We start from the raw sequence: 144,179 nt of genomic DNA on the forward strand, positions 1-144,179 counted from the left end.
CTGCTGCTACTTATATGAACTTGCACAGTCATTTACCTTCTCTGTTCCTTAGTTTCCTTATAATAATATGAGGGATTATAGAAGAATCTACTTTAAAGGATGTCATAAATATATAGATTCAATTCTATAAAAGCAGTAGAAAAGTGAATCAATTTGCATCCTATTATTAAGTATGCTGAAATGTTATTAGTAGCAGTATAAAATGACTTTTTAATTTTGATCAAGAATAAGAAGAAAATGATTATTTTTCTAATAGATGGTCTCTTCCCCGATATAAATGACACTCAAAAAATGGCTTAATAATCTACCCAGTTCACAAACTAATAACCTAGGAGTTATATTTTATTTCTTCTTTTTAATCTTTTATAACCAGTACCCAAGAAAGTAGTATTTACTCTCCTGAATATGTGAATATGTGGGTCTTATTCAGGTCTTAGGTCTGATTTCTCAGAAACAAAGCCTGAGGCAAGGATTTGGGTGCAAGTGATTGGTTTTAACAGGTTGCTTCCAGGTCAGGAAGTGGAGAAGAGTGTGGGAAAGTAGGACAGGAAGAAGAATCCAACAGAATATATATATGATTTCAGTCAAAGTCCCAGCCTCAGCACGGTTCTTTAAGGGAGCTCTAGGATGTAAATATTGTGTCGGTTTTAATACTTCTGCACCTGTTAGACACTGGCTCAGGGATTCTGTGGTAGATAACTGTAAACTTGCAGGCACTTTAGGCTCCCTGTGCCTGTGGGCAAAGTGGCTCCAGTAGCCAAGGGAAGTCCTCCAAAGAGAGTTGCAGGTGCAGGCCATTAGCAGCAAAAGCACAGAAAAGTACTAGTGCATGTATGTGTGTTTGTGTGTGTGGGGGCATATTAAAGAATCCAAGGAAATTTGAGTAGAGTGTTAGGGTCCACTTCAAAGCACTTCTCTATAAGCCAGCATCATCTCTTTCTGGACTAGAATGATAGACTTTTAATGGATCTCCCTCTTAACCAAATCCTTTCTTACCCTATAATCTGTCTTCCACTCTGCAGCCAGATTGATCTTCTCTAAACATGGCATGATAAAGTCTTCCAACTGCTTTCCATTGCTCTGAAAATGAAAGCAAATTTCTTACGATAGCTTATAGATGCCTATGGGATCCTGGCCTCTGTCAAGTCTCTGGCTCCATCTAATATAACAGGACTTTTCTGCTTAAAGGCTTACATTCTACCCAAAGTGGGCATTGCAGAACAGATGGCAGGAAATGAGGAATGCTCTCCATTTTCTCTTGCAAGGGTGATCAGCAAGGATGATGGCCAAAAAAATCTCCCAGCGGAAAGAAACCAGGGTAACAAGTGTGGTCAACGAAGGAATTTGTTGTATTTTATTGAAGTGAGTTCACAGCTGTTCTTGAAATCCTCTGGCTGCTCATTTACTATTGCACCGCCAATTATAAACAAAATGTGGGGTCTTTTCAGAACTAATGTCCACTAGATGGTACCTTTCCATTACATCTTTTCTAAAATATTATTTGAAATTGTAGTTTTCTGACACTTGTTTCAGAATTTTACATTGTTTTGGTTAAATTTACCAATTTCCTATAGTTTACAGTCTTAGTAATAGACACATAAAGTCCTGATAGTGTTGATGGGAACAATTAATAAATCTATAATGAGAATAAAAAGAGTTTTGAGCCAAACTGAGGAGTATAGCCTGGGAGACACAGTTTAAAGAAGCACTTGTACTGTGTTCCACTGGAATACAAAATGGGGGAGGCTTATAAAAGCAAAATCCTTTATATGTTAGAAAATTACATAAGATGTTTGTCAGGAATTAGGATTGGAGCTGGCAAGAAGAAAGGATGCTTGTTAAGCAAGGACTGGTTGGGGTCTGAAATGGTTGCACGGTTACAGGCTGCTACAGGTGTTAGCAGATACTGTTTTGAGGGAAGCTGGTGGTATCCTGGAGTCTGATACAGTTCAGGAAATTCAAGTCCATGCAGGAACGTGCCTGAAACTATGTCCACAGTGGCCACTCAGTTTCATTTTGGATGCCTGTACCACAGTTTCCCCATTTTGATTTTTAAATGTATTCTTTCCTTAAATGGTTAAAGCAGATGTACAATGCATGTTAAATAGTCCAAGGACAGTGAGCATAAAGTTCAAGTTAAGTTATATTTACACCAGAATGACTTATCCAGTATGTGAAAATTTCTTCTACCAAGAATAATTACCATCACCCAATACTTCAGAGTAAAAAATTAACATAACTCTGATTTCTCTCATTCTGGAGGTATGTGTAGATTCGTGGCCATGTAATGTGTATTTTGTTAAGTAAGAACATTTTAACAAATAATAGGTATGGAAATTAGGGTACATATAGCTGGACAAGCCAATAGCTTTAGACCATAGCAAACACTGATACTATTATCTGCCAATCACCATTCTCACCATAGCAAACACTGATACTGATACCTGCCAATCAGCCAGATACACACACATACACGGCTGTGGTGGGAACATCCACAGTCGAGGCTGCAGCTGAGGCTGAGACTGAAGCTGAGAACATGAACACACTGAGAATTTGTATGCAAGCACTACACTAACTTCTTTACATGCATTATCTTATGCAAAAAATATTGTTTAAAGCTGTGGGTCTAAAATCTAGTTCCCATACTTAACTATCTGGATGGTTTTGTCAAATTACTTAAATTCTTCACACCTCAGTCTTCTCATAGGTATGTGCTGTTGTGAAAATAATTCCTTGTATTACAAATATCTATGACTTTGTGATAAAAGTTCAAAATAATATTAATAGCAATACGTTGTGGGTCAGCTACTAATTATTCTCCTTTGATAGCAATTGTTGAGACCTAGTGATGTGGGTAAATATCCAAGTCTCACAGAAAACAAGCGATAAAGCCATGCCAGAGGCTTATATTTGAACTTTATGCCTTCATACAGCAACTGAATCCATAGATGTGTATGGTCCAGCACTGGGCATCTGGTCCAAGTCAGGTAAATTTGAGTCCATTTCCAAGATTTTTTTAAACTTAAAATAGAAAAGACTATCAGGTGCTTTCTGAATTGGAAGATGTTAAATCTGAACTTCATATATTCTTATATTTTAACAGATTGAGAAGGATTAGGTCAAAGCCAAAGAGATAGACAGAGAAAGAAGGAGAAAGAGAGAGAGAAATTACTCAAGTATCCTAGAATTTAATTCTAGTTTTCATGAACAGGAAATGCCCACTTACTTCTTTATTGCTTTCATTCTTTCCTTTCTACACTTAATTTGATTTTATAATCCAATTATTTCTTTCATTTTTGCCTACACCACTTTGAGATGGGTTTCTTTTGCTTCCCAAATCATTATCATCAGCAGTCATGCCTCTAGATCAAATGCCTTGCAAATTAAACCAATTTACTACTAAATAAAATTAATTTTGAAATATCAGATTAACTATCATTTTTACTTAGAGGAGAATCAATTTACTATGTCAACAGAGAAACATTGTTTATTTCAAAATTCTGGATCTAATTATCCCATAGGTAAAAACCCATATTTGATTTTGCAATACCAATTTTGTGTGCTCTGTTTTATTTTATAATTTTATAAAATAAATACCTGTTCTTATTTTTAATTATCAGGTAAAATGTTTTTGAACATGAGGAGAGCATGTTTTCCTGTCTCAGATAAATTTGACTGACAACTGACTGTTAGGTAAAAAAGTTATTGATTGGAAAGGATCAAATGGAACAGTGCTAGGCACTGCAGATACAATCTAAAGTATATTTGGTATCATGTAATTTGCCTCAAGGCAACGTCTCAACATATTAACAGAAGAATAAGGAGGAGGAGGGGCAAATAGAGGATGAGGAAGATAATTAGCTTATAGAAGTCAGATTGTGGGTAGAAAATAGTGTTCTTTAAAGTATATAGGCTCACATATATGTACATATTAATAAATACTCTTTTATTATTAGGAATAAATACTCTATTATTATTATTATGAGCTTTGATATATTATAGAACTTACTTTTTTTCAAAATTCTTAATATTTTAAATTACAAATAAATTCACATTTATGTGCTGTAATACAGTGATAATGAGGTCAGCTGTTAACTTCCTGTTTAATTTATTTGTGTTATATATGTTTTCCCTAATTATCTGTATAATATGTGAGTTTTTAGTGATAGTTCACTGATGTAACATAGAAAAATAATGTATAATATATTATTTATAACACTTAAATAACATTCAGGGAAATGTTTACAGTATACAGGTTATGGGAAAATGAAACACAACCTAATTAGCCATTTTTCTACTTCTACTTCTCAGGGGAAACAGCACATTGAATTTGATATCCTGCTGAAGCCGCAGATAATGAGGACTTACCATTTCCTACCACTACTCATCTGGACCTCTGTGTTTCATACAATTGATGCTATCCCATTACAAGAAAATGCCAACAGCGATTTTCCAAGTGAAAAGATCATGGGTCTGACACAAGATGATGGTAAAGTGCTGCATCGCACCAAGCGTGGCTGGATGTGGAATCAGTTCTTCTTGTTGGAAGAATACACAGGTACAGACACACAATATGTAGGCAAGGTAAGAATTTTTATATGATCAATCTAGCAGCTGAAAGTGATAGTAATTTTTACAGCAACTTTCCACGTCACTAATGATTATTTTATAATACTTGACTAATTATGATGTGCAGAAGGCATGATGTTGCAAATTCTTTTCATAGGGTAGAGTGGGGGATGTGAGTATTCAGGTAGCTAGATTAGGTCTGTATCCATAGTAAGCCTCAAAATAAAATTACTTATTTGTGGAGTTATTTCATTATTAATCAGGTAGATATGATTTAATTTTATGTGTGTGCATCTAAAAGATTAAACAAACTTTCTTTATTTAATTCAAAAATAGGTAGATAATAACATATGAGGCAAAACAAAATGCAATTGTAATGTACTCAAAATTCCTAAAATATACTGGTCTTTGCTGATGCATAATTTATCATAATTAAAATAGTATGCTATGTATCAGAAATAAATCTGAATACTTCTAGATGCCCCTGTTTCTTATCACCAAAGTGAACTGTTTCCTGCCTGTAATGCTGACCAAAGGGTTTAAGGCAGAAGGAAGAAGAAAAGAAAAACAGAAGTAGAAAGAAAATGCTACCCTTAGAAAGATTTAATTCCATTTTAGTAGCAGCAAGTGAAAAATTGCTCATTAGCATTTAGGAGCAAATGGCAACAAGGAATATGTAACTTCCTTGGTGTATCCAAGTTTGAGGAAAGAGACTCATTACCTCTCTCCTCTTTCTTCTGTGTCTTGAAATAGGTGATGTGATCTTTCTGACATCAGAATTTTCTCTTTATCTATCTTCCCCTTACCAATCTCATTCATACTATACTATACATATGACAATTCCTGTTCACTGTTCACTGTGAATTATCCCCAATTTACACCTACTGCTGAGACACTTTTAAATTCTGAGCATAAAACAAAATAAACCACTATAAAAACTAACATTGCCCATGGATCATATATTTATTAATTATTCTTGGCACAAGACACTAGAAGTGACTCTAATGGTACAAATATTTTTTGACTCAGTGGCAACATCAGACAAATAAGAGAATTAGCCAAAAATGAGAACATGAAAAGTAGCCAGTAGCACAAAAGTCATGCTTATTGTTGCTAAATCGGAAATGTGTTTGTCTGTGAAACTGCTGAAATCTTGATCTAATTTTTCATTTTCTCTGTTTGACAGTGTACTTTTGTCAAATGCCACTTTCTTTATTGGAAGCATATTATTTCCTATTCTTTTAATATCTCTCTTTTCTGGTTCCATAGGTCATGTTCATTTTGCCCCACACAGTTCACTTGCTGATGCTTTTTTCCTCTCTTATTTCTCCTCAAGTTAGTCATATGAACCCCTCCAGTACCCCTCATTTAACATCACTTTTTCACACTATAGGTTTTCACACTGTAGTTAATAACTAACATCAGGATATTTCAAGTTCAACTGACAAATGTTTGTGTCTCAGGGCTTGAAATTGCCTTATGATTCTTTCTCTAAGGCAGTGTATAAAGAACACATTCAGTTCATGGGGCCTTGCACAAAGAGTTTTATCCTTGGAGAGTCAAAGATACAGAAGAATAGACACAGATAAAAAGAGATACTCTGAATCTTAAGACAATCAAGGCTCCACTACAAGCATTTATTTTTACCTGTAAACAAAAATGCTTTCTTTAAAAGTGGACTGCACATTGATTAATTGACCACCATTACTGCACTGACATTTAAAAATGTACATTGTGCTTTAGATCTTTTTGTACCATCTTGCTTATATTTAATTAGTTCTGTAATCTGTCAAAAATAGTTACTAAAAGTGTGTGCCTAGCTCTGTTAAATTATTTTCAAAGTATTTTATCAGTTGTCTTGGGAAAATAACCTCTTTTCACCATGGACAAGTTAATATGCTCAATTTTTTGTACTTATTTATACTTGACAACCAGATCATGAGCCCAAAATAGAAAACCCTTTATAATAATCAGAATATTTTTCAAATGAAGATAATCAAACCAAAACTATGTGTCAACTATTTTTATATTATCCATGGAAAACAATACTCCTATGAAAGAGAATCTTAAAAAATAAAACATCTATAATACTTTTGGAAAAAAAAATTCTGTTTTATAATAGGGCCTTGTCTTAGATATGCCATGCACCACATATTTAGTTCATTATAAAAGTGGGATTCCAACTACTCTTAGCATTTATTAAACTCTTAAAAGTCTGTAAATTCTCTCCTCACCTGCTCTCCTGGCTTTTGACTGTATTATTATTTATTTGCATACACAGAGACGGGGTAGGCCCCCACCCCTGAACGTGGTCAAACACATGAGGTCTGATGACAACTTAATTTCTTGAACACCATACAGACTGTCTTTTTGACCACCTTCTGGTTGCCCTGGGTAAACTCAAACTGAGTCTTCTCGGATCCACTGCATTGGCAATATCCCATGTGAAATAAAGTCATATTATTTACTGTGCACCAAGATTGGGAAAGAATAAGAGCTTCTAATGGGAAGAGATTTTCATGGTTTTTAAAATTATTTTTCAGAAGCTAGGTATCACAGAAAATGATAAGACCTATACTAATTTATAGGTGATACAAAATTGTATAAAGTTGGAAGGACTTTTACTCCTTGGATATAAAGTCTAGGATTTGATCCTGAATTTAGAGGAAGTAGTTTTAGAACAAATAAAGTAGCAGCAGCAAAATTTAATAAATATTCATGTGCACACATACACAGACATGCAACTTACAAGGTTCAGTCCTGACTGTGCCACTCAAACTGTGCAGAATTTGTAAGTCAATTATACTTTCCAAAACCTCAGATTCTTGTTACATTAAATTAAGTTGTTACTAAAATTTCTTTAACTCCAAATTTCTGATATTTTCTAGCATTGTGAACGGAGCTTTGTCTGTAGACAGGAAGAGCCAGTAAAAAAGTTGTAAAAAAACTGCATATGGATAAATCCAAGGAGATGGGATTGCATGCGGCAAGATAAAAGAAACACACGCACATACATACACACACACATACACCCCTACAAAAAGAACAGTCTAATAGGATGGTGTTAGACCATTACTATAAAAGGCCCAAAATTCCATGCTGAGTTGTTTTTACATGAAGCATGGGTTATGAGTCCCTGCTAAAGGCTCTTGTACAAATTCCTTATTCATGGAGAACAAGTCTGGGATCATCAATTTGCCTCCATTGTCAGGATGAAGTGGAGGGCCAACAGAATGATTCATGAGGGTATTTTTATAAGGAAATATTCTACAATATTTCAGACATTTGCAATACAAGAGAGAAAAGTCAGAAATGTTGTGTTTTGCTTTCACAATAATGAAATCTGAGATTTACTAATTCTGTTTTCCGTAAAAAGGGAAACCTTTGGTTCTCACTCAAGATGACAAAGTCACAACAATTGCCATGTAGCTTCCCTGTAATTTAAACAGACATATGTGCCTAAATTACTTGGGCAGAAGAGTAATACTGCTCGAAAGAGGAATTAAAATAAATTTAACAAGAAGCATAGCAAAGACTCCTACTATTCTGTCAGAGAAACTTCTTATGCAATTGGTTTTTTACACATTAGATCTAGATCTTGAAAAATCCCTAGTCATCATGGATTAATAAGTAATTGATCAATTATCTATAATTATTGAGAATTGAGCAGAATTTGATTTTACTATCTGGTTGTTAAAACACATTTATTGCATGAAGAGATAGACTTACAGGGATAGTGTTTATTATTTTGAAGGAAAACATTAGTATTTATGAAATAATTTTGAAACATCGACTATTAAGTTGACCAACTGACCAATACATTTTAATTCAAAGATACATATTCATACTTAGTTTGCTCAGGGCAGTCGACATAGTGCCATGGAACTGCCTATAAATAAACAGTCAACATCTAAATACAATAAGGTATCTTCTTTTAAAAAATCAGCTCGCAATTTTTCATAGTTTTAATTCAAAATGTTTACCGTTCTGAAGCTGAAATCATCAGAAGTATAATCATGGAATTCTGAACTGGAAGGGAACTATAATATTTATGAAACTCTTGGTTGCAGCTGGATACTTTTGGTATAGGTGTTAACTGAAAAATGGGAAACAGTGGTACCAATAGACAAACGGTTAGGAGTCTGGTTCACATTCAATTGAGTGATCAAACAAAAAGAGGATGACTCTCTTTTGCACTTTCCTATGTTGATGTGTGCACTAAATGTGGATATTTCCCCTGAGTATATATAAAATGATGTACTTGGTTAGACCATTTTCTCTTAGGCTTTTAGGGTATAGCAGTTTGATTTGTACAGAGACAAATAAAGTCTGAAATTTCCTGAAGGACGTTTGATAAATTTTTTAGTATATTATAGTGTTTTTCAGAATCTAAATAAATGATCTTTAGAAAGGTTTTAGAAGGTCATTACTTATGGTGCAGTACATGCAGCAGCTGCTTCTGTTTTATGTGCACATTGTATCCCCAAATGCTCTTTATAGGCTGCTTGTTTAAAACTAAGAACATATGAGAAAAATATTAAGCATAGGCTAGATGCTCAGGACAGTCTACAAAGGCTTATTTCATGCTGAGTTCTACAAAAATACCTACTTTTACAATAGAGTGCTATCATTTAATTCTTACTGCCAGTCCCCTCACTGCAGTATTATATTACCATGTTCCTGAACTATTGCATTACCACACTAAATAGCCTTTTCACTTGACCTTTTTTTTTTTAATTCTCAAAAACATATTACACACTGCTTTGTGAATGATACCAAATTCTTGGACAAAATGTCTATAGAAAAATAACCCAAATTTACTTAAGTAGAATTCAGTGTTCAGTATCATTGCTTATTCCTGCCTATGTTCTATGCTCCCTTAATTAAGCAGCTTAGCTCTAGAGAAAGTGAAATCTTTCTTTTTTCAAATACTTAGCCTCTATCTGATCATGTTCAGAGGTCCTTCTCCAGGGAGTCTTCAACACCCTTTTCTAAAATCTCACTTCTTCTCTTTGCTTTAAGTCCTACATCAAGTACATCTTCCCACCTAAAGCCCTGAATCTTTATTCTCCCCAGCCGGGATTTTCTGTCAAAATTACGAAGTCATCTACCAAACCTTATTCATGGTACAATTTTAATTATTTTGGTCTACTAATTTAGCTCCTAGAATCTGTGACATTTGCACTTTGAATTAGTGTTAGATTGAAGATTTTTTTTAACTTTCTCAAAATATTTGACATCACATATTTATTCAAAATTACTATTCAGTTACTATCTCAATAGATCTTTATTTAGCATTTATTAATATTGGTCCTGAGAAACTGACACTACAAAGCACAGACAGAGCAGAGAAAAATTAAAAGAAACATATTTCCTTTTGCTGACATATGTTACACTAACGTTGTTTCCTTTTCTGTTATACTCAAGGACCCTAATTATAACCAAGCCCCTCCCATTTTGCTATAGGCCCTAAAATAGCAAATGTACTTCAGAATCACAGTCAATTCAAAACAATGACTATTTTTTTAATATAAGTAATTTCAAGCAGTTATTTATAATTTTAAAATGAGATTAAATAAATTCTGACTGAATTAGGAATTAACTACTCCTAGAAATACTTGTATTTAAAATTCAAGTGAGATTTTTTAATCTGAAAAATAACTGTTAAACCATTGAAAAAATATTAGAATGTGATAGAAAATGTTTATTAGAAAGATTACCAAATTATATGTGTAATTTTTCCTGATCTCTTTTACTGATTTCAGTACTTCTGAACTATTTCTAATGTCCCAACATTCTCTTCCTCTGTTTCCAAACTTGCAGAAGATCAAATCCACCCTTACAAAGTCATCAGTGTTAAAAAAAAAAAAAAAAGAAAAGAAAAGAAAAAAGAAACAAATAGAAGTAGTAGATTCTGCAGGAGGATAGAGATGGGTGGGGGAAAATATTTAAGCACAAACATCATCAATTGCTATTTTTAATAGTAATAATTATCATTATCACTAATGATAAAAGTAATTTGTGATCACTCTAGATATGCCATTAAATTAGTACTTAGTGGAATTTCCTCAGTAAATATTCTACTTCTCAGCTAGAATTTCCTAGGGATATGATTACTATAAATCATCATAGTCAGAACTATACATTAAAAAACAGAGGCACAAACAAAAGTTCAAGATTAATGAATAAATGACTTGGCAAATCTAAGAGGAAAGGCGTCTTTTTCTATAGTGGGAAGCGATGTATTTGTATGCTGTTTTGTGAAAGTTTCAACTCTGTTAATACTTTCCAACAACAAAATGGTTTTTTTTTTTGAAAAATTAAGATTATATTCTCCTACAGTTCCTATTCTATTTTTCTTACTCTATAGACACAATCAAGATATATTACTACTGTGTGTTATTTTAGAAAACCTGCAATTTTTACAAACTATTTTGGTAAATGTGTCTTAATACTTGAAAAAAATGTGAATTGCTTAGTTACAGAGTATAATATTATGCAGACTTAGATAAAGATAATGATGGTATTGTTCAATTCTCTATCATTACAGTTGTGTGTCTCCTTGTTCAAAGAAGAATATTAAAAAGTTTCATTTAAAAAATTTTCTCTTTACCTTTGTCAATTTTTTTCATTTATTTTTATGCAAGTATTGGGTGCACGGTCAATTCTCTTTTATGTCTCTGATTAATTGATAGCATGGTCAATTATCTTTTATGTCTCTGACTAATTGATATTTCACTATTATGAAATATCACCCTTTATCTTTGACAATACTACTTGCTTGAAGTTTACCTGATCCAAATTTACCCACGCCAACTCATTTATGCTTGTGTTTTTGTGGTTTATCTTTTTCCATCCTTTTGTTTTCAGTATTTCTGTGTAATTATGTTTAAAATGCAGCTCTTGTAAACAGCTCAGAATTAGCTTATACTTTTTTATCCAGTCTGACGATCCTTAACATTTAATTGAGATGTTAAGTCCATTGATAGAAAATGCAGTTACTGATACAAGTGGATTCAAGTCTACCATTTTCTTGTTTTCTTTTGCCCCGTTTGTTTTTATAACTATTTCTGCTTTCTTATTATCTTTTGGGTTAATTTTTGTTAATATCTGAATTTGTGTTCTGTATAATTCATTCTTAATGTATTATGCTAAATATTGAGTTAGTATTACATATTTTACTATTGTTTATAAAATGTTTACAATTATTTACAGTAAACTTAACAACAGTATAATTTCCTTTCCCTTGTAGGTCTTTATTTTATTTTTGTCATATATTTTTCTTCTGTATATATTACAAACTGAGTCATATATGGTTAGTGTTTATTATTTAAGCATTTCATTATTTATTTAAAAACTTAAAAATAAAATTATATTATATTACATTATAAACTTAAGAGATTACCATTCCCAGTCATGTTTTTTATCTAAATTTCTGGATGTTATCATTTCCCTCCCAATTGAAGACTTCTTTTAGAATACTTACAGTGTGGGTCTGCTGGAAACAAATTTTCTTAGCTCTCTTTAATCTGACGATATCATTATTTCTCGTTTATTTTTGAGAGCTATTTTAATTGGATATAGAAATATATAGATTGACCTGACAGTTCTTTTTTCCTTTCACTGCTTTAATTTTTGCTGCATTGCATTGTGGATTCTATTACTTTTAATAAAGAAGTCATTATTCTTATCATTGTTGCCCTATATGTAATGAATATTTGTTTCTGGTTGGTTTGAAAGTTCTGTCTTTATCATTGGCTTTCAACAGTTCATCTCAGCTGGTATTTTAGTTTGATACTTAACATATATTTTATTAATCCTGCTGGGTATTCACTGGCTTTTATATACCAATGGATCTTTTTCCATCTAATTTTAAAATTGTCAGATCATTTTTTTGTGTGTCTTGTTCTCTTTTATTTTCAGGGACTCCAAGGGACAAATACATTAGAGTACTCCACATTGCCCCATAGATTATTCAGATTGTGTTATATATATTTTAATATATGTTTGTCTCTGTGCTTCAATTTAAATTGTTTATTTTTACTGTGAATATTTATTACTTCTTATGATTCTGTGTCCAATCTGTTATTATACATTTTTATTACAGATGCTATAATTTCTAGTTCTAGGTTTCTTTCGTTTATTTGATTTTTTATGTATTTTATGGAATTTTTCATGTACTTAACCTTTAGTGTACTCTATAAATTCTTTAATGTATTTATGATAGTTAATTTTAAAGTCTTTGCCTGTTAAACCCAACAACTGAGTCTTATTTGTGTCTATTTCTGTTGGCAAAAATTCTCTCATTTTTGTTATATTTTTATGCTTTTTCAATCTATAGGAAGCTTAGATTACATATTGGATATTATGAGTAAGACACTGTGGAGATTATAGATTTTGTTTTCTTCCTCTGAAGAATATTAAGTTTTGCCCCATGAGCAGTAAAATTACTGAATGCTTCTTGGATTCTTTGTAGGTTTTTAGAATTTTCAAGGCAGACTATTATGTTTACTCCCTTAGTCCTGCAGTGTAATCCTAATTCCTAGGACATCTTCCTGACTCCTAAGTTATCATCTTTCTGATGTTTCCTTAGAAATCTTCATATACTTGCCAAACATATCTACCTATAAGAAGCCTGAATTTTAAACTCTCCATTCCTATTATCTGGAATGGTTAAAATCTCTGTTCGGTTTTCAACTTTCATTCTGTTCCTTTTCTCTGGATTCTTTGGGGTCTTACCCTATACATGGTCAGTTTGGAAGTCAGCCACATGCTATCTGTAATGTGTATTCAAGTTTTAGGTCTCTTTACTCTGTGGCTTCCTCTGTTTCTGGACTTTCTTCTCTCAATTTTCAGCCATTCTTGCAGCGCTGAATCCTGACCTCTGATCCCTCAGTCCTTAAAAACTGCTGATTTCTGCTTGAACTCTTTTCTGGGTGGCACATTAAATATGGAATGCTTGCAAGGAAAAGGGCTTAATGTGGAAGTTGCTTTATTTCCTATTTGCTAGTAATCCTCCCAGTTTTTGTCTGCCGTTGATTGTTATTAGTGCCTTCATAGAGTTTTTTTTTGTGTGTGTTAACTAATTTGTAAAGAGTTAATTATTTGTATCAACAAGAGTGTTGGTCCCACACAAGCTATATTCTATGATTGGAACAAGAACATGTTAAGTATTTGTCCTTTATTAACACTTATGTTTTTGTAAATAAATGTCTGATGATTAAATGCATGTCTGAAGTTAACTCCTGCAACACAGTCAACAGTGCAAATATGGTTTAGATCATATAGGTTAAAAACTATTCTGTCTTTTAAAAAATATTTTTTCTTTCCTACGGCACAGTAGGAACTGAAGAAGGAAGTGGATGTTAATACAGCTAGTATGCTATGCAGATAAAATTGTTATTAAAGACATTCATCAAAATTGTCTCATATCTTAATAAAAAACAGATTTCACATGTTGAATTTCTTTTATATCTTTCTACAAATCTTTGATAAAGGGCCCTAAGAATTTCACATGTTTCACATAGTAAGTTTCATGACTCTGCTTTAAAGGACTATTTTCTGACTTTTAATTAAAACAGTATCCTCAGAATGTTAGGAAAGATGGTTGAAGGAAGAAAATTGCTTAAAGAGAGTATTAAGTCATTAGTACATAATATTCCTAACACTGTATGGGAGTAATGGCAGTGACTATGCAGAAGTACATATTTGGATCTAATTGTCCTGTATATCCATCAGACTTCCTGGGACTGTTTTTTCTTCTTCTGTCAACCACTATTGAAATTCAGCCAGTATCTTTAATGAATTAGAGGATAATTAAGTTGTAGGGCAAAAAAAAAAATTCTCACTAGCAACTCTATTTCAATTAATAACCAGTATTTTACAATAATTATGTTAATGTAGGTTTTAAAAACACATATTTTTAAAGTTCCTATTTACTTTAAAATTACTCTTTTTAGTCACTATAGTATATTTTGTATTAATAGTACTCATTAAGAAATGCAATACTAAATGTCTTTAAAGCAGCAAAACACTAGATTACTTATTGACAAAGGTTTAATTTACAAATCTCTGAGAAAAGCTTTATTGACTATTTTATGCTTATTCCAATAACGGTGTGTCTTAAACTCTTATAAACACCTTTATTTCAAAGTAAGTGAACTCATTTTTTTATGTGTATAAGAGAAAATAATAAAAATGGCTTTGTCAAATGACAGGCTAAAAAAATCTTTGTTTACGTATAAGTGAAGTTTCTAATATACAACAAAAACAAGATAAGCTATATTCCATGTATCCTAAAATTTGTCATGAAATGTGTTGATTTTGACAAAATTTTAAAATCTAATTTACGATAAGCTAAGTTTACCAAATATACTTTACACAAGTGAATACATCCATTTTTCTTCAAAATTAAAGTAGACAAAGGAGTGTTGAAATTCTACTATAAAATGGATATTAGGAAACAGTTAGAGGAAATAAAATGAAAGAGCACAAATAGAAAAGAATGTTGTTAATATTTCCCATAAGTCCATTATAATGACAGCTCTGAAGTAAGTTAGGAGAGTCTTCAGTATCTGTCTCCAAATTACATAGACAAGGGGTACTGGAAATTATTCATTTTTCCTCTTCTTAGTTTTGTTAGGCTAATATTAGCAATGGACAATTCGTTTTGTTGGTGATAAACTGTTAATTCAAATTGAGAGCTAAAAATTTTGACCACCCTCAAACAAGAGAAGAAAGGTAAGGTCAGAGGTAAGAAGGATAGACATACTCTTAAAGAATGCCTAGCTCTTTTCTCCACAAATTACCTTGTCTGTTTGGTGCTTACGGAAAGAAGGAATAAAAAATGTCTAGTCAAAGAGTACTGAAACTGTGTAATATTGAGAGTGCCATTAAGTTTAAAACAACAGTGCTAGAGTGATTCTCTGATTATGAAAACTGATAACATTAAGAATTAATTCTATAGAAGTTGTATTTGACCATATATTAGGAGTTTTAGTGAGACTGAAACAAATTTGGGTGATGCATAAACACAAAGTTAAAAATAACTCTTAGAAATGTCAGGAAATTAGTGTTGCATATTTTCTCCCCAACTTTTTTTTTTTTGCTAATTTTACTCTCTTATTACTTGGATCAGTCAGCTATTAACATTTTGTCCTTTGTAATTATTTTAAAGTTCAAAGTCCAAAGTCAGTAATATAAAATGTGAAGATGTGAGATGAGAGTATTCAGTGTAGAATTAGAAGATTTTTGAATAATTTAAAAACTACAAGTGGCCAATAGTAAAATTGTCTCTTTTGTAAAGTAATAAACACTTTTCTCTCAAAGTATGCAAAGAAAGATTAAATGTACACCGATAGTGTAGAGTTACATTGAAGAATAATATAAAGAAAGTAATATAATCTAACTCATTGATAATAATATTCATGAGATTAATTTTCTCTAGTATTTGTAGTTTATTTTGATGTCCAAAAATGATTTTCCAGAAGATAGTTTTTGACTGCTATGTAATATTGTATCAAATAGAAAATAATATTATGAAGAATTCCATTACAAATTATAACTGTGAACATAAATAATTCTGAATTAACAGATACGGATTCTAATGAACGCAAGTGTGCATGTTTGTATGTGTATGTGTTGCCAACTTGATTTGTTTAAAGATGTACATTTATAAACTAATATATGCACATCTTAATTGTACAGCTCAATGAAAATTTGTACTTGTATATACCTATGCTAACATGATCAAGATCACAATATGGAATATTTCTAGAATACAAGGATAGACCCCCTCATTTACTCCTTTTTACTCGCCCTCCAAGAGGTAACCACTTTGCTGAAACCAATCCCTACTGATAAGTTTGCCAGTAGTTGAATTTTATGTACATGGAATTAAATAGTATGTCTGGCTTCTTTTTTGAACTTTATGGAGGATAAATTAATTAATGACACTTTGTGTAGAATTAATTTTTTTAATGGCTATGCAGTTTTCCACTGTATAAATATACCACAATTAATTTATCTATTCTACTATTGGTAGATGATTGACGTGCTTCTAACTAGAGGCTATAACAAATAAAACTTCGGTAAACATTCTTACACATTTTATTGTCACACATGAATTCAGTATCTTTGGGTATATTTCAAAAGCAGAATTGCTGAAAAATAGAATGGACATAGATTTATCTTTAATAGGTACTAAGACAGTGTTTTCAAAGAGACTGTACTAATTTATACTCCCACCTGGAATTTGTGAGGTTTCTAGGGACTCTGTATACTTTATAAGGCTTTATATTGCAAGTCTTAAACGTTTTTAAATTTTAACCATTTTTGATGATGTGTAGGACTATCTCATTACAGTTTTAATTTGAATGACCCTGATCATTTAAAAGTTAGGTATATTTTTATGTTGTATTGGTATTTGGATATATTAGTTTTGAATTGATTATATGGGATTTTTGCTCATTTTAAATTATTATCTACCTTTGTCTTTTCACTCTATAAAAGCCATATAAATACTGTATATGAATTATTTATTAGAGATACTGAAATTCTTTTCTCTCAATTTGCTTTTGAGAAAACACATCATGATGTAAATATGCATGTTTCATGGACCAGTGAGACTTGTAGTAGTGTAAGATTTTAAAATATTTCCAATGTGCTAAGTCAAAATGAGTTCTCCTTTTCCTCCCAAAGTTATCCTTATTATTTCTGTTTCATGCTTTATTATGTTTGGTAGAACTTCCAGAGTGTTTTGTCTCATAAGTGATGGTGTGAATCAGTTCCTTACTGTGATACGGTACTTTAAACAATACAGTCCTTGTTATTTTAAGATCTTCTGGTATGATAAGAAACATGATGGCTCACTGCTTTCTTTCTGGCAAAGAACTCAGACCTTCAAATGGAAATCTGCAGTGGCCATTTGAAAATGTTTTCTATTCACTTCTTGTCTGTACCAGCAAGTCTACTGTAGCGTCTCAATTCTGCTTTTCCATTCACAATCAAATGCCCTGTGAAATCAGTGATAAATGTTCCTTCTTTCCAGGGCAATTTTGAACACTTCCATTCAAACCATTAGTACGTAAATGAGAATACGAGGGCAGAAGACAGGTGTCACTAGTTAGCCTGAATCTTCTGAACTATCTACTTTTCTAGCATATATATAACAGAGTTATATAAAATAAACATAAACATCACCGTGTCGTTTTACTGCGTTTTATAAAAATACTTCTATTATATCCATTCAGACTGACTTATTCTTTGAAAATAAAAATATTTTCTGCCTAGCTCAGTGTCTAGCATATATTTGCACTCAATTCAATGTTGATATTAATCTAAGTTTTTGAGCACAGGACTGTGATGTTATCATCACTATTCTAATCACTGCACTGATTAAACATAAGATAGAGCTAAAAATGAACAGGCAGATAGCTTCCAAACCAACTGAACTGCTTTAATGGAGTTTTGCAAAGGGAAAAATAATTACGTATGCCTTTTTACGTATTCATTTTTGTAAGTACAAGAATCATTATTTTAAATTAAAGATGGCCTTTTCTTAACATTAAGACGTGATGTTAACAAAATGGAGCAGAAGAGGGAAAAATTAAGTTATATAATATATCATGCAAGATACTTAGGTAAAATTGAGCCACACTCATAATATAAACATTGCATGTTATTTTATTGATTTTTGGTGTAATTTAAAATGTAAAAATGCATTATAAACACTGTTTTAGCCTTAAATTCATTCATACTAAAACAGAAAATGAGATTACAGTACAGCAAGTAAAGAAAATCCATACAAAGAAATATTCATTAATGTATGTTTCTGAAGGTATATTAGGGTACAGAGACAGTTAAATCAGTGAAAGGATTTTTGTTGTTGTTAGACTCACTCGAAAAGTTCTGGTCATGTTGAAATTGATGGATATTATTCTGTAATTATATGTTTGTGATAAACGGTAATTCAGTCTCAATAGTATATCAATAATTAATATGCCTTTCACTGCTAATCTTCAAGGAACTTTTTAAGTAAAAGAATACAAAATAAAATAGATGCCATTGAGGTGACTGCAAGCTAAAGGACAAAAGAAAATGATATATTTATGCAATCAGATATTTAGCAGGACCTTCCACAGGCTACAGTGACCTTAATAACATAGATTCTCCAATTTTCGAAGCCATTATCTGAAGTCATAGCACAGAGCTAATATACAGAGCGCACTGAGTAATTAATCTTAAAGCCCCATTTCACCATCATGTGTCACTTCAAAGCTGAGTAAAAGTATACTTGCTATTATGTACCTGCAGTTATCAATCCTAAGAACAAGACTCAGTGGTCTTACTGCTTAGGTTTCTCCTCCCACCTGCAACCTGCATCTCAAGTGCAGGCCCAGAAGACATTTTTAAGTGTTTGGCCATATGCTATGAGTCTTGATAGGCATTGTTTTAATATTTTTCCTCACACAGACACTTAAAAGCATCCAGTAGAGAAAGTATACAAAACTGATTCGAGAAGTCACAATGCATTGAGTTTATCACTGATGTCTCCTCTTTTTATTCCTCTTATGTGATTGATCTGGTTCTACTGATTTATCTTCCAAACTCATGCGTGTAGTGACATGTCTGTTACTCCTGTCAGTCATCAGAGTCTCTCAAAGTCTTTAGTCTGCTTTCTTATAGTATTAAATTCCTAACTAATCCTAGTATCCTTGATTTTTTTCCCACTTTCAAATTACCTTTCTACACCCCATCAGAGTACTTGCTCTAAATTATGTACACAGTATTATCTTCTGCAAACATTTTTAGTGGTTCTTGCTTAGAGAAAATGCTCAAATGTTGAGATTACTATTCTTTAAAAACTCGTAACAGTTGAATATTCACTGCTATTCACACCTTAATCACACTATACTAATTTTGCCACTTAATCTCCACCTCCCCATAGTTTATTTATACTTCCCATTTTATTCTCTGACTATTAATCCTGCTCAATTTAAAAGGTCTGCTTTTGATATCACTCTTTATGACCCATTTATCCATCTGCCAGGTAGCAGTTGCTATTTTTTCTGTGATGTTACTATATATTTTATAGTGCTTTTTAAAAAAATTATATCACACAGGTGTATCTGTGTGTGTGTGTGTGTATTTGTGTGTAGGCTGTGGAAAAAAACTAATTTCTTTCCAATTTCAATGTCCCTTGTACAGTGCAGGCGTAGGTACACACACACACACACACACACATTAGAGACACAATAATATCTTGTGTGATATTATGATGATATTATCACACAGTATGATGTGTGACAGTAATTCACCCTAAACTCTTTTCTTTTTGACTTGCAGGTTTTTATATATAAAGAATTTTGTGCATTGAGAGCACAATGGATAATACTATTTAAAGTTGTTCTGACTAAACAGGTATTTCTCTAAAGTTGGAATGAAATAGTCAGAGCGATAATACATTGCTGTAGTTAGCACTCCCCGGAGTATAAAAATTGCCTCTTTAAAATGATGTGCTCAAGGCTATAACCTTCGTTTGTATTCTATGAGATATAATATGACTGATGAATGAATCCTAATTTTCTCTCGTGTCATTTCACTCCTGGTAATATTTGCTTCATCTTGACCACTTTTATGGTGAATAATACTGAAATCATACAGTACACATTCTCTTTTCTGACTTTCTGGTCAAGGCTAGAAATAGAGGCTCCCATTTTAGCTTTGCATAAAGCTGAAAAGAAGCAGAGTTTGCATTTACGTCACGAGGAACTTCATAGAATAAAAGGTAGCTGAAATGTGTGAACTGTGATAAGAATGGCCTCTTCTGTGTCAGAAGAATTTTTGAGGTTTTTACTGCTAACATTCTTTTCCTCGCTATGGATCAGAAAATTTAGAGGAAATGAAAGTTTATGTCGGTATTCAATTTGAATTATATGTGAAGATCCCAGGACCATTCTTATTGTATTCACACTAGACATTTGAATCACTGAAGGATTTGCAACATTTACAAGAAAAATCATCTTATTTATACATATACAGGTGTATACAGACAAGGTCAAATTTGCAAAGTGAGTGTTTTCTCAGATAAATAAGGTCTATATGTAAATATATGGAAAAAATCAGTGAAGGCAGAGAAGTAAAGGTTCTGACTACTAATGGAAAACTTCAGGGTGTATTCAATTATTCTGTCATATTTCTTTGAAGTTGCAATGATGTAGTTATTTTCTATGTTTATTTTAGGCTGACAAGCCTGTTAATATGATATAACTTGAACAATGAAGCTTGATCATAAATACTGAAGCAACACAACATTGGGGAAACCACATATATGACATATGGAACCACATACATCATGTGTATGTATGTATATTGATGTAGTGAGTTTGTTTTTCCTCATACAATTCTAAGATTAGGCAGGTTGTTAGAAAAACTATAAATAAATCTATAAGGATTATTCTTTACAGTAAAATAATGTGCCTTATGGTCACTTATTCACTTGGCTACTTGAACAAGTTTGATTAGAAAGTCTAGTAATTTAAGGTCAGTAATTATAATTTAAATTACGCATATAAGTAAAAGGTCAGTGACTACTTAGTTTTGTGACATTTTTATAAAAACAGAAACCTGATATCTTGCAAATTATTAGAATTCAGATTTACTACTGTATTCTAAACTTTCGTTTTAATTTAAACATTCGAAGTGTCATTAGAAATATTTAAGAACTTAAAATGTCTTGTTATGAAGAAATTTTGAGACAATTTTGAGACTCATCTTTTTCAAGGTGTATATATACTCATATGTATAAATGTGTGTGTATACACACACACACACATACACACACATATGTTTATGTTTATATATGGCATAATGTCCAATGGCATTGGGAGCAGGTGTATGTCCAAGGGAAAAAGCTAAACTTTTCACAGCCTACTTAATTGGAATTTCTACTTTTGCATTATTTCCATGTTCTAATTTATTACCCTGTTATTTCAAAAATTTTAAATGATCATCATCTTGAAAATATTTTTCTAGCCAATTAACATAACAGATTCTCTACTTCACTCACAATAACAAAAACAATATCAAAACAATTATTAGATGCAGTTCTTTTCCAGTGAGCCTTGTAAAAACGAAAAAAAAAATTGAGACTTGGCAAGAGATTTTGAAGTGCATTTTAGCTATGTCTTCAAAATTAACAAAAATAAAAAATAATAGTTGATGCAACAATTCTCCCATCAGAAATATATCCATTAGATACCTACCATCTTAGAAATACATAAAGATATATGTACAAGCATATTCATTATATCACTGGATAAAATAATCAGTGACAACAACAAAATAATGAACCTAAACATCCATTCATTAAAGATTTCTTAAGTAAGAATGAAAATTTCCTTCACTGTGAAAAATGAGTATATGAAAGTTAAAATGATATGAGAAGCTCTGAGATAAATTATTCAGTGAAAAAACAGTGCAGGAGACTTTTTAATTTTAGGAGGACAAATAATATAAGTTAATAGCTTCATATTTATACTTCATATAGTAGACTGTATTTCAGGTCAATGAGGTGAGAATAGATGGAATTTTTATGTTTACTTTGCTTTATATAGTATCTTAATTCTTTATCTTTGTCACATGTTACTTTCATACTAATGAAAACCACCAACCCTTCAATCCAGTTTTGCCTGGCATAAGAACCTGTTCAGACATGGCCTTACTGAGTTTAAATTCTAGGCACTTCCCCCAGTAATACCAAAATCCTTATTGTCCTTAGATCATATCATGCTTCTTATACCTCCAGCATTTTATAAATGGTTTGTTCTTTTTTCAAATTGTCCTGTACTATCTGCCACCTCATTGGTTTGCCATCAACTTAATATAACACTTGTTCATCTTTCAAAATTCACCTCATATATCATCAATTCTAGGAAAGTTTCTCTCAAATCTTTGCCGGGTTTCTTGTCACCCCTGAACATATTTCTTAATATTCTCTAATAATATCATTTTGTATTTCCTTTGTTTGGATGTTTTGCATTCCACTAAAATGTAAATTCATTGAATTAATGTGTATGTTTTTATCTCTGCAGATATAATGGAATGCATAGTTGCTGGTATACAGTAGGATCTATAATTTGCATCTAATAAAAAACTATAAGAATTTTTTACAAAAGAGGTTTAAAGGGCTGAGTGTAATTTAAGATAGAATAATGTGAATACCTTTCACTGTTTCACGGTTTCTCTTTACTAGAATATAAGCTCCATTCAGCAGACATTTTCATTTGTGTATTTCATTGCTACATTCCTAATGCCTTAAAAAGTGCCTGGAATATATTTTAATACTTAACAAGTGAATACATTTATAAGTACTCTTTTCGAGGAAACTTAGAATAATTAAGTAACTTTCCTAAAGGTTTTACTTTACAATCAATTTAAATTAGGATACAGTTTTAATTTCCAGGGGAGCAGTCCAACAGAACTTGGTGTTGAAAATTATGAGCAAGGCTACTGCTTTAGAGGGACTTACTCATATAAATCTGGTATTTAATGAAACTAGTGGGAATTAAGTTATGAGGGCAACAAATTTAGAAAGAAAAGACAAGAGAAAAGAAGACAAGAGAAGAGAAGGGAAGACAATAGAAGAGAACTCTAGGTCTGAACACTGAGGAATGCATGCTTTTGGGGAGCAGGAAAAAAACTTGTCATTCCAGAAAGACTCAGAAATATACAGATAAAGAGAGGCTACAGGAGAACCAGAAAAATTCAGCATTACAAAACTCAAGCAAGGATAATTTGTAGTGATTGTGTAGAAAATGATGTCACTACAATATATTTATTTAGCTGGGCCAAGAGAAATACAGGATTTGTTAACTCTGAAAGAACACTTCACTTTTGTGGATAGAAGTCAAATTGTGGACAAATCCTTGGGAACGTTAGAAGAGTAATTTGAGAAAGTTATCAGAGACTTTCTAATGTATTATAGAAAAAAGAAAAAGCGGAAGCTTTTCAAAGCAGCAGAAATACAGTATTTTGTTTGTTCTTTGGATAATTAGAGGCAATCAAGTGATGTATATTCAGGAGAATAATTTGAATGTGGATTGCATCTTAGATTGTTTCCTAGGAAGCAGATTCTCAGACAGAGCTTTGTATAAAGAAGATATTAGGGAGCACTCTGGGAACAAGAGCCACGAGGTAGTAAAAAAGTGAAGATTGGACACAGGGAGAGGTTGAACTGTGATATTGTTACAAAAGCCAGCCCCATTAATTGTCTTTCAGAGCTCCTGCAGATTGAGACAAAGAGCCTAGACCTTTGCACTCTGAATCAATACAACACAGGATGTGGGGAGCCCCGGGGAAGAGTGTATCCTTGAGTAAGGTGGCTCCCTTTCACTGAGTTGCAATGACTGAAGAGAACCTCATTGGTAAACTGGGGAAGTAAGTGCCCTAGTTCTGAAGAGGAGATAAGGTTTATTAGAATATATAGGTTTATGGCTCTAAATTCAACTGGCAAAAATAGTATATACTATAATATATTACATTAATTATAAGTGTTTTGCTTTATTCTATATTGTCATAGATTTCAAAATTTTTGTGTTGCTGTTATTACTGCTGTTGTAATGCTTTTGAATCAGTTCTACTGAAAACATGAAAAATAATGAACCAAATTAATCTAGCACTCTGGTTCTTTCTGCCACTCTGGTTTCCACATTTCTTGGGACAAACTCAGAAGTGTTCAAAAGTTAGGCTGAAATAATAAATTCAGTTTCTAGTTGTCTAATTATTGTTTCTTGTTCATAAAGCTAGTATTTGTATTACCAACTGCAAAAGAGAGAGATTTTACTTTAATGGTATAATAGGAAAACTGTTTTACAGATATGGCCAGTTAAAAGTCAGTACTAATGTTACCTGGATGTTTTAATTAAAAGACTTTTTTGATACAGGAATTGACAATTATTCTGTTAAAAAGGCATAATATGTAAAGGATGTTCTAATATATCTCAGGTAATTGATGAATTCCCTCATTGCCTGTCCCAGTAAAATCACTAGGAGACTAAAAAGAATGAAACATATTAGCTGGAAATATTTCCTAAGGAGATAAGTGATTGGAATTTTGCTGAATCAGAAGCTGTATTACTGATCTCTCACCAACCACCACCCTAAAAAAAACAAAAACAAAAACAAAAACAAAATCCAAAGGTTCCTAAGTATAATAGTATTTAGGAAATTTATTTGGTTCATAAAGGCAAAACTATCTCACTCAATCAACACACTTGTTACTTTCCTGGGACAAGAGAAAGATACATGGAGAAAAAATAGCACAGAATTTATAGTTTTATATATTTTATAACTTTGATACCTATGAATTCTTTAAAAAAAGGATACACCATAACGTAGCAGGCCAAAATCTTAGAGAGCAGACACAAATGTTTCCTCGTGGTGCTCTCAGAAATCTGGCTTCAGTGAGATTTGGAATGGAAAACAATCCCCATGTTCTATAATGAGTGTGTGTGTGTGTTTGTGTGAATCATCATGGAGGCTTGCTCTGTGTTGAGGTAAGTTTTGTGAAGATAAGAGAGTCTTTTCTTGAATAAAGCAATACTATAGCTCTGTTACAAAGCTTGTGAAAATATGATTCACAATGTCTTGATTACATTTAGCATGAACACTCATACTTTTCTTTTCTTATTTTATGGAATATTATATTGTTAATCCTGTCATAGACCTTGACTATAATTTGGTAAAAGCTATTCAATTTAGTAAAATGGATTATCTTTTCCAAGAGCTTGCTAGTATTTATTCAGAAAGATTTTCAAACTCCTATTCTATTAATCTTTAAGTTCCAGTTAAATATACATTTTCCCACCTCTTTATTTTGTGCTTCAGTTAACATTCATAGAGTTACATAATCTCTGTGGATCCCTTTACAATGTCCATTGAAATAATGTATCATTAAAAAAAATGACAAAAGAGTAGTTAATTACCAATCTGCACTAATGTTCATATGATACATGGTAAAGGTAATCTTGAATTTATGCTCATCACTGTAGAAAAATATATATATTAATGAAGTAAAAACTCCTGGGTTTCTCTGTTTCAGAAACTTTGGAAGAAGGTTAATGGTGGCTACTGATTGACTGACTGATTGATTTGTTGTTGATTTCACATCTTTGTAGCAAGATATAAAGTGTTAATCTATACTGCTCTGGTTGAGCTCAAATGTCAGCAATGCACAGTTGCTGTTGCCACAGCCCAGGAAAAAGAACTGACGTTCAATGCCTTTGTACTTATCCTTATTTTTTCCATATACTTTGAAAGAGTCTAAGACATAAATGGCTTATCCAAAATAATTTAAAAAGTAGTCCATCAGAGAGCACCTAAAAGGGAACTGGAGCCAGAAGCCTGATTCGCTGCTATCATACATAGGAATGTAAATTATTTGGGTACTGTTTTATGCTTTACATTTTCCTCTAGGCAAAACAAGTACTATTCCTTTAAAAGGACAAAAGTCTGAAGGCTATAGATTGATGATTATATCATTACCAGTAGTTCTAAACGATCAATTCTAATATGGTTTAGTGAGTTCTGATCATTATTCAGTATTTATATGAATCATAGTAATTGTATTTGCAAATAATGACAACATGAGTAATTTTTTACCTTTTTTATATTCTCTTGAAATCATTGCTGATTAACCTGTTCAAAGAAAATAGATTTTTGGGGGTAGTAAAATATACTGACTTAGTTTTTAGGAGGGTACTTTTTATTAAGGAAATATATTTTTTTAAGAAAAAAAGTTGAACGGATTAGACGGAGAGTGAGATCTTTAGAGCAGAATTAAAACCCAATACAAAAAGAGAGGTTAAATGAGAAAGTTTGGGGCTATTTTGGTCCTATTGGTGGGTAGTGCAACAGGAGAGGACAGAGGTAAGGAGACTACTGGTGACAGAGGCTAACTGCTCTGATTAAGGATTAATAAAAGTCAGTAATAAAACCCTGTGTTTGGAAGCAAAAGAGGACTCTAAGATAATGAACACATAGTGTTAAATTTCTGGATAGTGGTCAAAGTAACTCTGTGCTAGGGCTTTCATGTAGTAAATGAAATCTCCTACAACAAAATTAAAATTATGTATGGATCTGTTATGTATGTTAATTGGTTCACTGGTTGGGTAGAAATTAGGTGGATTAAATTTATTTTTTCTTATTTTCTTTACTTTAAGAAAAAAAATATATATAGATGATGATCTGAAAGACACAAGGGAAGAGGAGTAAAAGTGATAGAATATTGGCATCCTTGATAATTGTTCAGCTAAATGGAGCTGGCTTTGCATTTCAGTAGGATATTAAAAGGGGTTAGTGCAGTTCTATTTAAACTTTCAAAAGGTCAGAATATACCAACTGATACAGAGTTTATAGTTGGAGATTTAATATATACTTGAAAATCAATGCTACTTAAATGACAAATGAAAATCCTCAAAGCCTCAAGATCATATGAATTTTCTTAATATCTACTAGCCATTAAAATCATGCCACTTTTTAGTTTTAGTTTGTTTCCTAATTGAACTATTAATACTTTCCAGAGATTTTTAATTTTTTTGAAGTAACTGATTGTCTTTTTTATGTCGCACAATGTATAAATATCACTCTCAACACAAAGCCTCCAGTGCCATAACTGTATTATGAATTGGAAAGCCTAACCTGATGTCTAAACTTTCATTGTTTTATAATGGCATACGGAAGGTAAACTGTGCCTGTGAATGAACTGTCTTAATTTTATCCTCACATTTAACTAATTACTGAATATGAACTAATTTTCAAAATAACTTCTGCATAAACATAAACAGCACTGGTCACTCCTTATCTTTTAGTGTCCAAATCTGTTGATGGGAACATTCCTGCACAGGTGATCTTCTCTCTGGAAGCATTTAGTATGCGTTCTCTTTATGTAGTATCGTAAAATTTCATGATCACAGAAGAAGAAAGAAATCAACATTAAGAGGATCTGATTTCTTATGTTTCATCACTTTATCATTTTTATAGTTTTTTGGAAATATTACTAACAAAAATCTTTTTGAAGTATATAATTCAGTGGAATTTAGTACACTTTCAGTGTGCAACCATCACTTTTTATCTAATTCTAAAACATTTTTATCACTGCCTCAAATAAACCCTATACCCATTACGCAGTCACTACCTAGTTCCCCCTAGCCCCAGCCCTGTCAACCACTAACCTGTTTCCTATCTTTAATTATTTTCTCATTTTGGATATTTCATACAAATGGAATCTATAATTTGTCATCTTTTATTTCAAGCTTCTTTCATTTAGCATAACATTTCTGAGGTTCATCCACACTGTAGCCCTTGTCAGTACTTCATTTCTTTTTAAAATTGAGTAAAATCCCATTATATGAATACACCACATTTTGTTTATCCATTCATCCAGTAATGGATCTTTGGTATCAGTTTTGTGCTATTGTAAGTAGTGCTGCTCTGGACATTCAAGTACACATACTTGTTTCAATATATGTTTTCAATTTTGGAGGGTATACAATTAGGAGTGAAAATGCTGGGGCACATGCTAATTATATTTTTAACTTTTTGATACTACAAAAACCTTTTCATGTTTGGTTGGTCTTTTGTATATCAACTTTGAGGAAAAAAACATTCAAACCCTTTGACCATTTTTTAAATTGTGTTGTCTTTTGGTGTTAAGTTGTAAGAATTCTTTATATATTCTGGGTACTAGACTTTTATGAGATACATGTTTTGAAAATATTTCCTTCCATTATATAGGTTACTTTTTTACTTTCCTGATAGTGTCTTTTGATGCATAATGGTTTTTGTTTGTTCATTTTTGGCTTTTTCTATGATATCCAGTTTATCTACGTCTTCTTTTGTTGCTTGTATTTTTGGTATCATATATAAGAATATACTGTTAAATCCTTCTTCTAAGAGTTTTATATTTTTAGCTCTTAAACTTAGGTCATTGATCTATCCTGAGTTAATTTTGGGCACTGTTTTGTTTTTATCCCTACTTTTGTCCAGTTGTTCTTATCAATATTTTTGCATTTGCTCTTATTACACAGATTCTTTCTGGATTTCTGTTTTTCTTTTATAGTGAAATATTTTACTGTGGTGAATGTAAGTCTTTCTAAGTATAATAAACATATATTTAGAATTTGTTTACAGTAAATTTGTCTTCACTGTACTGATGCAGTATCTTTTGGGTGCAATTTTCTTGTTATTTTTTTTTAACTTTTTTTTATTGAGTGATACTCATTTTACAATGTTGTGTCAAATTCCAGTGTAGAGCACAATTTTTCAGTTATACAGGAACATACATACATTCATTGTCACATTCTCTTTCACTGTGAGCCACCACAAGATCCTGTATATATTTCCCTGTGCTACACAGTACAATCTTGTTTATCTTTTCTACATTTTGAAATTCCATTCCCTTCCCACCCCCCGCCCCCCAGCAACCACAAGTTTGTATTCTATGTCTAAGAGTCTGTTTCTGTTTTGTATTTATGTTTTTTTTTCTTTTAGATTCTGCATATGAGCGATCTCATATGGTATTTTTCTTTCTTTTTCTGGCTTACTTCACTTAGAATGACATTCTCCAGTAACATCCATGTTGCTGCAAATGGCATTATGTTGTCGGTTTTTATGGCTGAATAGTATTCCATTGTATAAATATATCACATCTTCTTTATCCAGTCATCTGTTGATGGATATTTAGGCTGTTTCCATGTTTTGGCTATTGTAAAGAGTGCTGCTATGAACATTGGGGTGTAGGTGTCATTTTGAAGTAGGGTTCCTTCTGGATATATGCCCAGGAGCAGGATTCCTGGGTCTTTTGGTAAGTCTATTCCTAGTCTTTTGAGGAATCTCCATACTGTTTTCCACCAAACTGATTCCCATTAGCAGTGTAGGAGGGTTCCCTTTTCTCCACAGCCTCTCCAGCATTTGTCATTTGTGGACTTTTGAATGATGGCCATTCTGACTGCTGTGAGATGATACCTCATTGTAGTTTTGATTTGCATTTCTCTGATATTTAGTGATACTGAGCATTTTTTCATGTGCCTATTGATTATTTGTATTTATTCCTTGGAGAATTGTTGTTTACGAAAAACTCATACCAGTCTTTCTCAAACTCTTCCAGAAGACTGAAAAGAGGGAATATTCCCAAACTCATTCTATGAAGCCACCATCACCCTGATACCAAAATCAGGCAAAGATACCACCAAAAAAGAGAATTACAGACCAACATCACTGATGAACATAGATGCAAAAATCCTTACCAAAATACTAGCAAATAGAATACAGCAGCACATAAAAAAGATTATACATCATGATCAAGTGGGGTTCATCCCAGGGACACAAGGATGGTTCAACATATGTAAATCAATGTAATACATCTCATCAATAAGAGAAAGGACAAAAATCACATGATCATCTCAATAGATGCAGAAAAAGCTTTTGACAAACAAACAAAGCATAAACACAAAACAGAAACAGATTCATAGACATAGAATACAAACTTGTGGTTGCCAAGGGGGCGGAGGGCAGGAAGGAATAGACGGGATTTCAAAATTGTAGAGTACATAAACAAGATTATACTGTATAGCACAGGGAAATATACACAAGATCTTATGGTAGCTCACAGAGAAAAAAAATGTGACAATGAATATATATATGTTCCTGTATAACTGAAAAATTGTGCTCTACACTGGAATTTCACACAACATTGTAAAATGATTATAAATCAATAAAAAATCTTAAAGAAAAGAAAAAGCTTTTGATAAAATTCAACACCTATTTATGATAAAAATTCTCACCAAAGTGGGTATAGAGGGAACATATCTCAACATAATAAAAATTATATATGACAAACCTACAGCCAGCATAGTACTCAACGGTGAAAAACTCAAAAGCTTCCCACTAAAATCTGGGACAAGACAAGGATGCCCACTATCACCACTCCTATTCAACATAGTCCTGGAAGTCCTAGCCACAGCAATCAGGCAAGAGAGAGAAATAAAAGGGATCCAAATTGGAAAAGAAGAGGTAAAAGTGTCACTATATGCAGATGACATGATACTATATATAGAAAACCCTAAAAGGTCCACAAAAAAACTACTAGAGCTGATTGAAGAATTCAGCAAGGTAGCAGGTTACAAGGTTAACGTTCAAAAATCAGTTGCACTTCTTTACACTAATGATGAATCAACAGAAAAAGAAAGTAAAGAAATAATCCCCCTTAAAATAGCACCCAAAGTAATAAAATACCTAGAAGTAAATCTAACCAAGGAGGTGAAAGACTTATACACAGAAGACAATAAAACACTGATGAAGGGAATTAGAGAAGACTTTAAAAAAATGGAAAGATATCCCATGCTCCTGGATTGGAAGAATCAATATTGTTAAAATGGTCACACTGCCCAAGGCAACCTACAGATTTAAAGCAATCCCTATCAAATTACCCAGGACATATTTCACAGAACTAGAACAAATCATAATAAAATTTATATGGAACCACAAAAGACCTAGAATTGCCAAAGCATTACTAAAGAAAAAGAAAGAGCCTAGAGGAATAACTCTCCCAGACTTCAGACAATACTGCAATTTTCTAATCTTAATTTAGTTACTTTCAAGACTTCAGTTTTCTTCAAACATATCATAAGCATTTTTTGTCTGTTCATATCTATGTCTATTATTATAGCCACTATTCTTGAAATTGTAGGTGACCTTTAGATTTGTTTATATGAAAGATCTCTACAGAAACAACAGATCTCTATAAAATAACAGACTTTATCTCAGGAGGCACATGCGGGAATAGGGCAGGCAAACAAGGAGGGCATTCATTACTTAAATAAAAAAGGGAGACTAGTGGAGGAAAGATTTCTGACTTCTTTGAGATCCATGGTGAAGAGAGAAAGTCAGTATGGTTATAGTTTAGTGTGCAAGGAGAAAAATAATGCCTAGATAAATTTGGAGAGGTAGAAAGAGACAAGGCCATGTAGGTTCTTGGAAATCATGGTAATCTTTTGGCTTTGTTTTTTCGGTGAGAGAGAGAGAGATTTAGTGCAATGAAAAGCCATGGATGTGTGTTAACCAAGTGAGTTGCACATAAACTGATTTTGTTTTGGAAATAATCAGTCTGGGTGTTATGTAGAACATGGATTCTAAAGGAGAAAGAGATTCAAGTAGACCGATTAAGAGTCCACTGAAGAGGAAATACTTTTGACATGATCAGTTTTACAATGGGTAGCACTATTTGACCACAGTGGAGTCTACTGGAAAATGCAAGGTTAAGAGATCAAGAGAGGATAACTCAGAAAGAAATTCTTTTGGGGCCATATAAAGTTTTAAATGGTTTATCTGACACATTGATGGACATGAAAGGCAGGTATTTCAGTATCAGATTTAGAAAGACAGTGGAAAATTAGCATGGAGATATCACATACAATCTCATTCACATAAAATTTGTACGTAAAAACATTTTACTAGGTAAGCTACTTAAAGAGAATGTATAAATAGAAGACAGGGATAAGGGTTCCTTTATTGTATAATGATAATTCATTAAGGCAGCATCCTAGAAGACAATGCTTTATTAGCAGACTTACAGTGTACTAGTGCTTACATTTTATTTAAAAATATTTCTGAAGTATAACAGAGAAAAAATAATAGAATAATAGTCAGATTTTCAAATTCACTCTGTAATAGTTGAATCAAAATGATACAATGTCTGTATATGTCAAATTACTGTCTCATCAGGTTTTCTAAGGAAGAATGTTTGATACATTACTAAGTATGAGCTTTAATGTTTTCCAATAAAAATGAGGAAATGTGTTGCAGAATTATAAAAGATTCTAAAAACACTTAGGTTACAGTGAAATCAATGTGAAGAATTAACTGCAGGCAGTGTGTTTTATGCTGATACTGCATAGAATATCAATTCTACAACATGCTTCCCAATTACATATTTAGTATCCTTTGTTGTTTTGAAAACAGCCTCACTATTCAACTTTTGACTATTTTTTCCTTAAACTGTTTGCTCTTAAGGAATGGAGACATTTTGGATTAATTCAATGAATATTAGTCTCAGAACAGTGAGGAGAACTGTTCTGTTTTGTTTTGTTTTGTTTTGTTTTGTTTTGTTTTGTTTTGTTGTTTTGTTACTGGGCCTATGTGTTGAAGATGGAAGTTTAGTAGGCACATTTGAACCAGTAAAAGAGGAATCTGTGAGAATAGAATCGGGATGTCACTGATTAAGGAATAATAAGTGTGTCCTTTCCTTTCGAGCTCAGACAAATGAGAGGGAATTGTCAGATCAAATCTGTATACATCAGAGCTATTGCTCCAAATTAAGTTTTATTAATAGTTTCAAGGACACATACAATCTGTGGAAAATATGAAGGAGGGAGAGGTGCAGGGTATTTAGTGCAGCATCTCTGATTCCTACAGGATGCATCTCAAGCCCATGACTAATGAATAGGTGTAAGTAAGATGGGCAGTCACTTGCTTTATAAAACATGGCGTATTTAGGTTATGAAGTATCTACATTTTATACTCATATAGCTTGTGTGACATTTTCCAGAGAGCATGCCTCATGAATAATAGATTCTTGATTTAGGCAACCCTAAACCAGATAGTCTACTAAAGGGTTTTAAAGATGAGTATTCTCATCCTACTAAATACCATTAGTGTGTGTTTAGAACATCCATTCTTAGTGTGTTAGCAATGAGTTTAAATCATGTTCATCTGCCTTCTTTCAACCTAAGGAGTGTCTCTCCAGTAATGCAAAAATATTTTATAGGTGAACTATTTCCTAGTCTACCTACTCTCCTCAGTCAATATCTCCTTACTGTATATTTCTAGACATATTTTCATTTCTGTCTTATATTTTGTGCTATATTTTCTACAAAGATTAATCTTACTAGCATCATGATAATTGATTGGATTTTTGACTTATACAGTTTTTAATAAGAATCTCCTTTGCAATATTTGTTAAACATTATATGTCTTCAGAGTTGTTTTAATATCCTATTGTCAGTGCAGTTACTCTTATTCTTGCAGCAATCACAGTCATTTTAACTTTTTAATATGCATTGATGTAAGCATTTACTGAATATTTAATTTTTATAAGGCCAACTTTACTTCCTTATCTGGACAGTTTTCAGAGGGCTTTCATCAAGTGGTGGCTCTAATTCAGATCATAAAATATATTCTCATCCTGAAAAATTATCATTTACAAAAGTCTGGTTTTACTTTCATTCTATAAATCAATTTTCAAAGCATTTGTTTATTGTACTGGTTTGTCAGGGCGATTAATGTAGTAATTTCCCTATGCACCAAACTTTTCAAGTGACTGAGATAGTAATCAAAGAACATTATTCTGTGAATTCTGGATTACATTTCGTTTGTGGACATACAGTATTCCAGTGATAATAGGAAAGAATTTAGGACACTGGGGTCCAGGCATCAGTGTGTTACACAGTCCACGTATATCCAATGGAGATGACACAGTTTTGCTTCTTTGTTTATTCAAACCCAGTGAGTTGAATAATTGCCATTTAAAAAAATTTGTGATATTCAGGCCACTAGAAAACAATGATAAAAGCCACACTTCTTTGTGATGACCCACTATTACTTACGTTTAATATAGTATTTATACAATTGAACTTCCTTTGCTTGTTTCTTTAAGCCACACAGTCACTGACTTTTAAAGCCATCGGTGACTATGTCTGATTCCCTATGCCTGTAATGAATAAGCCCTCTGCAACCACTGTTGACAGCTTTGCTAAAGTTATTATTAATCTATATAACTACAGTTTGTTTTCTCTTAAACCAATTTCCAGCCATTCCTAGTCTCCTGGAAAATAGCTTTTCTAATGCCTTTATTTATGTTAAGCAAGACTTTTTCATCATGCTGACAACCTTCTAGGAATGTTATTTCAATCCTACTGAGAATCTCCAGACAAGCTCCTAACATACCCACAGAATATTTGAAACAATGGGACTCAACGCTTATCAAGTCATCACATATGTTGTTGCCATGGAATTCTTCTGTGGGTATAACAAGTCCTGAGGTTTCTCCCTCTATTTGGGCATCATTAGATTTGAGGGGAATAGCTAAGAGTATTACTCTCTTCTGATGAGATGCTCATTTGGAAATTGTGTAGTGGCACCCCTCTCTAGTATTTTAATCCTTTTATGGGTACCTTTTCCATTTGTTATGTGACCCATTTCTATTTATTACTTTTTTTTCCATCCAAAATGATGTGTAAGCATCGTAGGCATGTTATATACCTATAGACCTGATAATAAAAGCAGCCTTATTAACACCTGGCCACTCTCAACTCCTGTCTTAGGCAGTTGAGGGATCTGAAAAGTAGAGAATACAGGACAAGCCCTGCTGCTTGGTGATGGAACTGAATGTCCTGAAAGACTGATGACTCATCCTAAAATATCTTTAGAAATACACACAGTAAATTCAATGACATCAAAATCAGGCCTCAGGCATTCTTTAGATATATAAAAATGTTAAATGGGTCCAGCATCACTAGAGAAGGAATAATGGAAGAAAATTTTTCTAAGATGGAAATATGGAGTGTTTTATATTGCATCCCCCTATTCCTCAATTCCTACCACTAGATTTTACAAACAATTCCAGTGAGGATCTCGTATTACTCCCTCCCATTCTCAAACTTAGGACATATTCATTTAGATGATTAAACCAACCCATAGAGTCTTTTTAGTTATCCATTTTTTTAAAAAAATTATTTATATATTGGGGAGGGGGGAGGTAATTAGGTTATTTATTTATTTCCTGATGGAGTAGTGGGGAATGAACCCAGGACGTCGTGCATGCTAAGCAGGCATTCTACCACTGAGCTATACCCTCCCCCACCATTTTTAATAACAGGTATTTCAAATGCCTATGGAATAGCACAATTCTCTGTGTGTAATAAGTATTGTGATACACTCATAAAGTTTGTTTCCCTAATTCTTTCACTACAGTAAAACAATGTAAAAAACGTGTAACTTGAATAGAAGAAATATACCCGTGAAGGCCATGTTGACAGAAAATTGCTGTTCTAACCTTTACATGTATTCTCTGATGTTACATTTGTTACATGATTAGCAAAACTAAAATAAGGATTGGTGTCAGGCCTGGATAATTCGTATTTTAAACCCTTAGGGCTACCAGTAGAGATGAAGTGGCATGAGCTATATCATGTCCTAGTCCTAAGGAACTTTAGCCACATCCGTTTTCAAGCAATTTCTTTTCTGTTGATACTGGATGGATTTCTGGACACATGAGATATTTGTAGGGTTTTAAGGGAATTTATCTCTCAGCTATCAGTGATTGGTGGAGCCCTCTTATGTCCTTTTCTTTCATAAACCCCAATAGCGCTATAAATCCAACTAGGGCATTCCCTTAGCATTCCATTGTCTGAGTTGCCATCTGTTTTTTTTTTTAATTGTTGTTTAAAGAACAACATTTTATAGTGATTTAAGTCAAGATTTACATAAAATAAAAGTAAAACCACTCAACTGTTCTTAAGAGCTTGACGATGTCACATGTATACATACACTCACACACACGCGTGTGCATGCACACACACACACAAATTTGCGACCACTTCTCAGAACAAGGAATAGAGTCACCATCATTTATGAAAGTGCCATTTTGACTTTTCCAGTCAATATACTGATATTGTGACTTATTTTCATCATAAATAATTTTGCATGTTTTTGTTTTTGAACTTTGTATAAATAGAATCATACAAGATGTTCATTTGTATGTTTGACTTCTTTTTAGTCACTGTACTATATTTGAATTCATACGTGTTGTTTAATGTGTCAGCATTTTGTTTTTTAATGCTGAGTAGTGTTTGATTGTATGGACATAATAATTTGTTTATCAATTCTATTAATTATCAGATTATTTTGAATAAACATATAAACACTTTGATACAATAAAAAATTAATATGAACAATATAAATTTTTATACAAGTGTTTAAGTGCACATTGTTATATATATATGGGTACCCACAAAGGAGTAAGTATAATTAGTAGGTCTTAGGATAAGTACATAGTTGATTTTATTAAAAACTATGAAAGAGTTTATCAGATCTGTAAAATAAGGACAAAAATTGGACAGATTTTTGCACAGCTTATTTTTGTCAGTTTAGTTTTCAATTTCAGGTATTCTGGAAGCTGTGTAGTATTTCCCACTGAACTTTCAAGGTTGAAGCATTTTGATGAAGAATAGCATTATTGAAAATGTTTTTATATGTTTATTGAGTATTCAACTATCTACTTTTGTGAAATGCCTATTGCTCTTCAGCCCATTTTGCATTGGTTGCATTTTTTGTCTTTTATTTATTGATTTCTGATTTTTTCATATTTATAGAGATATGGCCTGTCCTAATACATATACTCTGCAAGTATTTAATTTCAGTCTATGGCTTGATTTTCACTTTCTTTACACTGACTTTTTTTGTGACTTTGTATTTTTTGTTTTGTTTTTAATTAATAGAATTTATTTTTAAAGCAATTTTAAGTTTACCAAAAAATGGATCAGAAAGTAGAGTTCCCGCTCCACTTAATTCATATAATTTCCCGTTATTATTAACATCATGCAATAGTGTCAAACATTTGTTAAAATTGATGTAACAAATATTGCAATACTGTAATTAACTGAACTCCACAGTTTAGAGTTTACTCTTTATGCTGTACATTTTTAGGATTTTGACAAATGGATAGTGTCTTGGATCCACCATTATTTACTGAGCCCTAAAAATCCCATGTGCTCCATCTATTCACCTTTCCCTTACTTCCTCGAGGTTCTACTAAAAAAACAAAGAACCAAGCAATGAATAAAAATAATTACAAATATGGTAGATATTAAATCAACTACATCAAGAAGCCAAAATACATCTCTGTTAATTTCTGTGGATGATGTGAGGTATGGATGAAGTTTCTTCATTATTAAAATACTGAAATCAGGTTGCTTCAGCAAGATTTACTGAGAATTCTTTAACACTGAAACTGCATTGGCACCTTTTTACAGACCCAAATGACTGTATATATGTGAGCTTATTTCTAGATTTTCTATTTATTCTTGTTTTTCTTTCTAATACATCACTGGCCTCATTGCTGTAGCTATGCAATAAGTTTTGGAATACAGTAATATGACTTTGATTATTTTTTTTTTAAATTGCCTAGTTCTACTCTAGGTCATTTGCATTCTCAAGTTTATTTTAATTATAAGTTTTCAATTTGTGATTAAAAATATTTGCTGGATTTTGATAAGGATAGCATTAATTCCATATATGACATATGATATAAAATGTTAAAAATATTAAATATATATTTTTGGGGAAGAGGGAGGAAAGACATAGTGCAGATCATACATAACCAGACTGTGGGCCAGATTAGTACATAGCATAATGTGGTGAATGTTTCAAGTGTACTTTATAAGAGAGATTTGTTTTTTAATTGTTTTATTTATTTTCTTGGGGTGTAATTAAGTTTGCATATTTCATTTTGAAGGGAGTGCTGGGGATTCATGTGTACTTTAAAAAATGTGTATTATGCAGATGTTAGGATCTGTGTTACAGAAATATTATTGTGATTGATCTGGCTAATAGTATTGTCCAGATATCTTATATCTTTATAGTATTTGCTTTTCTGTTCTATAATTACTAAAATTAACATACTAAAATATCCAAGTGTAGATATTAGAATGAACTTTTTATTGATACAACTAGTTTCATACAGATATATGTATATACATGGATTACTACACAACCACATAAATATTTGCCTATTTTAATTTTTTACTGACATATATTTGGTTTATGATGTGTGTACAGCATAGTGATTCAGTTTATATATTGAATATATATATATTCACATATATTCCTTTTCATACTCTTTTTCATTATAGGATGTTACAAGATAGTGAATATAGTTCCCTGAGCTATACAGGACTTTGCTGTTTATTTATTTTATATATAGTAGTTGGTATCTGCAAAGCCTGAACTCCCAATGTATCCCTCTACCTCCCCTTCCCACCCTGGTAACCTAAGTTTGTTTTCTATGTCTGTGAGTCTATTTCTCTTTTGTAAGTAAATTCATTTGTATCTTTTTCTTAGATTCGACATATAAGTTATATCATATCACATTTGTCTTTCTCTTTCTGGCTTACTTCACTTAGTACGACAATCTCCACATCTATCCATGTTGCTGCAAATGGCATTGTTTTATTATTTTTTATGGTTAAGTAGTATTTCATTGTATCTATATACCACAACTTCTTTATCCAGTCATTTGTTGATAGACATTTAGATTGCTTCCCTGTCTTGGCTTCTGTAAATAGTGTTGCTGTGAACATTGGAGTGCATGTGTCTTTTCAAATTAGAGTTTCCTCCAGATACACCCATATATAATTTAATTGTTCTGTCAGCTGAGCAGTTCTAAAAGTGATACCCCAGCAGAAATCCACAGTAGCAATCTAGCAACTAGATCTTGGTTTCTAATGACATTCTTCAATAAAAAGAATCAAAGCTTGTTGAAGAAATAGCTGACTGTAGGACTGGGAAAGGAAATACAGAAGATGGTTCTGGAATATCTTGTACTGCCAAAAATTGAGAAAATGCACACACACAGAAACACACAATGAAGTTGAGGGTATAGCAAAAGGACACAATAATTGACTTTAAGGGTTTCCAATGGGCAAAGCTGAAAAAATTGGAGCATTAAAATAAAAAAATCCAAGTCCATGTTGATATTAATATATAACCAATCATAAATAAGTAAATGGGGGAGAATAAATAAATCTTCCATATAGAGCAACTCAAAATAATGTATGAAGATACTCCTCCTTCAAAGAGGTTAAGCGTATTTCCCCATTTCTTAAATGTTGGTAGAATGCAGTGACTTCTTCCCAAAGAATACACTAAGGGAAGGGAGAAGTTGACAGTGGGGAAACTGAGCGAACACTAAGTCAATTAACTTAACATCAACAGTAATACATCATGTTGAAAGTACCCTTGATATGATGTGATGAAATGACACCTTACCACTGTGGTCTTTTTCTCCAAAACATATAATCCTATACAATCATGGGAAAGAACATCAGATAAATCCCATTAGAGGGCCATACTATAAATACATGGCATAATTCCTCAAAACTTTGGAGGTAATTAAAAACACAGAGAATCCTTGAAACTGTCACAGTATAGAGAAGCCTAAGGGGCACGAGGACTAACTGTAGTTTAGATAAAAGATATTAGGTAAAAAGGAAGGGATTCAGAATAAAATAAAGACTTTAGATAATAATAAATTGTCAACATTGGTTCATTAATTGTAAGAAACATGCTATAGTAATATGAGGTTAATAAAACAGAAACCAGGGGTGAGGTATGTGGGAACTAACTGTAGTATCTTTGTATTTTTTCTGTTAACCAAAAAATACTCTAAGAGCATTAGTAACATAATGCACAGTATTAGGTGAACCTATCTATTCTTTGTACATAAATTCTTATTTACTGCTTTAATTACATGTGATCACCTATTCTAAAATATCATCATTTTCATTATATATCTAATATATTCATTTCTCATAAGAAATAAAAGCTAATCATTTCCACAATAAAACTCAACTGTGATTTGGATTTGTATACTACTTCTTTTAGTTCTATGAAATGTGCTTCATGTGTTTTAAAATGTATTATTAGCTCCATGAACAATAATGATTATTATATTTCTGAGATAAAGCCCCTTTCATTATTATGAAATATTCCTCTTTATTTCTCAAAGTTTATTTTGTCTGATATTAATACATTCCACATGCTTCCTTACAATTATTATTTGCTATTGTTTTATTTCTTTACTTTAAATGTATCTGTGTTGCTATATTGAAATCATGGCTCTTGTAATCTACATATAGTTAAGTATTTTTTAGTGGATTCTAATAATCTCTGTTACTTGAGGTTTTAGCCCATTATTGTACTGGCCTACTTGTATTACATTTGTTCCTTTATCCCTTCTTTGTTTCCTGCCTTTGTTTATAGAACAATGTTTCAATCGCTCTATCTCTTTCTTCACTAACTAGTATTCCACTTTACTTTCACTATTGTCTTTTCAGTTTTATCTTCTTCTGTTATTTAGCGACTGCTCTAAGGATTATGAAAAGATTATAAGGATAAGATAAATATCCATCCTTAATTTACTTATGTCCAACTGGAATATGATGCTATCACTGCAAAATGTCATAACTTTACAAAAGTACGATTCCATTTACCTTTCACACACTTGACTATTATTGCTATATAATTTACTTTTAGTGTGTTGTATAAACCTCATATTGTATCGATATTATCCTACATTTAAACAGTCTATTGTCTTAAAGGAATATTTTAAAAGTCTCATATTTACCAACTGTATTGCCCTTTCCAAGGTTTCTCATTTCTTTATGTCAAGGATTCAATCTACAATTATTTCTATATTTAGATATTTATTTAGTATTGTTTAAAATGAAATCCTTATTACAGTAAATTCTCTCAGCATTTTTTTCTCTCAAAATGTTATTATTTCTTCATTTTTGAAGGTTATTTTTACTGAACAATTCTGGGTTTCATTACCTCTAATGTGAATTCAGATGTCTTTATTTTTGTATTTTCCTGAACATATGTTTATTCTTTGGATGCTTTAAAGATCTTTTCTTTCACAATAGGACTAAAACTGATTAAAAATAACAGGAAAATAGGATAGTATATTGTGCATCATTCTTAACAGTTTATTTTTTCTTGTTTATTTCAGATAAAACTACTTATTATCTTTACTTATATCTTTACTTCTCTTCTCCAATTACATGTATGTTCGTTAGTTCACATATCTGAGTTGTTTGTTTTTCTGCTTCCATTGAGATGGGTATATGTATATATATAATATATATAAATATATTTAAACTATATCATATATATAATATTCTCCTGATATTTCAATAATTGACTTATATTACTATATTCTGGGCATTGTAGATAATACAAACTCCCGTCAAGTCTTAATGTTTATATATATACACAGACATTATATATATATATATATATGAGAAACAAATTTGTAAGGGAGTTCAGGCATCTCTGAACTTATTATATATATATAATATCTATCCACTGGGAGGATTTCTCTTCAACTGTGTCCTTCAAGGATGTCCCAGAAGGGGACTGGGGTGCTACAGTCCACTTTCCAGTGATGCCTGAATACTATGCAAAATTCTCTTCAAACCTTGCCCAAGACTTTTCTCTTTCTGTCACCTGATAAGACAGAGGTTCTCATGAGGCCATAGGTGCAGACTGGGAGAGAGAAGGCAATGTAGTAGCAGTGGAGACTATGGGCATTTGGGCCCTTCTTCTGGTAATTTAAAAGTTTGTGTTTTCAGGGCATGTCCAGGCCTGATCACATACTACACACAGCTTCCATTTGATGATGAAGTGCTGTTGTGCACACTCAACTTTTTGGCTTTATAGGTCAGGTAACACCCAGTGGATGATGAGCATCTCAGGTTTATGGTAACTTGGTGCCCCTTGGTTAAGCAGTCACTTTCTAAAGACTCATAGTAGGCCAAGAGGTTTTTCTCAAAAGGAGATTAATTATCCATGGAGGATAGCGGGCTTTGCTCCAAAATTAGGAGAGTCTACACTGAAACTTACCTATAGGGGCTTGTCAAAGGCTCCAACCAGCATCTCTATCTGCCACTGACACTCTAAGCACCTCTGGATGTGGAGGATTATATGGCTAAAGTGGTAGAGCAGCTTGCACACCAGCCCAGACCTGCTTACTGGGACTTTTCAAGTTCTTAGTCCTACTCAAAACCAGCAGCTATTCAGGTGACTGGGTAAATGTATAGGAATAAAATCCCCAAATGAGGAATATGCTGCCTCTAAAATCCAAAGAGGCCCACCAGGCATTGTGCCTCTTTTCTGGCTAGAGCATGGGCCAGATGTAACAATTTATCCTTTACCACAATGGATTTGGGGACCCACTGACTCAGTATGAGACAAACCTCAGGTAGAAGTCCATCAATCACCTGAATTTCATGCCTCTACTCAGATTGGCATATCATATTGATAGTTTGGGTCTCATGGTATCAATGTAAGTTCAGAACCACTGTCCAGTATTCCAAAAATGCCCGATTATTTCCTTTTCCCCAGTGTACGGCTACCCTGGTAAGAAGGCATAGGTTTATTTGCAGAAGGCTGAGAAAAAGACTCAAGAATGCAAATTTTTGGTGTGTGCAGGTGTCCTTCCTCAAGAAGACTTGACATCCTCTTTATTCAAGGCACGCTAGGTCTGGGAATTGATTAAGGGGTCATATTTGTTTTTATGACTCACACTGGTCTTTTGTTCTCTTGATCTTGAACTTTTCCGCATTTATAGGTCAAGTGTGAATGTAGTAGTTTTCCTATCTATTTCACTTGTAGGAACACCATAATCAACTAGCCAATGCTATAGGTCTGTGTGAGTCAGGCTACTGACTGCTCCTTTGACTTTGCTGTCCATTATGATAAGGCTGCCACCTTTCTTTCGGCAGTTGAGTGCTGCACTTGGCCCCTATCACTCTGGGATCCAATTACTTCCATTGCATTTAGGTTTCTCAATTCAGTGACAACAGTTCCCACTATAACACCTGGCCTATGGAGAAGAGTGATCACAAAACTCTTCAGAGATGCCTGAACTCCCTTACAAATTTGTTTCTCACAGTAGTGGTGAAAGACATGTCTTCTAAACCCTCTCAGTGTAGGTGAGTAGATCTTAAATGACAAACCTCTTCTAACATTCCAATTTTCCTAAAGACTATTGGTTTACTTTCTCTGAAAAACCCAGACTAAGAGAGATTTTATTTATGTAAAATATAACTTACATATAACATATATTATTTGTATATTATATGCATATACCCAAAATTACTTCCCTCTCTGTAAATATGTTATATATAATAAATATATACTTTATTATTTTATACAAATATGTATTTATATTATTATATAAAAACAAATAATATATGTACAAATAATTAGCTCATGATTATGGAGCCTGGAAAGTCCTAAGATCTGCTGTTGGCAAGCTGGAGACCTAGAACACCGATAAAATATTTCGAGTCCAAATGCTTGAGAACCAGAGAGTCAATGATGTAATTTACAGTCTGCATTGGAGATAGAAGGCAGAAAAAGTAAATTCTCCTTTATTCAGTCTTTTTTGTATTTTGGGCTTCAAAGGATTAGATAAGGCCCATCCACTTAGGGGAAGGACCATCTACTTCACTCAGTCTACAAGGAAAATTGTTCATCTCTTTCAGAAGCATCCCTATAGACACATGCAGAATAATGTTTAAACAAATATCTGGACATTCTGTGGCCCAGTCAAGTTGATATATTAAAAAAAAATCACAGTTTAAATTTTTAGCCTATTTTGCATATACATGCTTATCTTCTCAAGTTTTAAAAAAATTGTAGCAGAGCAAAACTAAAAATGATACTGTTGGAAAATAATAGTTGGCATTTGAAATATTTATCTAAGATTTACTTTGCTTTCAGTGTATTTTTTGAAGTTTAGAAAAGGCAAACAGTTATTTCCAGGAAGAGGGGACTACTTGCTTCACTAACATATGAAGAAAATAATTACATTTTGGAACTCTTATTTCTTAAGGCCTTTTATGTGGGCTTTGTTCTATAATATAGACAATATTTTTAAAATACCTACTTTATTTTCATTGATCTTATAAAACTATCAACTTTTGGGTTTACTTTTAAGACTTTATATTTAGGTTATTGTATAATAGGTTTTACCATTGATTCTATTAATTCTAAGTGTATAACTCAAGATTAATAATGTACATAATAGAGAAATTAAGTATTGTAAGATAATAGTTTTTGTTTTTGCTAGATTGCACCAGAAAATAACTATTGGAAGCTTTCATTCTTAAAATCAAGGTGTAAATTAAAGACATCACTTTAAAATGTGCTTGATTTTGTGTGTAAAATAATTCTTTTAAAATGGCATTTTTCTAGACTCCTAACTATTTTGAATGAGTAGAAATTCATTCAAAAGTAAATTGTCTCTATCGGTATTTGAATCTAAGTAAGATGTAGAATCATATCTAATATAGTGTGACAGATACAGAATTAGTTCCCTGAACATTTCATTATATCACAATAGAATGTTAAATAAAATATTTATTAAATGTGAAAATAAAGTTATAATATACTAATCTATTATAATACTATGATAATTATGTTAAACATCTGGAAAATAATGGAGAGGAATACAGAAAAATTAAAACCAATTTTTATTTTTTTGTGTGTGTGTGTATATATATATATATATATATATATATGTCTAAAATTTCCACTGAAATTTTCTAACAGTACAAACTTGTTCCTGCTTTTTATTTTGGCTACTTATTAATAATTTCCATAATATAAGCATAGGATGGGGTCCCTGACTTACTACACAATCTTTGCTCCACACCATTTAATATTCCACAATTTTCAAAAAATTGCAGCATTATCCCTGGATTATCTTTGTTTCAGTCTGAAACTACATTTGATGATATTGACAATTGACCAATCTCTCATGTTCCCTTTTCTGTGTACAAATGTAAGAACAGTAGAGTATACACTGTGGGAGACATTGTGTAGTTTATTTCCTCCATTGCTCTTGACTAGTTTTGTTTACTTTTCTTTTCTTTTATTGAGATATTAACAAAAATCTATTCATAAAATGTATAAAACATGTACAACTTAAAAATAAAGGGAAATTTTAAAACTGTATAGTTGCTTTCAATACTGTATATCTGTTGACAGTATTTTTATGAAAAATAAAGATGTAAGAAGGTGAAATTATGCACAATATACCGTATTTTGACATAATATCTCACTTAAATGATTAACCCAAGAGTATATATGTAGGTCATAACTTTAATGGCTGTAGACAGCAGCATTGCACACATTCGAGCCACATTAATCAGGCGAACATTTTAGTTGTTTCCACATTTTTTGCCAAAGTAAGTAAAGCATCTAATACATATAAATTTTCTACCATCTATTTTTATCCTCTTCTAATTTTTTACTTACATTAAAGCATCTTTTCTTTTTATCCTCTTAGAATAAAAGTACTAGTAATACAAAGATACATGTACAAAAAATAGTTTGAAAAAAGCATTTGAAAAATGCAGCCATTAAAATAATGTATTTACATATAGAGATTTCTAATATGTAATTTTAGTGAAAAAGGCAAGTTTTATATTATTGATGGTCTGATTTTCTAATAATCACTGACAGTTAAATGCATATGTATATGTAAAAACATATTGTTAAAAAAGAGGAAATATTTTGTTTTTTAAGAAAGATGTATTGATACTAACAATTTTATATATACATGTATACTATATCAATATTTTTTATACACACACACACACACACACATATCTATATATATATATCAATTGTTCTCTTTTGGATTTTACATTTCAGTGGGCACAATAAATAATTTAACCAAATGGGATGAGTATCAGAATAGGATAGTGAAATGTGCTTTATAATTACACAGCAGATATATTAATTCTTGTCTAGAGAGTCAGGGAAGGCATCCCTAAGAAGGAACTTTTAAAACGAGATTTGATACATATTTAGTTAGGGGCAATGCAGAGAAGAAGGGTATTAAAGGGTGAAGAAAACATCTGCAAACATCAGGTGGGAAAGCTTGAACAGGCCTTCTGAGAAATGAGGAAAATAAAAGGAGGCAAAAGAAAATAATTAGTATGTAGAGTGTATAGCAAAGAGGATAAAAGTGGCAGAGATGCATCTGGAGATGAGAACAAGATTAGGGGTGATGCATAAATAAACCTATAGGGTCCAAGCAATTAGAATAACAATAAAATGATTCTTTTAAAAAAGAATAGTATCCCCTTTTAATAGAAGCCACATAAATTCACACACACACACACACACACACATATTGCCCAATATAACAGAAATTTGATAAGACTAACCCTGGTTTGTAAGACTTTAGATTCATGGTTTTTATGCACTGTACCTGGTTGAAGATTTTTTAAGCTAAGAAGTAACATGACTAGGTTTGTGATGTAGAAAAATCAACTACTTTAGTAAGAAAAATGGTTTGGAGCAGAGCAAGAGGGAGGTAGGCATCAATTAGGAGACTGCTGCAGTGGTCCAGATAAGACTGATCAATAAAACCAGGGTGCAGCCAGAGAGGTGGAGACAGATGAATGAGGAAGATTATTTCAGAAAAGAAAAGCTGCATATGGTTACTTTAACATCGGGCTTAAAAGTGAGGAACGAGTGAAATATGAATCCCAAGTCTGAAATTTTGGCTACCATAAAAAAATAGATTAAAACAGTCAAATAATTCAGAGATGAAATGGGACACCAAAGAAATAGGCGTAGCCAGCATGTAATGGGAATTGCTATGTATTTGATGGAAGACAACAGAGCAGGTATGGGCTAGTAAAGTACTCAAGTTTCAGAATAATCTTAGGTTTGCAAAAATGCTAGGATTTTTTCAAATTCACAATTTCTATGAATATGTGATCCACTTGTCTGTTTTAAATACTCAATGAACAACCTTCTGTACTAAGATTTTACTTTTAAGATGGGAAAGAGTCAGAAGACATTTATGAAAAAAATTCTAACATTTTCATCAAACTATATGGCCAATGGAGAAGTCCTGTGTGTTTTATATCACTTGAAATTTCAAATCAGTCTATAAAATACATCAATTTCTAAAAAAAATGAAAACATCGTGATTGAAATAGTACCCTCCCAAAGTCATATAAAGAATGATCTCTGAGGTTAAAATTCTCTTTCTCTGAGTGGTCTCTCTGATGACAGAGCCTGTGCATCTGCAAACAATATTATACTGAAGGGAGATAAAATCATTTTAAAATTACAGTATTTATCCTAATCTTATCATTATAATAAGGTCAGAGATTCCTCACATCATCTCTTTGAGTTTAGTGATTTTAAATAAAATCAAAAAGATATTAATATTTTACACTTAAGAACTAGATTAATAGGTTTTTCATTGTTAATGTACTAGAAGTTCAAATTTTGGTAGCATTCTATTCAAAAATATCTTAGAAACACTGTGTTTTGGAAAAGAGATTTTTATCTTTATTTTATTTAAATTTTAATCCCTTAAAATGTGTGTTTAAAATTTTTGAGAATGATGAAGTTGAACTGCTCAATTTCTCCAAAGTGAAAAATAAGGTAACCAAGCAGTCATTGTTCCTGTTATGTCACATGGAGATAAACTGGTATTTGCCAAAATTATTTTTTCTATAACAACAATGCATATTTACAGAACTCTTCTTTTCTACCTCTCTGAAGCTTCACACTGACCAAGATAAAGGAGATGGAAATTTAAAATACATATTAACAGGAGATGGGGCTGGCAGTCTGTTCGTAATAGATGAAAACACAGGAGATATTCATGCTGCAAAGAAATTAGACAGAGAAGAAAAGTCCCTGTACATTCTTCGTGCCAAGGCTATAGACAGAAAGACTGGACGGCAGGTGGAACCTGAATCTGAATTTATCATTAAGATCCATGATATCAACGACAATGAACCAAAATTCACAAAAGACTTATACACTGCCAGTGTTCCTGAAATGTCTGGAGTTGGTAAGTATACGCTAATCCATGTAAACTAACTTTTAATTTTTTTTTTTTTTGCTAAGATACTTATTATGAACATACAGTTATGAGACACGGCCTCTCAAGATAAGAACTGTAACTGAAAACTACTATTTAGTGTTAGCCATCTGACGTCTAATAATTTTCAATGTATGTTTCTTAACATTTCCTGCTATTTTGTAACTGGTATCTAAGGTGATTACTGAGAACAATTACTCCATTGCAGTTCAACCAACGTCTTCACCTCAATTCAACTGTCATTCAAATGGCAGTCAAGTTTAATGTATTTTTGCTTTAAATGAAAGGAATACCAAATAGTGTCAGCAGTTTTGGACAGTTTTGCTTGCATTATTTTGCATAATAACAACTAATGCTTGCACTTGACAAATTTCTTTTGATGGTCTCATTTGATCATTGAAACAACTTAACGTGGGAAGCATGGCAAATAGAACTTTAAATCCCCATTCTGTTAATTAGGAACCCTGGATTCAGAAAGATTAAGCAACTGAATTAAGATCAAATAACCTGGTATCATAACAACAATATTCCAAGTCTTTTTATGTTATTCTAGTTATATTCTACCCATTAATGGTTTATCATGAAGTCTAAAAATAATTGCTTCATTTTTTTAAAGCTGCCAGTGATTTTAGATACTATTTGCTATTATGAAATGTTTTTATCTGTATATGTGACTACATTTAGCTATACTTACATGAAGGGTTTAGCTTTGTTAATGAGACAATAAGAACTGACTCTTAAGTCATAACACATTTCTAAAACTATCCAGTGATATACACTTACATTTTGGGATATGATATAGTATATTATATCCCAAATATGCAACCAATTTTCAAAATTCGGTATTTAGTTGAATATTATTTTAAAGTCAGTTTTAAATACATAACTTTGACATTATTGCAATTAATATAAGTATCAGTCTCAAATAATTTCTTTATGAGGATAAACAAACATATTCACCTATACTGAGTGATTGACGCTAAATGTTTCTTAACTATGTATGACATCTAGCCAGAAGATCCAAGAGTCTGTAAAGTTATTTCCTCCAAACTCAAATGAAATCACATGTCTGAGCAAAGTGCCGTTCTACCTTTTCAGGTATTCATTCCAATAATATGAAAGGGACTTATCAAATTAGACAAGAGTCCTATGAAACCATAAAGTCTAGGATGAAATATGAGTGGTTGTGTTTTCTTTAATATTTTAAAATATCTGTTAGCCTCCTAAAGTTCCATGAAAATTACTGAAGTGGTGCATTACAGGTCGACCAGTGGGCTAATGTAGATGTATACTATGTCTGTGGGCTTACAGCTGAGATGAAGTTACATCTAAAATTATGCTCTTCATTTCCGCTCCCTTTGATGAGCAGTCTAAAGTAGTCTGGTTTTCCAGTTAAAACCCTTTAACCATCACAAAACATTATTGATTTTTTTCTTGTATATATGTCATTTTGTCAGATACTTTGATACAACAGTACAAAAATTTTCACTTATCCTTCTGCAAAAATGTTTGATATACCTATAGGAGTAAAAATTAAAATTAAAAATTCTAATTAAGATGACAGAGATATTTTAATATGATAAATTTTGATAATTATTGATTTAAATTTGAATAACTTTTTAAATTTTCAAAGCATTACTTCAGTTTTAAAAACATAGTATTTATTTATCAGAGCTTATATTTGAACTCAAATAACCTGTATTTTCTGCTATATTATTTTGTGTTATTTAATAGACTATTATCTCTCACTCAGAATATTCTTATAATCTACCTACCTAATTCAAATAGTCTTTCTCATCTGAAATACTAATATAATCTAGATTCTATTAATATTATCAAATGTGTAATAAAATCAGAACTGCACTAAGCATTTCTCTATTTTATTTTTTAAAAACATTTTGCTTATTCAATATCTACTTTAAAATACAGAATACGTAAATTTATACATGGGAAAAGGCTTACAGATCATCTTACCAAAAAATCCTTCATATAAGGCAATCTGTATTTCATTTATATAAACTTTAAATTGTAGGCAGTACAATCTCTGATTATTGCAGAATTGTAGACCTTAAATGTGAGAACCTGGGCTACTGCCAACTGCATTTCTTGCATGTCTACAAATTTCAACAAAACTGAGAATATTATCTGAGAAGCAGCTATATGGCTCTGGTTGCAGATTTTGGTACTAATAAATAAAGATTTAAGAATTATAGGTAAATCTTGATCCTATTTATAGAAGATGGTTATTATTCCTTATTAGTAATATTGGCATTACTACACTAATTGATTGTGTATCTATTTTTAAAAATAAACGTACATATTTATAAATATAATATGTATATGTGAAAGATATTACACTTAATTTAGTTACCTATTTTAGTAAGTAAAAAGTATCCCAGAATATACAGAGGCAACTTATTATTATACTAGTTTTAAAAAGAAAAAAATAGTTAATAAAATGTAAAGATGGCCAGATAATTTTTATACCTCACTATTTTTCTCCACTGCAAACTAGTGATGGTTATTACGCAAAATGTAGTTTGGAAAACTTCTAAGTTTATAGGAGTCTTAGTGACTCCTCAAAAAGCAACATTTTTATTTTATTCTTTTAATTCAAATTTCCCTCTTAGTAAAATCAATCCACATAAGTGTAAGAGAAGGGGGAAACTGCATTTTACTATAAGATTACATTAGATTTTAGATCCATTGTACATATGTGTGTGTGTGTGTGTATGTATACTTTCTAAATAAAAAGTAGATGTATTTATATCCTGAAATTTTATTGTTCTTTTGTAACTCTCCTACCTGATTTAAAGGAAAATAAAGATGAACTTATTATACTTTTATATATTTTTCTCTGCTTTTACCTATGGAAATACCCATTTACAGAGAAATATAACAGTTGTTACTTAGGAATTTGTCAGGCTATGTGTAATCCATATATTAACATTTAAAGCCCATGAACAATCTCATAATAAAGAATTTCTTTCTAAATGAAGTAATAATGTACAATGTTTTAATTCTAAACTTATTATCATTATATTAGTGATTTTAATTTACATCAAAGAATTGAGAAACTACACTTATTAACTTTGGGGGTAAATGAAGTCTAATGGAATAAAATACAAATTCTCTATTCTCATTTTACCCTTCTTTCCAGTGTTACCCTTCAGTGTTCTCCTTTATCCTGTCCCCGTCTCCTTGGTTATTTTTGTCTTAACATATTTGTGTTTTCTTTTTCTCTTTTACCATATCCTCTTCTTGCTTTCTCCTCTGCCCCTGATTCTTTCTGTCAAAATCATAAGTATCATATGTCATATTTCATTTTGGTTCTCTGGATCATGTGTCCCTTCCTCTTATTAGTTAAAATCAAATGACTGAAATGAACTCTTGAAATCTGAAACACATTAAGCCTCTTCTGATCAGAACACATAATCTGGGTGATATATGAGGATACAGAGTGAAAGAAATTGGCATAAACTTTGATTTAGATATTTACAGCAGATGCCTACTTTTTTATGTTTTCCATTTTTTGTGGTCATTATACTGTGAGTAAAGATTATCTATCAACTTTCTATATGTCCATACATTCATCTCCCTCAAGGCAAATTCCTATTGCATAATTTTGGTGATTTCTCATTAACTGGAAATTTCCCCTAACTTCGCAAAAATTTACCCAGTTCCCCTCCCACACCATCCCCTCAACAAGGAGTCTGTCTGTAGATATTCACAGATCACACAAATACTCACAATAAATGCTTCATGTCCTAATCTAGGCTCTTTCGTAGAGGTTCACTGCCTGTACATTCAGTAACTTGTTCAATTATATGTCCAGACAGGACATTTAGCACACTGTTTAGAATGAAGCTTTTTTTTTCAAACTAGTTAGGTCAAATCCCAGTCTATCACCTACTAGATGTGTGATTATGATCAACCTCTGTATGCCCCAAGGTCTACATCCCAGGTTTATCATGAGGATAAAATAATGATTAAAATCAAGTGCTAAGAATTCTGCCTAGTCTACATTAAACATACTGTAAATGTTAGATCTTGTAACGACTTTGCGCTAGAAACTCTGCTGGGCTGTAGAGATAAAATGATGAACAAAAGCAGACATGGCCCCTGCTTTTGGGGAGCTTATATCACACAACACAAAACCAACAAATAAATGACTTAAATTTATCATTTCAGCATCACTATATTTCAGTTGATATTGTTTAATAAAAAAGTAAAATTTTTATTTTAAATTATTTGGGAATATATGAAACATATATAGCTCAGAAAATTTACAGGGATATAAAAATCAAATACCTTTTAGTATGTCTTTATAAACAAATATTTATAAAATTAGTATAAAAGCACATAAACCACTTCCTGTCTAATTTTATTACTAAATAGTACTAACTGTGTAATGTCATTATATTTATGAAAAAAAAATCCATTCCCTAAAGCTGAACACACTAGATATCTCTCTTTTCCTCATTTTGCTATTATGAATAACCATGTCAGTGACATGCTGTCAGCATTTATTATTGTTTAACAACATTCCTAATTATTACCATGATTCTGAAAGGGGAGGGGCAGTATTTTACATGGGTGTTTGTAGCATGTTAGGCACTTTATAGGACTGATTTCTATTCTTTATCGTTTTTTAGGTCAAGTATTTTGGGGTAAGTTCAACTTCACATACCCATTATAAAGAGCAAATGATTAAACCAAATTTAACAACAAAAATAGTATTAAAAGTGTCAGAAAAAGTACAGAGGAGTGCTGTTACCTGTGGACATTATGAAAGGATAGCCACAGTAAAAGAAAAATCAATCTGGAGCAAAAGAAATGCCATAAAATTGATGAATTAACCACTTGCATTTAGCATCTTGCTCAATAATTTATATTTCAAATAACCCTCAACTATGAAAATAATTCTTAATCTAACTAATATAGGTTCACGTAGTTATATGTTATATAAAAATAAATATCAATCAGAAAATCACTTTAGTAGAATTTCTGAACATTATTTTGGGGTGGAAATAACTTTATGAATTTTGCTTCGGTCAAACTTAGACATGAATGGATGTTTTTTAAATGATAAAAGAGTACACCTGGGACCGACCAAGTAAATTGTAGTGTGTCCTCTCACAGGACATATCAATGGTTGCAGCTGAAGTAACAGAGGCCTCAGGAGGAAGAGCTCAAATTCTTATCTTGTGCTAATTTTGAGAAAACATAAAAAAGACTTGCTAAATTCATGTATTGGTATTCAAACACATTGATGAAAAATAAAGCTGTTAGTTTAACCTTAATGTGCAATGTACTGATTTTTAGAATCTGCATGAGTAGTATACATGCAAATTTTGAGAAACGTTCACTACAACTCAATTAGACGAGCCATGAGTATGTAATAGACGCGGGTATTAAAGTAGGTGACAGAGCCAATATGGAAATCACCCTTCCAAAATAATTTTAAAATCTATGTAAGAATCAGAGTCAACATTTTGAAAAATTCTGTGTAATATCCTGGAAAATGTCCTACAAACTCATTTTACACAAGGACTACATGGTAGGCTTTAGTTAATGGTAGTTTTACAATCATGCTTTAAATATTTGTAGAGTTCTAGAAAATAAAAGAAAAGTCCATAAATATATTATATCTTGTATAAATATATATTTTATATATATTTTATATATATTTTATACATTTTATATAAATATTTTATATATATTTATATATATTAGTTCCTGAAGCTAGCTCCTTTAAAGCTCTCTTATCCTTTAAAAAATAATGTGTGGCAAAGTTAAGGAAAAATAGTTTAATATTTGCAAAATAAAATTAAACCAAGAATAATGTTAAATTATAGTATTGCATGTGATGCAACTATAAACTTTCTTAACTTTGGGGGGTATATTTGCTGACTTACATATGTGTAGCAAATAATAATACATAGCATGTCAATAGGTACAATTATATATGACTATGTTAAGTACATTTCAAAGAGAGGCACAGACACTTAATAGTCATATATATCTTACACACCAAAAATTTTGGCAGTCAATTTTATATCTTTTGTTTGTTTCTTCATAAAAACAGAGCCTCTTTATTTTCACTCAACTTACTGTACATAGTTAATTTATCAGAATAAAAAGCAGCAGGAGTGCTTTCAATGTTGAGTTTATCTTTGAATATACATTTCCAGTTAGCAATAAATGCATTAATTAAAAATTGCACATGCATTGTATATTCAGTGAAAAAGTGCTGTCCATCACAGTATTTTCAACCAATTAACGGAGCAGTGCATTTATCTCATTACATTCATCCTTATGATAAAATTTGTTTTTGGATTTTTTTTTTAGATAGCTCAAACAATATTAAGGAGTATTTAAATTAAAAAAAAATAAAAGAGATAAGTGATATTTTTTGAGTAATATAATTAAAACAAATTTCTTGAAATTTATACCATGGTCTAACACACCACACTCCCAGTAATATATTTTCAGAAAGATAGCTTCAAATTTATACATATTTAAGTGTCTGTGTTTGGGTGGGGATTCATGTAGGTACATCTGTCATACAAGTGACTGCAACAGATGCTGATGACGCCAACTATGGAAATAGTGCGAAAGTGGTCTACAGCATATTACAAGGACAGCCATATTTTTCAGTGGACCCAGAATCAGGTAACAACATGTAATAGTTGGTATCTTTCTCATTACATAATACATCTGGATGCATTATTAATTTCTATATTTAAAAAGCTATCTATTAAGCATCATGTTTTATTTATTCCTTATGGTTATTCCATGGAAACAAAAGCAAATTTCCTATTGTTTGAAAATATTTGAATCCTTAGCTCTTTAGATCATTATTTATTGAGTTTAAATTTATGACACTAAATACAAAATTTTAGAGAATCAATAAATTATATATCTTAGGAAATACTCCATATCTGAAGAATGTGACCATTGTCAAAATTAAACAAGCTTATTCATCTAAAGACTTTTGACTGAGGTTGATTTTTTAAATCAAATGGATAATTAAATTGATTTAGCAAAATTCATTCCCTGAACAATAGCCAATGGAAGAATTTTTTTTTTCTGTTCTGTGAGTTATGTTAAATTGGTTAAATTGGTTATGGACTGAAAGGCTTATTGAGGTACACTGGCATGTTATCATCTGTTTGTTCTGGTTAACTTCTGAAAAATGGGTCTTGCATGGCTTAATTTTAAAAGCCAGTGATTAAGTTGTAAAATATCTTTCTACTTTTTCCAAAAGGTATAATAAAAACTGCATTACCAGACATGAGCAGAGAAAACAGAGAGCATTACCAAGTGGTCATACAAGCCAAAGACATGGGTGGCCAGATGGGAGGCCTTTCTGGAACCACCACAGTGAACATCACTCTGACAGACGTCAACAACAATCCTCCTCGATTTCCCCAGAGTAAGGAAGGTTTCAGTAATCTCAGTGGAGAGCTTCTCAAACACGTTACGAACAGTCTAACACTTTTACTAGTATTTTCATTACTGATTTATGCATAAAGACAAATCTACAACCCCTCCCCCCACAGAATATGACGATTTCCCACATATTAAAAGTGACTTTCATCATTTTTATCATGATCGCTCTCATCATTGAGTAGGTAGTGGAGAAAACAAGGAAATGAGGTTCTTTTTGGCAACTTTAATCTTCTTCTAACTTTTGAAGAGTTATAACACTTTCTAGACTACCTATCCCAATATTTCCTATGATCATCTGGCTCTTTTTCTTATCTCTTTCCTAGTTAGGAGTGTAGACTCCCTAGTCTGATTTAATCTGGCTTTAAATCTCACATCTGTCACTTGTCTTGCCTCAGCTCTCTTGTTTGTACTTAAGAATTATAATCTCTTATTTATTCAGTTCTAAAACACAGGCTTGTTGATGTTTTAACATCTCTGAAATCAGATACTACATTAAACTCAATATATATTGATTTAATTAGCCACACTTCTCTCCCTTCTTAGTGGCCCACAGTATCATGGTATTCCTTGGTTGTGGTCACATCTCAGATATGTTAAAGTTTGCTGGTATCTGCCATCTACTTGTGAAGATTGAATCAGTCAATAGCCTTTCAGTTGTCACCATTTGGGGCATGTATGTTAAACCATGAATTCGTTGCATGCCATGAGATCCTACATAAACAGACTCTCATCATTTGCTGAAAATGTTTCCATTTTGCAGCAAGTAAAAGTTTCAGGCGCTCTATCTTGGAATACCTAGTTAAGGGAAGGGCCCTCAAACTTAAATTTATAGCATTGATTCCAACAGAGAAAAGCATTTTCTCAGGCTAATCAAATTTGAAATACTTGATGATACAGCTCCGGATGGTGGACATACGATAAATGTTAAAAAAAATTAAGTTTTCTGAGAATATGAATAATAAGCCTAACTAAATAAATCTAAACTTTGCATTCTATTTCCTTAAATATAAACTGAAAGAATATGATTTGATGCATTAAATGACCTGTCACTCTATTATTCTATGATCTACTATAATCTTAGCAGAAAGTTTGAAACTGTAATAGCAATAGTAAAAATGTCCTTGAAGTAAGAAGTGCGATGAGCATATTCAAGACATAATTTCATCTAATCTTCATAACAAACCTAAGAGTTAATTGCTATCATTTTATATTATAGATGTGGAAATCAAGGGTTAGAGAATTTAACTAACTTGCCCAGTGATGAGAATTCAAATTCAGGGTAGTCTGATTTAGAAGTCCATCTTCTTAATCACCAAGCAAATTGGAAAGAGAATAGACTTTGAAGTCAGAGAGACTTAGTTTTGCCTTCTGCTTTCCCCAATATTATGGGATGATTTCCTTGAGCCCTATCTCTGAGGTCCTATGAGGACTAATATTAGATTAAATAAATTAACAGGGATGGCCATTGGCCTTATGTAGATTTCAGCACACTTGAAAAACATTTCTAACTTTCCTTAACATTTTTTGTAATAGTTTCCTATCATCTCTTGAATAAATAATCACAAACTAAAATGTCTTCATGAACAGCAAAATGCAATATAATGATTAGCTGAAATTGCAGGAAACAGAACATTTATATCCCAGTTAAAGACTTAAACAAGCAAAAAAAGAAGTTGCTGTGTATGGATTTATTTTTTTTTCTATTCTTGAGTTAGAATATAGGAATAAATACATGTTATTTAAATAATTTAGTATATGTAAAACTGTAATGACAACGTTGAAAGTTTCAGACAAGCAGTAAATTATTGTTTTACTTGCCCTCTTAAGTCAGAAGTTCTGGATTCTAATATCAGGACTACCATCTATTATCTAAATAACCTCGAGACATTCACTTAATCTTCCTGGAACATATATTTCTCATTTACAAAATGAGAGTGTTCTGCCTTTATAAATTATTTTTCCAGCTTAATAAATCTATAATTTTGACAGCTTACAATTCAATATGATGAAAAACTCAATTTGAAATTAATTTATTTATGTGAAAAAGGCAGAGGAAATGAAAGATTTTGTTATCTAAAGATGCAATGTCAAAACAGGTGTGATTTAATTTTCAGGTACGTATCAATTTCATTCTCCTGAGTCTGTACCTCTTGGAACTCATCTTGGAAGGATAAAAGCCAATGACCCTGATGTGGGGGAAAATGCTGAGATGGAATACAGCATTGCTGAAGGAGATGGAGCAGACATGTTCGATGTCATCACTGACAAGGATACACAGGAAGGGATTATAACTGTCAAACAGGTTTCTTCTCACTGTCTTCATTTTTTCATTGAGTGCTTTATAGTTTATTTTTGCTTTTCAGGGAAGAAAAGCCTAGGATTTATTTCTCTCATCCTTAACATGCTGTCTACCCTTCATCTAATTGGGAAAGTTGTGATTTCATTTCAAATAAGCTAGGCATCTTCATCATTGACACTTACAAACTGTTATAAAACCTTAACTATTTGTGCTTATAGTAGACAACAATCAAACTAAGATTAGATAATCTTGAAAGTTTTTGTTTTATATTTCTCCATGGCAGAAAAAATAGGCATGCAACCATCACATTATTTCATGTACTTTTCAAAATATTTAAATTGTTAAGTGTTATGGTCTATTCAAATAGATGAAGGCTGGAGATGCTATGTGTTTTACGTTGAATTTCTTGATTTTTAATGCAGTGTGGGAGAACACTATAAAATGTAACATAGAATAATCTAGCTAAATATTGAAATTTCCCTGCTTTCATTCACATCTTGCTTTCCACAGTGTTCAGTTTAATAAATTTTTTTTTCTTTTTAAAACACCAGTTTTAGAAATGTAAGGGCTAAGGAAGAAACATATAAATAGTTTACTAAATCTCAACTTTATATGCTGATTTTAAGTTTGTATAACTTTAATAATAACAATAATAGAAATAAATTAATAAGCTATGTATTTATTAGATAATACTTCATTTAGCTATGACCACCAAAATGTAAAATGCATTACTAAGTGGGAATCAACCTTATAGTGTTTACTATTATATTAAATTACTCCTTATAAATAAATGTAAGGCAAAAAAAATTTTACTAATTTATTTGATATACTCATGAGGCAATAAGTGGGAAAGTTATTCAGTCAGAATTATTGGTATTGTTATGAGAGGTGGTTATTAAATTTTGAAACAGTCTTCCATTGTTATGTCTGCTCTGTGATACTAATTTTTCTTATTTCCTTCAACTTCAGAATTTAGATTTTGAAAACAAAATGCTGTACACTTTAAGAGTGGATGCAAGTAACACTCATCCTGATCCACGATTCCTACACCTGGGACCTTTTAAAGACACAGCTGTGGTCAAAATATCTGTGGAAGACATAGACGAGCCTCCTGTGTTCACTAAAATTTTTTACTTGATAGAAGTTGATGAAGATGTTAAGGAGGGCAGCATCATTGGACAGGTTACAGCATATGACCCAGATGCCATGAACAATTTAATAAAGTAAGTACTTTGAGAAAACCTAAGTTTGCAGAAAAATAATAATCTTCTCGCTATTTACAAGCTGTGTGAAAAGAAAAAAAAAGGTTCAACGTATGATCAAGTACAGTAATAAGACCAAACACTTCTATGGCACAGACTCTTAGTGGGGCTGCATTCTAAGTGCTCTGGAAATATTATTTCATTTGACTCTTATCACAGTCTACAAGGTAGTTCCTATTATATCTTTCTGCAGATAAGACTAAGACACTGAACATTTAAATAACTTGCCAAACAGTCACTAGCAAAGCTTGGTTTGAGAATCAGGCTGTCTGGCTCCAGAGTCCATAATTTTAATCCCTTAGCTATTGATGTGTTTCTTGTCTCATTGTCCTTCTTGGATAAATCGCAGTTCATGTAATAAGTGATCTAAACAAATAAATTAGAACAAAATACTCTACTTGAAAAGCTATTAAGAGATACCTTGAAAATTGTTGAAATATCTTCGTTTGAAAATAGTCACTAGGCATACTGAATATCAAAATTTTGGAGAAACAAAATGTCGTTTACCTTCTAATAACACAGAGGATTGGTAAAGAGAGTAATGGTACTTAAGAATGGTAAAACTATTAAAAATTAATGTAGTATTGAATACTATAGGGTAATACTTTCCCAAAATTTGAATATTGTAGTAATTTCAAAGCTTTCAAATATGCCATAAATATTTAAATAATTTCTATACATGGTGCTTAAGGAGAATATAAATACATAAATAGATGAATAGGATGGGTGGATGAAGATGGATAGCTATACCAATGAAGACACAGAGGCTAAAGAGACAGATAACATATTGACATACTGTCTATTAATGGGTGGCTAGTAAGATGCCTAAAATTCTGCTTTTTTTAAATTTTTTTAATTAAGGAAAATAAATGGTTAAATTATTATTGGGAATGCCCAAATTTCCTAGAATTTATGTCAGACTATCACAGATAAAAAAATTAATGAGCACAATACTGAATATATAATTATTAAATTTAGTTTAAGATGTAATTACTCCTCAAGTGTTAATTTACAACACAACATTTGTTGTTCTAAATATATTCTAATGAATATTTCATTTGTTGGTTGATAAATATATTATAAAAATAATGGTTCATAAAATTTTAATCTGCAGTTAATACTCAGAGTTTAGCTTGAAATATTTGGTTAGTGTTAGGTTAATTAGAATGGAATTCACTTAACTTTCTCTTTTTAATAAATGTCTGGGTTCAAATTATATATTTTATATATTGTTCAACATTAATTTAAAAACATGAGTATGATAATCCCAATGCACAGAAAATTATTTTACTCTCACAATTTTGTATCAGCATACATAAAATATATTAATTTAAAATCCACAAATTGTATTAAACAAAACTCCTAAAATGAAAATGAAATGAATAAGTAATCTAGTTTTCTAGTAGTAAAATATATATATATATATATATTTATGCGTGTGTATATATATATATTTTTTTGCATTTATACACTAATTTGACTGGCATAAGTGGTACAAAGCTGAGACCGAAGAACAAAATTATATAAAAAGCAAACTATGTCCCTCAGAATTTGGTCTAGTTTTTCTTCATTTAATCTGTTGCCCACAACAGAACTGTTGCCCAGTTTTACTGAGATATAATTGACATTCAGTAACGTACAAGTTTGAAGTGCACAGCATAATGATTTGACTGACTTACATACATCATGAAATGATTACTATAATAAGTTTAGTAAACATCCATCATCTCATATAAATACAAAATTAAAGAAATAAAAAAATGTTTTTCTTGTGATGAGAACATTTAGGACTTACACTTTTGACAATTTCCACATATAACATATAGCAGTGTTAATTATATTTATCATGTTGTACATTATATCACCAGTACTTATTTATCTTAATTTGTTGATCTCTGAAGTACAGACAGCTTTTAGCAACCCAGTATTTTTACTCCCCACCCCTCCATGTTTACTGTATATGACATCATCTTTTGTAACTTTAAGTTTTGTGTATCACTTAACTACTTATTGTGTATGTGGGTGATTTTACTACTTTTGTCTTTTAACCTTCCTACTAGCTTTACATGTGATTTACCACCTTTATTGTATACTTGTCTTTACCAATGAGATTTTTCCTTTTGTAATGTTCATATTTCTAGTTCTGGCCTTTTCTTTTTTACTTAGAGAAGTCCCTTTAAATTTTCTTGTAAAGCTGGTTTGGTAGTGCTGAATTCTTTAGTTTTTGCTCACCCATAAAAATTTTGACGTCTCTCTCAAATTTGAATAAAAACCTTGCCAGGTAGAGTATTCTTGATGGTAGGTTTTTCTCTTTATCACTTTAAATATATTGTGTCCCTCCCTCTGGCCTGCAGAGTTTATGTTGCAAAGTTTATTGATAGCTTTATGGGAGTTCCTTTGTATGGAACTTGTTTTTCCTTTTCCTTGCTGTTTTTTTTTTATTTTTTTAATTTTTAAAATTTTTATTGAAGTGTAGTTGATTTACAGTGTTACTTTCAGGTGTACAGCAAAGAGATTCAGTTAGACATAATCTTTGTTGCTTTTAATATTCTCTCTTTATCTTTAATTTTTGCCATTTTAATTAAAATATGTCTTGGTGTGGTCCCCACTTCGAGATTATTCTATTTTGGACTCTGTACTTTCTGGCTTGGATGCCTGTTTCCTTTCTCAGGTTCGGGAAATTTTGAATATATTATTCTATATACAATGTGCATTTCTGCACTCATAGAGGATTTTTCAGCCATGTTTTGTGGTTTTATGTCTACACATCAAAAACATATTTTATATTTTTTATTGCTTTATTACCCTGGCAAGTACCACCAGAACAATGTTAAACAGAACTGACAAGAGCAGAAGTTCTTGCCTTCTTCCTTGTCTTATGAAGAAAACAGTTTTTCATCACTAAATATGATGCTATTTCTGCTTTTGTATTTAAAGTATGTTTCTTATAAGAAGGATATAGTTATGTTTTGCTTCACTGCACAATCTAACAAGCTGTGACTTTTGACTGTGATGTTTAGACCATGTACATTTAAAGTGACTATTGATACTGTTTAGTTTATCATATTGCTATTTGTTTCATTATTGTTCTTTTTTCTCCTTCTTAATTTTTGCCTTATTTGAATTAATACTTCATAGTATTTTGCAGTCCTTTTATTTCCTTATTCTTATGCTATCGTTATTTTTTGCTGGGTAAAGAATTTTAAATTGATAGTAGTTGTTTTCTCCAGCTATAATAGTAAAGATTTTGCACTGTCTTTATCTATTTTCCTTTTTGTAAATTAGTTTTTCCTTATGACGCATTTAAATTCAGTCACCAGTTTTAAGCAATTTGATTATTATGTGATTTTCTTTAATATGCTTCATATATTTTGTACTTTAAGTTATTAACCTTCTTGGATCTGTGTGTTTATGGCTTGTCTCAAACTTGGGAAATTTTCAACCACTGCTTCTTCAGTATTTTTTGCCCTACCTTCCTCTCTTTCAAATCATTTAATTTTAGTTATATTAGGTCTCTTGAAAGTGTAACAGCTCACTGGTGCTGTTTATTTATTTATTTTTTAGCCTTATTTTTCCCCTCTTAGTCAGTTTAAATAGTTCCCATCCATCTTACTTTTCAAGTTTAATCATCTTTTTTTCCTGCAATATTTAACCTGCTTTAATTCCATCCAAGTATAATTTTTAACTGTAGTAGTAGACTGTATTTTCTTCTCTAGAAGTTCTGTGAAGGACACTATCTACATCTATATCTGTATCTATATACCTATATCTATTTATCTATCTATATTATTTCCTTATTCTTTCCTCTAAGTAAACATACAGAGTTATTTAAAATAACATCTTAAATATCATTTTCAGATAACTGTCAACTGCATCATTTCTGGGTTAGTTTCAATTGACAGATTTTTCTTTTCAGTCACATTTCCTGTTTTCTGCATGCCTATGATTTGTGATTGGATGATAAATACTGCGTTTTTACTGTGTTTAGTGTGGGGCAGCTTTGCATTTTCATAAATACTCTTGAGCTGTGTTTAGATGTGTGGCTAAGTTACTTGAAACAGCTTAATCCTTTTGACCCTTGCTTTAGCAGCCTTTTGTCTAGAACTAATTTTTCTCCAGAAGTCAGGTGTGATGTTTCTGAATAATCTACCAAAGCCCAATGAGTTATGGGTTTTTCTACTTTGGCTGGTGGGAACTAGAACTGTTTCAGATGCATGCCAGTTCAGTGTTGCTCCCTCAGGCCCTTACAGTTGGTTATATCTGTGGCTTCATTTTATCTGCTCCCATGCATGTTCTGATCAGTACTCAGCTGAAGAGTTGAGTAGAGTCCTCTTTAAATTGCTGTAGTTCTGTCTCTGTGAAGCTCTATCCTCTGAAGTTCTCTGCCCAGCAAATTTTAGCTACCTTGGTCTCCCTTGGACCTCAGCACCATTTCCTGAACTCAGGGGTTTGACAGACTCCATCTGGGCTCCCACTTCCTGCATTATACTCTACAAATCCTCTCAAGGAGCAGTCAGTTTTAGGAATCACATTGCTTCTTCCTCTTTTCTCAGAAATTACCCTCTCTGTCTCCTGATATCTAATGCTGCAAAAATAGTTTCATATATTTCATCTAGTTTTTAGTGGCTTTTTTTTGGGGGGGGATGATAAATCCAACCCCTTTTATTTTATATTTGAAGAGGATATTCAAAATATCATTTCAAACATGTTTTTGATTATATAATTGTAGCCATTTATTTTAGAGAAAATGGACTGCACAAGTAATTTTGTAGCAAATAAGACATGTATAATTCTCCCCTTAGTAGATACTCCAGTGCTATTTTATTCTACTTGCATCAAATATTTCAACTTTCAATTTATTAATTTCCTATTTTTTATTAAGTAGAGCTTATATAATACACATATAGGTTTATGTATTTTATCAATTATGAATATTTGCTAATGTCATTAAACTTCTTAATAAACTTCCATTGTACAGATAACATACTAAAATGTAGGTAATGCATCACTGATGAGAATTACATTTTTTGGTGTGTGTATATATACCTCCTTCTCTATATCTGATAATTTCCTTAGGATGTAATTTTAAGAGAAAAAATTTTTAGTCAAAGACTAACAGTAAAACTTGCAATCTTACTTTACGGTCTATAAAAGTGGCTGGTACATTTTTAAGTTTATAGCTCTCCCAGAAATACTTGCTTTTTACAGGGTACTCAAGTCTTGAAAAAACAATGCGCAGCAGTTTTACTTATAAAATCTCAAGAATTATAACAAAGGGAGGAAAATATTTGGAGAACAAATGAATCACAAATTATATTCCTAAAATTATACTGCCAAGTCTGCCAAAATACAAGGCAATGCTTGAAAATATAATACATAAGCTTATTTCTGTTAGTATAAAAGTGTATGTAAAAAAAACCTTTAGATTTTCAATTGTAATTGTGAAAAACCATCAATAATTCAACAAGGAGACAACATTGGACTATTTCATTCTTGTTTGCTCTGATAGCATTTAGGACGATGACTGATCCCCAGAACAGAAACAGGCTATGATAAGCATCATGGAGAAACATTTTCCAGGGAAAATTTGGGAAGTAATTTTCACCACACCCCCCGCCACCAAGTAAATCTGTTCATCACATTTTCTGACATACATCTGCCACTTGCAACATGACATTATGGTTACAATTAGCAGCTGTTGTCAGCTCCGCTTCACCTCATTAGTAATCATGGATTTCCCAAGTTATAGGGTTGATTATAGCTTTGCAGGTTCTGAAATAACATGCTGCCTCATTTCACACCTATTTTATGCTCAACATATTTAAAGTTCAACAAATTTTAGAAGAAATCATTTTTACTGAAATCAAATAGAGAAGTAAGTACAAAACAAACTTGCTGGTGAGAAATTCAGTTTAAGCCACAATAAAATGTACATGATTCCACCATAAGCTGGAATAAGTAAGTGCCTTTGTATATATCAGTACTTTCTTAATATTTGCTTGATTTTATTACACAGAGTAAAATAACAGTAATTTTAAAATCATATCACTAATAGTTGCAAAAAAATAAAAACACTTGAACTTTTAGTTCAAGCATTATATAGCCATATTCCCTTTTTAAAGGGGAATGACAATTTCATATTTCATAGCTAGAAAAGTATTTCTGGAAAGCAGTAGCTAGAAATAAATAAGCAGACTCATGGCCTAATTGTACTGATTTAGTGGAAGATGTAGCTGGAATTCAGGAAAGAAAAAGGAAAAGGAATGCCATCTTTGACAAACTCCTGCATATTACTGATTCATCCTGGGGTCTGTAATTTAATATACATATTTTCTCATATTAGGTGAAAATACAGGGATCCACAATGTGTTTGATTCTTAATAGTAGAACATTAAAAACAAAACAAAACAGAAAAACAACTAGACCCAGAGTTCACCTGTCAGTTTAGCTCTCTTGCGATCTTTTTACATTGTCATTTTTACTGCCTATATGATTGGATCCAGTCTCTGCAAAAGGTATTCATTGAAAAAATTAGCTAATAATCTTTTGAAAAAATATATTGTTCAAAATTCAATGTAATGAGATCAATAAAATGTTGTTTTAATAAGCCATTTGCTGGTACATGGAGATAGCTTTGTCCTGCATTAAGTGTTCATCAGCCTCTTTCTGGTCATTTGTTGCAATCCAGTGTATTTATTATTAATAGGTAAACCAGAACATCCTATTCTGTGTTGAAAATAGAACATTGGTTGCTATATAAAAGAAAATTATTTCTGAGCTCTGAAAAACTGCAAGACATCATTTGCAGTAGAGCAAATTTCTGAATACAGATCCGGAAGTTTACAGTGTTACTGTTAAAGTGAACTATTAATAAATCATCAAAGCGATTCTCCTTCATTAATTCTTAACTTGAAAACAGTTCCTTTCAAAGTTGAACCTAAGAGTAGTGCAGCCAAAAACACCAACCTACTTTAATCCCACATAAGCTCCAAGTGAGTCAAAGCTAGATTTGCATAATGTTACAATTGTTCACTATTCCTCAATCATAGAAACCCCCAAACTAATCTCTAGGGCAAGCAGCAATGAGCACAAAGCAATTTTTATTTTCCTCTTTGGTCTTTGATGCAAATGGCAGGAAGAAATCCAAGATCTATTCTGTAATAAGCAGATAATGGTTAACTATTGACCTTTCAACAATGGAGATAAAGATATACAACTAAATATTATTAATTGAGTTCCATTCAGCACATAGTTTCATTCTTTGTGTTCCTTTTAGGATTATGTGTACTCAAAATCAGAATCTGGTACAGATACTTTAGGAAAAGAATTTTAATGGTCCAGTGACTTTGTTAGCCCACATTAGGAATTAAACTGTAGGAAGATTGAAACCTAGAGATAGGAAACACTATATTTTGTTTCATTTTAGCATTATTTAGGCAATAGAAATTAAAAAGAGAAAATGTCATTATGATTTTCATCCTTGATTTTAGTACATTAATGGATTATTTTAAAGATAAGAACTATCTCAGATCCTTGTCGACGATTTCTTAGTTAAAACCCAACATAACTTTTGCTTCTGGAAATAAATGTATATACACACCATTATGCATTTTAATATTTTTTTATATCCAAGTTTTTAAATTATCCTCTATTTACTTAGGATTTTGCACCCCAGAAAGATGGTTACTCTTGGACAGAGACTGTATGTCATATGAGTTTTTTAAAAATCCCCTCTTTTTTAGAACAAGCATGTAGAAAAAATTATAATCACAATTATTGCAAAAGTGGCAGAATACTGCCGTTTCCGTGTAGCTTCACTGTCCACTGCATAACATTTCCGAAGGACAACAAGAAGGTGACTGAGCTGGTTTCATATTTATGGGAGAAAAGTACAGAAAGAAATCCGAGACCAACTATGCAGAAGTTTTAGCGATTCTACCTTTAAGATGAAACCCAATATATATATTTTCCACATGCCCAAAGACTCACTTTGAAGCAGTATTTATGAGTCAAAAACAATAATTTCATAAAGTTTAGTAGAAAATAAATTAGGTAAGCACATCATATACTATATAAAATTGTTAAAATTATTTTTGAAATCTGAGTTTACTAATGGATCCCTTAAGTTAAGCATAGTTCTTTTAACAATAGACTGTTACATGTTCTTTATTAAAATGACCCACAAAAAAAAAATCACAGAATTTGGATAAATGTATTTTCATCCAATATTTTAAAAATTGCCAATGTTTCACAATGTTTAGAAACCTAGATATCTATTTCTTATTTTTGTCAAAATCAGTGCCTGATAGTGGCTATATCACAGATTTATAACAGCAGTTAATTCCTTAGTTCACCAGATTAAAAAGAAGTTCATTTACTAAGTGTCTTTAATAGATACTCAGAAAAGTAAGGATGATACCAGATGCTAATTAGTTGTTCTCTGTCATTATTATTCCTTTAACTGTCCTTATTCTAACCAGCTTGTCCCATGCTATGCAAAGCCTTGTCTATGGACTTTACTACTGGGATTCACCTAACAGTCTGTTAGAAATGCAGAATGACCATTCCCACACTAGACCTACTGAATCAGTATCTGTTTTTACCAAGAGTCCCATGTGATTCATATAAACAGTAACATTTGAGACACACTAAGTGTCCCACGTGGCTCAATTAAACACTCCGCAGCAGAAACCTTAAACATGCAAGAACGGTAGCTAGTACAGCCTATCATGGCCTGATGCAACTAAAGGATTTTCATACAAGCTAGAATTTTACTTTTCTGCTTCTTCTTCCACTTTTAAGAGTTCTTATGATTAGTTTAGGCCCACGTACATAATCAAGATTAATCTCAAATCTCAGTATCTTTAGCTTTAATCATACCTGCAAAGTTACTTTTACCACATGAAGTAACATATTCACAGGTTCCAGGGATTAGGAAATGGACGTTCTTTGGAGGGGGATGGGCAATATTTTGCCAACTACTGAATGGTACAAAGTTTATGGTGACATCTTTCACATTCAGCCTTGATGAGAAAGAGTCACATAATTCTGTAGACCTTTGTCACTTCAGTTTTTATCTGAAATAGGTTGAAGGGAGAGATTGGAGGAAGACCTCTGATTCAGCTGAGATGATCCTTGAAGAGAACCATTCAAGAGCCATGTATTTTACAACAGCTTCTGCATATTCATTTATAATCATAAGGACTCTATGGATACATGCTTTTATGTGTTTTTTCAACTTAATTTCCATTTAAGCCAATGCAAATGATAAAGTGACAATTAAAAACTCACTTAAAATCTCCCACAAGGATTTACAAGTATAAATAATAACTCCAAACCACATATAATCATAGAATAGTAATAATGAAAATGGTCAAATTTATCAAATTGTCTAAATGAGAATTACATTATATCAGAAAATGCAGTATTTTACTTGTCACATTTATCAGACCATTGTGTGAACTACCTATAACTTTAAGATATGGCAGATGAACTATAATCTTAAAACAAGGCTTAGACTTATGAGTCTTTTCTGCTAGATACTCTGTTGATCGGCATACTGATATGGACCGGATTTTCAGTATTCACTCAGAAAATGGCTCTATTTTCACTTTGAAGCCTCTTGACCGGGAATCAACTCCTTGGCACAACATCACTATTACAGCCACAGAAATAAGTAAGTTGGAAATACATCTATCTGAACACATTATTTTTCTCCAAAGTAGTAAAATAATAGCATTAAGTAGGCTTGTTTTCTTGACTGGAATGATTTTACTAATAGCAAGGTCTGAGAGAAATGATTTAGAGTGTGTTGGATTTTTCAATTATTTTAATGATTATCAAATATTCATTTATTTTAAACTTGATTTTCTTTTATACCTTACTGTAGGATAAAAATATAATTTAACCTCATCCAAATAGGCAGTCTAAGAAAATTATCTCTTATAGATAATATTCATTCTCAATTATATTCTCCTCTTTTTATCATGCTTTTCATCTGAACCACATAAGAAGCTGAGATATCCATCAGCAACCCAATCAAGACGTGCATACCACAGAAATGATCTGTTGCTAAGTTACAAATGGGGCAAATAGTATCACCACTACTCTGTAAATGAGACTGAAATCTCCCACATGTTCTTTCTGCAGATAACTCAAAGCAAAGTAGCCGCATTCCTGTCTTCATCAGAATTCTAGATATAAATGACCATGCTCCGGAATTTGCCATGTACTATGAAACATTTGTTTGTGAAAATGCAAAACCTGGGCAGGTAAGTTATTATAAGCTTAAAAAAAAGTTTCTCTTCACAAAGGCAGATGACATTGCATTAATTTACTTGCACAATTTTTTTTTCATGCAAACTATTCTCAGTCCTCCTTGTCACTTGTTTATGTTCTCTGACCAAAAAGCTCACAATGATCTTAAAAAGACGACTTTTTAACTTGGTTTTTATATCATTAATATAATAGGAAAATTATAATATATGCTTTACTTCACATACCAGTTACATAATTAACCTCATCTATATTAAAAACTTCCTACCTGGATTAATAATTATACTGATACTGAGTTATGATCATGAATAGAATGAAAATACATTATTAAATAAAACATGAAGTATGAAAATAAGTGTTTAGTGTTAATATAAAGGAAATCATAATAATTGTTTCATTGATTATATTTTCCCACTTTCAGTTATTCAATCAAGATACTTCGGTTTGATACAGGTTGTATTTTGCTTGTGATTTTTCAACATTAGTATTAGTGAGATAAAAAAAGATTGTACAAGAGTTACAAAGTCCTCTTATAAAGCAATATTTCAGATATATCTAAAGTAATTTTAAGAAAATGCAGAGTATGTTCATGTGTACATTAATAGAGTATTTAACAAATGGCAGTAACTATACAAATCTTACTGAAAGAAATTTTAACCAGTTATTTAGATGTTTCTTTAAGGAAAAAGTAGTCAGCTGCTAAGAATCATATATAATTCTATCATCTTTTTAATACAGAAAATGAAGTGAAATACAGTCTTCCATCTATTCTAGTAGACATTATAATGGAGCGAATATTCCTGTCCCTCCAAAATTAATACGTTGAAGCCCTGTTCCCCAATACGACTGTATCTGGAGATAGGGTCTCAAAGGAAGCAGTTAAGGTTAAATGAAGGCACAATGTGGGGCTCTGATCTGACAGGATAAGTGTCCCTTAAAGAAGAGACACCAGAGAGATCACTATGTCTTTACACACACTCAAAGCAGAAGGCAGCTGTCTGGAAGCCAGGGAGAGACCTCGCATCAGAAGCCCACCGTGCCGATACCCTGATCAGAACTTCCAATCTCCAGAACTGGGAGGAAATACATTTCTGCTATTTAAGCTATTCAGTTTGTGATATTTTGTTTCGGTAGCTCAAGCAGGCTAAGACAGAGATGGCATATCACATTCCACTGACAGACACAGAAATATAAATGAAGTTTTTATTTTCTTTTCACCAGCACAGAATCACTACGCAGTTATTTGGATTAAAAATTGTTTTCCTTTTTTCACTTTGTAACATGTAATGGGAATACGCTCAGTTCAGTGAATGATTATCTTTAACTTGATGCTTACTTTTCATAGCAAAGCTACACATTAGTTACCTTATTCAACTACACATTTATTAATGGAAATTTGTTTTACCAACAAAACGTTACTCTAGCAGACAGCCCTACAGTGAGCATTATAATACACTTATAGTCATATATGACCTGGTACCTTTTTTCTTTGATATACTCCTCAAAGTAGAAATAAATTTTATCCATAAATATTCATCAGTGCTTCTAAATTGCTCTCCAGATACGTTCTGTATCTAGTAATAACTTCCACCAATTGTAGATAATTGCTCACCTTTTAGGCAACACTAGGTTTTAAATATCTACCGATACTCAATATGTCGTGATAATATTAACATGAATTCCTCCAAAATTATTGGCGCTGAACATTTTTTCATAATTGTGGCCATTTTTAAAAAGTCTTCACAGCCATATTAGTTTTCTAAGGCTACCATGACAAATTACCACAAACTAGCTAGCTTAAAGCAACAGAAATATATTCTTCCCCACAGTTCCAGAGGTGAGAAGTCCAGAATCAATGTGTCAGCAGGTCCATGGCCTTTCAGAAGACTCTAGGGGAGGATCCTTCACTGCCACTTCCTAGCCTCTGTGGTTGTTGGCAATTCTTGGCATTCCTCGGTTTGTGGACCTAGATTACTCCAATCTCTGTTTCCATTGTTATATGACATTCTTTCTGTATCTCTCTTTGTGTCATATAATGAAAGGATCAATGTTGTTTATGTTTAAAATATTAGCTATGTTATTGCTATTCTAGAATAGAAGTTTGAGCAAGAATATTAGATCTTATGTGAATTTTTCAATGTCATGCTCCAATCTTCTGAGAAGAAAAAGTGTATCAAGTTTGTATTAATTATGCACTTTCAGAAACACTGTATAAAGAAACATAAAGTTACATGTCATTTTATCAGTAAAATGAATGAAATTATATAGTTAATATCAAGTTAAAGAGGAAAATGTATTGACTAGCGAGTATGCAGACTGGGATGGCCATAGAAGGTGCACAACAACCAAAGCAATGGATGCATTAAACTACAATGAAATTCCAGTAATTCTTCATCACAGAATGTGGAGTATTATACCTCAAAAAAGTGGTGCAACTATTTGTTTTTGTAGAAGAGAAATTTGAAAGTCATGATAATTAAATGACTGTGATTACAAATTACACAGATGGCAGACCCAGGACTAGAAAACAGGCACCCTGATGTGTAGCTTTGTGTTCTATCCATGACAAAATGTTCAATGGAATTTTTCTGCCCAACCTGTCATTTCTGCTCCATCTTCACACTATGGCACAACCCTGACCTACAGTGAGCACAGCTGAGAGGTGCTATAATTTCTCAAGTTCAAGAATGATTTTACAAAATGTTAGAAGAATTTATTTTTACATTCTTCTAAATTTTGTGAATACTACTAAAAAGAAAAGCAATTTGAATAAAGTATGCAATGTGATTATAATTATGGTGCCCCATAGCTTTAAAATCTTCTGCTTTCTGATATTATGCAGAATATTGCTTATTTTTCCAAAACTCTATTTATAGTTTCCTTTATCTCTAGAAGTGGTTGTGCTAAGCATTTTTTTTTAATGCATCTGTTATGTTCTCTGCCTTTGAAGCAATCATTATCTAGTGGAGGCATTAGATTGGTAACCAAATAACAAAGCAGACTGGTAATACATATTAACAATGTTAAAAGAAGATAGACATTGGAATGATCAATTTTTTCCGTAAGGCTGGATGCTATAGTGGCCAGGACTCAGACAACGATTCATACAGGTCCTCTGCAAACTGACACTAGATAGGTGTTTTTCATTCCTCATTAAATAAGTTACATTAGACAGAACTATAAAAAGCCTTGGAAAAATTTTCTGAAAGTGGCATATTTTTTGTTTATTTCATTTCAGTGATATACTTAAAGCACAAACGCTGATTTAAAATGTCTTGTAATAGCAAGAGTTGCTTTCTGTTGTGCTTAATTTAATTAATTTTCATTTGGTTTTAGTTGATTCAGACTGTCAGTGTCATGGACAAAGATGACCCTCCCCGAGGCCACAAATTCTTCTTTGAACCAGTGCCTGAATTTCCCCTCAATCCAAACTTCACCATTGTAGATAATAAAGGTATGGAACATTTTTAAAGCCAAATTTTAAGAAATCCCAAGAGGCAAAATTTAAGAACTAGTCTGATTTTTTGTTTTTTCCCCACCTTTTTATTTCCCAGATAATACAGCGGGCATCATGACTCGAAAAGATGGGTACAGCCGCAACAAGATGAGCACCTACCTACTGCCCATTTTGATCTTTGACAACGACTATCCAATTCAAAGCAGCACTGGCACACTCACCATTCGTGTGTGCGCCTGTGACAGTCAAGGCAACATGCAGTCCTGCAACGCCGAAGCCTTGGTCCTCTCTGCCGGCCTGAGCACGGGGGCCCTCATCGCCATCCTCCTCTGTGTCATCATACTGCTTGGTAAGCTGTGTCCCTGAATGGTATGCACCCCCAAGCTATGCTCATTCAACTCATGGAATTCTCTCCCTCACGACCCAGTACTGAAGAGCACTCTTCTTTATAGATAAAGATTGAAACTTTCAACTTTGTATTAAAATAGTTCTTTCAATTAAAAAATAAAATTGAGTTTCTGACTGCATGGGGATAGGTCTAGCTCTCAAGAGACCAAAAACCAAGATATAATAGCTAATGTTATATATGTATATTTTACAATATATTTTATATTTATAGTGTTTTGTGTTAACACGGTCACATTTCAATGGACATTTCATCTAATAATTGATTGAATTTTCATAGCAACCGTATAAGGTAAATACTTTTATTCTTCTACAGAAAGGTCAAATAACTTACACAAAGTCACTCATTTAGAGGGCATTTAAACTAGCATTCAAACCCAGACTGTTCTATTTTAGAATTCTCCTTTATAATCATTATCCTTAATACAAAAGACTACTTTACACATAATATTCCTAACAAATACCAAGCTATGTATATCAGACACAGAATTGGCCAATGCACTTAAGTTGTCACAGTAAGGTAATTTTTTTTCCATAAAATGTGTTAAGTGTAGGTCCAGTATACCAAATTAAAAGTTTAAATTCATTTAAAAAATTATCACTATGGCATTGTGGTCATACCTAGTCCAGCAATGTTTCTAAATGGAGTCATGCTTCCAATTGCAAATGTTTTATTTGAGCATGCACTAACAGGACAATGATTTAATTCAATTAAACAGTTGTTCCACTGTAAAACATTCCCCCAAAACTTGTTTCCATCAAATATGCAGCCAAAATGAATGCTTAGGGCAGGAGAGCTGGCCAAATTTATGTTCCAATGCTCATATGTTTTGGCTCCTTTTCATTGCAAATCCTTTCAAGCTATCTGGATGAAATCCCTTTGGCCAGATATTCTTGCAGGACTTCAGTGGGGAACTGATGAAAGTGAAGGGAAAACATTTGTTTCATTTAAGATGATCCAACTATTTAAAAGAACATTTTTTCAGGGTGGTTTAGAACATAGACACTACTACCATAACCATCAGCAGTCTGCATCTCCACCTGCTGCTAGAAAGTTCAACTCCTCTGTAAAATATTTTTGTATCCCCAGGGAGATTAAATTCTGGCTTATCCTTTTAGCTAAGTGTTACTGATACCATATTGCTTTATTTGCTCAAATAGTTCTACTTTTCTAATTTAAAACAACATAGAACTATGCATATTTCAAAATTAATTTTTAAATTTTAATATTAATATAATAACACGCACATAAAGACATGCATGCATACATGGAGGAACAAAATCCACCCCCCCCCGAAATAAGTTTAGATAGTATAACATTATCCAACTAAATTGTATTATATTTTTCTTTATGCTGAAATCCTTAGAAGGCTTCTTTTATTCTGAAAAGTCTGCCATCTTTCTGCCCTGAGTAATACAGAAGGCATACATTTCTTTTATTGTATCTTCCCAATTTATTTGCCTAAATGTGGAATGATTTTCTATTATTTTAGTTAAAATGGGTTCTAACCCATAAAGTTTCATCATAAAAGCTCCTGAAACATCCTTGCTGCTATTCAAGTCTTTATACTAATGGCTGGACACAGTTACTATATTTCTGTAGTTAGGAGAGTCTGCTCTTTGCAAGGTGGTAATATAGCATGGAAAACAGTATTTTAGATCTACCCTGTTACAGTTTGAAAAAATGTGGTTCTTAGTTCATATCCATGTTACAAGACAAAGTAGAGGATGAAAACCTAGGGCAGGGCTTTTTAATCTTTTTGGTTCCTTGGACAACTTTGGCAATCAGATACAGCTTATGGACCTATTTAGAATAATAATTTAAATTTATAAAAATAAGACATGTAACACAAAAGGAAGTATGTTTGTCCAAATTAAACAAAAAACAAAAAGCGAGACAAGCTTGATTACTGTTATATGTGCCTTGTTCTAGTGCAAGTCTAATGATCCCTCGAGATATCCTAACCATAATGCAATATAAAGTACCTGTAATTTCTGTTGGCTTAATAGTCACACATACTGGTACTATCACTACAGTTTATCCTGATATTCATTACAGAAAAAAAATGCTAAAAAAATCAGATTACAGATTAGTGAAAACAGTGATGCACTTTTTTCGTTTTCTTATTTTAGGCTCTCTAAATACTATTCACATATCCCAGATTAAAAACCTCAGTTGAGGGAAAAGAAGCAGATAATTTGACCTGGCAAAGAAGAAAACACTGAGGCCAGGTCCTAGGGACCATTTGTGAAAGTCTGTAAACCTTTTATTACTTAAGAAACCCTTGAAACAATTTGACTTTATGGTTGTTCTTCTATGCAAAAAAACAGTAGAGAATTTATAAATTAGTTCATTGTGTTCTTCTATGCAAAAAAACAGTAGAGAATTTATAAATTAGTTCATTCAATGTTAAACTTACTGCATGGTTCAATAGATTGGTGAATTTCATATTTATGTTGGACTTAATTAACTTATGTTCAATCTTTAGTAGGTGAGAGTATAGATATATCTCATTTTTAATGCATAGTTTTTAAAAATGTCTCCAACATAACTCAGCATTCAATGTCCACTCTTGGGAAGTTAGTGAAGATAATTCTAATAAAATTTTTGTATTCTTTCTACCAACTAGTAGGAAGTGAGAAAAGTTTGTTGGCCAATATGACAATAGCCCTGGAGAGGACTTTAGTGTAGTTATAGAGGCCTATACTTACAACTTACAACTTAAGGATGAGTTTGAGTTTGAATTTTATATTGTAGCCTATAGAGTTATATTTCATATTTTAAGCAGACTTTCAAAACCATATCAATAAAAAATTTAGCTAAACAGATATGACATATGGGAATAGATGAGATCAATAGTGCATATATATATATATATATACACACATGCATAACACATATGTAATATATACACATATACATACAACCTATGCATATAATGCACATATGTATATATGCATATATGTGAGTAATGTTTTACATGCATTCTCTTGAGTCATTAAGAAAATATTAAATTGGTGCTCAGTTTCTCTTGGGATAATAATGTAGCTTTAGAATTTTAGTATTTTGAAACACACATGCATTGGGGAAGAATGAGTTGTTATATACTTACAGTTGACTAAATGCATTGGCCATAGTTGAATAAAGTTTTTCAATGCCACAGCCCTATAATAAAATGAGTCTTAAAAGTAAACAAATGGCACTATACTGTCTGCTTCTTTATCAATACAGTGCATCCAGTCATTGGCCTAAGTCATCCTGAATGTGTATAGGATAGTTACTCTTTATATCCAAATGAATGTAATGCCTCTTACACCACAAACACAGAAATGTGTTACATTTAATTTAAGCCTGAATCATGGAATCCCACAATTTTCTCTCTGTCCCTTTTTTGTTGTTATTTTTATTTGTTTGTTTTTGTTAATAGTTTTAGTTGTGCTGTTTGCTGCATTGAAGAGGCAAAGAAAAAAGGAACCTCTGATAATTTCAAAAGATGATGTTCGGGACAACATCGTGACCTACAATGATGAAGGCGGTGGGGAAGAAGATACCCACGCGTTTGACATTGGCACATTAAGGAATCCAGAAGCTAGAGAAGACAGTAAACTTAGGAGGGACGTAATGCCTGAAACAATTTTTCAGATCAGGAGGACTGTGCCTCTGTGGGAAAACATTGATGTACAAGATTTTATTCATCGGAGATTAAAAGAAAATGACTCCGACCCAAGTGCACCTCCTTATGATTCACTGGCAACATATGCCTATGAAGGGAATGATTCCATAGCAGATTCACTCAGTTCTTTGGAATCTCTCACAGCAGACTGCAATCAAGATTACGATTACCTTAGCGACTGGGGGCCTCGTTTTAAAAAACTTGCTGATATGTATGGGGGTGACGATAGTGACCGAGATTAAGAGTATGGTATGACTTCATAGATGTCAGTGGAAGTACTCTCTTTGTTACTAGATGGAGTGGATTCTCTTCCTTGGAGGAAATTTTTTTAAAAACCAAAATTACAAACAATACGTAGGTGTTGTCTTAGTAAGGGTTTGCTTAATCAGTAAGTTTCTGTGAATGAATATGAATGACATAGATTTTAAAAAGTAATAATAACCAGTTCACCCTCTTTGCCTAACAATCTCTGAAGGAAAGTATATCACATCAATAATCAATAAGAATCCATAAAAGGCTTTTTGTGCCTTTTCTTAGATATAAGAACTTTATAAATAATGTTTTCTTAACTGACTTATAGTCACCTTTACTATTTAATGAAACATTGTGCAAGCGCTTTGTAAATTAATATGAAAAAATATATCCCTAAAGAAATAGGAATGACTATTACTGCCATATTTATTTAGTTGAAGAATGTCTTTGTGTTAATTCATTCATATTTTTATAAATGTATATTTATATTTTTGTATTTTTATGAAATAAAATAGTATTTATAAAAATAAATTTCATTTTATTTAATTCCTAGAAGCAGCTCTGATCTCACTTGTAACATTTTTTAAACATCTTTAAAAGTAAAACATGATTTACTCAGGGAAAAGGCAGCTAAATTACAGCATGTAATTTGGAGCTAGAAGGCGACAGGACTATAAAGGAGCTTTAGCGCAAATTGTGATTTTCTGCTACAACTACTCAAATATGGGCAAATGTTTATCAAACCACTGATGTCTACCCATTGATAAGGATGTGAGACACATCTGGAATATAAACTATTATAAATTTACTTGTGAATAATTAACTATAAGTTTTTTGTACAATTCTTTCCTATGGTACCGAGCAGTGATTTTTATTTGAGAGTAAATGAAGTATGTGTTGGTAATGTTATGTAGATGAAGAAAAAATCTAAATCACTCTTTCTTCATCAACAGTATAGTTTTCAGGATGAGAAATAACAGTTCTGATTTTTTTTTCTTTATGAATAGATAATTCTTGGAATATAATTTGGGTAACATTTAAAATGTGTATCAATAACTTTAAAATTAATAATTTTGTTGCGGAGGTTGGAAGTCATTGTATTTGAGCAAATCTTGATAGAATTAGTGACATGCAGACTAGCGCTAAGAAACTTTAAGAAATGAAAAGTTTTATTAGTGATTAGGATTGCCCAGAAAAGAAAATATAGACACCTTAAAACTTGGGAAAGAAGAGAGAAGGAGAATTTTGCATAATAATCATTAGCAAATCTTTGAAAGACTGCAATGCAGCAAACTTGCCCTGGTTTGGTCTGGAGAATAAATTTAAATTGAGAGATGGGTCCTTCAGAGGGAGACTACATGCATGATATCCATTTTCTGTGTCATGAATTATCCTTTTCTTTCTCATGTATTACTCCTTTTTTGAGGAGCACATGTCATGCCCGTGGTGATTCCTCTTAAAGACTAAGATTATTTCAGTAACTTTACCACCAATAGGGAACACATATTAAAGATTTGATTTAATGCTGAGAAAGCAAAAACATACTGAGTACTTAAGAAATATTTGAAATTTTTCTAATCATTGGACTTGCCCAGAAAACAGAAATTTTTGTTTTAGTTTTAGTTCAGAAAGTATTAGCTTTTAACTCAAAAAGTAATTAGTTTCCCCACTGCTAGAATATTCCAACATACATTAGACAAATATTTGAGAAGGATGGTATAGAGTGGTTTAAGGTAGTCAGAAAAAATGAATTAGGTATTTATTAATGCCTGTTATAATCACTTTATTCTGTAATCACTAGAGGGATAAGTAACAATAAGTAAACATAGTCTAAGGAGGCTCACAATAAGTAATGGCTGCTTAAAAAAGAAACGATGTCAAATCAGAAATGGGAAATTGGTAGTTATGTTGCCTGCCTAGGTTTACCATGCTGCCAATACTTTACTAAGAGCACCACAACCAACCAACCTTCAGTTGTAGATCTATAATTGCTATGAAAAAATCACATCAATAACAAATAAGACATTAAATTTTAAAGCTCAATTGTGAAGAATTGTTAATTTGACTACCACTTTTCGGCAATTAAATAATGAAGCTAGTTTCAGAGGTCTCCCTTTTGTTGACCTGGAAATCACTGATACACTACTGGAGTCTTTATAGGGACAGGCTACCAGATTTCATATTTAATAGGTACATACTTGTTTTTGCTAAAATCAAGGGTCAGAATTGATCAAAGAAATTATTAGATCTGTATCATAGTAATACTTCCTATAATTTTCCAGTGACCTTTGAAATTCTTACAGTAGAAAAAATGCATTTAGGAGGCAGAACAAATTTTACTTCCTACCGCAAGTAAAGAAATTATTTAACTTACCTAGAAAAATAGATTTGATAATATTTATCCTATTGGGTTTGGTTAATTTTATTTCACTAGATGCACACAATACACTTGATGATATTAGTTTCCATCACTTGACTCTTTTGGACTGTGGAGTTGGTAAAATTTGAAAATTACTAGTTAACATGTGCTTAGTTTTCAAACAAAATTAATTAGCTTTGGCTGCTTAAACTTGAGGTGGATTTGAATTAAAACCATTTGAGTAACCATCTTTACAAATATAATTAAAACCTAATTACTGTTTTATTTTGAATGTTCAATAATTTTCAGAAAAAAATATGTGTCTATATTTAACCCTGAATATTTTTCATTGAGAGGAACCTACCAACATTATTTGGACTTTAACACACAGCCTGGATATCATCACATTCCATCCTACTCTCAGACATAAGAAATAGATTCCAATGACTTAAAAAATCAAACAGTAAAGACAACTAAACAGCATTAACAACAAAAGTAAGCCAACAAGTACGAAAAAAAAAGTAACAGCATCTTACCTTGGCCAGTGACTGAACTGATCTCAGTCGATTATTCTTTTCACCATGGCAAAAACACAATTGCTTTCCAGGATTCCACATTATTTTGGTTTTTGTTTTACTTAACTCAGTGTCCTTCATTGGTTCCTTCTCTTCTTTCTAACTCTTTATTTTGGAGTGATACAGGCTCTAATCTTTTTTTTTTTCCCTCTAAATTCTGGCCCTTGATAAGCTTATTTATTCCCTCAGTTACTATATACATTCGATACGTATAACTTGATACAGCAATAATTACAGATACAAATTGAAAATTTCCAAATTCAGAACTCCCATCTTTACCTCTTTCCTATAATCCAAACATATATACAACTATTCTAAAATGTCACTTGCATGTCTAATTAAGTGGGATATACCCAGATTTTAATTTCTAATTTTCACCCCTAAATGTGTTCTATTCTCCACTTGTCTTGTGTAGGCTGATGATAAATCAATCCTTCTACCTGCCTGGGCCAAAACCCTTGCAGTCACCCTTGATTCCTCTCATTGTGTTATCCTTCATACCCAATATTTTAGAAAATCCTACTGACTATACCTTCAAATTTATCTGATATACGATGACTTTTCATCACATCTCCTGCCACAGTCCTGGTCTAAATGTCTTACCTGGATTACAGCAACATGCTCCTAAATGTTCTCTCTCCCGAACCTTTTCTCCTACCATCTTACTTTGAATACCAGATACAGAGAAGGTGGCATTTCTTTTCCTGTTTTGTTTTGTTTTAACTAGATATGAGCATCCCATTTCTCTGTTCAAAACTTACCAATTGCTCTCCAAAGCAAGAGTTAGTCCTCCCAAATTATCTACCAGATCAGGATCATGTTATCTCTTTGAACTTATTCTCCCCTATCTCCTTAATTTGTGTCACTTTAGTTATCCTGGGCTTCTTGTTGTTCCTTAAAAATGCTAAACATTTCTCCTTTGAACCGACTGATCAGTCTACTTGGAACCATCTTTCCCCTGATATCCATGAAGTTAACTGTAATACTTCCTTTAACTTCTGGGTCAGATGCCACTTTCTAGATGAGGACTCATATTAAGCAATCTATTGAAATCTGCAATCCCCCAAACCCATTTCTCCTTTACCCACTTTTTAAAAAAATAAACATTTTCCACAGAAAATAGCACCATTCAACATTACACATAATTTGTTTGTCATCTAGTTGTTGTGTACCCACTTCTACTAGAATACTTTTTGATTTATAAACTGGCCCCTGAACACAGGACAAGGAGAGACTGAAGAAAGAGGCCAGCCACTCCAGATTGGTAGGTGGCAGTTTTAATAACCAACAGAACTTACTAAGAGACCTGCCTTTGCAGCCATAAGACAAGTAGATCCCTGCACCCTCCTGCCAGAATCTTAAAACGTTTCTATAGAAGCCTTACTTGTGTTCCATCACATATTCAATCTAGATGGTCTCAACATACCTTACTCTTTCAAGGCTGTGTCCTTGAAACAGCTCCTGGTGTAGGAATAGCGGGAAGAATACGTGTTCCAAGGATGGAGAGGGAGTGAGGAATCTCCAACTGCCCAGGTCCAGCTTGCAGGTCAACCAACAGTCACGTCCTCTTGATGACTTCCTCCAACAACGATTGGTACCTTTGAGTAACAATTTTCATCTATTACATTCATTAGAATATTCCACATATGTAGATTACTGCTCCATACCGTGTTGAAAAGCAGCAAATATTTGCCAAATGTTAAGTGATATGCTCAATATTTAGACATAATACTAAATTCGGTAAAATATTGTGAATACATAGGATATTAAAATAACAAATATAAACAGAAATAATTATACTCAAATTTATATCAGTGTGCATGCCTTCAACATGATATTGATTATAGCCTAGACTTCTAAATCAAAGTACTTTTTACTGAATTCTGGTTGTTCATAATTAAGTCACTACTTGAAAGCACATTTTCAAAATTACAGAAAAGCATGAATAATTTTCCATTTTTTTTAAAGCCGTACACTGAACTAAATTTGTTCTCAATGATCTTTGCTTCTAAAAGTATATGGTAATCAGATTTTACTAGATTTCAGACCATCAATTCCAAATGTCAGAATCAAAATAGAAGCCAATACAAAGAAGTAAGAAAAAAAATATCTTTCTCTTCTGTTGTTTTAATTATTTTTACAATCTCTTAATCACTGGACTGTTCTCAGCCTACTATTTTCTTGTCCTTGGGTAGCAGGTTGTGGGTGAAGGCAAGATGACCAACTCTAACAGACTGTTTTCTTACTTAAATGTGTTTAATTGCTTTCCAAATTTCAGTAATAATGTATGCCTATTTTTGAAGAATAAATATTGATTGATGATAATTTATATGAAATAGAAATACTAGTATTTAAGTCTATATGTTCAAAATAGCAATGCGCCATTATCTGGTTTGTAGTCTTTGCTGCTGTTTGGTAGAATACTGTTAGCTAATTTAGTGTCAAAAACAATAATAAAAATCACCATATAATTGCCAGCATTTAAAAGTAGACACATTTTACTTATAAATTATTTCCTCTGGATTTTTTTGAAGACTCAACTAGTGAAATTAAGCATTTTTTTCTCATATATTAACATGTCACTCAGTTTATTTCAAAAATTGCCAGTTTTTGTCTGGAAGTTTTCTTTTAGCTATTTTTATTTTCTTATTGTGTCCAAACACATAATCATATAATTTTGATAGCAGTATCTTTTCACTAATATATTTTATAAATATGTTTCACAAATATGTGACTTGTGTTTTCAGATTTATTTAATGTAATCAAAATGATATATACTATAGTTTATGGTTTCCCTGCTATTATTTTTGCTTGATTTTCTGTATGTCCTTATTGCTAGTTCAGCTTCGAATTATGTGTCAATATTCTAAATTTTCTCTCTAGAGGTTCAGAAACATAAAAAAGTAGAAAATAAATTTTATCTTCTTGAAGAAATCTTTCCTTCAGTCACTAAACCTCTCCATTAGGACAGATCAATTGCCCTGTATGGCAGTTGCATCTGGGTACCTCCTCCCACCATCAAACTGGGCCTTCCTGGATCTCTTCTTCAGAGTTGAAATCCTGATTCCCATTTTCCATGTCAGTTTGCTTTTCTTGTTTCTTCTCTCCATCACATTTAAAATAATATGTTCTATATATCTGTCTAGTGATGGCATTGCTTATTTATGTCAAATATTATATTTCCATTATATTTTTTCTTCCAGTTCAGTTGAGGTATACTCGACATACAGCACTGTATAAGTTTAAAGTATACAGAATAATGATTTGACTTACACACATCATGAAATTATTAACAATAATTTTAGTGAATACCATCATCACATATGGATACAAAATTAAAGAAATTTTTAAAAAATCTTTCCTTGTGATGAGAACTCAAGATTTACTCTTTTAACAACTTTCATGTATAAAGTACAAGTGTTAAATATATTTACCATATTTTACATTATATCACTAGGACTTATTTATCTTTTAACTGGAAGTTTGTACCTCTTGACTGCCTTCATTCAACTTCTCTCCCCACCTCCTGCCTCCAGTAACCACAATGTAATCTCTTTTTCTATGAGTTTGTTTTTAAAATATAATTGACCTGTGACACTATGTTAGTTCCTGTTATATAATATAGTGATTTAATATTTCTCTACATTTCAAAGTGATGACCTTGATAAATCCAGTTATCATCTGTCACCATACAAAGATATTACATAATTACTGACTATATTTTCCCCACACTGTACATTTCATAAACATGACTTATTTAGATTGCAATTGAAAGTTTGTATTTCTTAATCTCCTCACTTATCTCTCTCCTCTGCTCACCCCTTTCCCCTCTGGCAACCACCTATTTGTTAGCTCTTATCTGTGGCTCTGTTTTTGTTTGATTATGTTTGTTCACTTGTTTCGCTTTTTAGATTCCATATAAAAGTGAATTCATACAATATTTGCGTTTCTCTGTCTGACATTTCACTTAGCATAATACCCTCTTGGTCCACCCATTTGTCACAAATGGCAAGACTTCATTCTTTCTTATAGCTGAGTAGTATTCCATTGTACATATAAATACCACATCTTTATCTATTCATCTACTGATGGGGGCAATTACATTGCTTCTATATATTGGCTATTGTAAATAATTCTGCAATTAATATAGGGGTTCACGTGTCTTTTCTATTAGTATTTTCTTCCAATAAGTATCCATGAGTGGAACTGCTGGATCATTTGGTAGTTCTATTTTTGTTTTTGAAGAATCTCTATACTGTTTTCCACAGTGGCTGCACCAGTTTACATTCCCACCAACAGTGTATGAGCATACCCTTTTCTCCACAACGCTGTCAACACTTGTTATTTGTTTTCTTTTTAATAATAGCTATTCTGACAGATAATACTTCATTGTGATTTTAACATGCATTTCCCTGATAATTAGGGGTGTTGAGAATCTTTCTACGTACCTGTTGGTCATCTGTATGTCTTTTTGGAAAAATGACTGTTCAAGTCATCTGTCCATTTTTAATTAGCTTTATTTTTGATATTGAGTTGTACAATTCTTTGTATATTTTGGATACTAACTTCTAAGTGGATATAGCATTTGCAAATATCTTCTCCCATTCAATAGGCAGTCTTTTTGCTCTGTTGATAATTTCCTTACTTACGCAAAATCTTTTCAGTTTGAAGGAGTCCCATTGTTTTGGGTTTTTTTCCCCTTGTCTGAGGAGACATATCCAAAAGTATACTGTTAAAACCAGTGTCAAAGAGTATATTGCCAACATTTTTTCAAGAAGTTTTATGTTTTTAGGTCTTTCATTTAAAGACTTTAGTCTGATTTGAGTTTGTTTTTGCATATGGTGTGAGAAAGTAGTCCAGTTTGATTCTCCTGCATATAGTTGTCCAGTTTTCCCAGTATCACTTACTGAAGAGGCTGTATTCCTCATTGTATATTCCTTTCCTTCTTTGTCACAGATTAATTGCCCATGTAAGTGTGTGTTCCTTTCTGGGCTCTCTATTCAGTTCCATTGTATATGTTTCTGTTTTTGTGCCAGTACTATACTCTTTCGATTACTGTAGCTTTGTAGTATAATTTAAAACCAGGGAGCATAATATCTCCAGTTGTATTCTTCTTTCTTAAGATTGTTTTGATTGTTTGATGTCTTCTGCATTTCCACACAAATTTTAGAATTATTTGTTCCAATTCTGTGAAAAATGTCATTGGCATTTTGATAGGACTTACACTGAAACTATAAATTTCCTTGGGTAATATAACCAATTAAGCATATCAATTTTTCAAATTCATGAGCACAGTATATCTTATCGTTTGTTTATGTCTTCTTCAATGTCTTTCATCAATGTCTTTTAATTTTCTAAGTACAGTCTTTTACCTCCTTAGTTAGATTTATCCTCAGGTACTTTATTCTTTTTGATTTAATTTTTTAATGGGATTGTTTTCTTAATTCCTCTTTCTGATTGCTAGTTGTTAGTATATAGAAATGCAACAAAATTATGCATATTAATTTTGTATCCTGCAAATTTACTGAATTCATCAGTGAATTTTAGTGTTTTTTTGGTGGTATATTTAGGATTTTCTATGTATAGTAACAGGTCATCTGCAAATAGTGACAGCTTTACTTCTTCCTCTCCAATTTGGATGCCTTTTATTTCTTTTTATTGTTGTTTGCTTTGGCTAGGACTTCCAATACTATGTTGAATAAAAGTGGTGAGAGGGTATTCTCATCTTATCCTTGACTTTAGCAGAATTACTTTCAGCTTTCACTACAGAGTATGAGGTTCACTGTGGGCATGTCATATATGGCCTTTACTATGTTGAGGTTCTCTCTATACCCACTTTGAGGAGACTTTTTATCATAAATGGATAGTGAATGTTGTCAAAAGCCATCTGCATCTGTTAAGAGATGATATGATTTTTATTCTTCATTTTATTAAGGTGGTATATCACACTGATTGATTTGCAAATATTAAATCATCCTTGCATCCCTGGGATAAATCTCAGTTGATGGTGGTGAATGATCCTTTTAATGTATTGTTGAATTCAATTTGTTAATGTTTTGTTGAGGTAGTTCTACTATATTTTAAAGAAAAAAACTCCTTGGCAATCAGTCAGTATTTTTGATCTAGCTATATTTGAAACTTTTAAGTTTCACTAATATGAAGGAAGTATTTTAACTCCTTGGTCACCAGAAGTTTTTTTTTATGGACACTTACATATCTGTTTCATTGATTAACATGACCTACCTATTCCTCATGGGCATTAGACATTTTAGTTCGGAACTCCTATTATATAACACTGACCAGAATTCTAAAAAATTTATGAATGCTCTTATTACTAAACTTATTTCTTTGACTTTTAATTATTATCAATTTAGTACATAATAATTACTTATACTACTAAGCAATAATGTAATATATATGGATTATAATAAAATATATTTTCAAGTGTATTTTGAGATGAATATAAATATTCAGATGGTTTTTTCTTTGTGTTTTCATTATATCTATTCCATACAACTTTTTAATGTGCAGTATCCTACAAAATTCATTTAATACCTTTCATATACTTGGAAATTCAGTATGCTAGTATACTGCATTTACTTAATAATCAACTACAACATGATCTAGAACAGTATTTGTATGACAGCAATTGAAACCAAATTAAGTATGCATTGCTATATATATATTTGAATTAATATTGTAAGTATCAGAATATGTCACGTTTATAACAACTCTCTAATAGGAACTTTTTAAGAATAACTCAGTTGTGTGATATGTTACGTTTGAAATTTATTTTCCATAGGAAATGTATTGGTGCCTTTTTCTATTAATTATACAATTAGTATACTAAAAAAGTAATGATTTTAATAAGAAGTATTATTTCAAATTATAATTCACTTTTTTTAGGATGCTACATCAACAAAAAATTCTTTAGAAAGAACTGATATAATTTGCAATTGATTTACTAGTTTTGCAAATTCTTACTAAATGCCAGCATTATGTGAAACTAGTGTAACAATTTTTTAAAAAGTACAATGCAGAACCCAACCTTTCAAGATATCAGAACTCAGTTCAATAGACAAAACATAGAACAAGTAACTAGAACAAAGTGGCATGTTTTTAGAGCTTAGAAATTATATGAAGATCAACAAAGGCTAAGGTAACATTTTTTGACTTTATATGCATTTCACAATTATATCTTTTAAAAATAGGTGCATCACAATGACTATATCTGGTAAAAATGACTCAAGACCTCTTTGAATAAAATGTGGTAAGAAACTTTCCACTTAATTAACTCAGTTTTAATATTTTAATTTTGATATTAAAATTTAAGGTCACAGTATAATGAGGATATTGACACCACTTTTTGATGTATTATTACTCATAGTTTCAAAGCCTCACCCCTTAGCCCCCACATCTAAACAAGCTGATAAGAAAGCCTGTAGGTTTCTTCCTTTGCTACAGGCAAGAAATTCAAATGACATAAATCTTGCCCACAGGAGCAGGCAGCCCCACCCCTTAACCACAATGAAAACCCAGGTCAATTTTTCCCTCTCTAGCAATTTTGGACTTGCTTGAAAGAACTGCCCTTCCCTCCTCAGAGATCTCAATTATGTAAGCAATAAAGCTTTTCATACTCGCACTGGTTCGTGTTTCTGGCATCATCAGTCTTTATATCCAAACCAAACTCTGGGTAGAAGTCCATCTCCCTGTGCAGATGGCAATTGCACACAAATATTAGCTGTTTTTGATATCTGAATAATATACGTGGAGCCTTTATAAACATTTTAAAATATTTTTATTGTCCCTATCTTCATAGTACTTTAGAGATACTATCTCCTAGTTATTTTCTTAATCATGAAATTTCTATTTTCATTTTATTCACCTATCAAATGCAACACTTTAGTATAGATTATACTTGTGATTTTAACTGTAGTATGATATGCATTTGGTTTCGAAAGACCAATCTTCGGCTGGTAAGTGGAGGAAAGAATAACTTTACGTTAAGATGCATTGAATGCTTATAGGCACCAGGCATTGTATTCATCATTTTATAAGGATTATTCACGTAAGTCTCCAAAGTATTTTATTTAGGTATTATCCTTTTCTTTATTCTATGTAATAGGGAACTGAAACCTGTTAAAGGTTACAAGTTGGTAAAATGTGACCAAAGTTTTAAATTCAGGCCCCCTGACTTGGTAGGCTTTCCTTTGAACAAGTGTCCTATGTAGATCATCACCATTTTAAGAAATTGAAAGCATGGTAGTGCTTGGTAATGCTCCAAAGCATTGAGCTAGGAACTACTTAATCATGTATTTGTCTCAGATAATATAAATCATATCCAATTTGCTTAAAAATATAATGAAGTGTCCAATAAGAGTTTGGGGTTTTGAAAAACCAAGGGACATAAAATATTTCTCTTTTAAATTAAAGGGTCTGAAATTACACAAACAAGTTCTAGATAATAATGTCTGAATCTGAAGCCACATAATATCTAATAACAAATGATGAAAGCTAACAAAACTTCAATATATTGAAACAAATATATACCCTGCTGTAGTATAAAGCAGGCAGTTCAGTAAAGCACACACCACAAAGCTCTGGTGTGTACTCACAGTGGGCTGGGGACTGAGTCAGTGCCCCATGACCATTCTTCACTGGCATGAATATCAAGGATAGACTGGATGGAGCAGTGGGAACTTTCATTATTGAAATGTTCACTATTAAATAAAAACACATATAATAACCTCCCCTTTATATTTTTTTAACTAATTATTTAAACATGGCAAAATGTTAGGATAATGTCAAAAAAAAAAAAAAACGGTCACTGACAGCAAAACTAAAATGTAATCATTTGGACAGTATTTCTGTTGATGATTTCTCCTTAAGTGGGAAAATTATCTATGACTGGAAAATTCCCATAGAATTCTGTATTACTTTGCCTTGGAAAATAAGTAATAGGGAATACATGTAGGATTAGATGTGTCTACTTTTTCCTTAAAAGCTGAAATATATTTGAGTTTATTTTGAATCTTCTCTTAGAAGTAACAGTAACAGATAAATTTGTATTCACACCTTGAAGGCAGGAACAGCGGGAAGCCTGCCCTGTTCCCTTGCACAGTGCTGGAGCTGAGCAAGCACAAGGAAAGAACAGGAATTTGAGGTCAGAAGCGAAACCTTACATCCTGAATTTCTACATGATGCTTTGAAACCTTTGAAATACCACTTTGAAAACCCACTTTGAATTAATCTGTGGAGCAAGAAAATGAAGATAAGTCTAATTCCAAGAAGGGTAATTGAACATAACAACTGTCATTGGCCATATTCATTCTACAGAGGACAATCTGGAACTTGGGAACCTCTTACTAGAACGAAGGAAGGAAATGGGCAACGGTGACATGAGTCCCATTACTGTTTTCTCTGGCCACTGAATAAAAAATTGTTTTTCTGCTATGTGTATTCAATTAAATCAAATCACACTGGTAAGCCAGGGCAGCATTCTGATGCCCTCACTACCGCCCCTGACACATACCCACTCCCCCAGCATGATTTCAAACTTGTCTAAATTAAAATAATTTCTTCAGTGCTGAAGTAACTTTTCAACAATGAAAAACTCCAAACTCTGCTAAGGGTAAAATTAGAATAGTGTGCTAAACAGAAGTTCCTATGTTGATTTCCAGTCTCTGTTAGCATCTTTATAACAAAATATTTTGAAAATGTAGAGGACTGTTCAGATATGTTATATGAGTGTGTTTGTATACTCAGATTTTAACTTTTATAGGGAAAAACATACTTTGAATTACAACTACCTAATCAATGGGGAGGAACTATTGGTGAAGCTTAGTGTATTCTAAATATCCCCTTATTTTCCTGTACTGATGGCATCATGCTAATAAACTACCTGACTTATAAAAAAAAAAAAATGAAGCTAACAGATTCACACTTGTTTCAGTTTCAGAATTATTGATGTATTTGCTTAATGAAATAAGGCATCTTATCAAGAAATATGATCTAGTTCTTACTTGGGTATTATTTATTGAATTATATTAACCTACTGAACTGATGGAAATGTCGATCTAGTGTCACTAAATAAGAATACAGACAAGCTCTGAAGAGGAGAGTTGATTATACTGATCTAAGTATTGGTTAATAAAATAGTGGGGAAGTTATTTCCATTTCATGGTCTGTAAAATTAATTTCTTAACCTTCCAGCTATAATGAAAGATCATAGTCTGCATTTTTCATTAATAATCTACTCTCATACTTATTATCACAAAATTATATTAAATATTCTCAACCTTTGTTCATTAAAACTTTAATGCAATAACCATCAGTTTTGCTCACTGAATAACAAATAATTTAGAAACAATGTTAAAAGATATTTAAATGCAAATCTATGTTAAATGGAACAGTGAACTGAATTCCTAAAAAAAAATTATTTAAAAATTGACTCTAATGCAGTTGAAACTAATAGAGCTAAACTGCTTGCTGTTAGTTCATATATGACAAATTAATTAATTAGCATGAGTTGTTACTTTCAGCAGCTTAACAAAAAATATGTTCTATTTATTTTCTAAATGCTACATTCATCTTCTTTTTCAGAATAAATACGCATGCCATCAGGCAACAGAAACCTATAAAGAAAATAATATTTCAGAATAAAAACGAATGTGTACTTAACAATTTTAGGCATCGATTTTTGATACATTTCTGCAAATGTGGCAAAAACACCTTTGTGAATTGGGATCAAGGATGCAAACTTAAGATTAAGAGGAAATTCTGCTCATCTTTGAGGGAAAAGCTCTTTTTACAGATTCCTATGTGGGTACAAGAGGAAGAGCAATAAATGTTAAGTGATCAAAAAGAAAAGCCTCAAACTAAAAAATATGTTACAGATCTCAAAGAGTAGTTACATTTTCAAAATTTTAAAAGCAGAATTCCATTCTGAGGAAAAAGGGGAAATTTTACCTTTATTTTTCAATTAGGAGGAAAGGGAAATTATCTTACTAAATTTTATCTTAGAATTAAATCCCAAATAGGATAAAATCAACCATAGAGATGATTTCAATTCTAATCTACTGAGAACCAAGATGACAATGATTTAAGGAATAGTATGCTCATATGAAAGTTTTCATGTTCTCTTACAGCATGCATCATCTTTCTAGACAAATGTTCTTTGTGAATGCAAAGCTTATCAATGCATATTGACAGGAGAATAAAAATAAGTGGCCAGGGAGACAGTAAACAGTAAGAAAGAACACATATCTTTCCCTGGTTTATTTTCTGTATCTTAATTAAATTATGTTTTTTACCTTTTCCACTTTAGGATTTGTCAAATGCCCATAGCTTACTCAGTAATATACATAACCAAAGGCAAAATCTTCAACTCTGAAACTGTTTATAACAAAAAGGAACATACATATGCATATACCATGACTCTGTCAAGTACATAGAGGCAAAATAAATTCTGGAATCAAAATCCTGATGAAATTTCTTAGATATTTATGTCCTTGGAGCAAGTATAAAATTTCAAAATGGGAAAGGAATCAACTATATACATACAAATATATATACACATACACACATACACACACATCAGGAACATGCATTTTATCATATTCTGATTAGCATCTCATAGGTAGTTTCAAGGGAAAATAAAAAATGCTTACAAACATAAGCATTACAAAAATTATTGTTAAGACCATTACACTAAAATCTGTTCCATACTACGCTGTAAACTTTCACATGGACACAATATTTAATGGCTTTGTAACCTACCTGTGTTTTAGAATCTAGTATGACCCAGGCAGTGTGCTAGAAATTAGCTGAGCAAAGGTGACAATAAGGTTTGAACCTTCATAGTTTAATGTCTGACATGAAAGTATACTCCCACTAGGACAATGATGGTCAAATTTCTGTCCTATAACACAATTTCACATATTCAATTTTTGACAGCACACCTAAAGGAATTAAAAATCTCAAGACAACACAAAGAAAACAAACAAACAAACAAAATTACTATCAGATTCTAACAGTATCTGTAAAAATGTCATCTCCTTGCCATTAAGCAAGTCTTCGTAGTACCATTTACTGACTTGACCAACTGTCCTCATACTTCCAAATCTATGTTTTCTCATTTTCTAGGGATAATAAGCCTTTTTACTGAAGGAAGATTATCTGTACTTTCTGTTCTCCTTCACACAGAATTTCAAAAGGTCTAAGACACCCTTCTTTGTCCTCTTAAGGGTCACAGAGAATGTGGGGAAAGGGTCAAGACTGAAGAGTTGAGAGCTTCTGTCTTTTCCATAGGCACACTCTTACTTCATATTTGTTCTTACCCCACTGCCATGGGCTATTTCAGTATCATAGCTTTAAGCATGTATGTAGTAATGGAAAGAGCCTCCAGAATTTTGCTCACCTTTCAAAATTAGGAGACTCATGTTGGACTTTTCCCCAGAAATATTCTGTCATTTTCTCTATTCTGCTTTTATGACAGAACTAGGAAGTCACCTGTTCAGGGGTTTAGTAATCATCTAATTAAGGAAAGAAAGGCAACTGGATTGTATTTTTAAAAGGTAACCCTAATGGCTTATGTGAATTATGCTTCATTCTCTGGGAGCAACACTTCACCTGACTTTGGGCAGTAGGACTATGGTAGATTGAAACAATAGACACAGATTCTCTACAACTCCTCAGTAATCTATTTCCCTATGCCTTGAATCTGGGCTGGCATTTCAACTTGTTTTAATCTAACAGAATGTGGGAGAAGTGATTTGTATAGGTTCTAAGCCTGTACCCCAAAAGGGGGACTTGCAGCTCTACCCTTGCCTTGAGAAATATTCCCCTCTTAAGTGAACAAGCCTGGATAGCCTGCTGGATAAGAGATCATACTTCTATGAAGAGAGCCTCTAACTCTTCCAAGAATGTTCCAGAATTTTGATCAAGTCCAGAAAATAATACCCAGGCCAGTATGGGAAGGACCACAGAACTGAGCCTAACCCAAACTGCCAAACCATGGAATGGTGACCTAAATGAAATGCTTGTTTTATAGCACTGGGTTTTAGGGTGGCTTACTATATAGCAGAAGGTAGCAAAAGCATTAAGGAAGAATCATTCTCTACAATGCATATTGAGAAGACATGTTTAAAATGTTAATTTTCCATGAACAGGATCCTTTGTAACTTCTGAAATCTCATGACTATCTCTCTGCTTCCCTGTAATCTCAGGCATGTAAAAATAGATGAAGAGTAGGTGTTGGTGATTGGAGAGCAAAGACATTTTAGGAATCTCTTCATGAGCCTCAAAGAAACATTTAACAACATTTTTGTCCTCATTTTACACTTAATTTATCAAAAAAGAAAGATATCACACTCTTCATGTTCTATGTGTTTAACTGAAAAAGAGGATTATGTATGAAAGAGTGGACAGAGTTAAGAGAGTCAACAGAAAGAGTAAAGCACTCAGTGACCAATGACAATGAGAATTTCCACCATTTCCAAAAAGAATTTGGGAAGAAACAAGGCAACAGGAGAAAAATTTGGAATAGGGTTCCTAGTTGGGATCTGTGGGTAGAAAATCTGTCTAGTACCACACCCATAGCAAGGAGAGAGGGGCATTATCTTTTGATGTCTCTCTCTTCTTGCCCCCTTACCTACTTCTGGTGTTTTCCATCAGCTAAAACCTTTGCGAAGCTAAAAGAAGAGGAGGCCTAGTGATGCAGTCACACACTGCTAGATTTTAGCATTCTGTAGCACACAGCAGATGAACACAGCAGGTCAGAGAAGCTTGGATAATTGATTTGGACAGACAATAAAAAACCATCAGGGATGTCTATTATGATACCTTAGTTAAGTCCCATCCAACATGTGTAACACTTTATGCATATAAAACTAATGTTTCCTGAGTAAACTTTGGCATCGTACTAAGTGTTTTATGTCTTTGTATGCATTTGTTCCTCTCGAAAAACTGTGAGGTTAGTTAGTATCATCATTATCCCTATTCCTCAGTTCAGAAAACCAAAGCAAAGAGAGTTATTAAACCATGGTCACACAGCTAGAAAGGAGAAGATTGAGAATTTAAACAAAAGACACTCTGGCTCCAGAATATATGATTTTGTGCACTTCTCCACACTGCTTTCAAAAGATTTTATAGTGCCATTACTGGTGAAATAAGTAACGCTGACAGTCCTGGAAACCTAGAGCTAAGAAGCACCACTGAAATTAACTGGCAGAAGTGAAAGCAAGTTTTTCAAAAGAAACTCAAACATCTAGAGGTACATGTGCCACATCTCCATCATGTCTCACAAACACTGAGCAGACTCATCCAGGAGCTACCCTTATAAACACGCTCAGACAGGAAGACAGTCAGGCTCCTTCTACCCCTGGAGTTTCCATAGGAATTCTCCCTTAAAACCTAGAAACAAACTCTAACATAGTGCTTTGTGCTGAAACTTGTTTAATTCAAACCTAGTAGCCGTTCAGTCGGCAAATCACTCACTCAGTTGACCTCAACATGTCTCCTATGCATATCTCCTAAGGGGATTCTGAACAAGCTGAATAACTATACATGTCAACTTTTTCCAAAGAACCCAGCCCTGGTGAGCATTCTTATAACCCAAGGCAGATGATATCTCCCATCAACCTGAATTTTATATTATGGGAGTGTGATTTGCTTCAGACACTGAAAGAAATTGTCATATCAGTTATAAATCAAAGGATAATCTGAGGAGAAAATGATTTCAAAAATTATTTTTGAAAGACAGTATTACCAGAATAGTCAATCCATATTAATTCTATGATTTCAGTTTTTAAAAGAAATTTGGCAATTTATTTCCAAATTCTACATGTCTGGGATGGAATTACAAACTTCTATATTAGTGGTAATAACATTCTGAATAATCAAACATATATAAGAAAAAATGAACCTACATGTACAGAAATATATCACTATAAAACATTCTCAATGATTACACAATTATTTCATATTAAAAAAAAAACAATACTATACCTAAAACAAAAAGATCACTTTGGAAGTATTAGACCTTAGAATTAAAGCAATACTAACTGATGTTAATAAACCTGCAAAAATATAAAAATTATTGGATTCCTAAAGTTTGAAGTTAATAAATTCTCAGAAAATATATTTTTGATTATTTTTTACTTTATTCATCTTAGCACCGTTTCAGTTGAAAGTATGAGAGAGAATGATCCTCTGTGTCTAAAATAAATGATTCCTTTTTCTTGGTAATAGACTGTCTTAAGAATTGACAGTCAAATAAGGGACATTCATGAAGTTCGAAAATCAGTCCAATTAGTATTTCAGGTGAGAAGTATATGTTTCCCTTTGTTTTCAAAATTTAATAAATTAGATCCCTTTCATATAAGCTTTAAACGCACTAGCTACATTTCTCACTTTTATTTATCTTCAGCCATCTACCTACCACACCAGTGTGGACACTCCAGGAGAGCACAGACCAAATCCTCCGTATTCACTTATTCTTAGCACATAGCACAAGCCAATGCTGTGGAATTAGTTTACATATATTTGTTGATTACTTGAACGGAAATATTTGGGATGAACACTCTTTGTTTTCAAAGAGTAGAACAGGCTAGAAAATCTTTACTTCATAAAAGTCAGAGGGTAATCAAAATGATTCTGTAGAGAGAAAATTAAATGACAGACAGAAATCCTCGCAAAGAGGTTGTTTCCACTAAAAAAGACTCACTGAATGATAATGATAAAGTCAAAGCTCGCTTGCTTATCCTTTGTCACCAAGAGAATTAATAAAAATACAGTAAGTGCAAAATAATCTATGAAGACTTTTATTAGCAACTGTGCTTACAGGATCAGTGAACCAATGCCTGAAAGAAGTATTGCTATTCTAAGACATGATGACAAAAAATAATTCATTTAAATGAAGAAGATATTTGGAGGAGACCATGTTTCTGAGAGGTTACTGAGTGGCAGCCTTGTTAAATAGTATCTCTTTTAAGGAAAAAAGACATGAGTAATTGATCACAGAGAAAATGGCTTACTTGATTTTATGTGTAGAGAACACTGTTTCTCTAAATCACTAGGATGAATCACCAGTTGGCATTCATTGCAGTCATATACCAGTGAGAGCAGATGGAATATAAAATGGTATGAAACATGTCTACTGAGGAAACAAGCATTTTAAAAGTTAATGAAAGACAAAACAACAAGAGTATAAAGTAGGCTTCTTGAATGTTAACGCAGTGATTACCGCACAGAGATGATCCCTAAACTTTTAATGACTATCCAAATGGTAAATAATGACAGTAGTAGTAATGATGCCAGTAATAAATTCCATTTTTCCAAGCATCATCTTAAGCACTTTTGGCATATTATATTACCCGATCCTACAAATACCACTTGAAAGGTGTGTTTTTTATTAATCTTATTTTATTGGTAAGGTAAATGATACTCAGAAGTTAAATAAAACTTAAGGAGTGGCAGATCGAGCATTTAAATTAGGTTCATCCCACTATGTTAGCTCATAAATGTTATCAATTACATTAAACCATATATTGAGTATTGAATTCTTTGCATTAACAAATAGACAAATGATACATATTTCAGTGGAATACCTTAGAATTTATTAACTCAAGAAACATTTTAATGCTTACTTCATATCAGGCCTTTGGGCATCCAACATTGACATAAAACAGTAAACAGAAGAGACAAAACGTTACCTTACCTCAAGGTGCTTACTGTTATAGTGGACAGTATTCAACATTACTTATTGAGTATTTACTATGACTTTGCTACCTTCCTCAGCTCTTTAAATTATTAACTGATTCAGTCTGTCATTGAGGTAGGACTACTATGACATGTATTTCTGATATAAATAAACAGACATAGATTAGATAATTTGCTTAGATTCTCACAATTAATAAATAAGACAGTTGGAAATATTCCCCAGGCAGTCTGCCTCTAAATTCAGCAGATGTAGCCAATATATAATAATTCAGGACTATTTTATTAGAGGTCTATAATAGCTTGCCTAAATTGCTTATTTCAGTCAACCCCAAAATCTGGTTCCTTAAGGGTGAATTAAATAATGGATACTAAAGGTGGAAAAAGTACCTGACTGCATTAAATATTATAGTTTATAACAGGAAGATACATTAGTCTCAAATATCAGCCATTATTCGTGGAGCTGGAGGGCATGGAGAACAGAATGATGCCTGTGAGGACAGAGCTGTCAGCTAACTGTAATACTGACCTTGACGTAGAACATGAAAGAGAAAGAAATTCCTACCCCTTTTAAGTAACTAAATTATTGTTCTGTCTCCCTGGTACAGCCTTACTTTATCATGACCAAAAAAAGATGATACTTTAATTCAAGACTTCTCATTAGAAAAGTGTATAATTAACAGAACCAAAGAAATCATGTATTTGGAAGAAAAAACTGAATTTAGCTTATCTATTTGCTGTCCTCCAAATATACAATAAAAGCAATTCTAGATTTTCAAACACTTATCAAATATTATCCATAGATGGGGCACTGGAATCTTCATGTCATTTATATGTAATGCCCCATGCTTAGTAAATTCTATCTGTAAATCCAGCTTTAGAATCCCACTCATCACAAACACATACACATACCATACACACACACACACACACACACGTGTCTCACTTATGTTCATTTTATCTTTGTCACCGTGACAACTATACACAAGATACTCAATATAGTCATAACTCAGGAAGATTATAAGGAACAAGAGCTGGAAATAAGAGATTTTGTTTTGTTTTGTTTTGTTTTTATGAGTGAGGTATCAGTAAAACTGTCTGTACCACCATGTTTTGTGAATTAAAGAATGAAAGAAGATAAAGAAAAAAGACAAAGGCAGAAGATTCCATCTAGAAATTTGGGAATTGATAAAAAGGGGTCTTTTAGTCTACTTACTGAATTTTGAGTTTTTTGTATATGTTATTAGTGTATTAAAGAACAGTCACCCATGGGATGTAATAAAAATGCAATTGCCTCTTTAAAATTAATTTCTTAAAATATGGTAGAAACTGCTGGTTTTCATCTAATATTTGTTACTGACTTCCTCCAAAGTAGTAACCTTTTTAGTTCAGCAAATGACCATGCACAGTAAATACTATATCTCAGCTTCCCTTGGAGCTAGTATAGCTATATTACTGTTACCAACAATTAGAATGTGAGCAGGATTCATGTGTTCAACCACTGGAATGATACACTTTGCCTCTTCCACTGCTTTTAATGCAGGAAATTTGGAAATATATGTATAAGGGTAAATTACTATGGAGAACAGTGCAAGAAATAGATGAGGTAGAGCCAATAGGCTAGCTCAGACTTTTATATGATAAAGAGGTCCATTTCTATCTTGCAAAAGGTACATAAGTAATAAAATCTCCAAAAGTCATTAAATGTCAAAAACATGGTGTCTATTCAGTTACAGGTTTTGGAATATTCAGTTCCTCAGAGTAATCAAAACTGTGAACTCATTTCAATGTCAAATACTCCCAGTCGCCTAAGTCAGAGTGTTGTGGATTAATCACTTGTTACGGAGTTGAGTTCCATTATATCTCTTGATTATTTCCTCCCTCACTGTGTAACTAATATTCCTGACCTTTCCAGGTCTGGATCACAAAAAAAATTAAGAAGGAAAGGGGAGGTAAGAAGGTTGTTATAAAATAACTCAATTATTTTTCTGTGTGGTTCACATCTGATAGGTGTAAACAAACACATACATATACTTGAAACTTTGTTGGCAAATATTTGTTTTCTAGATGTAGTAGGACATTTCCTCATTACAGCTCTTTCAAAGTATCTCATCAGTATAAATAAGTAAATAAGGAAAAAACAACCTCATTTCTCAGTAGCTTCATTCAATATAAGTGAACTTTATTTTATGCTTATTCAACAGTTCAGACTGATTATACTGAAGATAATTTTTCATACAGCCATTCAAGAAGTAAACTGAACCCTTCCATTTTGTAATTCCACCAGCTTTTGTATTTGATTAGGCAAGACGGGGTTGGGGGGTGGAGACAGAGAGAGAGAGAGAAAGAAAAAGAGCCTTTTGGGGAAGGCTTGTAAGTACTGTATGTAACTCCCTTCCACATTGCAGTGCCCAGGATGTAAACACATAGTCACATGTAAGGGAAGTTGGCAACTATACTATAGATACAGTCTTAGGAAGAGAGATAAATGATTTTGGTGAATTAGTAGCCAAAATAATAGCTATTCTCTGAACAAACCCCAGACCACTGTGTCTCCCAAACTTCAGTGGTACCTCTCAGTCTCTTCCATTGGTCCCACTGAAGTCTTTCCCTCTAGACGTACACTGTAAAAGAGCATTTTCCATCCTGTTTCTTTTGTAAACATTTTTGATGAGTTTTGGATAAAGCACCCAAGTCTGTTTCCAGAAAAATCCTTCCTATTAATTTTTTTGGCAGTTTTATTACTTCATTTTTAGTGTAGGGTTTCTGCCCGAGGGATTCCAGACTCATGCTAGAGGTTCTAGGGCAACAGTTTTGACAACTTGTCAATTTGTATTTGGGACTGATACCACAGCCTTAATCATATCATGTGTCTCTGGTAGAATTTCCATTTTAACATCTTAGAGGAGAAGAGTAAACTCTTAGAGTGAAAGTGAGCAAAAGTGGAAAGGCTGAAGACATAGTAAAGAATTGAGATGGGAAAGAATTCTGAGAAGATGAAAATCAATGGAGCCTAGTGCATAGTTGGAGGTGTTTCTTCAGGTAAGAGAAAATGAAATAAATTGATGCCAATACAAGCCATTTTGCTGTATTTCTGATAAGAACTTGAGTGAGTTTCTACTTATTAGCTTTTGTTTTCTACTGAGTACTAAATGGGAAGTGTTGAAATGGGAAATTTGGAGAAAATGAAGAAGCTTTGAAATAGCTGACTCTAGAGTATCTCAAAGTATATTTCACAGAATATCGATCCTGCAAGATGCACCACGAATGAGAATCTGTGGTCAAATGTAGAGAGAATTACATACATATTCAATAAAGATTCTCACACTATGTTAGCACACTATAGGGTTCAAATTTTGGTACTGAGAATGGACATGTCACCCAATGTTTAACCCACTGGTCCATCAAAAAATTTTAAAACTATAACTTTCTTTTGCTATCTCTATTTAAATATCATTGAATTTAGCATTTCATCTAAGCCACATGAGAAGGTAGTCTTAATACATTTTCTCAAGTGCTAGCAATTATTATAACATTCTTAAAATAATAAAGAGAAAATAGATTATGTCCATAATATTTGTTCTCTCTTTAGACATATAACATCAAACACAACAATTTTAAATGACCAAGCTGAATGGATATGTGAATGATTGTGGTCTGATTCACTTTCACTTTTGCTGTGAGACCATACTGCAGGAAGGAAAAATACATAGAGGTTATGGTAAGGGAAAGCTTGTTTTGCAGAACTTAGGAGATATATGCTTACTTCTGAACACTAGAACTACAGGTATATTTTTCCTAGATATGATTGGAATAAATTCACTCTTTTCCCATGTGGTGAGTTTGTCTGAAGTCCACAGTGAAATGATCGGCCCATTACATTTCAGAATGAAAGAATGAGGGCCAAAGGTAGAACCCCTTGAGGATCATAGGATTTTATGGCTATTTATTGAAGTAAAGGTTTCAATGTATTCATTTAAGAAGACAAAGGATTCTTCTAGTCCGGCTGAAAGAATAGTTTTCCCCAAAGCATGCTGAAGTTACTACATAGGTCAGCTCAGTAGAATCATTTCCAACCTCATGTAAAACCAGCCTTTTTTTTTAAGCCCAGAAACATTTTTCCTATCATTAAAGGCAATTACCCATTCTAGAAGTGACTGTGGGAATCTGGAGTATTTCTCCTGATACCATCATCTGAAATTCTTATTTTCTTTTTCTGAATTCTTAGAACTATGTGATATATCAACTAACACTGTAAACTTGGATCAGTTTTACAATAAAACTCCACTTTTATCTTTCCAGATGGCACCCTGACAAACTGTGCATATAATTATTCAAAAATGGTAATTTACAATTTACAGGAAAATAGGAAAAAATGCATATCAATTTAACTAATCAATAATTTCCGGGCTAAAAAATTCTGCAAAACCAAAACTAAGGTTTTTTTTTATCATAAAATGTTTATTCCATGACAACTATGGACAATAAGGAAAATAATAAAACAAAGCTATTTGCTCAGCTTATCTCAGTTCCATTAACATATGTCCCTATTTTAAGTCAACCAAAACACACTATATGATTTACTTAATATAGAATGTGGTACAAAGAGCTTTGTTTATGATTAAATGCATATTTAGATTTATTATTATGACATTAAATATACATTTTGCATAAATAAAAAACACCTCTTATAGTAAAAGTATAGTCATTCAACTTTCTGTCAAGTTATTAATTAAGTAGTTTGTAAAACTATTTTGGGATAGATTTTCAGAAATTTCATTTTTCTTTCTGAGCCATCTTCATTCAAATTGTCTTCATTCCATTTATTGACTTTTGCCTGTTTCTGTGTGCTTTGTAAGCAATATATTTCTCTGAAATGATCTAATGTGTAAAAAGGATTAATTTCATTGTACCTTAATTTTACTCACTGAGAAAATTTATAAAGTCTCTATGTTCTTTGTTCTCTTTCTTTTTCATGCTTTTATTTTGTTCTTTGAAGACTTTGCTTTTGTCACTTATTGTGACTCTCCTGCACCTCCATCTCACTTTTTGTAATACCAATGCAAAATAGGTATTTCGTTATGTAGTGTGATCCCTTTAAAACTTTACTTTCGGAGGATAGTTACTTTAACACTTTTTGCACAGTAGGAACATTATATATTTTTCTTAGGAATCCACTAATTATATTTGAATTTAAAAAAATGGTCCTTGGCAAAATACCAAAAGGATGATCATACCCTTAGGAAACAAAATTACTACCCTGTCAGTGAAACTCCTGGTTATCTCACTCTAAAGTGTTCCAATTATAGCTACTGAGCAAGATCAAAGAAGTCGTTAGAGTCAAGGAAACTAGGAGATGGAATAAGAGCACTTTCACTGTTAACTTTTTATGGCCCACCACGTGTAGATTTAAATGGTACAGCATAATCTTAGATCTGCATTGGCAGATGTCTCTACCCATCAGCATTCAGCAGTGCTCGTCACAGTTTTTAGATAAATGTAGTCATAAGCGTTAAACAAAAGGCTCTTCTACTGAGTGTGTGGTGATGAAATTAAAAATGTAGGCTTATCCTTAGAAAATGTGGATAGAGATTTTTGTGATCTGTGTCACTTGAAGAAACAAGATAGTAGAGGCTGTCTTAACTCTTCTTGGAGGCCTTTTAGGCATCAGAAAATTTAATATATTTTTTAAATTGTTCTTGCCCTGCTGGTGCTTTAAGTAAATAGTTTATCTAATGGTCAAATCTGAAAAGTCTACAATAAAGACCATATGAAATGACTCTGCTAAGTGTACTTTAAAAGCACTCTCTCCAATTATAGCACTTATTTTTCTGTATAGGAATTGCATGATAGTTGTTCTCCCTGGTGAATGATATCTAGTCTTCTTCATTTATTTTTGTATACCAATTACTTCATGTGATGTCAAGCACATTATAGACACTCAAAATTACTCATTTATATGAGGAAATCTTAAATAAAATTGAGTTTTAAAATTTTATAAATGGACACAGAAAAATAGTAATTATTTAGAAAAATAATAATTGTTTATCCAGAAAAACAATAATTAGCCATGTAAATTTTTTTCTTACAAACAAATTTAACTATATTCTGAAATCATATTTTAATGCTTGCATATTTCTGGACATATTTTGGTTTTCTGTAACCTCTGAATTTTATTCCATTTTCCCTTCATTTTATTCACTAATTTATTTATTCAATCAGTCAATTATTTACTTAGAAAACAGTGTGGAGTTAATATATGCTACATTCAGATTTATGCATCCTTAATACAGCTGCTAATAAAACAGACAACTTCACTGTGGTCATATTCTAATGAATGCAGTGAAGAACAAATACCTAGATGTTAAGTAGTAAAATAGAGGGTTGATTACTTTCTATGAGGAAAATAAAGCAGATTAAGCAAGACAACTATTTTTTAGTAAGTGTGCATTATTTTATATAAGGGTATCAGAAAATTCTCCCTGATGTGGTAATATTTGAACAGACAGACACTAGACAGATAATGGGGAAAAAAGTGCTTGAAAATCCCAGGGGAATATTTACCAGGCAGAGAGACAAAGTCAAGTCATCAAGACAGGAAGTTGCTTGGCATGATCTTTGGAACAACAAAAAATCCAATGTGGCAAAAGAAGAGTGTGAAAGAGGGAAAGAGGTAAGAGATAAGGTTATAGGCTTAACAATGACTCAGGTCATGTACATCCTGGAAGAGGACCATCACACGGGATTTAGATTTTAGTCAAGTAGGATTAGGAAAACCTGGAGAATTCTGAACAATAGGATGTGACATATTTTAAAAGGATCAAGTTTGGGGTCATAGACAAGGATGGCTGCAATGGAGGTGGTGAGAAGTGGTCAGACAAGGGATACATTTCAGCAGAACAACCAACATTATTACTTTTGTACTCGTATGAAATATGATGGAGAAGGCTCAAAGATGAGTCCACAGATTTGGTCTGAGCAAGCAGAATAAAAGAAGAAAAAAGGTCCATTTCATTAAGATTAGAGTTACTGTAGAAAACGTCAGTTCTATGGGAAACCACAAAGAGTTTCATTTTGCACACATTAAATTTGAAGTTCTTCCTAGACATTTAAGTGCAAATAAATGAGAAGATACTTTTCTGGAGCTAAGGAGTAAAATTTGGGCTGGAGATAAGAATTTGCAGATCATCAATGTATAGAACACTTTAAAAGTTTACAGACTGGATGAGATTATCAGGATAAAGATCAGTTTGTCAAATGCTTCTGATGGTTGAGAAAGATGAAATTTTCAAACCGTGTATTGGATCAGGCATCCAAGGTCTATTTGTGACCCCAAGGGGAGCTATGACAATGGAATCATGACTAAAATATTTTCAAATAAGAAATGGAGAATTAAACCAGAAAATTAAAAAATTCAAATTTAAATAATTTCTCCTATGGGAGGAGCCAACAAAGCTTGTATTACTTAGAAGGGGTTCAGAATCAAAGGAAAGTTTTGAAGCTGGGAGATATTAAAGCCAGATATATGTTGATGAAAACAATTCAACAGAGAGAAAACATACTGGTAGAGGAAGTAGAAAGCAGGGACAATTTCTGATGTGACAGTAAGGAACAGAAGGGATTAAAAAGCACAAGTGGATATTTTTGCCTCAGAAAAGAACCAAAATAGTGATCCACTGCAACAAGACGGAGGATAAAAAACAAAGATTCAGATATTTGATGTATTTGGTGGTAGATGCATGTAGAAATTTTCTTCTCATTATTTATATTTTCTCAGTGGAAATGAGCTAAAGTTATCTTGGAACAAGGCAAGAAAAGGAAGTCTTAAATGCTATGGGAGAGAGGAGAAGGTGTGCCGTGTCTGAGTACTTCTCTGCCATTAATGATAATTAAATTCATTCCACCTGAAGCAAGAGTACTGACTCCATTTTACCCCTTTTAAGACTCTGACCCCCGTCTCCAAGTAGAACTGACCACACTTTCTTTTGGGTTACTATTTGACTCTGAATCCTGTTCTCATCCTGTAACACTCTTTGACACTTTAGCTTTATCATAGTCTAACTTTGATAGACTAACTGGCTTAAAGGTAAGAACTCTTGTCTTACAGTTTATGGTACATCCAGCGCTTTTCACATGATATTCTCTTACTAGGTGTTTCACTGAATTAAAAAAAATGATACTTTATGCAATTATGAAGTCTTAATTAAGAGTTGCATTAAGATATTGAAGCCTTCATCATAAGCTTAAATATAAGACAATTCCCACAACATGATTATTCCATGGAATATTCCATTCCAAGTAATATTCCAAACCTCATTATTTACATAGTCCTAGAAAGCTAGGGTATAAGCACAAAATGTCTTCAACAATCCACTTGGAGTACTTAAAATGTCTTTTGGTACTTCTGAGGTCTAAATCTTCACAGATAAAATAAATCTATGCCCTTGTCTTCAGCAAGGGACTTTATTTGGCATACACTTGAATCTTGAAGTATATAGGAGTATTCCATTTAGATAACACTCACAATTTGTTATGTGCCAATTAGTTGTAATTTTTACTTGAAATTTCCATATGCTCCTAAATAGTAAATTAAAGATTAATGCTAATTTCAGAATAGAGGAGATTTTACTCATTTGCATAATAGTCATATCTGAGAGTGGGTTTATGATATGATTGCATTAAATTGGCTTGGGATGAACACAATTTCGATAACAGTTCTATATTGTCAGCTAAAATAATTTTTTAAAAAATTACTTCTAGCCAGATCTGCTTCCATATATAAAGCTCTTTATCATAAATACTTTCAGCTCTAGACCTACAATCCACATGCTTGCTTGAATCACTCCCTGGCTGACTCAAGGCAAATTAAACTCAATAAGACCAAAATGAAGTCATGTTCTTTCTATGCTCAAAGGTGATTATCTTCCAGCATTTCCTATCTTAGTAAATGACAACTGATTCCACTCAGTTATATAAGCTGGAAACCACAATATCACACTCTCCTGCAGTCTTTCTTATTTAATCTATCATCACATTCTTGCCAATTTTTTTTTCTCCTAAACACTGTTCTAATGTGTCTACTTCTTTCCACATGTAATACACTCCAATATACAGCCAGTTCATTCCTGAAGTTCAACAATATCCTTTTCATTTTCCTCCAAACACCTTGACCTCTTTCAAATCATTTTGTTTATTCTACACTCAGGAATAGTTTTAGATGTTAAAATTGTATTTATGTAACTCTATATCCTTAAAAAAATTAGAAACAACAATCAGTGCCTTCTCATTGTTCTTAAATTCTTTAACAAGACATAAAAGGTCTAGCTCTGTCCTTTCTACATTTCTACAAATGTGACATGCGTCTGTTCAAAGACACTTCAAGCTGTTGTCTCCATTGCCTCAGACACTGTTAACTCTGTCTCCTACATCCTTCTACTTTGTACTGTTCGATCAGAACTATGGTATTTTACATGTATTTGTTTATTTTGTGATTATTTGCTTGGTTACTGTCTATCTTGTTAGATGGAGACTTCACAAGTTTCAGATAAGAACTTGTGTGCTTTGCTCACAATTATTTTACTAATGTTCACTTTAAAATCTACTCATAGAATGTCCTTATTAAATAAATACTGCTGAGAGAATAACTGAATAAAAATATACAGACAAAATCTTGTTGAGCAATAGTGTGCCATAGAATAAATTACAACTTCCCAAAGACAAAGCCATTATAGACTTACTAGACACATTCTGGTTTTAAACTAACAAAGGCACATTTTTGATTTTTTGTTTTTTTTCTTTATAGAAGCAACGTGCCAGAAGCAACTCTGGAATCAACTGTTGTTCACAATTGCACAAGTTAAAAGAGGATTCTGGAAACTTTTTGTTTGTTTGTTTGAACAGATGGCAACCACTCATATAAGAAAATCCATGTTATATAAAAAATAAATAATTAAAACAAATTAAAACCAAATAACAAAATATATTTAGATGAATTATGTATCTATCAAGGAAACATTTATTCTTCCAGTGATTGCTCATAAATCACTACTCTGTTTTTAAATTTGCCTGTTCTAATTTGAAATGAGTTTCTTTTACAATTGAGAACAAGACGAGGATTTTCTTATATGTAATGAATTATACTGTTCTGTTTTAGAAGAAATAAAGTACATAGTGTAACATTGAATAAACCCAACTTAATACATATTAAAAGTTATTCACTAGAATTTTTAAATTAAGTATCACATTTCTAATTAATATGAATTTTAAACATAGTATTAACAGAAAAGTTTCATAAGGGAAGTATTTTATAGAATCAAGTCTTTTTAAAAAATAAATACATGCTGTGTAAAAATATACTTCATCCCTAATTATGTGGATGACTCCCTCAATTTATATTCTGTATTTGTTACAGCTTAAGTACAATAGTTCCTGAAAAGGAATAGGGAGAATTGTATTTCCCTGGAGGCTCTGACAGTCACTAGCTACTTGGCCTTGGGCAATGCATATTAGCATCCTGGATCTTGATTTCCTCATATCTCAAATGAATGTGCTATTCTTGATTATTTCTAAGGGAACATTCAAAGCCACGATCTGTGGTTTGATTTTCTAATTCAACTAGAATACGGTATTAATGTAGTCATAAATTTTTATCCCTGGAGCTTCTTTAATGGGGGAAATTTAAATAGCTTAAAGAAAATCACAAAAGTATAAGTAAAAAGGGTGAGTAGACCTGGGGATTATTTCCCAATTTGGACAATTTTGTTGCTGAGAGATTGTTTCCATGTTATGCATTCTGTCAAAACCCCTCAGAAAAGATGTCTGTATTACCATTATTTGCTCTGACAATATCAGCTGTTAACAGTCTTATACTTCCTTTTCAAAACAGAAATTGAAGCAAGGACAAAGAATGAAATGGTATAAACTCATTACTGTCCCAAAATTTAATTCAAATGCATTATCATTTAAAAACTATAATCTTCTGCTCTCTCAAGATGAGATATTCACTCAGGGATACAGCATTATTATCTTTCCTTAGAGACCATTAAAAAAAATTCTCTGCCTGGAAATGAAGGCCAACAAAAACCATCATTGCATCTATTTAAAACTAGAACATGTTTCATCTTTCTACATATTTGACTTACTTAGAAATTAAATAAATTTTTAATTTGAAAAAATTAAAAAAGAATAAAATTAATTTTATAGAGCAAGTCAGAAATAAATTACATGTTTATATCTATGTATTATATGCATGTGTGTACACACATATGCGTATGTTTATCTACATACACACATTACAAAGTCAACATATGTGTTGTTTGATAAAACTGTCCTCTGACATACTTTTTCTAGCTAATAATGAATCACAGATACTCATTCAAGTAAATTAATTAAGATCTAACTTACTCTTTTAAATAACTAATTATTCTTTATATAGAAGGTTTTTTAAAAAAAATTGCATACTCAGAACATTAGGTAACAAATTCTTCAACATATTTTGTAATGTAATCAGATTGTTGAGTTCTGCTGATCTGTTATTTTGTTAAAATTAATCATGTAATGACCTTGTCATGTCTTGATTCTTTATTACTTTTTTCTGAATTTGTGTTATTCTCATATATTGTGCCACTTTATACCTGTGGTATATACCAGAATACAAAATCTGAAACAGCAAGAAGTTTGCTTTAGTGTAATATTTACCTTTATACAACAACATATCAAATTGTACGTAGCATCCATTAATATTATTAATTTTATTCTCTATATGAGATATCTGAGACTTCATAATTAATTAGATTCTAAAGTATTTTTCAATATAAAGTTAGTATATAGTTTGAATGTATTTAATTTAATTTATTTTCTTTTAATCTTCTCTAGATTCTTTACTCATTCAACCTTATACAACATAGCAACTGGGAAATAGTGAGTTTTGTTTTTTAATAAGTAAATACACACCTCAAGTACATGCATTTTTTTCCATTTGAACTTTGACCAAAATAATCTCTTCTAGGAATTATAGTGAAGTTTTGCTGGTTTGCTCTTGATCAGCACCTTTCTGCTGTTACCTCCTGGTTTTCCTATTTCAATACTTTTACTTAGTCCTTGAATATCCTTCTTTCTCCTCTAATTTATCTGTTAATCCAGACCCTTGTTCTGACTTATGTGTACTTTGGCTTACCCCTGCATTCATGGCTTTACTTGACCCCTGATTTTGACATTTTCCTAAGCTCTGGAATGAGAATGTCTCTACTCAAGGTTTTGGTCTAACAAAAGACACTGGCTAGTGAAAACTCCAGGTCTCACATGAAGGGAATTAATGTGACAATTTGCCATGGTTCTTGTTGATGCAGTTGCTCAGCTGGTTATAAGAAGTGGAGACAACTATTCTCCGTTGTCACTTCCTGTATCTAATATAATACTCATACTCAAATGGTCTGTGATTGGTGGCTTAGCTCAAAATTGGGTTGACATAACTGCACTTTCAGCAAGTTTAAAATATTCCATTCTGGTAGTCTTTCAATCATCCGAGACTGGGATAGGATAGCAAAGGTCAATAATAATGTTTCTCAAGTTTCTCTACAAATACAAAAATAGAAAACTCTTGGTTTGTGGTTTATGAAGAGTATATGAATTTCCTTGTATCTGTTTTATCAAAAGAAGGAGGAGACTTATACTCAATAAACATTCTTTTCTTAGAAGAGTACAATACACAAATCCCTAACAAGTGGTTACTTGCCTCAGGGCATAGGCCCCTGGGGGAAAGGCGCTGTTTCTTAATTATATTTCATCACTTAAGTGTTTGTCTGCAATTTTGAAACAATCCACAAAAGAACTGCAAATCTTTCCAGGCTTTAGGTGTGAATTCTAAATTTCTGTCTCTAATTAAGCTACTTTTACTAGTTGATAACATTATAATAAACTAAAAGATGAACAACTTTTTCCCTCCTACCTTCATGTAGCAGGTGTGAAAAAGTGCTAACTCCTTTGTAGCATTGGTATGCCTTCCTTCTTCTGACTCTTTGCCTTCCTGTACTTCCTATGGCTAAGGAAGTGGGCTAAAGAATTGTACCCTTTTCCTGCTTTATCAAAACTTCCAGCCAGTTACCTGTGTCTTCTTTCTTTTTGTGTGATGCTAATTTCTTCAGTCTCTTATCTTTGCAGGTGGTAGTATAATGTTGTTATGTGTTGAACTCTGTCCCAAACCCCACCCTTACTTCTCTCCCCTAAACATATATGTTGTAGTCCTAAACCTTAGAAACTCAGAGTGTGGCCTTATTTAAAGATGAGGTCATTACAGAAGTAATCAAGTTAAAACTAGGTCATTAGGGTGGGCCCCAATTCAGTATGACTGGTATCCTTATAAAAAGCAGGAATTTGGACCCAGAGACAGGCAAGCATAAAGAAAGATGATGTGAAGAAATACAGGGAGAAGATGATTATCGATAAACCAGGAAGTGAGGCCTGGAACAGATAGTTCCCTTGGTAGGGACAAATAAAAATAAGAGTTCAATTTTGCTTCATAAATAAGGAAAGAGATTTTTTTTTCTCCACTTCCTTCTCTTAGATCATTTACTTTAGAAAATTTGCAAGTGTGAGTCCTTTCTCTGCCTCTTTGGAATGTACGTAAATATTTTTAGAAACTAAATGAGATTTGGTTAGCTTTATGACCCAGGAATGTCTTTCTTACGGACCTGGGAGCCATCTCTTTGAAATCTAATCATCTAAAGAGGTAATACTACAACTTCCCAGTTTTTGTGGGAGGGTGGGAGCTTAACCTCCATGGGCACCTGCTTCAAACTACAAAACTTTCTCCTGTTACAAAAATATGAGAAGTTTGTTTTTTCTCTTCATAAAGCCAGTTAGCTAACTGACGTGGTCACCTGCATTACCCGATGAATCTAGAATAAACTACGAGTGAAAAATGGTGCTGTCAGGTATTCTAACCTCAAGACTAATTACTGTTCATCTTGAGGACTTCTATGTAATGTGTTGTATTTGCTTGATTATATAAAAGGATGAGGTTTCTTCTTCTTTATTTCTTTTTGGTCTTTGCAGCCTCTTAGGGGATTATCTGTTAGAGCATCGTGTTTTGCTTTAATGTTTATTCAATAATAAAACTTTTTTTTTGTCTACTTACTTTCATGGGGTCATTTTCTGGGATAGGAGAGGATTTTGTTTTAATTATATTTCCCCAATATGTCACAGCACTCAGAAAGAACCAATATTGCCAACACCTTTATTTTTGTACTTCTAGCCTGTAGAATCTTGAAATAGTAAATATCTGTTGCTTAAGTCACCCAGTTAGTGGTACTTGATTGTGGCAGCTTTAGGAAACTAACTAGATGTTAAGACTAGGGTTATAGTTGAAGGCCTTAATCCCAGTCTGTTAGACTTCTATTCATTGATCTATTTTATCCTAAGTACACATTTCCCTTTAAGATTTCATGGGAGTGGGGAACGTTAACAATGAAAATTCTGGTATTCCTAGGCTTTAACAACATAACACTTTCCTCATGCACATTCTACCATTATTTGACACAAATTTGACAGCATTACATTTTTCACCTACTCTATAAGAGATTAACAACTCAGAAACATATCTCTGACCTCTGTAACGGAATCCTCTACTTAAATCTTCACATGTCCATATGCCTGTGTGAGCCTTACACCATTCCAGAACTTGCTAAGAACTGAGCTCCAGTTTAACATCCACCCAAACGATGTCGTGACGAAAAATGACCAGTCAAAAGAGAGAGTTTTAGATTTATTTTAGGAATCAATCCAAAAATGTCCTGAGAAGCTTATTATATTTTAAAGTAACTTTATTTTGGCCTGATACCTAGGACCTACACCACACAGAGTGAATTGCTGAAATGTCTCCAGAGTGATATGAATCTCTCTTTCCAGATTAATAAATTCAGGCTTGATATTGTTTTGTTGTGGTAGTTGTTTTTGTTGCTCTTCAATGTCTCTGTTTATGGAGATCAACAGGTACTTAGAGATGGCTTATCTTTCTATCCATGATGGGGGCGACCACAATAAAAGAACATCCCAGTTTTGGCTACCACCTTTCCACAGCTTTTCACTGTGCACTGTTAGTCTAAGCGCTAAAAGCAAGAGGAATCCAAGCAATTCTTCACCTGCTCCCTCACCCCACCCCGGCCTGTGGAAGGATGTGTCATGAGTAAGAGTCTGATAAGAGCAGCAAGGGGAACATCTGTGGAAACCGGCTTGGATTTCTTCTCAGGACAATCAGCGGGTCCTATTTGGCCCCTCTCTTTGCTTCCTAGTTCAAGTCACAGGGTGAGTCAAATAAATATAAATCTGGATCTAGATCGGTAAATACTTTACTCAGAAGAAAGACTATCACAAAGGGAGAATGCCTCAATCTCAGCAATCTACAAGCATCTCAAAAATCAAACGGAAAAACAGTTTTTCTTTTACGTGGTGAGGAGGGGGTAACAAAGATCAGCAAGAACGTAACGAGGGACAGCTGCACAAGCAAGGGCGCCGCTCAGCGGCGGCTGCAGTCGGCCGGGTCCCAGCGCGAGCTGACGAGGGGGGCTCGTCCGCCTTTTCAGCGCCTGGTCAGATCTGGGAGAAGTTACAGTCCAGGTACTCGTAAGGTGAGACGCAGCCTGACTTTTTTGGTCAAGACAAAGCGGAGGGTATAAAATAGGCAACCGAGAACCTTCGGTCAGTGCGCATGAAAACCTTCTCTGTGCCAGGAAACGTCATTCCTCTGTTCAGAACTGCATCGTGGTGGAACAGGCTACTTGGCAGTTTTGTGGACCAAACTCAGTTTTACTAGCACGGACCCCTCCAGCAATCCTACCCTTTCCCTGGGGGCAAAGCACTCCCTTTGGAACACTGTCATGGCAAAGCCCATTAAGAATTCCCAGGAACTAAAAATAGAATCTGGAAAATAAGATAAAAATCTAACCTTTTTTTTCCCCTTTGTCCTTCATCTAGTTTCACTTGCTCAGAGGGTACAGCGTGCAGAGGCCTTGCATCTGGCACCTCAGACCGGAGCTCCCAGTATGGCACAGCCGCGTGGACACCTCTGCTCGGGGAGCCGGTCAGGAAGCGCCTGCTGCTCACTTCACAGCAACCAAGATGGCGGCGGCTGGGCCGCTGCGCGGGGCACTACCACCTGGAGCCTGAGCAGCGCAGCTGTGGCAGCCCCGCCAGAACCCCGCCCTCCCCGCCAGAACCCCGCCCTCCTCGCCAGAGCCCCCCCCCTTCCTGAGAGAACTCCGCCCCCTCCCCGCTGAGGACAACCTGTAAAGCAGGAGAGCCCATAATCTCACACCTCTGGATTCTTTGACCAAAGAATAAAGGCTTTGTTTGCTTCTAAACCTAAGTAGTCTCACACCTTTGGGGCGAGCTGCACAAGGCAGGAGGACCCTTGTTGGAGACCCCACTCAGAAGGGTCCATAACAAGAGCACTAAAACACTTCTTAGAGGAATCACCTGAAATATTCTCTACACTTGGAAATCAGCAAAGCTGTGAAGTTTCAAAATCTGACTCCAAAGAACACCCCCCAACCTTTTTTTTTTTTAACAATATATAAGAGCCTTGACTCGACCATTTTTTTTTTTAAAGCAAATGTGTCCTTAATATTGATGAATAATTATTCAAGTACACCATTCTTCAATGATGCTTACTTTCCATGCTCTTGAAGTTATTTAAAAATTTAGTGCATTTATAAATTGAAGCAACATAAGAAAACAAATTGCAAAACACTTCTTAAACAAATACTTTTATCTCTTAGCCATAAATGTCAATTTGTAAACACAAAATTTTAAATGGTATTTTTTTTGATATAATGGTGTGAAACTTGCTTATATGTGGTTTTAAAGGCTCATCTAAAATTATTTAGTATGACTGCATTCGGTTATATTTGAAACATAAAAGATAACATAGTATTTAGTTATATTGGTAACATAAAGAACAGTAAAAATTTCATTCATGCAGAACACCACAATAAACCATATGCATAGAAGAATCTATGCAATCTATTTTCAGGTTAAAAAGTTTCCATTTATTATGCAACCTCAGTATACATAATGCATGAATATTTGGCAGGTTGCTTAACTATAGTGACTCATGTATTTCATACTCTTATTTAAATGAAATATAGTTGAAAATGTACAGGTGACATTGTAAACAAGAAAGATATCTTTAATTCTTAAGTTTGTATGAATAATGTGATAATCATCTGCCCCGTGATTTATTTTTACCACTGATTGGAAGAATGGTTGACAGTGCTCTTAATTTAGGAGAGCTTCAACTTGTTGTGAACACTTCTATGTGGAAATCTTACTGAATAAACCAACACAAATATAAAATAAAAGACTACTCATTAGTAATTGATCCATTAATTGCATAATTATTTTAAAAAACATAGAAATAGTAACATCCTGAAATCTAGCATTGGTTTGCACTAAATGCAAGAATCAGATTTGGGACTCATGCTGGTTTTCTGTAAGTGCTAAGAATGGAGTTACATTTTTAAAATATCTGCCTTGTCATGTTGCCATATTAGAGACAACTGAAAGCTTCTGATACAATATTGATGTTTTCAAAAGCCACTGTCTCCAGCAAATATCTCAGCTTGAGTTCCTTTCTGAGACTAAGAATCCTGTGTCTAAGCAGAAGACTACAGGGATGAGAGAGGACAGAGATGAAAGCAATGGCATGATCACTGGGAAAGGAGCTGAGATATGATTCAGGGCTGACCTAGTGATATGACATCAGGCAAGCTATTTTATCTTATAATTTCTCAGACTCCTATTTGCAAAGAAGGGTTAATACCTGCACTGATTACATGTATAAGATATAGATCATTTCTTTTCAAAATAAGGTATTATTAACCTATCACTCTGACCTCCACATATAAGATAATTAACCAGGAGAAATTCAAAAGTGAAAATTATGCTTGCAAATAAAATAAAGAAGTATTATGAAAGTTAGCTGGTTCTGGTCCACAGTACAAGGTTAGAAACCCATGAGGCCAAATGTGTTTCAAATTAAGAACTTTTGGATTTCAAAAATCTAATTTGATGTATGTATTATACATTGATTATCATACCCCTTAACCAAATAAATATACAATATGAATGTAATGAAACATAAATATTCATTAAAAGGGATAAATGAAGACAGTAAATACTTCATACCAGTTCAGGTCAATTTTGGGGTTTTTTTGTTGTTTTTTTCCATTTTTTTGATCTGAAAATAATCCAGTTATCAGAAAATTTTTATTTCACAATTTAAGTAAGTTAGAATTTGTTTAATGTAGTAAACATGAGTGTATCACAGAGTAAAATATAAACTGTCAAATTTGAAAATTAAAGGCAGGGATTTTCAGGAAATACTGTACTTTTGGAGAAAAACTGAATTTGTAGGAGTTCCTGTTGGCTCTCTGTCCTTTAGATATGATTGTAATTGACCACTTTAAGAATGTGTGTTTCAGTGTTCAGTGTAAAGATCAAAATATGTCAGGGATAGGAAGAGTACTAAGGACACACACTAGCCAATGTAAATAGCTACGTAAGGACACGAATAAATGTGACCTGGTGTGACATGGTTTGATGGAGAAGGGAAGAACAGGGAATTCCAGAATCAGAAATAAGCTGGGTGATGTGGGGAAGGGATGGGATTGGACATGAGAGAGCTCACTAAGGGAAGAGAAGTTTCTTATAAAAAGGGGAAAATGAAAAGGAAATGGAAATGCACTCCCCACCCTGCCACCACCACCCGTCTGCTGAGTCACAGTATTGTTAAGGCTTGACTTCATTTCTTGTGAAACTATCCTGTGGCTTCTTAAATTTGATTTAGAAGAAAAGTTATTGTCAAAGGACATAATGCAAAAATATGGCAATTTGTAATATATGAAATAGCTTTCAATTGTTCTTACAGAAAGATAAAAATAAATGTATCTTAAATGACGTACTAAGCAAGTTCAGATGATTTTAAGATTTAACATTTTCATTGATAGATAATAAATTATGTGTAATGATTTAGAAATTTAAATGCATGCCAGAATCCCAGGTAATTTATGGAAGTAAATATTTAATACTTTGTTTTAAATTCTATTTTAGGGATTAAATACTATGGAATAAAATCAAGGTCTTCATTATTGTGTGAACAATTTTTTTATTTATCTTTCTACCTTCATGTATATATATATATATATATATATATATATATATATATATATATATATATCTACATATAGGTATAGTTATAAACATGTATCTTACAGACTAAAAAGATTTGAAGAAAAACAAAATATCATTTGAATAACATATGGAAATGGAGTGGTATTTAAAGATATTTTCCTAAATATACAGTTATGACCCAGTAATCTAGAAGACAAAGCACTTACTAATCTTTAAGCTTTAGTATCATTGAAAGGCACATTCTCTTGATTTATGAAATAGAATTTGACCTTAGCCCATATGTCACATACATCACATACATCACGTCCTGAGGGTTATGGGAAGTTGACTGCAAGTATTCATCATTAATCAAAATGAATAAAAGGTAGTAACACAGACAAGTGTAAAGTACACAGCAGGAATCATGTCCACCTTGTACTGCTGCCCTTTGTGTGTGTGTGTGTGTGTGTGTGTGCACGCATTCTCATACAAGAAAAACTTAGCATCCCTTTATCTTTCCTTTGGTGTTTGTTTCTTGTGTTTTTATAATTTGCTTACATTGTTTTGTTTACCACAAATGTCTTTTCACTGGCTAATAACTTCATGCTAAATAACCACTTGAGGTTTTTAATTGGCTTCCAATATTTAAATCAACTAACATTCTAAGTATGACTACGTGCACCAAAGTCAACTCAAAATTGAGTTAAAAAAATAGTAGGGCAATAGTCTCAGTATGCTAGTATAAAACTTCCAAGGGATCTACTTCTAAGAAGATGATATTCAAGTATGATTTTATTTTTTTTGTTTTTTTTAATAAAAAGTAAGAGATTTTTCTGGATTTTGTTTAATATACAGTGCCCAACGTGCTTTGATGAAAGATAATGCATTTCAGGAAATGACTAATTCAATGATTTACATAAATAAGAATTTTATATTTCAAATATATTTTCTGAAATTTTCCGACTCTGGTTTGTTAAGTAAGCACATTCTCAGATAACAAACTAAACTTTAAACTATTGTCTACATTATTATGAACTACAAATGACTGAGTTCTTGTTAATAAAAAACTTTAAGAAGAAATAAACTGGATGTGTGGGATGAAGAGTGGAATAAATATCCAGAAAATTTTGTAAGCATTAGTAACTGTGCTGTAAGTGTTCACTTTCCTATTCCATTTTAATCCTCAAATATCAGTATCATTAACTTCACCACATGTGAGGAGATTAGACCACAGAAGAGTGATATAATTTGTTCAACATCAAAGAGCTAATAAGCAGCATAGCCTAAACTGAGTGGATTCACAAATCCCTATATTTTTAATTATATTCTTTCTAACACATTAATAATTTATCCTTTAGAAAGTACATGATAAACTGTCTTGAAATTGTCAATATTCTTGTATTCTTATTGTTATTTTTTGCAGAATTCTTCTTTTATATCCTTTAATATGCTTACAATTGATTTCTAGCTAAATATAAAATATACAGGTAAAATATATTCTCTCTGTAAAATCAAATCTCAATTGCTAGTTCCAAATAAGCCCTTGTAAGTGTGCATCTGGGACTTGGAGCTGACTTGTCTTTCTCTGGGGGTCTCAGGAGTCAAGTATATGGCAGGCTTCTAGGTCCCTGCACACCGAACTTTCCCAACTGAGTCTTCCTTGCAGCAGTGCCTATCCCATCCCTATGTGGGCTGAAAAAGTCAGAAACTGAATTCCTCACCTCTCTTGTAGCTAGAGGTCTGACACGAGGCCTGGTTCTGGCTAACAGAATCCAAAGTTAAATATGCTGGGAGCTTCTGAAAAGTCTGACAAACTGAAAGAAGAAAGAAGTAGAGACCAGCCCTGGCCTTCTTGCTTTGGGGCATTGTTTGGGGAGTACTAAAGACTGAAAGCCACTTTCCTCATCAAAAGGAAAGGTCAGGCAATAACAGAGAAAAATCCCAACATAATCGAGTGATTAAAATAACCCTGGAATCCACTACCCTTAGATTTCTTGGTATTGGTAAGTAATTCTATACATACATACATACATACATACACACACAAATAAGATTTACTTTTCAAATACTTTTTGTGAAGAATTCTGTATTTTCAGCCAAAACCAGCATAACACATAAAAAGTCTTGAAATTATCAGTCATCATGATGATTTGGGGTTGTGCATTTATGCCCCCGTCCCCATTATTTGAGTTAAAACATGAGGCAATATATAATTTTTCACAGTTATTTAGGATTAAGTTTTACGTGAATGCTAAGAATACAGCTAGTACCTTTAATATCCAAACATAATCATAGAAAAGCATGTTGACGATTCAAATATGAAGATAAATCTGGTTGTGATGATAATATACCTTATTCATTCTTACAGCATTACCTATATTTTATACATTGATTATTGATTTAGTAAAAGTGTCTAAAATAGTCTTTAAAAATCTCTTTTTTCTGGTACTTATTTTCTACTTGTAAAATTCTGTGACTCTGTTTATGACTGTGCAGTTTATACACACAGATATTTTGTATATTTTTTTCACCTGGAGAACAGACTCCCCAAGAAGCTTGACTATTTTCACCCTCAGAGTGATTCCAGTCAACTTTCAAATCTCACAAATCATCTTACGGTTTACCATCTATTAGGCAGAAGCTCCAAATTTCAGTGTGAAGGGCTTTTCTTACTAGAACAAAGAAGGTTTAAGAGAGAACCTGACTGCTGACCTGCGATAATTCTATTAGATCAACAAGTCTTACAGGAGTGCTAATTAGATCAAAGAGTCTTACAGGAGTGCTAATATTAATCTATGTACTTATGTTAATTTTAATGTGGCTTTAGTTAAAATACTGAAAGTATTACTACCAGCTATCATTTCGTTTTCAGTCCTAATTTCTCATTAGGTGCCAGACCATTATTTTTCATTATTTTGCATACTCAAAATAGCAATCAATTCATTGCCTAATAAACAGGTATATGTTGTAAATGCTTTATTTACAGTGGACAACCTAAACATATATTATTAGAGTGAAAAATATCGATTTTATATGTCCATCAACATATAGATAGGTATACCCATATTTAGATAGATAGGAAAGTTGATGATTAGATGCACTGATAAATTGCCTAAACTGGTGTTAGGAAAGAGGATTTAAATGCACGTCTTTTAATCTAAGGTGCTGCATGATCTTGCTGACTAAGCAATATTCCCAATGTCTCCGATAGGTTAGATACAAAAGCTAGAAATTGATGGGAAACAGAGAAAGGAGGTTGGGAATTATATTTGAGCCAAGAAAACATCATCATGCTCTAAATCCACGAGTCACTTCTTTCACCAGAGTCAAAAATTTTCAGTGATACATCTTGTTAATTACAAAAAGATTCTGATTGAAACCACAGATACATATGAGCACATGTACATACTGGTACTGCTTTCTAATTAATAAATGACTAAAAGATAGTTAAAATTATTGGTAATTCATGCTCGTTAAAAAATAGAAGAGGAAATTCACATTCATATAAGATTTCATGATTGAAAGGAAAAATACTGAGATGAAAAGTAGAAATTCTTAGCACAATTCTTGGTAAGTAAGATGTTAATAATTGATAGCTAATACATATTTTTGATCAGATGGATATTTGGAAGAAACAGTAATAAAAAAAGTAACTAAAAAATAACAACAAAACTCAGGAAGGTAATTTTCCATTGCTGCTACAACAAATTACCACACATTTAATGGTTTAAAATAACACAAAGACGTTATCTTAAAATTCTGGATATCAGAAGTCCAAAATCAGTCTCATTGGGATTAAAGGCATGTTGGCAGAACATACAGCTCCCTCTAGAGTCTCTAGGGGACAATCCATTTCCTTTCTTTCCCAGCTTCTAGAGGCTACCTCGATTCCTTAAGTCATCTCTCCTTCCTCCACCCTCAAAGCCAGCAGTGTTGCATCTTCAAAGCTCTTTTCCATAGTCACATTTGCTTTACTGACTCTGACCTTTCGGCTTCCCTATTATAAGTAGCCTTATGATTACATTGTACTCACTTGGAAAATCTAGTAGAATCTCATTTCAATATCCTTAATCTCATCTGCAAAGATTTTTTTTTTCCATTTGTAGTTACATATTTGCATGTTTTAGGAATTAAGAGGTGAATATCCTTGGGGAGATAATTTTTCTGTCCATCAAACTGACCAATAACATATAACTTAAAGTTACATTAGTGATGTTAATCTATATCCTAAGACTTTTGCAAAGATCAACTTTCCCTGTTTGCCAGGACTGTACCAGTTTTTAATCACCAAAAGTCCTATGTCCATCTATGACCACTCAGTCCTGGGTTAATAGGGATAGTTACCTTACCTGGGCCCCTAAAGAGAGATAAGGGTTGGTCAGAGAGAATTTACTGTCATAAAAGTTGGCGCAGGAATTCAGGAATCAACTTTTTTTTTACATGTACTGGAAATGTTGTGACTTTAGGATAGATTATTGTCTTGTCAAAGCTATCTTCTGTGAGAACCATGGACAAAAGTCAATTTTACAAATCTGTCCATTTATATAAACAAATTAAAAGGAGATATATTCCTAATTTTTTTCTATTTTTCTCAGCTATAACTAGAATTTATATTCATTGAAAAGAAAACATTATTTTAACCAAACTTCAGTAGGTGGCCTTTGGATGCATGCTTTGCAATATCATCATGTTTTACAAGCAATTGTTACTCAAGAGCCATGGAATGCTTTTAACCATTGGTGACAATACTGAGATCTTATTAATTATTCATGAATATTACTTTTTTAGTTAAATTCAAAATGCTTCCTTTCAACCAGAAGTTCTTCCAACTAAAATATGTAAGTAGACATGATTAAGCTTGATTTTCTTTAGGAATTAGGCATCCAATGCTTCTGAAAAAGGTGCTTTCAGGAAAGAATACAACAACTATATTTTAGGACTTTTTTTGTGTTTTAATTGTCTCACTGTTTAAAGGAGATTTGGTCATTCTCTTTCCCCAGTATCATTTCTTTAAATCTGATGAGGAATTGATATGCTTGCAAAATATTAAGTATAGAAAAAGCTCTAAATCCTCAAGCTGTTTTTTTCCATGAACTTCTCCTTGTCACAACACAGGACCACACTGCAAATGGTGATCAACATCAAACATGTTGAACAAACACACACTGCCCCCGCAACACACACAAAATGACAAAATAATAAAGTCAAAGAAGATACTTAAAAACATATTTTCAAAATCTATTACCAACTTCCAGAGAAGTTTTGGAATAAATAAAGAGACACATAAAACAACAGTGCACTGGCATTAACGTAAAAGTCAAATTAAGATGAACTAAACTTGTGGGGTGTCATAACCATTCCTTCAAAATTACACTTAATTATTTCTTTATCGTCTATTTGTAAAAGGTCCACAAAAAATTTTTTGGACAGAGAAAAAAAAAACAATTGAAAATTAGGAAACACTTAAAAGGAAAAAAAAATCCTGATCTACTAATTTGTTTTCTGTTTCACTATAGGAAGAGAACTGAAGATACAACCAGGTGTAGAGATAACTTTTTACTTACAAAGTGTGAGCAGCTAAGCAAGTGAGTAAGGAAGAACATACGTCACTATTAATAATAAAACAGTAACAACATTAATAAAACAATAACAAGTACACACTGAAACTTAAATAACCATGAAATAAAACTAAACTTAGACAGAATTATTAAGTAAATTAATATTATGATACCAATCTGGAATTTAGAACAGAGTTGAGAGATAAAGAAGACATAGACTGTGGTTTTAGGCTATTTTAGCATTGAGTTTGAATGAAGAGAGTGGATTCACTTTTTAAAAGATCTCAACATTTCACATCGATTATCAATAATATTTAATATACTACATTTTGTGTTATATATAAGATTATATTATGTCATATCCCAGTTCCCATGTGTTATTTCTCACAATATTTTTCTTTTCATTTTATCTTAATGGGAAACTTATTCATTTTAATTATATGGTAAGTAAACTGTCAAAACTGAAATGTCAATGCTTAACGTAAAAGTCAAACAAAAAAGTCAGTAGTTATTTGTAGAATTATATATTGGATACTGTTATTGCTGCTTTTTGAGAAAAATGTTTTTGAGCCTGTAAAATAGAAAAACAAATCATCAAGTCCTTGCTTAAAACAGAAGATAAAAATAAAAGTTAGCAGCTAACAGAATCAAAAGATAACTCGTTGAGCTTAAGTCTATTTTTTTCAGGGTCCAATATGCAGATATTTTTTTCTATTGAGGGTCAACTGTAAATGCAAAATAAAAATTCCTAATGAAGACTTTGAAATATGGATATTCCACTAAGTGCATCACATTTAAATGCAAGGGTTATGTGATATGGATAGTAAGATCCTGATCAACAATAAGATGAAAACGTTTTTATTCTGGATGATTAGGATTAAAAAAGCAAAGAAAGAAGAAAATAGAAAGATAAGGAATGAGATCTCTTAGTTACCTATTGTTGCATAATAAATTACTCCAAATATGGTAGCTTAAAACAATTATTTTTTACCTGACACAATTTCAGTGGGCCAGAAAATCAGATGCATAGGAGCTGGATTTTCCTGGTTCATAATCTTTCATGAAGTTGTACTTAAGAGGCTGGCTTGAACAGTAGTTCAGTCATCAGAAGGCTTCACTGTGGTTGGAGAATCTATTTTTAAGATGGCTTCTCACCCACATGACTAGTAGGATGGTCCTGACCACGTGGACCTCTCCAAAGGCTACTTGAGTGCCCTCACAACACTACAGTAGGCTTTGGGGCAAGATATTAAAGGAAAAACAAGGTGGAATAATAATCTCCTTTATAGTCTAGCCTTGAACACCTCATGATATCATTTCCACAGTATTATATTAATTGTTCAAGTCAGAGAGAGCTGCATAGGAGGTGGATACCAGGAGGTAAGTTCACTGGGGCTCTTCTGACAGTCTGGCAGTCACAGGAAGTAACAAAGGTATCTATTTTTGAAAAACAGTAATATACCACGCATACAATTCAGTTTTAGTGTTAACGCTCTAACAAAATCTGGGTTGAAGTAGCAAAAGTATCTCACAATATATTGGGCTAATGATTTATGGGCAGTGAATTTGTCTCATTTCTTGAGATCCCACCCAATATAAATGGGTGTAGGTTGGAGCCTTGTACTAGTCCATTGTTACACTTAAGATTCCCCAATTTTTCTTCTGGCCTTTCTGTTTGGGAAGGTCACTCTAGCCTTTTGAAGATGCATGAGGATCAGAATTGTTTTTTTAGAATCAAACAAAATGTTGCATTTGGGGTGAGGTTAGATTTACAAGGTCTGAATGAGTGAGCTTTCTAACCAAGCATGAAGAAACTTTCATCCAGTCTTCAGGGATTCCATTGTGTCAAGATCCTGTGTAATCTAGAGAGCATAAAACTTGCTTGTGGCGGGAAAAGCAAACTGAGTTCTGCATCACTGGAGGAGTGAGTTGTCATGTTTACTTTTTCTCCCCAGTTAGAAAAATAATGCAAAAGTTGCAGAGAAATGAAGCAGCTGATACAGCACGTTAGCAGGGAAACTTTAAAGGAGACAGGGGTGATTTGGGGATGAGAGTGGGCCAGAGATGAGACTCAGAATTAGTTGATGTTTGTCTAATCACTACTTTCAGAAAGTCGACTCCTCAGTTTTTAATCGTGAGAGAGATTATTTGGAGGTGCATTAAATATCCCACAGGTTAAATTGTTTTCATCACTTTTCACATCCTCCTCTTCCTAGCTGACTCTCCAGACGGCAGCTGTTCATTTTCCACCCATTCAGTACTTCTTTATATCCAATCAGTCCAACTCCCAGACCTTCACAAACATCCCCTCCATCTTACCCCTCCATTTTAGGCAGAGTGCTTAACTTTCTGTATTGGAGAGTCTATATCCAATCCCACAGAAAAAGTTCAACCCTCAAATTTATTATCCTGATTGCCTTCCATTCAGCAGTTTACATACTACCAATATCCTTCAGAAAGCAGTGGGAGTTAATACATTTCTTTTCCTTGTCACATTCTTCAGGAGAAATATATGTGGCACATTTTTTCTACCATTTGAGGAGTGAGTGAGAGGAAGATAATTACAGCTTATATGAGGCACCTAAGTATCATGAGTCTTGTAAACAGATGCTCCCTTCCTGCTCTTGTCTTATGAAACAAAAATAAAGGATCTTTGGGGATATTTCATCAGCAGAGATAACTGATTAGGGTCATTTTACAAATTAAGAAGGATTATAACCTTACATCTAGCTCCTCATTCTAAGTCAAGTTTGGTGATGAATGACCCCTTCTGTCTCTTTGTTTTGAGGAATGTGATGTGTGAGTACTTGTTATTAGTGCAAGCAAATGTTAGAATTGAAAGGTACATGGAAGAAGAGTTACAGTCTAAATTTGGTTTCCTTGACATCTGTCTGCTAACCATATTGCATCTCTTGCTGGAAAGGAACATCACCTGAAAGTGTCTAGACTAATGTCGAGGTGATCATGTCTGAGTCCTTGTCTCAGATACCGTCTTGTCCAAGATGCTTATCCAAATAGCAACATTTTAAAAAAGTAGCTGAAAAAACCTCACAGGACCTAGGGATTTTTTTTTTACTTTGCTTTATTTCTGAGTCTACTGCACATATCTTGAAATCTCATAAGTTTCATGTAATGAATGATTACATTTATTTATTTAGACAAAGTTGTTTTGAAATTTCTAAACTTTATATTTAGCTGGCGTGTCCTAGCACTCATTTACTAATATCTTCAAGTATACTAAATTCATTATGTTAAAAATGAAGACTTTAGACCTCTTAAATAAAATTTCATCTAGTTATCAAGATTAATTTTCCTTAGAAGGAGGTAAGAAATTACTATAATCTATTTCCTCTCATATATGCAAGTTACTGTTTTCTTTCATCATCTTATTCTTGTTTGACACGACTAACTAGAATACCATTAAGAAGAAAACCTAAAACCCTCAAACTAAGAGCAGTTTCATTATCATTTGATGTATCTGTCCTTTTTCAGGGTTTGGTTAACCTTCCTGCACCAGAACAGACCATGGAGAGAATGGTCCTAGGAGGATGTAGAAAGGCAAAAGGATAGAGAAGTGAGTGACAAATCAAAGAACAGCTATCATTCTGCATACAAAGTTAATAATAAATACTGATGTCTACTTACATGTACTTAAGCACATACCAGCTCAAGACCCTTACCTAATAACAAACCTTACCCAAGGATTCACCCAAGTATCAACTAGGATTTCTAATAAAGCAAGTGTTATGGTATAGTTTGTCCTCATATATTAGTCTGATAGCTATAAACACCACTGAGTATCTACTATGTAGTTATTCTACCTATAGCTTCACCTTGCCCAGGTTACTGCTTCAAACCTGTCTTTATGAACCCTATTACTGCTCAGTGATTTAATTCCTTGTATAAATGCTAATACTGATGTTATTAAACTCACTCAAGATGCTCTGCATTCACATATTGTCTGATGGATGAGGTGGAAACATGTATTTATAATGTAACTTGAAAACATACTGCAGATCTAAAAAAATTCAAAACAAAACTAAACAAAACTAACAGCATGATCTCATCTAAGCTCCTTTAGAATCGAACTCTCTTATTCACACAACCTTGCCCATCTTTACATAAACACACACACATACAAATACACACACACACACACACACACACACACAAATATTGGCAACGTCACATTGGTTTAGGTACATACAATAATGGATACAGCCAATGAATAGCACTTAGCTCTTCTGTCCAAATATGTCTTTAAACGAGCATTGACTTCACCATTTTTCCAAAAACAGTGAACAATGGAGTGAGTATAGGGTCCTAGAGCACCTTCAACCCATTTAGGATTTCTGAACTCAAAAAATGTAAGATAATATATGCTATTTGAATCTACTCAATTTATAGTGATTTTAGAGCAACAATAGGAAACAAATACAAATTGTTTAAAATGTTTCATTTGCCTGCATACTAATCTGAGAGGTGGCTATAACGGGAGCTTCAAAACAGCATAAGTGAATCCAGCCAAGGAAGACAAAGATTTGTAGCTTTGCCAAAGAGAGAACATATCAGGCATTTTGGATTGTTTTACTTAAGATGGTCATAAGGAATCTTGGAAGAGGTGCCACTTAAACTGAGATGTAAAAATGAGAAGGAGTCAGACATTTAAAGAAAAAATGGGGAAATTTCCAGAGAACACCAGTCTGATTATAGTGAACAGTATGGATAAATGCACTAAGGAAGAAAATAGCATATCATGCTTAGAAATTAAGACGGCACAGGTATGGAAGAACACTGGAAACTAGAGGAAGAAATATTGTCTTTAATGAAGGAAGGACTAGATTAGACTTCTTTAAAAAATAGGACTGATCAATCATTGAGGCATAATTTGATACACTGTATTAGAGAAGATACTAGAAAGAGTGAATTCTTGTATGGCACAAGAATCTATCTGCGAGGTCCTTGCTCCTGAAAGTGTGGTCCCCTGACCAGCATCAGTTAACACCTGGCAGATCATTAGAAACATAAAACCTTAACATGATCCCTGACCTACTGAATCAGAATCTAATTCATTTGAACAAGATTCCCGGGTAATTCATATGCACACGAAAGTTGGAGAAGTATTAAAGATTCTGCTTCATTTACCTGAGGTGGTTGGGCTGGAGAAATGTTGTCTGTGGACAGTAGTTTATATAGTAAGAGACTGGAATCTGATCTTGGATAAGAAACTAAGTGTTCTTCTTTTTTAAGAAGAGGAAAAGTGGAGAATGTGGCTCAAGTGCAGTTCGTGCATGATCATTATTATTATTGGTTTAACGTGAGAAATTAAAAGTATTGTGTGATGATTAATTTTATGTGTCAACTTGACTGGTGATGGTGTTCCCAGATTAAATATTATTTCTGCTCGTGTCTGTGTGGGTGTTTCTGGGTGAGATTAGCGCCTGAATCCCTGGACTCAATGAAGTATGTCTGCCCTCCCCAGGGTGGGTGAGCATCATCCAATCTGCTGAGGGTCTAAACAGAACAAAAGGAGGAGGAAGCAAGAATCCCCTCCTTTTTCCTTCTTGCTTGCCTGTCTCTCATCCTGTTCAGTCTCCATCTGGAATTTACAACATCAGCTCCTTTGGTTTGCAGGCATTTGGATTAAGACTGAATTACACCAGAGGCTTCTCTGGGTCTGCAGTTTTGCAGATGGCAGACTGTGGGACTTCTTAGACTCCATGTTTGAGTTACTTCTTCATAATATAACAATTGCTCATAATAAATCTCTACCTAAACATAAATATATACACATATATTTCTTCAGTGAAAGAGAACCAGTAGATATATATATTTATAAATAAATTAATATATCTCTCTATATAAATATATACTGGTTCTGTTTCATTGGAGAAACCTAATACATGTTGACATCTCCTTCCTTTGATATTCTCATAAGAGGGAAGAGAATCAGCTAAGAACAACAAAAGAAGAAGAAGAAGAAGAAGAAGAAGAAGAAGAAGAAGAGGGAGAAGAAGAAGGAGAAGAAGAAGGAGAAGAAGAAGAAGAAGGAGAAGAAGAAGAAGAAGAAGAAGAAGAAGAAGAAGAAGAAGAAGAAGAAGAAGAAGAAGAAGAAGAAGAAAGAAGAAGAAGAAGAAGAAGAAGAAGAAGAAGAAGAAGAAGAAGAAGAAGAAGAAGAAGAAGAAGAAGAAGAAGAAGAAGAAGATAAAGACTTCTGAAGACCTAAAAGGGTTAAAATGTCATGTATTGTTTCATTCATTATAATCACCATCATCATCATCATCATCACAATGATAGCATCAACCAGAGAAAACATTTATCCTGTATCTGTAACGTACCACAAGGATGAAGGGATTTTACAGGTATCATTTAATCATCACAACCTCCCTATGAAGAAATTGTTATCAGGACTCCACTTTTACAGATAAGCAAACTGAGTCACAAAGATGTTAAGATAATTACTGAATATCAGATAGTGAGTAATGGAACAATGTTTTAAACCACTACATTTTGATTTGAGTCTTCTTAATGACTCTTTTCATTGTTCCTCTTTACAAGTATAAAAACTTATCTAAGCGTAAAATAGCGTGTATTTGAAGAGCGTATTTATCATTTGTATGATGCTCAGTCATATATGTGTTGTTCTCTCACAGTTTGTGAGCTCATTGAGTGTTCCCTTGTTCTCATATCTCCAGATTCTTAGTACAATGCCTATTTGACAAACAATTATCAATTTCTCAGACAAGTAGAAATATGTGGAAGAGAGATACAGACTGATAGTAGACATCACTTTTATCCTATGATTACAGACAGGAAGTGAGAAATAATCTAATAAGTCTGTTGTCATTTCTAATATACTTTATTTTGAAGCATAGAATTTGTAAAAATAATTTTCTTTTATATTTAAAGGGATGTAGAAAGGTGAAGTTTAAACATGACACTTAAGACATTCTTGAAATGATCTATCCTTCTGGGGAGAGGGAAAAGGAAAGAGAGAGGAGAGAAACTTCTAAGAGAGGATCCACCAAATATTTGAAAAGACATTTTCCTTGCTGAATTTGAATATTCATTTATGGAGGTAACAGAAAAACAGACCAAATTGTTTCACTTAATCAAAGAGATTCAATAGAAACTGAAAATGGGTAGATGTTTTCTAGAAGAAAGAACAAAGCCAGAGACCTGAGTATTTTTTGAAGGAAGAGCAGCCATAAAAATCTTAGACAAGAAACAAGTGCAAGGGAGATTTTTCAAGGGAAATGCCATATTTAGAGTACTGTGCAATGTGACCCTTCTTGTAACCCCATGCATCCTGGATGAAATTACAGCAAACAAATTATGCTGGTGTGATTATATGCCTTCTGGAAGCCAGTGAAGGGGATGAGTTTTATGCCAGGTCTGTCTGAGGCCAAAGGGACAGCCATCTGTCTGGATTACCTTCCATAATTCAGTGGATTTTTTTTTCTGTTAGATATCAAAAATAAAGAAAAAATAAATTAGAGGCTTTAAAGATTGGGTAGTCTGAATAATTCTGAATGTTTTTATTTGCTTTAAATTGTTTTGCTTCCAAAAAATATTTCCCATGCTAATAGTCTCAGTAAATATCAATTTGAAGGGAAATATTCTGTGCAGGTACATTGGTACCAGGGATTTCAATGAGAAATATTAAGTAATGTTTATTACAGGAATTGTATACAAAACAGTGCACCATGCATTTGAGTACTGATCAAAAGACACAATGATTTGCCTATAATTAACCAAGTACTTTCATTGTACACAAATATACAATCCCAGAAAATCTAATTCTAAAACGATATTTTTATAACATTTATCAGGAAAAATCTGAAGAGACATTTAAAAATATATATTCTTAGAATATGTATATATATATGCACATTAAGTTTATAATATACATGTATATTATTTAAAATGACTTCTGATATTAATACAGCAAGTTGGGTGTTGTTATGCTCCTTTTTTCTTCATGAAGTAATCAAGACTGGGTGATAATACTTTTTAAAAGAGATCATATTTATTAAACATTAATGATGCTGTATTAATTTCTAGGGCCACCATAACAAATGAATACAAAATAAGTGGCTTAAAGTGACAGAAATGTACTTTCTCAGGATTCTGGAGGCCAGAAGTCCAAAACCAAGGTGTGAGCAGTGTCACACTCCCACTGAAGGATCTGTCCTCCTTGCCTCTTCCTAGACTCCCATGGCTCCCAGGAATCTTGATACTCCTTGGTTTGTAGATGCTTTACTCCAACCTCTGCCCCCATCTTCACATAGCCTTCTTCCATGTGTCTCTCTGCCTTTCCCCCTCTTCTTTTAAGGATGCCAATCATTGGAGTTAGGGCCCACTCTAATCTAGCATGATTTCAACTTGATTACTTGAAAAAGACCCTATTTCAAATAAGGGCACATTCACTAGGTACTAGTAGTTAGAACTTGAACGTATTCTATTGAGAGGCACAATTCAACCCACTACAAATACTAAATATTTTCAATCTATTACTTCACTGAATCCTTATGTTAGCCCAAGGAATTAAGTACTAATATTACTTCTATATTTTACTTGAAAATCCTAAAACCTAGAAACTGAATTCCTTATATATGACCATGCAGTCAAGTAGGAGGTAGAACTGGCATCTGATCTGAACAGCTTCACTACAGATCTCAAAATCTTAATCAAGTAGAACACATATATAATATTCCAGCTAGATGTCACAGACAAGTGTGTGAAATTATGTCTTCTGACTCCATAGTTTTTTATTTCTTTACATTATTTCAAACAATGTATTGTTTTTATGTTTATTCTATTTACTTAACTAGATTATTGAAAAATCAAACTGTTCCACAATTCTCTTTTTGTCTTTCATTGCTTGTTTCAATTGATATTTATTGAGTATTTGCTCAAAGCCAGGTGCTGATCTAAGCACTGGGTATATAGCCCAGAACAAAACAGACAAAAATTTCTGTATTCGTATAATTTATAGTCGAGTAATGGGCTTATATTCTGGCGTAGGCTCCATCATAGATAGTAAAAGAGAAATTATGTATGCATTTATATATTTATGCATATGTATATGTATGCACTTATTTAAGGATCAGTATATTTCCCTATCTAATACTAATTATCATAGGATTCAGCTCATTTAAAAGAGATTTTCTTAATATATGATTGTAAGAAATCATTAAAGGAAGAATTTCAAGTCAGGGTCTCAAAATAGAAATAATGATTGAAATTTTGACAATGTTCTACAACCCATAATTTGGAAAATTTTAAGAAAACAGGAATGAAATGTTTTAAGCACAGATGAGGATAAGCTGATATGAAGCTGTCAGGGAAATATTCTGCGATACACGCAGAATCCTTCTGTCACAAATGCTCAGTGTCTCTGTAGACACCTTAGCTAATTCTGCAGCAGTGTTTAACTGTCAGTAGTACCTGTTGTTCAGTAATTGACTAGTACACAGGAGCCGGATGACCTTTGAAAATGCCACTTTTGATCAAGACTAGATATAAAAGTCTTTGGGACTACAGCTACAGGATGTCGCTCTTCCTGTGGCCATCATTCTTTCACTCTTAATGTCAAATTAGTGTCAGCTTTTGGTTGACACATAAGGGTGATAACTATTGTTTCTAATTATAAAAACATTCTGAGTTAAAAACTATAGAGCAATCATAAAATCAAAAAATAAAATTAAATACAATAAAACAGACAAATTTTGAAGGGTACTTTCCAGCATATTTTCTTTGTGATTTTTTATGCAGTTGAACACTGAAATAATTAAAATTAAAATTTTATGTTGTGAAATGTGTCACTAGGTTTTGTGAGGCTTTCTGTGGCATAGCTTAGTATAAAAAGAAGTTCAGGGATATGATTTTGTTTGTTTTTCCCTCATGGAAGGCTTAGATCATTGTATGGGTACAAATAGCATCACTGGGTGAATTAGGAACAGTTATAATTGTAATGGTAAAACTCTCCTGATTTTTTTTAAGGAACTTTGGAGAACTCATTTAAACATGAACGGTATCTGCAATAAGACTGAATACCAGTATTAGCAGAAATTAGTATGATACAGTCAAAATAATAAAACCTAAAAACACGATTTGCTATTTCTTTAGTCATATTGAATAAACTAGTAAAATAATATTAGTGGATAGAACCAGAAAATCACAAAATATTATATGAGGAAAAAAACTATGCTGTGTAATCTTCCAAATATTCTATGTATCAGTTATTCTTGGGATATAAGTCATACTTAGAATTATAAAAACAGTTATGTGACATTTAATAGGGGACCTAGTTTGGAGATCTTGCTTATATCATTGTTCCTCTATATTTCCATTAGACTTTATAATAGAAATTTTATTCCCAAATTCCAATGCCTTGAAAAGATGAATTTATCCAGATTTATTTTATCCTCTGCATTTTATGATCATTGTAATTGATTCTGATTAAAAAATTTTTTGCCTGACGTAATCATATTGCTGACTTTGTAGAATAAGTCTACTAATTATACCTTACCTAATAACATACATTTTCATAAATTTTCCTTTAGTTATTATTTTAATTTCTACTTTTATTTCTCCTTTAATAGTTCTTCAACTGTTCTTGCAGGTGCTATAATATATAAATTAAGTTCAATACAAACAAACAAGTGAAAGAGTGAATAATCAATACAGTAATAAGAGAAAGTCTATTACCAATGGTTATAATTGGGAAACGATTGACGATTCATTACTTTTCTCCATTTCTTTATAGTTATAAAACTGCACATATTTTATTTTCAATATAAAAAACTATTAAAAACTTAAGCATAATACAATTTAGAATGAATTATTGACATATGTTGAAGGATATACTTTGTTACAGGTATTGATCTATCTTAATAGTCTGTACATTATTTGCTGTACAACTTTGCTACTTAAGCATCACGTAGGGGGTTTGTGAGCAGTGATAATGTTGTAAGAATCAGTTATGGCTTCACCTCAGGACTGTGAATCAGGATCTGCGCTGTAACAAGGTTCTAAGTTTTTGTTTACATGATTAAGTTCTAGAATCACTGCTGGAGAACACATCAAATAAAATATTCCACAGAAAACAATGATTAGACTAATTTATACCTTATAGTTAAAAATAATTTGATAATAAAACTTAAGCAATTTTGAGATGCATGTCTATTATTTTAAATTTCTGAACTTCTAATGATAAGAAGCAAAGATAAAGTCTAACTAAGCCTGGTTTTCCAAATTCAAAATGGATTTGACGTTTCCTACTCTAAATCATCGAAACCAAACAAAATCTATTATGTGTTAACAATTCCCCTAATTTAAAACATAAGTTTCTTAATAAAACTGTATTTTTGGTATCCAGTAGAGAAATAATCAAGTATTTTAACAAAATTATAATTGAATTTCCAGGAAAATTCTGAAGCAAAATATCTTTTAAATAATTTTCTTATAACTAGAGAGTTATAATGACTTAGAAGTCATTGCTTTGAAAATCATTACATGGAAGCTGTGAAACAATTACCCAGTAAAAAACTCCTGAGGAAGAGGAATATTTGTTTTAAGGAGAATCAACAAATTCTCTACTTCTAGGAAACTGAATCTGCCACTTTTCAATTAGATTCAGCCTGAATCTTGTAAATATCATTTCCTATGACCTTCCAGTTACAGTATAAAGAATCTTCTAATCCAGTCTCTAAAGAGGTCTTTTTTGCAAGATTGATCTACAGCAGAAATGACACAGAAGATTAACACTTGAAGTTAGAACAACGGCACAAAGAAAAACATATAATAACAATGATGATGATGATAATAATAACAAATAGTTATTAATTACTAATCATTTATTATATGCTAGGCACTCTTTTAAGCATTTTACATACATCAACTCATTAATTCTTCCAACCAACCTTAGAGTGGGGTCCATCAATTATCTATTTTTAATTTTTTTTCAGAGAGTAAAACTGAATAATATTATGAGCTGTATTTCATTGATGTACATTTTCCACAAATTTAAATATTTCTGAAGGATATATCTAAAAAATAATGATATTTTAGGTAAATGGAAGAGTAGCTTACCCAAGGTTATACAGATGTATTTATTCAAGTTTAGTTTCAGTTCCAGGCCAACCGTCTTTGCTGTCTTAAGCACACTAAACTAGGCACACACTGCCATTGTATAGAAGACAATGAAAGAAGTAGTTCTGTGCTAAAATATTCATTGAAGACTATATAAGTTCAGATTTCAGGCAATTACTGACTAAAATAAATTGAACTTTATTAGGTGGCTAATAAAGGCTCTGATTTCAAAGAAAATGCCACTCTACTGCCCACTGAGCTGGGAGAAATACTTGTGGTACAATGATGAAAACAAAAAGGAAACTGTTACCAGAAAAAGAAGATGTCCTTACTCATTCCTAAGTCTATCGTTCATTTTGCAGAGAAGAGGTATTCAAATAATATCAGAAACATATTCAAATGAATGTGTTATCTGCTATGTATGTAAGCATGTTTAATTCTAAAGTCACATTATATTTCACAGATGGCACTGTAGTATATTATTTCTCAATACATACTTGTTAAGTTTATGCATTTTTAATGGACGAACATTTAGCTACTTTAATAGAAGGACTATGGAGTTGGAAGACCCATAGATACCAATCCCAGCTATAAGCAATGCTTATAGAAAACTGTCCCAATAAGTTTTTCTGCTGGTGTATTTCACTCTATACCTATGTACCATAAGTACTTGTATTATTTCAGTAAACACTTTTCTTCTTTCTTTAAATCCAACATTGTATAAACAGATCTCAACATTGTTTCCTCATGTTCATAGCATTATCAGATTAAATCTACTTTCTATTTTTTCAATAAGTCTTATTTTCAAACTTAAGTTTCTACCTTCATATTCTCCATGGCTAACTTTTTTCCCTTCTCTCTATTCTAAGGCATTGCTTATTTAGACAATGTTATGCATCGTGTCTTCACTCAAGCTATCGCATAAGAATTCTTCAATCACTATCACTTTCTAAAATACCCTGGATTTGTAAAATATCTTACCCATTTGAAGAATTTTTATGTGGCATGTGGTCATATGCAAAACATGATACAGATTTGCATAATAAACATTGAAACAGGCCACCATAGTTTGTCCAATAGGTTAAACTGTCTTTTAAAAAATACTTATTTCTCAATTTACGTCATAAGTATCTCCATAGGGGTTACCATATATTAAATACTTGCTGCAGATAAGATATTGGTGTGCTTTTAAAAATATTGGAAATGATATAAAAATCTAAGTACAGCTGTAGTAGCTACTCCCGTTCATACATGTTTAAAACAATATTTTATATTTGTTCATTTAAAATGAGTGACTTCAGACCTCAGATGCATACTAAGCATTGCTTAGTGGTCCTATTATTTGCTATAATCACATTCTGAAATGATTATTTCATCTCTATCCCTTTCCTCAATTCCCATAATCTACTCTCTCCATTCTCCACAGAGAGTAGATGACCTTGTGTTGGAGCAACACAAACTGGACCTGGGCAATGGGAGTCTCCTTACTCCTCTCCCGGACCCACACCCCCTACCCCTATCCATCCTTGGAATGTACATTCCACCCCATTGTTTCCATAGTTGGAGCTACTTCTAGGACTCATCCTGGAGAGAGCAATGTGTCGTTGAGACTATCTGAATGGTATGTGTGACTTAGCTCTCTTATGTAAGTTCCTTTGCTTTTTAAAACTGCCATGTACCAATCAAGACCAGCTTGTCTCTTTCTTTGGTTTCTCTTTGCCCTCAATTTCTGGGGGCCAGTTTCACTTTTCACCCTGGAACTCTCATGGTTGTGAGCCAACACCCTGCCAACACATTTTGTCAAGAAAATATAATCTATTTGAATGTGTTTAATTCATCTTCCCAACACCCAATATGAAATTCTACCTGTCGGCCTTCCATTGTTCTTCAATTCTTTGATAGTAGAAGAAATTTACATCTCTTACTTAGAATTAGTCTCTTCTTCGAGTGTAGAATCCAAAGCTATCTGCAGTCCTAAAGAGGTCTCTTGCTTACATCATTAATTTACCTCATTATTCTCTCTATATACAGTTTCTAATATCAGATATCTTAAAACACACAGCCTAACATTTCTATTTCAAAATGCCTTAAATATCTGACTTATTTAGTGATGGTCCACAAAGTCGCATTACTGGAAAACTATGTTAAAACTGATTATTCCATGTTGTATTAAATTATCATCCCAGCCTCACTTGTCCCACTGAAGAATAATTTGTTTTTATGTTCACCTTCAAATAACTGAGTACATTATCTTGTTTGTTTACACAATAAACCCATTTCAATCAATGTTACTTTTTCTCCGGGTCTACAGAACTTGCACTTTTCAAGATCACGAACAATTCCTCCATCAATTCCATTTTCCCTTCTCCTCTTATTCAATTTGACTTCATTCTTATAACACAATTATTCCTCTGTTTCTACTAAAATTTCCTAAACTACTGCTTCTTAACAAATTGATATGTTCCATTATCCCTATTTGGCTCCTAACCTTTACAAAATCAACTCCTAAAATTTCTCAAGGCTCATTCCCAGAATAAGTTCTTTCTGTGCTCTCACCTTTGGGGTCTTACCCTTCCTGATGTCTTTAGATACCTTTTGCTTTTGCATCCTATAATTATTCTCTGAGTTTTAGATTATTCAAAAATCCAAATAACTTTTTAATACTTTCAATTTCATGTTTTATAAATATCTCAATTAAAATTCTTAAAAACAGAATTTTTTATATTTTTCCTCAAACCTGTCATACTTCCTTTGTTTTTATCTCATGATGGGGCAACATCTAGCAACTAACAACAACAAAAAGGGAAATCTTTTCCATATCCTATCTTCTCCCTCTTCATGTACTTCTCTTTGCTTTCACTATCATGATTCCAGTGGAAATCTTGTCCTTACTTGTTAAAGGATAATCTTTTATCCTAATATCATGATAAAAGATACCTCTTTAAGACTTTTCCCCAGTTTTATTCTTCTTCAAGAGAAAATTTCAAAAATGAGTATTTGTGTATAAAAATATGCAATTATCACTGTGACACTTTCCTCCTCTGTGAAATATAGATAAAAGCACTCACTTCCCAAGATTATTATATTCAATGAGAAGCTGTACATAAAAGGTTTACTAAAAGGTTTGCCCATTAAAACTTAGCTATGTGTTTATTTTAATCACTTTTACTTGAGCTTTGAAGGTTTCAAGGTAATATTTCATATGAAATATTGTCACTGTTGATGTTGTGATGGAGGTTTTAAGTATTTTTATAGGTAATTGTTAAACTCATTATATTTTACATTAGTCTATAATTTTTTTTAGCTTTCTCAATAGTCAAATTAATTTGTAATTATAACTTAGAAATAATAAGCAAATGCTCAATGGGAATATATGATCCACAGACTACCTGACAAACTGATTGATTTTACATTTCTTAGCTTTATTTTTCCCTTACATTTAGTTGTTTATTGCTCAGAAGGACAAAGATCAAGGAGGAGAAGGTCAAGGAAGAAATCATCACTGTGAACTGAGGGCCACTTAAACATAATCTTTGAAGTCATGCTTTGAAGGTCTTTGGGACAGAAAACAGAATGAAAAATGAGCTGAGATATGAGAAAGATCTCTGAAGTAACTCGAAAGAAATTATAGCATTTTCCTTAGTTCTAAGATATAAATGATACTCTTGTGTTGCAGCTATCCCTAACATATTGCCATCAAGTGAGTCTTATGTTTTTGTGAGCTGTTTTGCTGTAATCATGGTAGTAGTCTGATGTATTTTGGGTATTATACTGCATCAAATTGAAAATTCTGAAAAATTTATTGAATTTTCTATATGAGAGTATACTGGGAAACTTCTTCACTGTGCAGTTAATTTTTCCTCCATTGGAAAACTGTGCACAAAAGGATGTACAAAATGAATGTTTTGTATGGAATTATTAGTATAAATTCTAGACATAAACTAATTACATATTATTAAATATTAGTTATCTATTTAAACAGAAAAAGAATCACACTATTTTTGTATACTAATGTACTTTTGGGAATGAAATAAAGTATTTAATATACCACAGATTACCAGCTCTTTGGTTTTTTGTTATTGGGGGTGATTTACATTTTGCAAAAACGGGAAACTCATAAGCAATAGAATATTTACAGTATTTCAATATAAGGACCACTGTTTATCTAGAAAAATTATTTTACAGAGTAAACTTAAAGATGAGCTATGTGTCTTTTTTATAAACAGGCAATCTTTTTAAATTGTCTTACCATCTCTGTAATGGTCTATCATTGTAAATATACTGCCTAGTAGATAACTCCTGATCATCTAATTACTGAAAACTAACTGCTTTATGTTTTTATAAATTTTCTTCTGGAATAATTGTAGATTTAGAGAAAAATTAGATAGAATAGGAAGCAACCATTTATCTTTTACACAGCTTTACTTAATAATAACATCTTATTGTGTATTTGTCCAAGTTAACAAATTAAATTTAATAAAATACTATTAACTGATTAGCAAACATTATTTACATTTCAACAGCTTTTCCACTTATTTATGTTTCAGATTTCAGTCCAGAATATCATATTGCATTTTATCGTGTACATACATTTATAACTAAATCTGTAACTATATTCAGTATCTATATTTTAATCTATATCTTATGCACTTTGCCTAGAGTTAAGTTTAATTCTTGTCTACTGTGCCAATTCACAAACTTAGACTCTTTCTTCTAAGTTTTCATATTTATGGGTATACAGTAGTTCCCAGTATAACTCTGTTTTTCTTTAATATCCTTGGGATAGTAGAAATGGCTCCTTTTCTATTCCTGATATGGAGAACATGTTAAGTTCTTGTGTTACTATAACAAACTGCCACAAACTTGGTGACTTAATAGGAATGTATTCTCTTCTAGTTCTGGAGGCCAGAAATCTGAAATTGTACCACTGGCCAAAGTAATATCACTCCTCTGGAAGCTCCAGGGGAGAGTGTATTCCTTGCCTCTTCCAGTTTCTGGTGACTATCCGTATTCCTTCACTTGTGCTCTTATCACTCCAACGTCTTGCCCTATGGTCATATTTCCTTCTCTTCTGCCTGTGTTAAATATCCTTTTTGTAATTATACATGGATTGCAGTTAGCCCCTACCAATATAATCTATTCATACTCTCACCATCTCAAGACTTTTTATTTAATCACATCAGCAAAGACTGTTTCCATGTTACAAATTAATATTACAGATTCCAGGGATTAGGGTGTGGATCTTCTGTGGAATCATTTTTAAGCCGATAGCAGAAAATTTTTGTCTTCTCTGATTTTTTCTTTCTGAATTGATCAGATTTTAATAGATTCTATGGAATTCATCAAAGAATCTATTTTTTCAATTTATTGATTTTCCTTATTATTCTAATTTTAGATGTATTGATTGTTGTCTTAATCATGATGATTGTGTTCCTCTACTATGTTTGGGTTTAATTTTCTTTTCTTTCCTTTGCCTTATTTCAGGTGAAAGAATAGGATATTGATTTTCAATCTTTCTTTTTCTTCATATAAACATTTATTGCTATAAGATTTTCACTAGACACTGCTTTAGCTCAGACCACAAGTTTTGATGTTTTATTTTTTATTTTCATTTAAACTATTTTTTACATTTCTGTTGAGACTTTCTCTTGGACCTCTATGTTATTTGGAATTGTGTTTAATTTCTAAGTATTTAGAGATTTCTATATTATCTTTCTGTTATTTATTTCTAATTTATTTTCTTTTTGGCCTTAGAGCACACTCTATAGGGTTTCAATTATTGTATTCATATTAAGTTTTAGTTAATGGCTCCAAATGTAATCTATCTCAGTAAATGATCAATGTTCACTTGACAAAAATATGTATCCTGTTCTTGTTAGGTGGAATGTTCTAAAATGTCAATTAGATCAAGTTGGTTTGTTGGGCTATATTAAATTGTCACTTATTTTCTGCTTGCATGATTTATTAATTACTGAGAAGTGTAAAATCCTCAACTATAATTGTGGATACATCTGTTTCTCCATTTAGATCTATCATTTTTGGCCTCATATATTTTGAAGCTCTGTTGTTAGATACATACATGTTTAGGATTGGTGTCTCTTCTTGGAAAGTTGAAAACTTTACAATAATCTAGTGCCACTCTTTGTCCCTGATAAGTTTCTTCGTTTTGAAATCTACTTAATCTGAAATTAATAAAGCTAGTTTAGCTTTATTTTGAGTTACTCTTTACATGGTTTATCTTTTTTAATATTTTTCCTTTTAACCTGTTTATATCCTTATTTTTAAATTGGGATTTATTTTTTTAGGCAGCATAGAGTTTAGTTCCACTTCAAAAAAAATTCAATTTAATAATCTATCTCTTGGTAATTGTGTTTAGACTTTTCTCATTTAAATTCCTAGAGATAAATTTGGATTAAAACCTACCATCTTTATAACACTATTCTATTTGTTTCATTTGCTCTTCATTTATTTTTCTATTTCAGTCTTCTCTTGTTTTAATTTAGCATGTTATAGCTTTAATGGTTTTACATCTCATCTATTTCCATACTGTGTATCTGTCTTTTTTGTTTGACTTTTCCAGTACCATAAGGTTTATAATATACATTTGTAAATAACATAAGGCTATACTAATACCCTATTTTACCACTCACATGACCTTATATTCTTGATATCTTCCTCCCATTCCATATTCTACTGTTGTCATACATTTTACTTTTACTGCTAGGTATGTGTAAGTACATATGTGTATTATCATTTTTGTTTTAAAGAGTTAATTGTCATTTACTTTACAGCTGATTCTTTTTTATCCCTCTCTTGTAAATTAAAGTTTCTGACTATATCATATTCCTTCTTTTTAAAGAAATTCCATTAACATTTTCTGTTCTGCTGAAAATGAATTCCTTCAGGTCTCTTTTGACTTAGTAAGACTTTTTATCTCTTGTAACTTGAAAGGATATTTTCACTGGTATTGAATTTTGAGTTGATAACTTTTCTTTTAGCATATTACGTATTTAAATCTTGTCTTCTTTTTTGCATTGTTTTTTATGATAAGTATGCTGTGCTTTTTAATCACTGTTTCTCTGAAGGTTAAATGTTTTTTTCCATAGTTATCTTAACGATTTTTTTCCGAGTTTGCTCTACAGCAGTTTGACTATCATATGCACAGGTGTGTGTGTGTTTCTTTAAATATGTATTCTTCTGGGATTCCAATTATGCATTTCTTGAAGCATTTGATATTCTGCCATAGATCGTGGATTTTTTTTGTTCTGTTTGTTTTTTACTCTTTCTTTCTCTTTGCATTTCTTTTTGGGTAATTTAATCCCCATATCATCAAGGTTACTGATTCTTCCCTCAGCTATGTTGCGTCTACTGATGAACTCATTAAAGACTTTCATCTCCACACATTGTCTTGAATCTATCATTTCCATTTTATTCCTTTTTTTATTTTACAGTTTCCACTTCACTGATGAAATTACTGATCTTTATTTGCCTGCCATTTACCTTATTTCATTACAGCTTTATCATGCTAATCTGTTATTTTAATTTCTCTGTCCATTCTATCATGGCACGTCTGAATTTAGTTCTCATAATTTTTTTCTGTTGTCTTTTTGTATGCCTTGTAATTTTTTTTGGTTGTTGTTAATTACTAGATATGTTGTATAGAATAGTATATAGTTGGCCCTTGAATAACATGTAAATTAGGGACATGTCCCCCAGGAGAGTGGAAAATTCGCATGTGATTTATAGTCGGTTCTACATATTCGTAGTTCCACATGTGAGGATTTAGCCAACAGTGGATTGTGTAGCACAGTAGTTTGTATTTATTAACAAAAAAGAAAAAACAACATATAAGTGGACCCATGCAGTTCAAACCTGTGTTACTCAAGGGTCAACTGTATACTGAGATAAACATTTTCATGCTTAGTCCAAACATTTTTTATGAGTGTTTTCCTTGTTTCCATTCTAAATATATCATAATCTTAATAATTTATTATTTTATATATACATTTCTGAAGTATTTTTAGTTTCCAAATTATGCTAATTTTGACTACTTACTGTTATTTAATTATTTCACGTTTACATACTAGTGTAACATCTTTAATACTCATAACCCATAGGTCTATAATTGTATATTTTAAAAATACCCACCCTACTTTAAAACTGCCACTTTGGGAATATAAATGTGCAACACATAGCAATTTTCCCTAAAAGGCACTGTATGTAACAACTAACCAAAAATTTCTACCTAAAGAATTGGTCATATGTGTAGTTAAGGGAGAACCTTTGTGTGCATCTGCAGAGGAAATTGAGAGACACTGTGATTAGTCCAGCAATTACATAAACAAGGAGGGCAGGAGATGGAACAAGTATATTACCCAAAAGATCCCTTCATCTTCTGCAGAGCAAGAGTAGAGCTGTATTATTTCAGAATTCTCCTCCAGTTTTTTTTCTTAAGTTAATTAATTCTGCAATTGGAAGATGGAGGGTAGAACATATGCATGAACAGCATCCATACACGGCAGTTCCTTAAACTGCAATGTGGAATTTAAAGAAAGAATTTTTTTTAATTTCATCCAAAATAGGAAAATTGATGATTAAATTTCATCTGTTCCTAATCTAACCGTTGTTTTTTCTTTCCTGTTTTTTTTTTCCCTCCCCTTGGAACATGCCATTCTGATTTGTTTCAGCATATTCTCTTGTAGAGTATGAGCTTTTCAGTTAAAATGATTTCTTTAGGTCTCGGTACTGTTTGCAAATGCACAGTTACCACCTTTACCCTTCCTCTCCTAAATCTTCACTGCCTGATCACATCTTAATCCAATCTTCTTGCTTCTCTCCTGGATCAGATAACATAAATGGATTTCTTAGAACACCCTTTGCATTTTATGATACTTTTGTTTTCCAAGATTGTAGTCATCAGAGGGTGGGATGAAAAACAAAATCAGTAAGAAAAAAAAATGCATCAATCTCTTTTTAAGTCAACGATGAAAGTTACAGTGAGAGCACAGAACAGCAGTAGCCAAAGTTTTATCAGCATTTACGCAGCAGCAGCAGCATCTTCTGGACAAAAAGAAAAAATGTGAAATGACAGCAGTGGGACTGTAATTAGTGGAAAATAGGTACTTGCTAATAAATCTTGGTTTCGTTTCAGGTCATTATTAGGAATGTAAATAAATAAAACCACAGTTGGAAAGGATGTAAGTGTATAAGCTATGATAGTGTTTATAAATCTCTGTTTCTCTTTAATATGTACCCTGAGTATGATTTGAATTCTTAATTTTTTAAAAGGGGGTTATCCTAAATAATTATGAGATCAATTAGATCTTCTGTTATAAGTAATTATGTGCACTTTTTTTTAAACATCACATTGTGACAACTAAACAATCTTTTGCAACTGGCATTTTATCCTGCCACCTAAAGCAAATTTTGTGAATTAGCACTGTAGTCACCATGTACAATACGATCATGTGTAACAGTTGTTTTTAAATATAATAAGTTGACATTTGTTTTCTTGTTAATCTCTTTCTTCATAATACAATAGTTAAACTAAGATATACAGTAAGAACAAAACGAGCAGTTTTCTCAAGTCCTGTTTTCTTTGGCCAAGTATGTTCCCTCTTTATTTATGCCAGATCCATCAATGTGCAGAATTCAGAATTTTCTGCAGTTTATATGGATAGAACAATACGTGACAATGTGGAGTTTACTATATAATTTTTGTAGAATAATTCAATTCAACAAAACAGGTTTTCATCACATGCCCCTGGAAAATGATTTGAAAATTATATTAAGCATTAGATATCTTATTTACCCTCTGACTTAAGCATCAGAGAAAACTTCCAGCTCACCCTCCAAAAATGGCATTTTTCTTTCCCTTGTTACTCAAAGTTCAAAGTCTTTCTTCCTTTGAGCAAAAAAATCAAGTTCTACAGTTCAGAATACTTAAAATATTTTCTCAGTAAAGGCCAATCTCTAGTTCAAGAAATTCTTCTACTAGCTGCTTAGAGAATAAAGTAGTCTCCACATGAATACATACATTAATTTCTAGCCTCTCTAAACATACACACACACACACACACACACACACACACACACTCACACACATTCACAATCTTTCCCTATTTTCTGCTTCAAAGACTCTTCATTTAGAGGTTCTAGAAATTAAATTTTTTGAAAACAGATAATTTTCCAGGTGCTTACATATTAAATATTGCCAAGCTCCACATGTGTGAGGATTAGATTATTCCTGGATCAAAGCCTGAAATGTATTAAATTAAAAAATGATTTAAAAAGTCTACATGAAAAAT

The 144,179-nt window shown here is 32.6% G+C and overlaps 1 protein-coding gene across 1 annotated transcript; it reads left to right on the plus strand.

Moving 5' to 3' along the window:
- Positions 1-4,356: 4,356 nt before the first annotated feature.
- On the plus strand, positions 4,357-77,839 carry CDH9 (cadherin 9). Its single transcript, XM_015235413.3, has 11 exons — positions 4,357-4,584; positions 48,001-48,295; positions 54,881-55,000; positions 55,596-55,763; positions 57,895-58,082; positions 59,049-59,302; positions 68,881-69,017; positions 69,491-69,612; positions 72,953-73,070; positions 73,171-73,422; positions 76,907-77,839. The coding sequence occupies exons 1-11, from the start codon at positions 4,357-4,359 to the stop codon at positions 77,392-77,394; spliced, it is 2,370 nt and encodes a 789-aa protein (XP_015090899.1). The 3' UTR covers positions 77,395-77,839.
- The last annotated feature ends 66,340 nt before the right edge of the window (positions 77,840-144,179 follow it).

The sequence above is a fragment of the Vicugna pacos genome, chromosome 3 (assembly GCF_048564905.1).
Source record: "Vicugna pacos chromosome 3, VicPac4, whole genome shotgun sequence".
NCBI classification, from domain to species: domain Eukaryota; kingdom Metazoa; phylum Chordata; class Mammalia; order Artiodactyla; family Camelidae; genus Vicugna; species Vicugna pacos.

What these genes read in the sequence shown, in the direction of transcription:
- CDH9 (XM_015235413.3), top strand. Translation starts at nt 4,357, where the DNA reads ATGAGGACTTACCATTTCCTACCACTACTCATCTGGACCTCTGTGTTT. An exon ending in TCCTGAAATGTCTGGAGTTG is followed by an intron (nt 48,296 to 54,880) that starts GTAAGTATACGC and finishes GGATTCATGTAG; the next exon opens with GTACATCTGTCATACAAGTG. An exon ending in TCCTCCTCGATTTCCCCAGA is followed by an intron (nt 55,764 to 57,894) that starts GTAAGGAAGGTT and finishes TTTAATTTTCAG; the next exon opens with GTACGTATCAATTTCATTCT.